The sequence below is a fragment of the Ascaphus truei genome, chromosome 2 (assembly GCF_040206685.1).
Source record: "Ascaphus truei isolate aAscTru1 chromosome 2, aAscTru1.hap1, whole genome shotgun sequence".
In the NCBI taxonomy this organism is placed as follows: domain Eukaryota; kingdom Metazoa; phylum Chordata; class Amphibia; order Anura; family Ascaphidae; genus Ascaphus; species Ascaphus truei.
The window spans coordinates 51,320,576-51,464,754 of record NC_134484.1 but is presented as its reverse complement, the minus strand read 5'-3'; positions in this window follow the sequence as shown (position 1 = coordinate 51,464,754).

Here is a 144,179-nt window from a genome sequence, read left to right as displayed (position 1 = left end):
TAGAGTATAAGTGTTGTATTATAGAGTATAAGTTTTTATTATAGAGTATGTGTTTATTATAGAGTATAAGTGTTGTATTATAGAGTATAAGTGTTGTATTATAGAGTATACGTGTTGTATTATAGAGTATAAGTATTGTATTGTATAGCACAAGTGTTAAGATTACAGTGATAAGTTTTTTCTCTTTTAGATCTTCTGTATAAGTTTCCTTTGTTTTGTAATCATTTCATTTTTATATAAACTAATTATGGGTACTAACACTAGTAAAAATCTGGGAGGTAAACCAGAGTTTATTAAGTATAAAACTAACAAAAAGACTAAGAAAAATAAAAATGTAGGACAGGTCACTGTTTGTAGACGGAAACCAGGTCAAAGCCCCAAATAATTTGTTGTACAGATTGTCGGAGATTATTATGTTGATCCGTTTGTGGACAATTTGTCTGGGTGGACGGAAGCAATGGGTTCCACTAGTCCGTTTCCAAGAGACGGTGCCTTTGATGATTTTCATATGTTGATGCTTAGAGGCACTTGTCTAGGGGATCCTGACTGGTTGTGGTTTGGTCCCAACCCAAAGTGGAATATGAAATATATGCGTGAATCTGCCAATGCATGGGTTAAAATTAAAATTGTGTCCTCCGCACCTCCACCTCCTTATATATCTTCCCTGTACACTAGTTTATCTCAGGAACCCTTTTCGGATGAGGATGTTTTATAAGCAATAACACCTCGTGTTGACCCCAGTCCGACTGTGAGTCGCAGTGAGACCCCTCCACCCCCTTCGGGTTCGGGTACGCAACAAATATACTCCACTTCTGTTAGTGAGGGTACCCGAGCTAAAATACAAGCTGCTCAGCAACTGGCTGCTTCTAAAACTGGTCTCACTGAGTTAGTCAGCCCTCAAAAGAGCAGTGATAAGTCGTGGACCATGAGTAATCCTAGAGGTCTCTTACAAACCATAGCCGATTATGTGGCACCTTCAGCCCAGGTTGACACTGTTGTTACAATGCCATTTATGACTGTGGGTGACCAGTTGATTACTAAACACCCTGATATTATGACTCTTAATGCATGGACAAAGTCTCATGGTGTACCAAAAACAAAGGGCGACCTGAATTATATAATACATGAATATGTAATACACCTTGTTGACAAGTTGAATGGCATCTATGGTGATGTATCTATGTTTCTTCCTTGTCCCACAGGTACGCCAACACACAATTTCAAACCAGGTGACACGGTCCTGGTCAAGCAACTGTTCAAAAACAAGACGCTGGATCCTCCCTTCGGCAAACTAACCACCATTATCGTCGTCACCCGTACTGCAATCTTGACAGAAGACAGCCCAACATGGATACATGCAAGCCGTGTGAAGACCGCACCAATCGCCTCCAGGTCCACCCATCCTGGACCCGTCGGCAAGCTCCTAATATTTACCATGTGGTTATCTATTATAATAGCTATAATCTGGGGACTAATTGCGGGGCTAACTGCCTGTTATATGCAACACACAGAGACATACACATATATAAATGTATATGTCCCCCACCATAGTAGGGAGAGATGCCAATCTTTGCGGTTCTCTCAGACCACCCATATATTCATCTCTAATCGTCACATGAGATACCTAGTAAGAGATAGGTTTCTGCAAGCCCATGGTCTTTTGGAGGTTCTTCCCCTGGGAGTTTTTCCTCTCCTGAGTGATGAGCAGAAGAATAAATGGGTTTGGTCAAATGGTTGTTCTTTTAGAACAAAAGGAGGAATTTGAAGGGGTTACAATTATATGTCAGCTCTAAAAGTCTCAGGGATTGAAAGGGTGAATATAATCTGCTAGCTTTATCTTTCTTATATGAGCTGTTCCAGTACTGAGAGAATTAACTCATTATGCTAGATGTAATCTTTATTTACTTCTGTTGTTTTCAGTTTGTCTTTTATACAATAGCACAAGAGCAGTAACATGTCCCAAACAATACAACTGCATGCTCTTAATAGACATTCCCTGTATTTCTCTTTGTAATGTAGAAGTAGACACTGCTGGCCAAACACAAGCAAGATGTAATGATTTACTAATGCTTTGTCCAAAGACACAGATACATAACCTCTACAGAAACTTGTTATTTCTCATTGTTAAACATGATATGTTATGTATTAACATGCCCTTGGTTTTCTGTATAAATGTCGGGGCACAACTGAATAAACTTTGAAGTGTGGAAGCAGACCTGTTGCCTGACTCCTCTCTTCCCGAGCTCGTATTTGTCTGTGTTTCAGAGGGTGCTAAACCAGTGCTGTCCAAATCACTAGGTTGAGTGAAGTGATTCCTACCAAAGTAAAAAAGTAACCCTTTCAGATAGTGGCAAGCGGTGGGATCTCCACTGGGTCGGTGAGTACTGCTGTGGCACATCTGAGTCTAACACATCGCCGGTTTTTCCCTGGCTTTTTCCTGGAATGCGACGCACTTCACCTGGAGCATGCCGCATTCATTTTGCGTTCCCAGCCGCGGGTCATGCGCGGGTCATGTGCGGTTGACGTGCGGCGATGCGTTTATTGAGAATGGTTCGGATTTAATAGGTTGCAATTCTTCGCGTGTCCACCAGATGGCAGATATTCATGAATTGTAATGCGCATGCGCTTCAGTAATGTATCGACTTGCAGGTGTTTCGTTTAAAAAAGATACCACAGTGTGCTATTGTAACTTGGCCTCGAGACTGAAGGAAGAGGTTGCAAAAATGTATCAATTTAGGCTTTTCATTTTAAAGAAAGACAAAGACCAGTTTCGGTTACAGTATTCTCCAGAGACCCGCCCGCCATGAGTGTTCAAGTGCAGCCCGTTTTCCAAAAACCCGACAGAAGTTACGCGTATTTGATATTGGCCGCGATTAATGCAACAGATGATAAGATGGCAACAGTTGTTCAAATTTATCAGTATTTTATCGAAAACTATGACTTTTACAAATTTTCGCCAGCTCCTCATACGTGGAAGCGTGCAATAAGGAAAAGGTTATGTAGCGATCCCTGTTTTTATCGTATTGAGTCACAATTTGTTGGAGGGTATTGTGTGTATCACTGGCTTTTTCCTGTGTCTATGATCAAGCAGACGGCAAAAGGCGAAAGGTCGTGTTAAAACCAACTAAGAAACGACAGTCGCTGCCAAGCTATGCACCAGCACCAGCACCGGCTTCCAATAACGGTCCCACCGTCAGTGACAACCCTTGCTGAATATCCAGCAAGCCTGAGCCGGATTTCGCGTGCAGTTTAGATCAAGCTTGCATGTACCTAAGCAATTTCCAGCCTCATCAGCTCACTACAGGTGTACTAGTCCCGCTGCAAACTATCGACGTAGATGATCAAGAACACTGGACTGACAGTGGCCCGGCGCCGGCGCCAGCTGAATGGGAAATTCTATGGTGAGTATTGTTGCCGTATTATTTTCTGTGTTTTTATTATTTTGATAATACAGTATCAATATCGGCGCGATTCAAAAGTCAAGCGATTCTCCTGTAAACAATATTATTGGCTGAGCGGCTTCTCCAGTACTGTGCTGCAGATACTGAACAATTGGTGGAACGCTAGGCGCATGCGCATTGGAACCTTCTTGAAACGCATATGCGTGTGATTACATCGACGGTAGGCGCATGCGCATGTGAACAGGAGACGCCCCCCCCCCCCGAGAAAATTATTGGTGGGACTGGCTGGGAACTTCTTTAGGGGGCTGACCATTACAGTAAAACTTTTCTTTTTGTTTTTTCTCAGATAAGAAAACGGCTAATGGAGGGATTTCGATGGATAATATCGCTTTGTGTAACAATGCCTGCACATTGCTGAATCGGATTTAAAAACCCCCGTACCGGAGTCTACAATTTGGTGGCCGTTGTTATTGATTAGGATAGAATACTGTACCTGAAACAGTATACTGATGTTTTCCAGCCGTACAGTACTGCACCGACACAATTTATTCGAGCAAATACCCAGTATGTACCTGGCAGATACCTGGAATGCGCCGCTCCTCACCTCTGACAAGCCCCGTTGCGTTTGCCTTCCCAGCCTGGGTTCATGCCTGGCTGACGGGCGGCTGATCTGTTAAATGATAATGATTAGGATTTAATAGGCTGCAATGCTTCGCGTGTCTACCAGATGGCATAAATTCATGAATTGTAATGCAGTATATATATATATATACTGTGCAGTATTGCAGCCAGCGGGAATAACATGCTTCAATCCCTGCCTGGAAAATAACTCAATGCACTCGGGCAGAAAACAGTCACAAACCTCAATACACCCGGGTATACCCGAATTCGTGGGACTAGCCGAGCTCGAATAAAGTGTGTCGCCAGTGTATACAATTCTTTTTTATATACAGTAAACTGTGTAATAAATCCGAAAAAATAAAAACTATGCATTTATTCTACATGTATTACAGTACTGTACATACAGTATGTGTCTTCTATATAGTGCCAGTACATTTAGTACAGATCAGTACAGTGGCGGCCGAGCTGAGTCTTCAGCGGCCGCCACCGCGATGTGGGGGCACACGCGGCTATTTATTTTTTTCGCAGCGTGCCGCGCGACAGCCGGGCGCCGATCACGTGCGCCAGGTATCCCTGAAGACACCAGGCATCCCGAAGACGCCAGGCATCCTAAAGACGCCAGGCATCCCCAAAGGAGGCTGAAGGTAAGGGGGTATGCGAGAAATCCAGCGCGTGGAGCGGAGCGGAACAGCAACGGGGTCGCGAGGGGAAGGGAAGAGGGAAGGGAAGATGCGGGGAAGATGGGCTGGTGCGCGGCCAAATTCGGCGCCAGCCCAAAAACAGCCGCGGGACAAGACGGGCAAACGCAGCAATGAAGTTGGCCGCAGCAGTATGTGTCTTCTATTTTTTTTAATACTCTTGTACTGAGCATGCCTACAGCATACAGTACAGTATGCCTGGACAGTAGTGTACATTCTAGAAACACTGTATTTTGTTACAGTAGCAAAGGAGCCAATGGAACAATGTAAAACAAATCAACATGTTCTTTTATTGGTATAGTAAATACAAAAACATTTATTTACAAATACTGTACAATGTAGAAACATTTTAAGTGCACAGCAATTCAAAACATCAACAGGTGTATGGTTTACTGCTAGTGGAAAATAACATACTGTACTGTAGAGTACAGTAATTTCAAAAGGCAGTTCATCATAATACTGTAATTTGATGTACAGAAAGTAAAAACATTATTATAACATCTCCTTTATTAAAGAACGTATGTATATTATACATTACAGTATATATTACTGTTTGTGAGTTTGTGTGTGCTTGGGGGAGGGATGAAGGATTAGTTGTGCAGCAGTTCAAAGAAATAACATACTGTACTGTAGAGTACAGTAATTTCAAAAGGCAGTTCATCATAATACTGTAACATTTATGTACAGAAAGTAAAAACATTTACAGTCAGTCAGTATGGTTTACAGTCACATGTTATAAAAACAAATTCTTTATTCATAAAATATACAAAACGCAACATCTCCTTTATTAAAGAACATATGTATATTATACATTACAGTATATATTAATAAATAATATTCTTATAAATGTGCATTATTCATGTTTCCCCAAGTTTTAGAAATGTTTTCTAAATGTTTATCCAATTTCAATCTGCCAAAAGAACTTAATAAAGACTGCATTATGTATTATTAATGATTATTTTTATATTTGTATTTTTTGGTTCCTGATAAAATAAAATAAATATTTATTCACATTCCTGCTAGTCATAATCATTTACAGCAACCACAAACCCCCCCCCCTCCACCCCTACAGTACACCAATGAATCAGTTAATGTTTTTTTTAACTCTCAATTCTCACAATGCTGTGCAAATCGGATTTACATTTCAAAATCGAGAAGGGATTTTCCAAAGCGTTACCGTAAACAAAGCCTCAAAGGGTTGGGGGGGGGGGTGATTGCACGCAGGCACACTGAGGCTTTGTAGGTCGGCTATGGATGGATTAAGAACACAATGGCAATATTCAGAAAATTTACGACTCTGTGGAGAGAGGGGTTGGGTGACTCATGCGCAGAAAGCAGCAAGCGCCCATCTCAAAAAGGATTAGAGTACACGCAGGCGCAGTGAGGCGATTGACACTCGGCTAGGGACAGATTAAAAACACAATGTCTAACTAACTTCAGAAAATGAATGACTCTGTGGAGGTGTCTGTCAATAAGAGTTTGTGTGTGCTTGGGGGAGGGATGAAGGATTAGTTGTGCAGCAGTTCAAAGAAATAACATACTGTACTGTAGAGTACAGTAATTTCAAAAGGCAGTTCATCATAATACTGTAATTTGATCCCTTCACCCCCCAAATACAGTACATAAAAGCACACAAATCAACCATGTGCAGGCAAACGCACAGATTTAATATTGTAATATAAAGATTGTTTTTGCAGGCTTGTGGATAAAATATCAGTTAAAAAATCATAATTACATTTTTTTGGGGGGGCACTCAAGCAAGCAGTGGTGGGTGAAGTTATAGGCGCATCTCAAAGAGAATTACACGCAGGCACAGTGAGGCTTTGTAGGTCGGCTATGGACGGATTCAGAACACAATGGCAAGATTCAGTAAATTAACGACTCTGTGGAGAGGGGGGAGTTGGGTGACTCATGCACAGTAAGAAGCTAGCTCCCATCTCTAAAAGGATTACACGCAGGTGCAGTGAGGCTTTGTAGGTCGGCTATGGACGGATTAAGAACACAATGGCAAGATTCAGAAAATTAACGACTCCGTGGAATTTCAAATCCTTGAGCTAGCATTCGTGGGGGAGGGTGCTGTAGGGTACAGCTGCATGAAGTTCAAAGCTAAAGACATACTTTGATTTCAAAAGGCAGTTCATCATAATAATACACTCCCAAATTCAGTACGTAAAAAGCACACAAATCAACCATGTGCAGGGTCGCAGTCAAAAGCTACAGCACAGATTGAATATCGTAATACAGTAAGATGGGTTTTGTAGTCTCTTGTGGAGAAAAAAAAAATATATAAAATAAAAATTTTTAATTTTTTTTTGGTCACTCACTCAGGCATGCAAGCAGTGGTGGGCGAAGTTAAAGGCGCATGCGCAGTAAATTCCTGCTGTCAAGCAGGAATGTGATTGAAACCAGACACACGTTCCAAGGAATGGTGTGGGAGAGATGTACTGAATTGCACAGAAGATAAGAAGATGAAATACCCTGCAGTGCAGTTAATTATCCTGAGCGAGGGGAGAGCGCTGTATATGCCGAAATGTGACACTGTTACAGTACTATACATGCCTATGCATTTCAACAATTTTCAAATGTGACATACCGTACAGCAGCACAGCACTGCAAATGCATGTATACTTTAAATATGCAAATTTAAAATTACTGCGCTCGCACACACAGACTGTGTACTGACGTAGGTTGAACCGCAAAGGTATTAGACTTCCAAGACAACAGCTCGCAAACGCCCCCTGAGTTTTTACATGGCATTGCAGTATTGCACTGTGTTATAGTGAATATAAAGCGCTAACTCTACTAGTGTTCACAAACAATGTGCAGTGAATAATTCTTTGTTCTATTGATACAAGAAATACATATAAGCAACATAAAAAATTGTGCACACGTGATAAATTCGTGAATAAATATATGAAGGTGTATAAAAAAACCCTGCTCGACCCAGCTGGTTAGGGACTGGTTCTAGTTGTCCCTCAGGTTGTGCAAATTCGTACGTGATCCAGGGGGAGCATGGGAGGAAAATGAAAATATAAAAGAAACACAATATAAGTGCAGACAGTTTGATACTGAGTGGGTTAGAGTTATCGTGTATCTTGGCTCATAAGTGTTGCCTACTCACAGGATTCAAATAGAAAACGGGCAGTTTGACACAATGGTCTCAGTGGACTGGATCTGTAGATTCTAGATAAGGTGCAGACTTCAATCTCAGCAGGACAGCATATGTGTGGAGGGAAAGAGAGTATACATAGTGCAGACCAGTAATGTAAAAGGGTTTTACTTTATGAAACGTAAAATGCACACTTACAATAAAAACAATATAATCAGGCATGTATCACATTGATTGTGATGGAAGAGGGTAGACTGTGGATCTTAGGGCTCACCCGCCACCTTCAGTGCGCATACGATGCGTGGGATACTGCTCCGCTGGATGATCCCTCTCAGCCCCCTCCCGGGTGCTCAGATGTTGGAGACTCCAATCTCTACGCTGCACGTTGGTTGCGGTGTAAACCCTTCTGAAGCGCGCCGTCTGATCGCGTCCTGTGGACTCCGGTATGTCACTTCCGGTGCAGTCCCGATACGTCACTTCCGGCGGTGGGCTCCCGATCTTCGCCCCTGCTCCTCTCTCCCAGTAGGCGGATACCACTCTACGCATTTCACCAAAGAGTGCGTGGCTTCGTCAGGAGTGTACCGCCCCCTACTAGTCTACATCCTTATATAGCGCATATAATAGAATCTAATTAAAAACATCTGTTACTACGCGGTCTGCACTTGTCACTAACGAGGAATCCATCAGTATACATAAGGGAGCATTCAGCCGGTTTTGAAGGGGGTGATTAGGAGATGATGAAGTGGATATTTGTTAATATTTAATTGTGTATGAGGAATACATTTATAAGGAAATGAGGATTATGTGAGGTCTTTAAGTTGGTGATGGGGGTTTTAATCACTTGATGAAAAAAACAAAAGGTATAAAGGACAATTATTATTAAATATAAAAATATATATGAAAAATTATATAAAAAATATATATATAAATATTTAATAAAAAATATATAAATATATATCCATATGTATATTCAAAAATGGGTGGTTTGCCTGCTCTCACGAGTGATGGGTGGTGATAGGTGTAATATCTGTGTATCTTTTTCAATTGTATATATTTTTAAAAAAATTTAATTGGTAGCCTGGAGCAGCTACCAAAATTGTAAACATGAATCGTATATCCCCCATAATGGGGTATGAGAGTTGAATGACAAATACTCCGTCATGTACAATGATCCAGGACTAAATCCATACAATGGTGATAAAAATTGAGTAAAAGATGGATGATTTGCATCCTATATAGAATGTGTGTTACATTCCAATGGGGCATATAATATCTATTCATAGATGGTAGTATGTCAACGTACAAATTATACAATTCAATCCGAAAAAACTAGACGCTAGGTGAACCTCAGGTGTTCTATACCTTAAGGAATGGGGGGAATGTCCGTTGGGATGACCTATATATTGGTCCTTTAAGGGACTCACAGTAATAAGGGCCACATACCTATATGATCAAGGGAGCATCTCTACAAATACATTAATGCATTATCTATTAGGTAAATGTCATCATGTTAACCACAGCACAAAAACGTTTATACAATGCAGTGTAAACATACATGTTGAACAATCTATTCACAAGGGGTCTTAAAGGTGCCCTGGGGGATGGGGAGACTACAACAGGTGGCACTTGTCTTAAACTCATGCATATGTTGAATAGCAATGGACAAAAAAACTCAACAATTGTAGGATGGAGAGGAATGGAAAAGGGATAAAGGGAGACAAGAGAGACATTCATAGTCTTGGTTGCAATTCTCCAACATCATAAAAAAGGTGTTAGCTCTATTTCCATGTTAAGGCCTCTGGGGGAGAGGGTCCGCAACCTGTGGATCCAAAAGGATTCTCTCCTCATGAGTTCCCGGTTCCGATCCCCCCCCCGCCAGTGGCCCGGGACATGTTCAATGGCCATGTACGTCAGGCCCGTGGGGTCCCCCTGGTGTTTCTCCGTGAAATGCTTAGGAAGACTGTGTGTGACAAGCGCTCTTTTTATGCTACTTAGATGTTCAATTATCCTGACCCTTATTGGTCTTTCAGTCTTCCCTACATATTGTAATTTACACGGGCATTCCAGGAGGTACACCACATGGTCAGACCTGCATGTCAAACAAGATGTTACATCAAACTTTTCCCCTGTGTTGTTCGAAATAAATTCAGTTTTATTGTTAGATTTAAACTGACATGCCCTACATGTTTTACATCCATGAATCCTTAATTTTGTTGTAACCAATGTTGGGATTTAGTTTCCCTCTTCAGGATTCTAGGAGCTAGTTTAGTCTTTAAATTACAGGCCTTTCTAAATATGATGTTCGGATGTTCAGGTACTTCATTTCCCAATATTGGGTCTTTTCTGAGGATGTCCCAGTGTTTAGCTTGATCTTTTTGATTTCCTTTGCTTCCCCATTATAATTAGTGAGGAATGCAAAGTCGAATTTTTTTTTATCAACGCTGTTTTTTGGTCTTGGTTTAAGTAAATCTTCCCTGTTCAAACTATCTATCTTTACCAATGCCTCGTCTAGCTTGTCATCCCTATACCTCTTTTCCAAGAACCTATCCTTATGTTTATTAGATTGCATTAAAAATGTGTCTCTCTCACTGCAATTCCGTTTAATCCTGGTGAATTGGCTAGATGGAACTCCATCCATCCACCTAGGTAGATGGCGGCTTGTCCGTAGGATGTAATTGTTTTTATCTGTCTCTTTGAAATAAGTTCTTGTATTTATTTCTTTATTTTCAACATATATTTCCAGTTCTAAATAATTGATTTTCTTGTCACTAAAATTATTTGTGAACTTTAGATTTAAGTCTTTACTGTCTAATCCTGTCCGAAAGTTGGTCAACTCTGTCTCCCCCCCTCCCCATATGAGGAACACATCGTCTATGAAACGACGCCATAGGACCAGGCCCTCCCCAAGCCTACCATTGGGCCAGATGTTGTCCTCTTCCCAAGATGCCATGAAGAGGTTGGCATAGCTTGGGGCGAACCTGGTCCCCATGGCCGTTCCACGCTTCTGGAGGTAATAATCCTCATTGTACCAAAAAAAGTTGTGCTGTAAGATAAACATGATGGCGTCAATGATGAAATTGGCCTGTGCTTCTACCATATCAGTGTCTTTTTCCAAAAATCTTTTTACTGCTCTGCACCCTTTCTCATGGTCTATTGAAGTGTACAGTGACACAACGTCACATGTTTCCATGATATAGTTATGCTCCCATCTCACCTTACTTAATGTGTTCAACAGATCTGTGGTGTCTCTGAGGTACGCTTTCTGTTGTGTGACATATTTTTGCAGGAAAACGTCTATGTACAGCGACAAATTGGCAGTGAGTGAGTCAATCCCCGAGACGATAGGTCTGCCCGGGGGATTGACCACACTCTTATGGATTTTCGGTAAATGATAGAATACCGGTACTTTCGATTTGTCGCTGTACAGAAATTGGTATTCTCCCTCATCCAATATTTCTAGATCTTTCCCTTTCTCCAGTAGAGAGTTTCTTAATTTTAAATAAGTTTCCTCGTCATCTAGTAATCTGTGAGATTCCTTGTTATAGTCTTCTCTATCCATCAGGACAGTCCCCCCACCCTTGTCTGCCTGCTTGATCACTAATATGTTATTATCCGTCAGTTCCTTTAATGCTAATTTTTCTTGTTTTGTAAGATTATCCTTCAATTTGTTTTTTTGTGTCAAAAGGTTTTCGAAGTCTGAATTGATCATTTGGAAGAACGTCTCTAGGTTAGTTACCCTTTGCAAAATGTGGGTAGAAAGAGGATTTGGGTTTCAATCCTGTGTGTATCATTTTTATTTCTTGTGCTACCACTGGTGCTACACTTCTTTCTAACCCAGATTGTTGATTCCTACCTATGAAGAATCTTTTTAAAGTTAATTTCCGAAGAAATCTATTCGCATCTACAAATAATTCAAAACTGCTATGATGTCTAGCTGGTGCGAATGTCAGCCCCTTTGAAATGACACTTTTTTGTGAGTAGGCAACACTTATGAGCCAAGATACACGATAACTCTAACCCACTCAGTATCAAACTGTCTGCACTTATATTGTGTTTCTTTTATATTTTCATTTTCCTCCCATGCTCCCCCTGGATCACGTACGAAATTGCAGTATTGCAGACAGCGGGAATAAAATGCTAATATCACGAGCACGAAAATAACGCATTTCACTCCGGGCGAAAACGACAAAAAAACCGCACCTAACCGGGATAATCTGAGAGCCGTGGATCTAGCCGTCTTAGACTCAGATCGTTCGCCACTGTATACTCTAATTTATTGTTTCTTTCCTTCCCTTTGGGGATCCCTATTGGTAGGATATCAGGGTATAAAGTCCCTGATAGGTTTTAAAGGGTATAAAATCCCTGGCATTAAAGGGTATAAAGTCCCTGGCATTAAAGGGTATAAAGTCCCTGGCATTAAAGGGTATAAAGTCCCTGATATTATTGGGGTATAAAGTCCCTGATACCAATTACGGGTATAAAGTCCCTAATTGTTGTTGTTCATCAGACTGGTTTACGCTCTCCCGGACACAGCAGACTTATTATAGAGTATAAGTGTAAAGTATTGTATTATAGAGTATAAGTGTTTGTTTATTATAGAGTATAAGTGTTGTATTATAGAGTATAAGTGTTGTATTATAGAGTATAAGTTTTTATTATAGAGTATGTGTTTATTATAGAGTATAAGTGTTGTATTATAGAGTATAAGTGTTGTATTATAGAGTATACGTGTTGTATTATAGAGTATAAGTATTGTATTGTATAGCACAAGTGTTAAGATTACAGTGATAAGTTTTTTCTCTTTTAGATCTTCTGTATAAGTTTCCTTTGTTTTGTAATCATTTCATTTTTATATAAACTAATTATGGGTACTAACACTAGTAAAAATCTGGGAGGTAAACCAGAGTTTATTAAGTATAAAACTAACAAAAAGACTAAGAAAAATAAAAATGTAGGACAGGTCACTGTTTGTAGACGGAAACCAGGTCAAAGCCCCAAATAATTTGTTGTACAGATTGTCGGAGATTATTATGTTGATCCGTTTGTGGACAATTTGTCTGGGTGGACGGAAGCAATGGGTTCCACTAGTCCGTTTCCAAGAGACGGTGCCTTTGATGATTTTCATATGTTGATGCTTAGAGGCACTTGTCTAGGGGATCCTGACTGGTTGTGGTTTGGTCCCAACCCAAAGTGGAATATGAAATATATGCGTGAATCTGCCAATGCATGGGTTAAAATTAAAATTGTGTCCTCCGCACCTCCACCTCCTTATATATCTTCCCTGTTCACTAGTTTATCTCAGGAACCCTTTTCGGATGAGGATGTTTTATAAGCAATAACACCTCGTGTTGACCCCAGTCCGACTGTGAGTCGCAGTGAGACCCCTCCACCCCCTTCGGGTTCGGGTACGCAACAAATATACTCCACTTCTGTTAGTGAGGGTACCCGAGCTAAAATACAAGCTGCTCAGCAACTGGCTGCTTCTAAAACTGGTCTCACTGAGTTAGTCAGCCCTCAAAAGAGCAGTGATAAGTCGTGGACCATGAGTAATCCTAGAGGTCTCTTACAAACCATAGCCGATTATGTGGCACCTTCAGCCCAGGTTGACACTGTTGTTACAATGCCATTTATGACTGTGGGTGACCAGTTGATTACTAAACACCCTGATATTATGACTCTTAATGCATGGACAAAGTCTCATGGTGTACCAAAAACAAAGGGCGACCTGAATTATATAATACATGAATATGTAATACACCTTGTTGACAAGTTGAATGGCATCTATGGTGATGTATCTATGTTTCTTCCTTGTCCCACAGGTACGCCAACACACAATTTCAAACCAGGTGACACGGTCCTGGTCAAGCAACTGTTCAAAAACAAGACGCTGGATCCTCCCTTCGGCAAACTAACCACCATTATCGTCATCACCCGTACTGCAATCTTGACAGAAGACAGCCCAACATGGATACATGCAAGCCGTGTGAAGACCGCACCAATCGCCTCCAGGTCCACCCATCCTGGACCCGTCGGCAAGCTCCTAATATTTACCATGTGGTTATCTATTATAATAGCTATAATCTGGGGACTAATTGCGGGGCTAACTGCCTGTTATATGCAACACACAGAGACATACACATATATAAATGTATATGTCCCCCACCATAGTAGGGAGAGATGCCAATCTTTGCGGTTCTCTCAGACCACCCATATATTCATCTCTAATCGTCACATGAGATACCTAGTAAGAGATAGGTTTCTGCAAGCCCATGGTCTTTTGGAGGTTCTTCCCCTGGGAGTTTTTCCTCTCCTGAGTGATGAGCAGAAGAATAAATGGGTTTGGTCAAATGGTTGTTCTTTTAGAACAAAAGGAGGAATTTGAAGGGGTTACAATTATATGTCAGCTCTAAAAGTCTCAGGGATTGAAAGGGTGAATATAATCTGCTAGCTTTATCTTTCTTATATGAGCTGTTCCAGTACTGAGAGAATTAACTCATTATGCTAGATGTAATCTTTATTTACTTCTGTTGTTTTCAGTTTGTCTTTTATACAATAGCACAAGAGCAGTAACATGTCCCAAACAATACAACTGCATGCTCTTAATAGACATTCCCTGTATTTCTCTTTGTAATGTAGAAGTAGACACTGCTGGCCAAACACAAGCAAGATGTAATGATTTACTAATGCTTTGTCCAAAGACACAGATACATAACCTCTACAGAAACTTGTTATTTCTCATTGTTAAACATGATATGTTATGTATTAACATGCCCTTGGTTTTCTGTATAAATGTCGGGGCACAACTGAATAAACTTTGAAGTGTGGAAGCAGACCTGTTGCCTGACTCCTCTCTTCCCGAGCTCGTATTTGTCTGTGTTTCAGAGGGTGCTAAACCAGTGCTGTCCAAATCACTAGGTTGAGTGAAGTGATTCCTACCAAAGTAAAAAAGTAACCCTTTCAGATAGTGGCAAGCGGTGGGATCTCCACTGGGTTGGTGAGTACTGCTGTGGCACATCTGAGTCTAACACATCGCCGGTTTTTCCCTGGCTTTTTCCTGGAATGCGACGCACTTCACCTGGAGCATGCCGCATTCATTTTGCGTTCCCAGCCGCGGGTCATGCGCGGGTCATGTGCGGTTGACGTGCGGCGATGCGTTTATTGAGAATGGTTCGGATTTAATAGGTTGCAATTCTTCGCGTGTCCACCAGATGGCAGATATTCATGAATTGTAATGCGCATGCGCTTCAGTAATGTGTCGACTTGCAGGTGTTTCGTTTAAAAAAGATACCACAGTGTGCTATTGTAACTTGGCCTCGAGACTGAAGGAAGAGGTTGCAAAAATGTATCAATTTAGGCTTTTCATTTTAAAGAAAGACAAAGACCAGTTTCGGTTACAGTATTCTCCAGAGACCCGCCCGCCATGAGTGTTCAAGTGCAGCCCGTTTTCCAAAAACCCGACAGAAGTTACGCGTATTTGATATTGGCCGCGATTAATGCAACAGATGATAAGATGGCAACAGTTGTTCAAATTTATCAGTATTTTATCGAAAACTATGACTTTTACAAATTTTCGCCAGCTCCTCATACGTGGAAGCGTGCAATAAGGAAAAGGTTATGTAGCGATCCCTGTTTTTATCGTATTGAGTCACAATTTGTTGGAGGGTATTGTGTGTATCACTGGCTTTTTCCTGTGTCTATGATCAAGCAGACGGCAAAAGGCGAAAGGTCGTGTTAAAACCAACTAAGAAACGACAGTCGCTGCCAAGCTATGCACCAGCACCAGCACCGGCTTCCAATAACGGTCCCACCGTCAGTGACAACCCTTGCTGAATATCCAGCAAGCCTGAGCCGGATTTCGCGTGCAGTTTAGATCAAGCTTGCATGTACCTAAGCAATTTCCAGCCTCATCAGCTCACTACAGGTGTACTAGTCCCGCTGCAAACTATCGACGTAGATGATCAAGAACACTGGACTGACAGTGGCCCGGCGCCGGCGCCAGCTGAATGGGAAATTCTATGGTGAGTATTGTTGCCGTATTATTTTCTGTGTTTTTATTATTTTGATAATACAGTATCAATATCGGCGCGATTCAAAAGTCAAGCGATTCTCCTGTAAACAATATTATTGGCTGAGCGGCTTCTCCAGTACTGTGCTGCAGATACTGAACAATTGGTGGAACGCTAGGCGCATGCGCATTGGAACCTTCTTGAAACGCATATGCGTGTGATTACATCGACGGTAGGCGCATGCGCATGTGAACAGGAGACGCCCCCCCCCCCCGAGAAAATTATTGGTGGGACTGGCTGGGATCTTCTTTAGGGGGCTGACCATTACAGTAAAACTTTTCTTTTTGTTTTTTCTCAGATAAGAAAACGGCTAATGGAGGGATTTCGATGGATAATATCGCTTTGTGTAACAATGCCTGCACATTGCTGAATCGGATTTAAAAACCCACGTACCGGAGTCTACAATTTGGTGGCCGTTGTTATTGATTAGGAAAGAATACTGTACCTGAAACAGTATACTGATGTTTTCCAGCCGTACAGTACTGCACCGACACAATTTATTCGAGCAAATACCCAGTACTGCACCGACACACTTTATTCGAGCAAATGCCCAGTATGTACCTGGCAGATACCTGGAATGCACCGCTCCTCACCTCTGACAAGCCCCGTTGCGTTTGCCTTCCCAGCCTGGGTTCATGCCTGGCTGACGGGCGGCTGATCTGTTAAATGATAAGGATTAGGATTTAATAGGCTGCAATGCTTCGCGTGTCTACCAGATGGCATAAATTCATGAATTGTAATGCAGTATATATATATATATACTGTGCAGTATTGCAGCCAGCGGGAATAAAATGCTTCAATCCCTGCCTGGAAAATAACTCAATGCACTCGGGCAGAAAACAGTCACAAACCTCAATACACCCGGGTATACCCGAATTCGTGGGACTAGCCGAGCTCGAATAAAGTGTGTCGCCAGTGTATACAATTCTTTTTTATATACAGTAAACTGTGTAATAAATCCGAAAAAATAAAAACTATGCATTTATTCTACATGTATTACAGTACTGTACATACAGTATGTGTCTTCTATACAGTGCCAGTACATTTAGTACAGTACAGTACAGTGGCGGCCGAGCTGAGTCTTCAGCGGCCGCCACCGCGATGTGGGGGCACACGCGGCTATTTATTTTTTTCGCAGCGTGCCGCGCGACAGCCGGGCGCCGATCACGTGCGCCAGGTATCCCTGAAGACACCAGGCATCCCGAAGACGCCAGGCATCCTAAAGACGCCAGGCATCCCCAAAGGAGGCTGAAGGTAAGGGGGTATGCGAGAAATCCAGCGCGTGGAGCGGAGCGGAACAGCAACGGGGTCGCGAGGGGAAGGGAAGAGGGAAGGGAAGATGCGGGGAAGATGGGCTGGTGCGCGGCCAAATTCGGCGCCAGCCCAAAAACAGCCGCGGGACAAGACGGGCAAACGCAGCAATGAAGTTGGCCGCAGCAGTATGTGTCTTCTATTTTTTTTAATACTCTTGTACTGAGCATGCCTACAGCATACAGTACAGTATGCCTGGACTGTAGTGTACATTCTAGAAACACTGTATTTTGTTACAGTAGCAAAGGAGCCAATGGAACAATGTAAAACAAATCAACATGTTCTTTTATTGGTATAGTAAATACAAAAACATTTATTTACAAATACTGTACAATGTAGAAACATTTTAAGTGCACAGCAATTCAAAACATCAACAGGTGTATGGTTTACTGCTAGTGGAAACATTTATGTACAGAAAGTAAAAACATTTACAGTCAGTCAGTATGGTTTACAGTCACATGTTATAAAAACAAATTCTTTATTCATAAAATATACAAAACGCAACATCTCCTTTATTAAAGAACGTATGTATATTATACATTACAGTATATATTATTAAATAATATTCTTATAAATGTGCATTATTCATGTTTCCCCAAGTTTTAGAAATGTTTTCTAAATGTTTATCCAATTTCAATCTGCCAAAAGAACTTAATAAAGACTGCATTATGTATTATTAATGATTATTTTTATATTTGTATTTTTTGGTTCCTGATAAAATAAAATAAATATTTATTCACATTCCTGCTAGTCATAATCATTTACAGCAACCACAAACCCCCCCCCCTCCACCCCTACAGTACACCAATGAATCAGTTAATGTTTTTTTTAACTCTCAATTCTCACAATGCTGTGCAAATCGGATTTACATTTCAAAATCGAGAAGGGATTTTCCAAAGCGTTACCGTAAACAAAGCCTCAAAGGGTTGGGGGGGGGGGGGGGTGATTGCACGCAGGCACACTGAGGCTTTGTAGGTCGGCTATGGATGGATTAAGAACACAATGGCAATATTCAGAAAATTTACGACTCTGTGGAGAGAGGGGTTGGGTGACTCATGCGCAGTAAGCAGCAAGCTCCCATCTCTAAAAGGATTAGAGTACACGCAGGCGCAGTGAGGCGATTGACACTCGGCTAGGGACAGATTAAAAACACAATGTCTAACTAACTTCAGAAAATGAATGACTCTGTGGAGGTGTCTGTCAATAAGAGTTTGTGTGTGCTTGGGGGAGGGATGAAGGATTAGTTGTGCAGCAGTTCAAAGAAATAACATACTGTACTGTAGAGTACAGTAATTTCAAAAGGCAGTTCATCATAATACTGTAATTTGATCCCTTCACCCCCCAAATACAGTACATAAAAGCACACAAATCAACCATGTGCAGGCAAACGCACAGATTTAATATTGTAATATAAAGATTGTTTTTGCAGGCTTGTGGATAAAATATCAGTTAAAAAATCATAATTACATTTTTTTGGGGGGGCACTCAAGCAAGCAGTGGTGGGTGAAGTTATAGGCGCATCTCAAAGAGAATTACACGCAGGCACAGTGAGGCTTTGTAGGTCGGCTATGGACGGATTCAGAACACAATGGCAAGATTCAGTAAATTAACGACTCTGTGGAGAGGGGGGAGTTGGGTGACTCATGCGCAGTAAGAAGCTAGCTCCCATCTCTAAAAGGATTACACGCAGGTGCAGTGAGGCTTTGTAGGTCGGCTATGGACGGATTAAGAACACAATGGCAAGATTCAGAAAATTAACGACTCCGTGGAATTTCAAATCCTTGAGCTAGCATTCGTGGGGGAGGGGGCTGTAGGGTACAGCTGCATGAAGTTCAAAGCTAAAGACATACTTTGATTTCAAAAGGCAGTTCATCATAATAATACACTCCCAAATTCAGTACGTAAAAAGCACACAAATCAACCATGTGCAGGGTCGCAGTCAAAAGCTACAGCACAGATTGAATATCGTAATACAGTAAGATGGGTTTTGTAGTCTCTTGTGGAGAAAAAAAAAATATATAAAATAAAAAATTTTAATTTTTTTTTGGTCACTCACTCAGGCATGCAAGCAGTGGTGGGCGAAGTTAAAGGCGCATGCGCAGTAAATTCCTGCTGTCAAGCAGGAATGTGATTGAAACCAGACACACGTTCCAAGGAATGGTGTGGGAGAGATGTACTGAATTGCACAGAAGATAAGAAGATGAAATACCCTGCAGTGCAGTTAATTATCCTGAGCGAGGGGAGAGCGCTGTATATGCCGAAATGTGACACTGTTACAGTACTATACATGCCTATGCATTTCAACAATTTTCAAATGTGACATACCGTACAGCAGCACAGCACTGCAAATGCATGTATACTTTAAATATGCAAATTTAAAATTACTGCGCTCGCACACACAGACTGTGTACTGACGTAGGTTGAACCGCAAAGGTATTAGACTTCCAAGACAACAGCTCGCAAACGCCCCCCTGAGTTTTTACATGGCATTGCAGTATTGCACTGTGTTATAGTGAATATAAAGCGCTAACTCTACTAGTGTTCACAAACGATGTGCAGTGAATAATTCTTTGTTCTATTGATACAAGAAATACATATAAGCAACATAAAAAATTGTGCACACGTGATAAATTCGTGAATAAATATATGAAGGTGTATAAAAAAACCCTGCTCGACCCAGCTGGTTAGGGACTGGTTCTAGTTGTCCCTCAGGTTGTGCAAATTCGTACGTGATCCAGGGGGAGCATGGGAGGAAAATGAAAATAAAAAAGAAACACAATATAAGTGCAGACAGTTTGATACTGAGTGGGTTAGAGTTATCGTGTATCTTGGCTCATAAGTGTTGCCTACTCACAGGATTCAAATAGAAAACGGGCAGTTTGACACAATGGTCTCAGTGGACTGGATCTGTAGATTCTAGATAAGGTGCAGACTTCAATCTCAGCAGGACAGCATATGTGTGGAGGGAAAGAGAGTATACATAGTGCAGACCAGTAATGTAAAAGGGTTTTACTTTATGAAACGTAAAATGCACACTTACAATAAAAACAATATAATCAGGCATGTATCACATTGATTGTGATGGAAGAGGGTAGACTGTGGATCTTAGGGCTCACCCGCCACCTTCAGTGCGCATACGATGCGTGGGATACTGCTCCGCTGGATGATCCCTCTCAGCCCCCTCCCGGGTGCTCAGATGTTGGAGACTCCAATCTCTACGCTGCACGTTGGTTGCGGTGTAAACCCTTCTGAAGCGCGCCGTCTGATCGCGTCCTGTGGACTCCGGTATGTCACTTCCGGTGCAGTCCCGATACGTCACTTCCGGCGGTGGGCTCCCGATCTTCGCCCCTGCTCCTCTCTCCCAGTAGGCGGATACCACTCTACGCATTTCACCAAAGAGTGCGTGGCTTCGTCAGGAGTGTACCGCCCCCTACTAGTCTACATCCTTATATAGCGCATATAATAGAATCTAATTAAAAACATCTGTTACTACGTGGTCTGCACTTGTCACTAACGAGGAATCCATCAGTATACATAAGGGAGCATTCAGCCGGTTTTGAAGGGGGTGATTAGGAGATGATGAAGTGGATATTTGTTAATATTTAATTGTGTATGAGGAATACATTTATAAGGAAATGAGGATTGTGAGGTCTTTAAGTTGGTGATGGGGGTTTTAATCACTTGATGAAAAAAACAAAAGGTATAAAGGACAATTATTATTAAATATAAAAATATATATGAAAAATTATATAAAAAATATATATATAAATATTTAATAAAAAATATATAAATATATATCCATATGTATATTCAAAAATGGGTGGTTTGCCTGCTCTCACGAGTGATGGGTGGTGATAGGTGTAATATCTGTGTATCTTTTTCAATTGTATATATTTTTTTAAAAATTTAATTGGTAGCCTGGAGCAGCTACCAAAATTGTAAACATGAATCGTATATCCCCCATAATGGGGTATGAGAGTTGAATGACAAATACTCCGTCATGTACAATGATCCAGGACTAAATCCATACAATGGTGATAAAAATTGAGTAAAAGATGGATGATTTGCATCCTATATAGAATGTGTGTTACATTCCAATGGGGCATATAATATCTATTCATAGATGGTAGTATGTCAACGTACAAATTATACAATTCAATCCGAAAAAACTAGACGCTAGGTGAACCTCAGGTGTTCTATACCTTAAGGAATGGGGGGAATGTCCGTTGGGATGACCTATATATTGGTCCTTTAAGGGACTCACAGTAATAAGGGCCACATACCTATATGATCAAGGGAGCATCTCTACAAATACATTAATGCATTATCTATTAGGTAAATGTCATCATGTTAACCACAGCACAAAAACGTTTATACAATGCAGTGTAAACATACATGTTGAACAATCTATTCACAAGGGGTCTTAAAGGTGCCCTGGGGGATGGGGAGACTACAACAGGTGGCACTTGTCTTAAACTCATGCATATGTTGAATAGCAATGGACAAAAAAACTCAACAATTGTAGGATGGAGAGGAATGGAAAAGGGATAAAGGGAGACAAGAGAGACATTCATAGTCTTGGTTGCAATTCTCCAACATCATAAAAAAGGTGTTAGCTCTATTTCCATGTTAAGGCCTCTGGGGGAGAGGGTCCGCAACCTGTGGATCCAAAAGGATTCTCTCCTCATGAGTTCCCGGTTCCGATCCCCCCCCCGCCAGTGGCCCGGGACATGTTCAATGGCCATGTACGTCAGGCCCGTGGGGTCCCCCTGGTGTTTCTCCGTGAAATGCTTAGGAAGACTGTGTGTGACAAGCGCTCTTTTTATGCTACTTAGATGTTCAATTATCCTGACCCTTATTGGTCTTTCAGTCTTCCCTACATATTGTAATTTACACGGGCATTCCAGGAGGTACACCACATGGTCAGACCTGCATGTCAAACAAGATGTTACATCAAACTTTTCCCCTGTGTTGTTCGAAATAAATTCAGTTTTATTGTTAGATTTAAACTGACATGCCCTACATGTTTTACATCCATGGAATCCTTAATTTTGTTGTAACCAATGTTGGGATTTAGTTTCCCTCTTCAGGATTCTAGGAGCTAGTTTAGTCTTTAAATTACAGGCCTTTCTAAATATGATGTTCGGATGTTCAGGTACTTCATTTCCCAATATTGGGTCTTTTCTGAGGATGTCCCAGTGTTTAGCTTGATCTTTTTGATTTCCTTTGCTTCCCCATTATAATTAGTGAGGAATGCAAAGTCGAATTTTTTTTTATCAACGCTGTTTTTTGGTCTTGGTTTAAGTAAATCTTCCCTGTTCAAACTATCTATCTTTACCAATGCCTCGTCTAGCTTGTCTTCCCTATACCTCTTTTCCAAGAATCTATCCTTATGTTTATTAGATTGCATTAAAAATGTGTCTCTCTCACTGCAATTCCGTTTAATCCTGGTGAATTGGCTAGATGGAACTCCATCCATCCACCTAGGTAGATGGCGGCTTGTCCGTAGGATGTAATTGTTTTTATCTGTCTCTTTGAAATAAGTTCTTGTATTTATTTCTTTATTTTCAACATATATTTCCAGTTCTAAATAATTGATTTTCTTGTCACTAAAATTATTTGTGAACTTTAGATTTAAGTCTTTACTGTCTAATCCTGTCCGAAAGTTGGTCAACTCTGTCTCCCCCCCTCCCCATATGAGGAACACATCGTCTATGAAACGACACCATAGGACCAGGCCCTCCCCAAGCCTACCATTGGGCCAGATGTTGTCCTCTTCCCAAGATGCCATGAAGAGGTTGGCATAGCTTGGGGCGAACCTGGTCCCCATGGCCGTTCCACGCTTCTGGAGGTAATAATCCTCATTGTACCAAAAAAAGTTGTGCTGTAAGATAAACATGATGGTGTCAAAGATGAAATTGGCCTGTGCTTCTACCATATCAGTGTCTTTTTCCAAAAATCTTTTTACTGCTCTGCACCCTTTCTCATGGTCTATTGAAGTGTACAGTGACACAACGTCACATGTTTCCATGATATAGTTATGCTCCCATCTCACCTTACTTAATGTGTTCAACAGATCTGTGGTGTCTCTGAGGTACGCTTTCTGTTGTGTGACATATTTTTGCAGGAAAACATCTATGTACAGCGACAAATTGGCAGTGAGTGAGTCAATCCCCGAGACGATAGGTCTGCCCGGGGGATTGACCACACTCTTATGGATTTTCGGTAAATGATAGAATACCGGTACTTTCGATTTGTCGCTCTACAGAAATTGGTATTCTCCCTCATCCAATATTTCTAGATCTTTCCCTTTCTCCAGTAGAGAGTTTCTTAATTTTAAATAAGTTTCCTCGTCATCTAGTAATCTGTGAGATTCCTTGTTATAGTCTTCTCTATCCATCAGGACAGTCCCCCCACCCTTGTCTGCCTGCTTGATCACTAATATGTTATTATCCGTCAGTTCCTTTAATGCTAATTTTTCTTGTTTTGTAAGATTATCCTTCAATTTGTTTTTTTGTGTCAAAAGGTTTTCGAAGTCTGAATTGATTATTTGGAAGAACGTCTCTAGGTTAGTTACCCTTTGCAAAATGTGGGTAGAAAGAGGATTTGGGTTTCAATCCTGTGTGTATCATTTTTATTTCTTGTGCTACCACTGGTGCTACACTTCTTTCTAACCCAGATTGTTGATTCCTACCTATGAAGAATCTTTTTAAAGTTAATTTCCGAAGAAATCTATTCGCATCTACAAATAATTCAAAACTGCTATGATGTCTAGCTGGTGCGAATGTCAGCCCCTTTGAAATGACACTTTTTTGTGAGTAGGCAACACTTATGAGCCAAGATACACGATAACTCTAACCCACTCAGTATCAAACTGTCTGCACTTATATTGTGTTTCTTTTATATTTTCATTTTCCTCCCATGCTCCCCCTGGATCACGTACGAAATTGCAGTATTGCAGACAGCGGGAATAAAATGCTAATATCACGAGCACGAAAATAACGCATTTCACTCCGGGCGAAAACGACAAAAAAACCGCACCTAACCGGGATAATCTGAGAGCCGTGGATCTAGCCGTCTTAGACTCAGATCGTTCGCCACTGTATACTCTAATTTATTGTTTCTTTCCTTCCCTTTGGGGATCCCTATTGGTAGGATATCAGGGTATAAAGTCCCTGATAGGTTTTAAAGGGTATAAAATCCCTGGCATTAAAGGGTATAAAGTCCCTGGCATTAAAGGGTATAAAGTCCCTGGCATTAAAGGGTATAAAGTCCCTGATATTATTGGGGTATAAAGTCCCTGATACCAATTACGGGTATAAAGTCCCTAATTGTTGTTGTTCATCAGACTGGTTTACGCTCTCCCGGACACAGCAGACTTATTATAGAGTATAAGTGTAAAGTATTGTATTATAGAGTATAAGTGTTTGTTTATTATAGAGTATACGTGTTGTATTATAGAGTATAAGTGTTGTATTATAGAGTATAAGTGTTGTATTATAGAGTATAAGTTTTTATTATAGAGTATGTGTTTATTATAGAGTATAAGTGTTGTATTATAGAGTATAAGTGTTGTATTATAGAGTATACGTGTTGTATTATAGAGTATAAGTATTGTATTGTATAGCACAAGTGTTAAGATTACAGTGATAAGTTTTTTCTCTTTTAGATCTTCTGTATAAGTTTCCTTTGTTTTGTAATCATTTCATTTTTATATAAACTAATTATGGGTACTAACACTAGTAAAAATCTGGGAGGTAAACCAGAGTTTATTAAGTATAAAACTAACAAAAAGACTAAGAAAAATAAAAATGTAGGACAGGTCACTGTTTGTAGACGGAAACCAGGTCAAAGCCCCAAATAATTTGTTGTACAGATTGTCGGAGATTATTATGTTGATCCGTTTGTGGACAATTTGTCTGGGTGGACGGAAGCAATGGGTTCCACTAGTCCGTTTCCAAGAGACGGTGCCTTTGATGATTTTCATATGTTGATGCTTAGAGGCACTTGTCTAGGGGATCCTGACTGGTTGTGGTTTGGTCCCAACCCAAAGTGGAATATGAAATATATGCGTGAATCTGCCAATGCATGGGTTAAAATTAAAATTGTGTCCTCCGCACCTCCACCTCCTTATATATCTTCCCTGTTCACTAGTTTATCTCAGGAACCCTTTTCGGATGAGGATGTTTTATAAGCAATAACACCTCGTGTTGACCCCAGTCCGACTGTGAGTCGCAGTGAGACCCCTCCACCCCCTTCGGGTTCGGGTACGCAACAAATATACTCCACTTCTGTTAGTGAGGGTACCCGAGCTAAAATACAAGCTGCTCAGCAACTGGCTGCTTCTAAAACTGGTCTCACTGAGTTAGTCAGCCCTCAAAAGAGCAGTGATAAGTCGTGGACCATGAGTAATCCTAGAGGTCTCTTACAAACCATAGCCGATTATGTGGCACCTTCAGCCCAGGTTGACACTGTTGTTACAATGCCATTTATGACTGTGGGTGACCAGTTGATTACTAAACACCCTGATATTATGACTCTTAATGCATGGACAAAGTCTCATGGTGTACCAAAAACAAAGGGCGACCTGAATTATATAATACATGAATATGTAATACACCTTGTTGACAAGTTGAATGGCATCTATGGTGATGTATCTATGTTTCTTCCTTGTCCCACAGGTACGCCAACACACAATTTCAAACCAGGTGACACGGTCCTGGTCAAGCAACTGTTCAAAAACAAGACGCTGGATCCTCCCTTCGGCAAACTAACCACCATTATCGTCGTCACCCGTACTGCAATCTTGACAGAAGACAGCCCAACATGGATACATGCAAGCCGTGTGAAGACCGCACCAATCGCCTCCAGGTCCACCCATCCTGGACCCGTCGGCAAGCTCCTAATATTTACCATGTGGTTATCTATTATAATAGCTATAATCTGGGGACTAATTGCGGGGCTAACTGCCTGTTATATGCAACACACAGAGACATACACATATATAAATGTATATGTCCCCCACCATAGTAGGGAGAGATGCCAATCTTTGCGGTTCTCTCAGACCACCCATATATTCATCTCTAATCGTCACATGAGATACCTAGTAAGAGATAGGTTTCTGCAAGCCCATGGTCTTTTGGAGGTTCTTCCCCTGGGAGTTTTTCCTCTCCTGAGTGATGAGCAGAAGAATAAATGGGTTTGGTCAAATGGTTGTTCTTTTAGAACAAAAGGAGGAATTTGAAGGGGTTACAATTATATGTCAGCTCTAAAAGTCTCAGGGATTGAAAGGGTGAATATAATCTGCTAGCTTTATCTTTCTTATATGAGCTGTTCCAGTACTGAGAGAATTAACTCATTATGCTAGATGTAATCTTTATTTACTTCTGTTGTTTTCAGTTTGTCTTTTATACAATAGCACAAGAGCAGTAACATGTCCCAAACAATACAACTGCATGCTCTTAATAGACATTCCCTGTATTTCTCTTTGTAATGTAGAAGTAGCACTGCTGGCCAAACACAAGCAAGATGTAATGATTTACTAATGCTTTGTCCAAAGACACAGATACATAACCTCTACAGAAACTTGTTATTTCTCATTGTTAAACATGATATGTTATGTATTAACATGCCCTTGGTTTTCTGTATAAATGTCGGGGCACAACTGAATAAACTTTGAAGTGTGGAAGCAGACCTGTTGTCTTACTCCTCTCTTCCCGAGCTCGTATTTGTCTGTGTATCGGAGAGTGCTAAACCAGTGCTGTCCAAATCACTAGGTTAAGTGAAGTGATTCCTACCAAAGTAAAAAAGTAACGCTTTCAGTGTACTTTACAGGAACAAATCCTCCCTAAGCCTGCTGGCCAGAAAGTGTATCGCACAGCAGATGTTAATACCAATTATAGACTATAGAGATATACTGTAGTATATGGCTCGGCACCCCAAACCCACCTAAGCAAACTTGAAACCCTCTACAATTCAATTTGTCGTTTTGTTCTCCAATGCAACTACAACACACATCTCTGCGAAATGCTCAAAGAACTAATTAGGTCATCACTCGAGTCAAGGTGCAAAGTTCACCTTTCCTGCCTTGCCTTCAAATACTTTCTGGGCAAGCTACCCATCTATCTGAACAAACTCCTCACCCCTACTACATGCAAAGTTCACCTTTCCTGCCTTGCCTTCAAATACTTTCTGGGCAAGCTACCCATCTATCTGAACAAACTCCTCACCCCTACTACATGCAGCACTTATCATCTGAGATCAGACTCCAAAAGACTGTTCATGGTCTCAAGGCTCAACAAAGTATCCGGCCGCTCCTCCTTCTCTTACCGTGCACCCCAAAACTGGAACAACCTACCAGAGACTCTCACATCCACCACCAGTTTAAGTTCTTTCAAAACTAAGGCTGTCTCACATTTTTAATCTGGTCTGTAACTGTTACATAAGCCTATAATATACATATTCTCTAACTGTGCATGCAATGTATTGTATATAACGTATATCCTGTTCATTTATGTAACTGTATTTTTAACCATTTACAGTATTATTTGTCATATTTACTATGTCCAGGAGATACTTGAAAACGAGAGGTAACTCTCAATATATTACTTCCTGGTAAAACATTTTAAAATAAAAAAATCCCATTCTGACTGCTTCAGCCATCGGGATCCATTTCTGCTGCTGAACCCACTTTCATCTGTGCCTTACAGAGGCCAGTCATATACTGGCATGGTATGCCCAACTGCATGAGAAAGGATCCCTGTTTATTCATTAAACTAAGATTGCTTATGTTTCCAGAGGTCACTACCAACACCATTGTCCACTGTCCATTCACAAAAACTTCCACCACTTGAGACCTGCTGGTAATGACATAGACAACATATGCACACAGAGAATGGTGATGTCAGAGAACTGATACTGGAAAACTATATATAAGGACCTACGAGCAAGAGTGCATTCCACTTTCATTGTGGTATTCACTGCTTCAGTCTCAGACTCATTCCTTTACTCTGCCAACTTCTTCCAGAATAAAGAATCTCAACTATGAATCATGGTGAATCCTTTCGTATTTTATGATGTCTCTTTTGTGCTCTGGAGTTGTTTGACTCATCCAGAAATGTTGCCCACATATAATTGTTCCCATGGGCATGTTAAAGCATAGACCACAAATGGTGTGTCAAAAGTTAAAAAAAAACCCTTAGTTTAATTAATTTACTTGACATAAGGGGATGAAAACTGTCTCAGACATTGAAATGTGCCATCATTTGGGGTGTATAAAAAGCTCTGTGGTTTTTGAGTGTCAATTTCACCTTTTATTAGTTTATCCCCAATACTTTTAGTTAGTGAAAAAAAACTTGTTCTCTGTACCATAACAACACGCAAGACACCACCAGCGGGAACACTTTGTGTACTACGGTTCGGCAGCAGGCGGTTAGGTGCTGTTTGTTCTTTGAATGTAAATTTCTGTATGTGACCGCCAGATGGCGCTGCACTGCTAATTTCTTTAGTGGCTGCGTGTTCCAGGAAATGTGTAACATTTTTACTTACTACACAAACTATATTGGCAGTGTTGTGGATGGCTTCAAGTTTTGTGAGCATGCGTCAGCATACAATTAAACATTTTACTTTATACCTTTTTGATTTTTTGTTATCATTATACACCAGCACACCCTCGATCAAAGTGAGAATCTTAGAAACGTCTCAGTGAATCCCTATGACTCTGCCTGTACTCTGATTGTGAGAGGGCAGACTGCTCCAGGATGTGTAATCAATTAATCAGCATTGATTAGGGAACACATTGCTTTATTAACAAAGCAGCAGGCATTGCCTAATAATCTTGACACACACTTTTTTTTTTTTTTTACCTAAGGAAATCAGTATACCTGCACCAGCTTTATTTCATGTGTTCATACGCATTTTTTAAACTTTATGTGCTAATTACAAATAGGTTATAGCAGGCCCCCCCTGGATCCCCTTACCTCCTCAGATGCCGGCGGGATGTGCGCGGGTGCATCAGACTAATACTGGTGCATGTGGGAGCTGAGGCAGGCTGTCGGGGTGCTGCCAAAGGCTGCGGTTAGACTGCCATAGGCATGGTGGTGCAGGGAAGTTGAGGTAGGGGCGACCGGGTCGCCGGCGATCCAACATGGCTCCGTTGTTCAGGGCGCTGCCATGTTCAGTATGCGTGCACATGCGCAGATGGTTTGCACATGCGCAGATAGGTTCTCCACTGCGGTGGCCATTAGGGAAGATTGTGCATGCGCAGTGTATATGCGGGAATAGCAGCCAATCGGAGAAGGCTCCCAGCAGGGACTACATGTCCCATGAGCCTCTGTATAGGTCAGGTGGTCCAGTACAGTCAATAGGGCTGCAGCTTTCCCTCTGGAGGGAGGAGTTGATACGTTTCGCGGGCAGAGGAGCATGTCAGTTAGAGCTGTGACAAGGAAGGGGTAGGTTGGGTGTTCAGGTGTCTGTGGCACCTGCACTAGCCAGATACACCCTGTTAGGCTCCAGCTAGGCCCCGACTCCCCTGTGTACAAGCTAAAGCTTGCGGTTGCTGCAGGGACAGGCCCATAGATAGGGAGACAGCCCCTGTAGAACCAGAACATAGGGACAAAGCAAGGACATGGTTCCATCCTGGACCAGGGTGATCTGGGACTAGATCACCCCTCTGATACAAGAGACATTGCATATGGTGGTACACTCAACGAGGGACTCACCCAACATATAGGCGGAGGCTTCGCAGTTACCTACTCCGGGTTCCGTGGATCCCATCTGACAACATCAGCGCGCCTGGTGCGGGACCACCCGGCAGGTACCTCACCTCTGCATGTGCACCAACCTTACACTTTAGTGGGCATCACTGTACCACATTTTGTGGTGGGACTGTATACTCTTGGACATCAGGGTGGTTGGGTGCCAGAGTGCCCCTCAGTATTTTGGGGACTGTGTTTTCAGGTGGGGGACAGAGTACAGGTGGGCCCGGCCATGCATGGCCTGGTTGGTGGGACTGTATATCTATATCTATGTGTTATATTTTGGTTGATTGCAGTAAAACAGTTATCTTATACCACATTTGTATTTCTTATGTGTCCTGTAACGGAGTTATTCTACATATAGAATCCCAGGCAGGTGGAGGCACTATCGAGCACCGATCCAGGAACACCCCAGGCTCCGAGCAACGGAGACTCGGGCCTCCTGTGAGCCACAGGTATTGCACCACACACATCTAAGCCACACATCTTCCAGGGTGTGGGGGTATGTGCGCTACACATCAAACAAATTTACTGAAAATTAAAAAGGTGTCATTTATTTTTCTAAAATGTAAAAGTGCACCCTTCATGCTCCCTCCATGCTTAACCACCATAATTACCCCCTTCCCCTCTATAACCCTCAACCTACTTAAGAATCCCTTCTCTATTATCCCATAATCCCCATAGCTACAGCCTCATTAATTTTCCCTCATCGCCCCTTCATCTACCTTATTCCCACTATCCCCCACCACATGCAAATAACCCTGCACCCTCCTGTTAGAAAATCAACAACAGAGAAATGTCTTTCAGCCACCTGAAGCCAGATTTTTGGTTGCTTACTGTTTTCAATGAAAACATAATTTTCAAGACTTACTGTATCACCTGTGGGGCAAAAAGAGTAAAGCACTGTTACTTACTTTACAATAAGTAAGGTAAATACTGTAAAGATGTGCGGAATGTTTTGTTACACTGCAAACTGTGTGGGAGTATAGTGCTTGTGAGTATAGTATTGTATTACACTACCTGACTAGTTACACATTAACTTTATTACAGATGCATGATCCAATGCAGAAAAATCTCATGCTGTGTCACTTTGTATACATTATAATAGAGAGAAACCTGTCAACTGCACCATTAAAGAAAATGTTATTTATTTATTTATTTTTTTATAAACAAAATACTCAACACACCTCTACTGACCACAGGATGTGAATGGAGCAATACCAGACGTCACCCTTTTTCTTAAATTGTCCAGTCCGACGCCATTCAGAGTGGGTGGAGGGATGAAGTATTTGCTGTCGATGGTGTGTATGCCAGTCATATGGAACCAGCGTAAAAGTGAAGTACACAACTCTTGTCGCATCCTACACAATAAATAACCATTTTAATAATGTATCATCTCTATTACAGGTGCACATACCAGCGTTATCGCTATACTTTTCTGTATGCGTCATGTCATTAAAAAAATTGCAAAGGATATTCACCAGCCATAGGTGAGCTATGTGCAAACCTCAACCATGATTTAAACACCCTCCAAAACTGGTGACAGTAGTGGGGACAGAGGTCGTGCATGACCAGCATGTGTGGCATTAATACTGCTGCTTCTTCCATCCCTTCCTGTTTGCAAACTGAAGTGGGTGCTTCTCTCATCCCCTCCTGTTTGCCGACTAAAGTTGCTGCCTGATGCAGATGACACTGTGTCTTTTCTCATCTAAGTATGTTGTTAGTGCTACAATGTTTATATATTTTGAATTATCCCCTGGGCTGCATCGAACTGATGTATGCATGTCAGGCTGGTTCAATAAGAGTGTGCATGCTTGATAGTACTATTTTGGGGGCATTTTTTTTTCTTCCAATTAATGTTTTATCAGTGTGCACCAAAGCACCTTTTTTATCTAAAAATTCCCAACCTCCCCTGACAGCCTCACACCTTATAATTAAACACCTCTCATGTTTTCACTACCTCTTTTTCTGTCCCACTACCCCCACAAATACACAAAATGTGGCACTGTAATTTCAAAAGGCAGTTCATCATAATAATTTGATGAATAAACCCCCAAAGACAACCCCCAAATACAGTACATAAAAAGCAAGTCACTTTAACTCCCTTTGCCCCATGCACCAAAAATGTTTTGTGGCAGAAGAATTTAATAAAGACTGCAGAATGTATTATTGTGTGTTGATGGTTAGAATTGCTGTGCACTTTAAATGTTTCAACATTGTACAGTATTTGTAAATAAATGTTTTTGTACTGACTCCACCAATAAAAGAACATGTTGAATTGCCTCACATTGTTTCCATTTGCTCCTTTGACAGTGTAACAAATGTCGAGGCTTGCTGCACTGTTTTTTTACTGCCTGGTCGCGCAATTGGCGTGGGAACTAGGGCAATTGGTGTGGGAACTAGGTCAATTGGCGTGGAAACTTCTGTTCCAGGGCACCTAGAAATAAAATTATTTTTAATTTTGCCCCTAGATGTTAGGAACCCCCTCACTTGACCCCAACAGGGTCCGAGCAGTAATGGTGGTGAGAAAGGGTCACGCCGGCGAGGAGGGTCCTACCATTGATAGTAATGGCGGAGAAAGCTTTGAAACGGCTAAGTCAGAATCAGCAGAAACCTGGAACCCACAACTCCGTTTCTGTTCGACATAGAGGGCTCAGATTCGGTCACCATGTAGTCCTAGTTGCGGCAGGATTGCATGGCAAATTGCGACCCTCTCGTGGCAACAGAACGGAGTCAGGGTGATGTTAAAGTTCAGGTTTCTGCCATTGACTGGCATGGCAGAAAAAAAGCCACTTTGGTAATGTGCTTTTAAACTGTCTTTTGGTATCTCCGGTTCCGGGGGTCATGCAAGGCTGATATCTTGCCACTATGGCAAGGGTCCTCCCGCATGAGGACCAGGCAAATTTCAACCCGCTCAGACCCACAGAACGGATTATTTTACATTATATTCACGCAATTGGCGTGGGAACTACTTAGGGCCTCGGTCAAGTTCACGGGCAATTGGCGTGGGAACTTCTGTTCTAGGGCACCTAGAAATAAAATTCTTTTTGCCCATAGATGTTAGGCACTGTATACCACTGTACAGTATACTGTAGAAGACACATACTGCTGCGGCCAAGTTTATTCGAGCATTTGCCCGTTCTTGGCCGCAGCAGTAGCCTGGCGCGCGCCCGAGAGTGACGGGCACGCGCCGAAGCAGCGGAAGAGCGCCCTCCGATCGGGGCGCTCTCCCTACCGCTGCCGGGTCCGCCGGGTCCCCCGGAACCCCCTGCCGCTGTCCCGCGATCGCGGGACACCAGGGCTCCCTCGGGGAGCCCCTGGACGCGCGTGCAGGGGGCGCACGCTCCCGAAGACGCGTGACCGCGCGTCTATGACGCGCGGCACGCCGAGGGGCGGCCACTAGCAAGCCGGGAAATCTCCCGGCTTGCGGATCTGGCCGCAGTGTGATAAAGTGTGTCGGTAGTGTAATGAAACGAAACTGAACATGTAGAATAAATGCATAGTTTTATTTATTCGGGTTTATTACACAGTATACTGTACGGCCGGAAACCATCAGCATACAGTACAATATTATTCATCGAAATCCCCCCATTAGCCGTTTTCTTTTATGAGGAAAAACAAAAAGAAAAGTTTTAATGTACGGTAATGGTCAGCTCCCTAAAGAAGTACCCAGCCAGCCCCACCAAAATAATACGGCAACAAGACAGTACTCACCATAGAACTTCCCATTCAGCTGGCGCCGGCGCCGGTCCACTGCCAGTCCAGCTTTCTTCATCATCCACGTCGATAGTTTGCAGCGGGACTAATCCACCTGTAGTCAGCAGGTGAGGCTGGAAATCGCTTAGGTACATGCAAGCTTCATCAAAACTGCACGCGAAATCCGACTCAGGCTCAGGGTTGTCACTGACAGTGGGACCGTCATTGGAAGCCGGTGCTGGTACTGGTGCTGGTGCATTGCTTGGCAGCGACTGTCGCTTCTTAGTTGGTTTTAACATGACCCTTCGACTTTTGCCGCCTCCCTGATCATAGATACGGGAAAAATCCGGTGACACACACCAATACCCTCCAACAAATTGGGTCTCAATACGGTGAAAACAGAGGTCGCTACATAACCTTTTCCTTACTGCACGCTTCCACGTATGAGGAGTTGGCGAAAATTTGTAAAAGTCATAGTTTTCGATAAAATACTAATAAATTTGAGCAACTGTTGCCATCTTATCATATGTTGCATTAATCGCGGCCCATATCAAATACGCATAACTTCTGTCGGGTTTTTGGAAAGCGGGCTGCACTTGAACACTCATGGTGGGTCTCTGGAGAATAGTGTAACAGAAACTGAAACTGGTCTTTGTCTTTCTTTAATATGAAAAGCCTAAATTGATACATTTTTGCAACTCTTCCTTCAGTCTCAAGGCCAAGGCCAAGTTACAATAGCACACTGTGGTACAGTATCTTTTTTAAATGAAACACCTGCAAGCTGACACATTACTGATTCGGCGCATTACAATTCATGAATTTCTGCCATCTGGCGGACACGCGAAGCATTGCAGCCTATTAAAATCCAAACCATTATCAATAAACGCATCAGCCGGGCATGACCCGTGGCTGGGAATGCAAGGTGAACGCGGCATGCGCCAGGTGAACAGCGTCGCATTCCAGGAACCAGCCAGGGACAAACAGGTGATATGTTAGAATAAAAGCTGCCGCAACAGTATATGCAAAACAAATATTTAGTCATAGAGAATGTTGGATATAGTGTTTTGCATTAGCAAGTTATATATGAATTAAAAGTACAGTGTCAGGACATATACATGTATACACTATAGGGTTAAACATTACAGGGTTAATACTAATTATCACATGTAATGTATCACCCCACATCCTCAGATATGGCCCCATACACACATGCAATAATCTTATTCAAATCATGTTGTATGACCTACAGTAATGTTTTACTCTGGAACCTTCCAAATCAGGGTATATAATTTGGGAGATAGCGAAAAAAATGTTTCCAGGGAACAATGTGTGTAAAGAAAATGGATGAAGCTAATAATTTGACTCCCCACTGCAATACACAGAATGTATATAATGATGCTGAAGGAAGGGTTAAGCAAGGTGGGCAGAAGAAGACAAGCCCGAACTAAAGTGGGGTGACATCCCACTAAACACTTTGTTGATGCATCAACCCGACCCTTCTTTTTCTGGGCATGTAATCTTCAAAGATGAGACTGAGAGTATGTGGAATGCAGAACTCATGATGGTAGTTTTACTGTGTTTGTGTATGATTTTAATTTCAAATAAGTCAGCATTGGTTTTAATATCTGTTAAAGGTTATCACCTGCTCCTTGCTTATTCAGTTTGGTCATATTGGATCTTTTTAGGGTTTATTGTATGTTTCCCTTTGCCCTGTTTTTCAATACAGGGTAATGGTAAAATCAGAACCGTGGTTCATAGAGTATGATGTAGAAAACAATTGCAAGAGAACTTTGGGTGACATTCCTCAACTTGGGTGGATGGACGTTACACTGGAACAAGTATATCAGGGCCTTATAGATCAAAATGTTGGAATTCATGGAATGAATCCCAACATCATGGAGTGAATATGGAGCTTTTTAGTGAGGATTGTTTCTGTCCATGTGTGGTGCTGTCCTCTATCTCCACTGTGTTGAATGTATTTATGTTTAAGCAACACTATAAAGTCTCTAAAACAAACTAATCTGTTTTTAATTTTTAGGAATGACGGCTACAGATTCGTCTGAAAAGCCACCCCTTCATTTAAATGTTTAGTGAATTATTGCATTTTATGGAATAAGGTGAGGCACATTTGTGCATAATGTGTACTACTCATACAATTCTGCATTACTGTATATACAGTACGTGCTGTACACATATTGCATGTGACTAGCAATATGACTAGATTCAAAAGATATTGAATATTTATAAAAAGGTTTATTTTTAACTGTTTGTAAAATGTATAGCACACTGTAGATGTAGATGCAGGTTGTATGGATATCCATACTGTACTTCAGCACCGGTGGTTCAATCAATGGATGAATCATTTTAATTGAGCCACCTGTGCTTAATCAGGGATAAGTTTAAAACCTGGCCTATTGGATGTTCTTTAGGACTGTAGTTGGGAACCAGTGCTCAGGCCATACACTTGTACACTTTGCTGTGCTTATTAAGTAATCCGTATTAACCTCTCCTTTCTTTTACTCCAGCCCTTTGACTACAGTTGTGTCTACATGAAGAATCAATAATTGTACTGTACTGTACATTGCATTTTCTAGGAAACGATTATTGATTAACAAAATAAAAAATAGATACATTTTATTGTTTAACACTACGCACATGTATGTATTTAAAAAACGACACCTTTGTATGTGAAGTAACATATTAAAAATGGCAAAGATCTTAAACAAACTCTAACTGAATAATTAAAAAAATAGAAACAATGTACATTATGATGTACTCAAATCTTACATGTCCTATAGGAAAGTTAGCCTTCCACAACATTTCAGGGATTATACGTACATGTCAGGGCAGGGGTGAATTAACACTTCATTATTTTTCATTCAGTACTGGAGGTACAATACCTTCATGGCTAGTTTGCGGCACTCCCCGGTTACATGTAGCACCAAACACACAGAAGTCCACTGTGTCAAGCATTCACAATATTAAACATCTCATAAGCATCTGAGGACAGAGCTGAAAAGGATGCCTGAGCGCCAAGGGAGGAGTGGGGAGGGAATGAGTTTCACCTGTAGTTTCAGCTCCACATACAATTTTATTTGGATATTTCATTATTATTTTTTTGCTAAAAGGTGTGAAGCAGGGTGTCTCTGGAGCTTAATCTTATGCAGTTCTGTTACAGGGACCACCTGCTTCCCATTTACAGTATTTAAAACGGTGGGACACTTATCTGAAAGCTGTCCTTGATGATAATCAATCCGGCGTGCAGGGCATTCAATCCCTCGGGAGGTTCTCACAGCGCTGCCAGCTTCTTTTTCCAGAGCGTAGACCCAATGGGAAGTGGCGACGCTATGATGTCATCTGTCTGCGACCCGCCAACGTTGGTTTCTGACAGCTTGTGTCTCTCTACCGGGACCGCCACAAACACGCCTTGTTTCTGCAACTAACACCGTCAGCCGACCACCAACACGGAAACCACGGGAATTGAAGACATGCCGTCCCTGGGCGTGCTCCGAATAAGGCAGCAAATAGAGTAGTAGGAGGAATTCGGGCACTGCATACACTGGAAAGTGAGGCTGGAGTAATCTTGTATAAAATCCTTTATTGTGGCATGTAAGCCAAAATTAAAAGCACAGTCTCCCCTGACGCGTTTCTCGCCTCCCAGGGCGCTTTCTCAAAGGGTTTTTTATCTGCATAGTTTCAGCTCTGACAACAAATATAAAAACATTGAAGTGAAGGAAGAGAAGCCTATAAAGTGTTAATCTGTGTGTTATAGCAAAGTGTGGGGAATTGAAGGTGACATCCCCCTCGGATGGGTCTGATGGTACTTACTCTGACTTCCACGTGGATTCTGGTTTGAGAAATAAATTATGTTAGTAAAATTATTGATGGAGCTCAATAAGTTAATTACATAGGAAATCATTTCTTCACATTTCAGAACTGGGATATGGTAACAAAGAAGTACAATAAGGCTCTAAGATATGTAGAAAGCTGAAAAGTTTTCACTGGAGTTGACCACTGTAAGAGACGTGTGCAGAGGTACGCAATAGAGACTGGTTTTAAGGTGAAATTAAATAAGGCTTTTATTGCGCCTGCTTCATTAACACAAGAAAATCAACAACGTATGCAAAAATCGTATACAAGCAAAGCTTCTGTTCCACTTGGGTGTATTTCTAGTTAAACATATGCAGTCTACAACTCCCTTTAGATTAGCATGTTTCCCAACCACAACCATATATTTTGATATGTGCAGATATACAACAGTCTTAGAAAGTAAAGTCTTATCTGTCTCTCTTGTAGCTGTAGGGGGGAATCCTTCTCTGCTCTCCTAGTGTAGCCTTTTTGTCCTAAGGCACATTCAGCTCTCAGGTTTTAGAAGTGTTCTCCCCCTTGTTGTCTTGTTGTCTGGCTGTCAGTATACAGCTGCTCAAGACCTCTCCGTCTCTTCCTGTTTCAGCCCACGTGTGAGTTCAGGAGTCTCCCCTTCCTGTCTCAGGAGGAGCCATTTCTCTAACAAACCTCCAATCAGCCAGGTGATAGTCAATTAACCAGCACACTGCTGGATTAGAGGCAAGTTTTCTGAACAAGGATAAATCCCCTGATACAACCACATATCAAAGTTAAATCCTAAACTGTGAACTGTAACTTGAACAATGCTACCTGTAAGCTGAAGCTATCTGACTGGAGAGCAGTGATTGAAAGCTTTCATGAGACTCTTGAAATCGATCCATCAAGCACCAAAGGACTTTACATATAGGCTAAAGGCTGGCGAGGATTGAAAGATTATGAATAGGCACTGGAGTATTTTAAGAAAGCTTTGTCATCAGGGGCTAGTTGATGAGCTATCAGTAGTTAAATACTTTGGGTTAAGCTGTTAACTACCCAAAGCCTGATGTGGTAGACTTTAGTCTGGAGTTTAATGTGGAGAATTAATTTTGTTTTGGTGATTGATTTAATTCCCTCCCGCAAACTCCTTGTAGACCTGTTTGAGTGCAAATAGGAGTAAGTCCAGGCCTAGAACTGTTAATAATTAGAGCAGTCCATGAGGCCAGCTTCCATCTTAGTTTGGATATGAAACCCCATCCAGTCAATGAGTCCTTTGATTGTCAACGTTCTGTTTACAGGCCAGGAGTCAGGTTTTCCTTTTCCCTAGAGCTGCGACATTCCCTGTTACTTTTTATCAGGCACCCAGTTCTACTGATCTTCAGATACCCTCCTTATTTACCACGCTTTGTTGAAATGTCCCGGTCACGTGGGCTGTGACGCGGGACAATTTAAAAATGGCAGGTATACTGGCACCCCCTACCGGGGCCTGTAACTCGGGAAACAGGGGGTCCCTGAATCTAAAATTAATGTGGTTCAGCTCTAGAGACCCCCTTCTTCAATAATGTGTTATTTAAATAAAATAAAAGCCATGAAATCGCCTACTAGTGTGGAGCAGGTAGAGTGACTGATTGAGTCTCACTCTTAGTGCACATCTCTTACAGACAGGTGCAGCCTGGTAGCATTCACACAGCACAAGTCCCATTTGGACGCAGGGACCCCGCTGTGTTACTCCCAATGGGCCATTATCGGCTGCTAGGTGTTGTGCCCTAGACTGTCAAGGCATTGCACATGGTTGAATAGCACATGCAGTATATAGGATTGTGTCATCTGCATACATGTCCTCTGAAGCTGCCTTACAAGCTGTAGGTAGATCATTTATGAAGACAAAAGTGTAGGGGCGCCAGAAAAGAGCTTTGCGGGTCCCCACAGATGACATCCAAGGGGCTGGCATTAGAGCTCAAGATAGACACATATTGTGACCTACCCAATAGGTAGGAGTGAACCAGTTTAAAGAATTTTCCCCAATTCAGAGCACTGAATCTTGTTTAACAAGATGACAGTAGTATCATAATCCTTTTTAAAATCTAAGAATAGTGAAACTGAAGTTGTGACAGTTCCATACGACACTAGATCTCATTGCAAACTTTTAAGAGGGTAGTTACCCTGAAGTGGTTTGGTCGAAAGCCATATTGGCTACCAAAATTTGTCTTGTTATAGTAATTGCTTAATTGGGAGTGGCCTCATTTTCCCATGATTTTCAATTGTATTGGAAAAAGAGAGATTGGTCTGTTGTTGGATACAATGTTTTTGTCCCCACTTTTGAACACTAGGACAACTGTAGCAGTTTTTCAGGTCTGTGGGATATAACCTGCAGACAGAAAAAAGTTGATTAGAGAGGTAATCGGTATCGCAATGACAGGGCACTCAGTCATAAGAACTTTATTGCACTAGGTTAGGTGCACATTGTCTGTTTAGTTTTAATGTTAGGAACATCTGTGTAATTTCCTCTTCAGATACTGGGACAAATTGTAAGCACTGTCAGGGAGTGTGGAGCTATAGCGGTGCCCACAGATTGAGTTTCTGGTTTGTAGGTAGGGTTGTGCCTTTAATCTAGGGAAGTAGCACACCCCACACAGTATTAATTGAATGAATTTGCAATGTCAGTGTGGTTTGTAATTGACAATGAAGAAAAAATTATTAGGGTAACTTCAAAAAACAAGAGAGAGATGTTCAATGGGCTGAAAAATAACTCATACGTGAACATTTGTAGATCACACTGTATATATGGAATTCCTATAACATATAAATCAAATTGGTATCACATTTATTGTATTGTATGTATTGTATGTCTTTATTTATATAGCGCCATAAATGTACATAGCACTTCACAGTAGTAATACATATCATATAAATAACAAATAATATAAATAACAGATCATGGGAATAAGTGCTTCAGACATACTGTAAAAGTAACATTAAGGAAGGAGTCCCTGCTTTGAGGAGCTTACAATCTAATTGGTAGGTAGGGAGAACGTACAGAGACAGTAGGAGGGAATTCTAGTAAGTGCGTCTGCAGGGGACCAAGCTTTATGTATCATGTGTCCATGATTATCCAGTGCTATTCATATGCTTCTTTAAGCAGATGTGTCTTAAGGTGAGTCTTAAAGGTGGATAGCGAGGGGGCTAGTCGGGTATTGAGGGGAAGGGCATTCCAGAGGTGTGGGGCAGAAAGTGAGAAAGGTTTAAGGCGGGAGAGAGCTTTAGATACAAAGGGGGTAGAAAGAAGACATCCTTGAGAAGAACGCAAGAGTCGGGATGGTGCATAGTGAGAAATTAGGGCTGAGATGTAAGGAGGGGCAGAAGAATGTAAAGCTTTAAAAGTGAGCAGGAGAATTGAGTGTGAGATACGGGATTTAATCGGAAGCCAGGAGAGGGATTTCAGGAGGGGAGATGCGGAGACAGATTTAGGAAAGAGTAGAGTGATTCTGGCAGCAGCGTTTAGGATAGATTGTAGGGGAGACAGGTGAGAGGCAGGAAGGCCGGACAGCAGGAGGTTGCAGTAATCGAGATGTGAGAGAATGAGGGCCTGAGTCAGAGTTTTAGCAGTTGAGTAACAGAGGAAAGGGCGTATCTTTGTGATATTGCGGAGGAAAAAGCGACAAGTTTTAGAAACGTTTTGAATATGAGAGGAAAATGAGAGAGAGGAATCAAGTGTAACCCCTAGGCAGCGTGCTTGGGCTACTCGGTGAATGATCGTATTTCCAATAGCAATGTGGAAGGAGGTAGTAGGGCCAGGTTTGGGAGGAAGTATAAGGAGCTCTGTTTTTGCCATGTTAAGTTTCAGTCGGCGAATGGCCATCCAGGATGATATTCCAGAGAGGCATTCAGAAACTTTGGTCTGTATAGCAGGTGTAAGGTCAGGGGTTGAAAGGTAAATTTGTGTGTCGTCAGCATAGAGGTGATATTTAAACCCAAAAGATGTGATTAGGTCACCTAGAGAGAGTGTGTACAGAGAAAAAAGAAGAGGTCCCAGGACAGAGCCCTGGGGTACCCCCACAGAGAGATCAATAGAGGATTAAGAGGTGTTGGCAAAAGAGACACTGAAAGTACGATGGGAGAGGTAAGAGGAGATCCAGGATAAAGCTTTATTCCGAATACCAAGAGTATGGAGAATGTGAAGGAGAAGAGGGTGGTCCACGGTGTCGAATGCTGCAGAGAGGTCGTTTAATATGAGCAGAGTGTAATGACCTCTGTCTTTGGCAGCATGGAGGTCGTCAGTTATTTTAGTGAGGGCTGTTTCAGTAGAGTGAGCAGTGCGGAAGCCAGATTGTAGAGGGTCTAGGAGAGAATAGGTGTTGAGAAAGTGTACCAATCGAGAGAATACAAGACGTTCAAGGAGTTTGGAGGCAAAAGGCAGGAGGGAGACAGGTCGATAGTTAGAAGAACAGGTAGGGTCAAGCTTGCTGTTTTTGAGTAATGGTATAATGGTTGCATGCTTGAAGGAGGATGGAAAGTTACCAGAGTCGAGGGAAGAGTTAAAGATTTGTGTGAGCATAAGGATTATAGAAGGAGCAAGAGGTTTTAGGAGATGGGAGGGAATGGGATCAAGAGGGCAAGTGGTAGAGGGAGAAGAGGAGATCAGCAGTGACACATCCTCCTCCGCGATAGCGGAAAAAGAGTCAAGAAAGGCAGGAGGAGAGTTGGAAAGCATTGTGGGATGGGAGGAGGCAACAGATGGGATGTTCTGCCGTATGGATTCCACCTTTTCCTTAAAAAAGTCAGCAAAGTCCTGAGGTGAGATGGAGGAAGAAGAGGAGGCAGCTGAGGGTGGTCTGAGTAGAGAGTCAAAGACAGAAAAGAGACGGCGTGGGTTAGACTTGTGTGTGTTGATTAGTGATGAAAAGTAGGTTTGTTTAGCCTGAGAGAGGGCAGAGTTGAAACTGGATAGCATAAATTTGTAGTGAATGAAGTCTGCGAGCGTATGAGATTTCCTCCAGAGGCGTTCAGAGGAACGAGTGGAGGAACGCAGCATGCGTGTGTGGGAGTTTAGCAAGGGTCTGTGGTTAGAAGGGCGAGGATGGCAGAGAGAAAGCGGGGAATGAAGGTTAAGAGAGGAAGATAAGGCAGAGTTGTCGTTCCTGACCAGGTTGTCAGGGTCTGAAGCAGAACTGAGGGAGGAGAGGGAGGAGCGTAAAGTGGAATCAAGAGCTGGTAGGTTAACAGAACGCAGGTTTCTGCAAAAACGAAGGTGAGGTGGAGATGGAGGTGGAGAGAAGCGAGAGAGTGAAAATGAGATGAGGTGATGGTCAGAGAGAGGAAAAGGGGAAATGGAGAAATCGGAGAGATAGAAGTTTTTAGTGAAAACCAAGTCTAGGTAGTGTCCATCCTTGTGGGTGCTGGCTTCAGTCCACTGTTGAAGGCCAAAAGAAGAGGTTAGAGAAAGAAAGCGGGAAGCCCAAGGGAGAGAGGGGTCATCAATGTGGCAATTGAAGTCCCCAAGGAGAAGAACAGGGGAGTCTGAGGAGAGGAAGAAAGAGAGCACAGGAGAAAGGGAGAGAGGAGGGAGGGTGGAAGGGGATGGGTATGAGGTTGGAGGGGTTTACACCAGAAGGAGTAAAAGTTGCATGTGGAAGGCGAGGACGAGAGCAAGTAGAAATAAGGCAGGGACCAGGATTGGGAGAGATATCCCCAGAAGCGAGGAGGAGAAGCATGGACAGAAAGAGAATGTGTGAGGATGATTTGTAGGGGTGTGTTTTAGTGCAGGAGGTATACCTGTGTGGTGACAGAGGGCGCAGGTAAGAGAGGAGTTCATGTGAACTGAGAAGTGGTGAAGTAAGGAGAGATGGCGAAATATGAATAGAGTTAGAGTTAGAGACATATTTATAGGATAATATGGGTAATCCATTTATTTAAGATACAGCCACTCAAATTTACATATCATAATATTTTTTTGTTTTAATCTCAGAAAATATAACCTGTGGTTTAAATTCATATTGTTTATTCGCTGTACTTATATTAAATAAAACTGTGGTGCATAAGGATCTGTCTCATGACTGTCTAAAATTAGTAGCTAAAACAAGTACAGATCTAGCAGATACTGTATCAACAGTCTATCTGCATTGATGTATCTACAGTATGAGTATAAGAGTGACATTCATATCAAGAAAGAAGAGTCACAAGTGGCTCAGAATTTTAATGAATTCATTCCCAATTAAGATGTTTTATTGTGGAAAATTTTCAAAAAGCACCAAGGGTTGGGGATACATAAAAGCCTTATTGCAAATCCTCTTGATTTTACTTGACACTACATTCTAAAGGTTTAAATGAGGAATCTAGCTAAAACTGCTTTTTAATAAATAAAGCTTATTTTGGATAGGACAGGATAACTACATTAGTTGATATGTTCCTAAGACAATTTCATGCAGGTTGAGTGTAGTGTTTGATTTCACTCTTAGCCAATGTGGGATTGAACCATTATACCTGAACTACTAACTGGAAGTTAACAGTCCCTTCAATTAGCGAAACCTGTAGAAACTGATAATACGTTCCAGAAGCCATAAAATTCTTCAACAATTGCAGGCAAAACATTCTGTAAATTAAATATACTGATGTAGCAGGTGTTATTGCACCCACGGCACATTAACCCGGCCCCGTTTTCCTATTTGCCTCACCCCTTTTCCACATGCATGTAGAATGGAAGGTACTCCTACTGGTGCATTCTGTGTGATCCGCAGCAATGCGCCAGTGGGAGCAATAACGGCTGCAATACCTGTATAGTAGAGCTAATTCAGGCAGTTAACTGTGTGAATTTGCATGCTTATTTTAGATGAATAAGAAGAAGAATTAACATTACATGCCACGCCATCTCTATAGTGCTTAAATCTGGGGTTGTAATGGGAATAGAAAAGAGCATCATTAAATTCTTAACATTCTTGCATTTAATGGACTGTTGTAAATTACTATGATCCATGTACTGAGCAGTTTGTGATACAAACGGAAAGGATTGATCACGCATTGATACTAATACAGTGTGTTCTGTTATAGGAGTGGAATGTTATAACTTCTATGTTATAGTGGTCACATAATATTATGTTCTCTTTTTTTCTGCTATAAAAACAACTGATGTTGAATGCTTGGGGTAGTTATCTAAAAAGAATCATTCATCCCTGGGGAAATGTGTGATATACAGTATTGAACTGCTGTTTGATCAAAATGGACATTTTAGAATAACTTATGGGACTCCAAATTAAAAGCATGTGGAAACATAAGTACAATAAAACCAAAAGAAGATATTAAATGCAAAACAAAAGTACTATGGCACCGATAACCCACTTATCGAGGCCTTTTCAGCCAAAATGCCTACTGCTATTCAGAAAACAAGAAACAAAGAAGTCCAGAGCAACATCCAATGTTTTGGGGGGTTTCTGAGTGCTTGCTGGGTATCTGGGTGTTTGCTATTCAGAAAGCTTCGATAAGTGAGTGATAAAGGCATGAATCGCCATTTTTTGCTGCCGTCCAAAACACATCGCCGGTTGAGCGGAAATAAGCCACATATCGGCAGGTTTTGAAACTCGTCCAATTCTAGTTGCCTCGATTAGCTTATCGAGGCTAATTGCAGCTCTGGAATGGCTAGTTTCTCCCAAAATCTTCACACCAGAGGGAGGCGCATGCGCGAAGGACACGGGAATGGTAGCTTAAGTGTCTAGCTCCATGCCGCGCTTACTGCAAATTACATTAAAAACACCCGAAAAGTGAAAGATCCACTTCACAAAATTAAGGCATCCTACATAAACATCTCAGGATGGGTCCGAAAAAAACAGGCACACAAAAGAAGCCAAAATCAGCCGATGTCAGGGCTTATTTCGGAGGAGCTGGCGCGAGTGGGGGCACAGAGGAAATGGCGCCGTCTTCAAACCCAGATACAGATACTGAGCTGGAGGGAGAGGAGGAAGGCCTCAGCAGTCAGGCACTATTGCCCATTAGGTGATGTGACTTTGAAAGACTGTATAATGATTTAAAGACACTTCTGCAAGCCGAAATAAAAGAGGTGAAAAGGGACGTCATGAAGCTAGGTTCAAGAACAGATGACTTGGAGAAGAAAGTTGACCAAACTATTAAAGTCGTCAAGAAAACGGATAGAAAAACAGGGACCTACAGCGACAAATTGACGAGCTGCGGGAGAGGCAGGAGGACGCGGAGAACCTCGATAGACGGAACAATATCCGAATCCGGGGGGTCTCTGAAGAGGTTGGGGACTGTGCAGAGTTTATCACAAAGTGGCTGGAATCCCTGCTCCCCGACTACAGCAAGGAAGCTCTGGCCATGGATCGGTGTCACACAGCCCTCCGATCACGCCCGGTACAGAATGAGCAGCCACGCAATATTATAATAAGGCTGCACTTCTTCACCACCAAGGAAACTATACTGCGGCAAACGCGGCCTCTACCTGCGGTGGAATTTGAGGGCAGTAGAATGCTCATCTTCCAAGACCTTTCCCCTGCCACGTTGCTCAGACCCGCAACTTGTTCCCCATAACGAAGGCCCTACGCGACCAAAATGTGCGATACAGATGGACCTTCCCGTTCGGGTTGTTGGTAGCGAGGAACGGGAGGGCCATCACAATGAGGGATCCCACAGAGGGGCCTGATTTCCTGGCTAAGCTGGGCCTGAGGGAAGCTCCCACACAGGTGGTGGAGGAGGCTGAAGCTCTGGAGCCGGAATGGAGCGGAGGGAATGGCTCGCCCAAAGCCAAAGGAAAAAGGCGCTGACAAGTTACATTTTAGTGTCTACAGAGGCACACTGTTGTGCTCAGAAGAAGTTACACTGGTTTATATGCGGTTCTAAAATGTCTGCCCGTTGTGCTGAGGAGCCCCCCAGGAAAAAGTACTGGGCCGTTTACACCATTTCCGCCTGCAGAACTGTCCATTAAAAAGCCCCCAAGCAAGCTGCGGTGGACCCCCGTACAGCCATTGGATCGCCAAGAGCGCCTGCAGAAAGATAAGAGCGGGACTTACCTTCACCTCCAGGACAGGACACCCGAAGAAGATGGCGGCGGTGAGGGAGAGCGGTGGGAGCCAGCTTGGAGCGCAGAACCCGGAAGGGTCACGAAGGTGGGAAGAGAGCGCGCGCTCCATCCTCCTCGTGGCAGGGTGGAATCCAAAATGGCGGCCGCCGGAAACCGGAAACCGGATATCGTCATCATGCTGAGCCGCAGATAGAGACGCCATCTTGGAGGGGGCAGCCGGGACAACTGAGGCGGGAGATGATCTCATCAGGTGGCGCCACAAAGAGCCGGAAGGCACCAGAGGGACAGCGCCGATCCCACGAGGCAGATACACAGCGGACGGTAGCGGAGGGGGGCGGCAATTAAAGGGGGGCAGCCAAAAGGGGGAGGGAGAAGGAGACGAGAAGGGTCTTTGCAGGGCTAGGGAAGTGAGGGGAGAGATTAAAGAAGAGGAGTCGTACAGGAGGGGGAAGGAGAGCAGGAGTGTGAAGCAGCTGGAAAGAGGTGGAGGAGGTTGAAAGCGAGGAGAAAGGCGCGAGGATATGAAAGGGCGAACGCAGACGAGGGTGAACGAAAGTAGCCGAGGGAGAGGGGAGGTAGCTGAGGGAAAGAGCGGAGGACGAAGAGATGGAGATGCAAGTTGAGATGGGAAACAGAGGAGGAAGGGAAAGTTAGGTAGACGGGAGCGGTAAGTTAGAGGAAGGCAGAGGACGTTAAGGGAGGGGGAAAAGGGTGAGGGTGGAAGGGGGAAGGGAGTGGAGGAGATGTGAGATAAGAAGACAAGGGAGGACGGATGTGGCTGAGGGTGAGCGGACGTAGCTGAAGGAGGGGGGAAGTAGTTGAGGGTAGCGGAGGTGGATGATGAGAAGGGGATGCAGATCGAGAGGAGAAGTTGAGGTGGTTGAGAAGGAGAGACAGGAAGGGGTGGTGAATGTGCGGTAGCCTGACAGGACTAGTAAGAGGTTGAGACAAGAGACAGAACAAGGGAGGTGGACGACGAGAGGGGGAAGATGAGAGAAGGAGAGGAAGCAGCCGCCACGGTGTTATCACAGTGGATTAGACTGAAGAGCACAGGGGGCACTGTATTTTTTATACGGGCAAGCAGGCAGCAAAAATTTAACGACAAGCTAGATAGCAGACGGGATCACAGACGGTTCTAAATTCAAGTTGTGGGTCTGAAATAGTTAATAAAGAGGGGTGTTTTATAGAGCGCGGACACGGGGTAGGAGCCGAGTGGATTACCCCGGGATCGGCATGAGTCTCAACTGGGCCGGGGAGGGGGGGGGGGCCCAGAACCGGATGAAGTCCTTTGGGAGATGGGTAGGGGGTGCGGAAGGGGATCCACAAGAACCTCCATCCCAAAGGCACTGGACTTGGCTATGGGACAGGGAGGTCCTGGAGCCGACGACATAGTGTTTTCTGTTTATATGTATCCATGCTGTTTTTTCTTTGTTGTCTTCCCCTGTGTACATCCCTTATGTGTCACTCCCCCCCACCCCACGCCCACCCCCCCCGGCGGTGCAGGAGCAGAAGATAATAACAATGCGGGAGTGGCTTGGGGCGGGACCGACACGCTGGCCGGTGGAGATAGAATGGCCCAGGAGGACACCGACGGAATCAGGTCACGATTAAAGCAAAATGAGTAACGAGGTCTGGTGTATTTCTCATAATGTCAAGGGCTTCAACAGTCCTGCGAAGCTTAATCTGGCCCTCAGGGACTACAAAAGACATAAAGCTGACTTTCTCTTTCTCCAGGGGACCCACTTCTCCAGAGATAGCAACTCAAAATTTATTGATAAAGAATTTCAAACAGTACATCTAGCGTCCGCCCAGGTGAAAAAGAGGGGAGTGGCCATAGCAATCCACAACAGGATATCTTTCACTGTATAGAAAAAAGTAGCAGACAGAGAGGGTAGATTTCTTATCTTAGTGGGATCTATTCAGGGTAACCCTCTCACACTGGCATCAATATACGCACCTTGCGAACCAGCAGCAGATTTCTTTTCCCTTTTCTTCCGGAAATTGCACAAGGAAGCCAAGGGAAATATGATTGTAGCGGGGGACCTTAATAGGACATTAAATCCCAAGATGGATAGGTGCACTGCATCTAGTCTCCCCCCTAAGCCAGACGTTCAACAAATCACTCATGGTTTACGAGATTGCCAGTTGGTAGATATCTGGAGGGAGCAGCACCCTTAGAGTAGAGATTACACTTTTTTCTCCCACCCGCACAACCGCTATAGTCGGTTGGGCTACTTCCTGGTATACAATAGACTGGTCCCAGTGGTCTCCCACACAGGGATACACAACATTTCGTGGTCAGACCACGCACCCATTGAGCTGCGGTGCAAACTAAATTTAGAGGCCCACAAAAAAATCCAAAAACGACGACACCCTGAGAGAACTCTTAGATACTAAACAGCAGTTAAACATTCGATTGGCCTCCCAGGCAGAAAAGGAGATGAGATGGTCTAAGCGCAGGTACTTTGAGAAGGCGAACAAGCCAGACACCCTTTTAGCTAATCGACTCCGCAACAAAATTCCAAACTATCACATACAAGCCATCCGCACACAGGGGGGAGATCTTACTTCAAATCCTAAGCGGATCGTAGCAGAATTCAAAAGCTACTACGAGACGCTCTACGACGGAGGTAAGGTCATACACAATCAAAACACGAGGGACAATCTCAGGGAATTTTTAAAGGAAGCAAAACTGCCGACATTGAGCCAGACAGAGGGGGAAACGTTACAGACGGACTTCTCTTTAGAAGAGTTAATGGAAGTTGTAAAGTCGCTTAAGCCTGCCAAGGTGCCTGGCCCAGATGGCTTCTCAAACCTATACTATAAAAAATATTTGAAAATTCTAGCCCCACATCTATTGAAACTATTTAATTCGGTAATGCAAGGGGCCTCGTTTCCAGCCCAGATGCTCCAGGCGTCCATCTCCCTGATCCATAAATCGGGTAAGGACCTGGCAGACTGTAAGAGCTACCGGCCAATCTCGTTGATAAACACGGATATTAAAATCTTCTCCAAACTCTTAGCTAATTGAGTGGGTGCCGTTCTCCCCAGATTGGTTCATCCAGATCAGGTAGGGTTCATTGGGGGAAGGCAAGCGGCAGACAATACCAGACGAATAGTCGATTTGATTGATTTGGCACAACAGCAGAATATCCCGTCTATGGTATTGAGTCTGGACGCCGAAAAAGCCTTTGATAGGAACGATTGGCCCTATTTAAGAGGGACACTGGAAGCATTTGGTTTCAAGGGACGTCTCTTGGGGGCCATTATGGCTTTGTACGAGGGGCCAACGGCAAGGGTACGGCATCAAGGGTTCCCATCAGATCAATTTCAAATTCGGAGTGGCACACGACAAGGCTGCCCGCTGTCTCCCTTGCTGTTCGCCCTGTGCGTAGAACCCTTGGCGGCGCATTTGAGAAACAACCCGGATATTACGGGAATATCTGTAAAAGAGCAGTCAACAAAGTGGCGCTATACGCGGATGATGTGATCCTGACATTATCAAATCCCCTTACCTCCCTGCCCAATGTCTTTTCAATTCTGGGGACCTTTAAACAAATCTCAGGGTTCAAAATTAATCAGGCCAAATCAGAAGCCCTCAATATAAATTTACCTAAGCCGGTGGAAAAATTAATTGGACTAAATTTCAACTTCAAGTGGCAACCCTCTATGATCAAATACCTAGGGGTATATATCACTAAGGAGTACAAAGCTTTGTATAAAGCAAATTATCCCAGGTTGTTTCGGACTCTGCGAGAGGATCTCAGGAGATGGGCGGAGTGTAGCATCTCGTGGATAGGTTGCATTCATAGTGTGAAAATGAATCTCCTCCCATAGGTGCTGTACTTTTTCCAGGCCCTCCCGATCCCCCTAGTAAAAGACGATATCCTCGCGCTACAGTCCTTAATAACAAAGTTTATCTGGAATAAAAAGGGCCAGAGAATTAAAAAATAAATTTTGAGGAGGCCGACCTTGAGAGGAGGGTTGGGGGTGCCATGCTTGTTCGCCTACTACGAAGCAGCCCAGCTGAGCCAAATTATACAATGGCACGCAGATCCGAGCCTTCGGAGGTGGGTAGCATTAGAAAAGGAATGCTGCGCACCGATAGAAATACAGAATCTAATTTGGTTGCCAAAAAGGAGTCGTCCGCTATGCGGACACCGCTGCAGGCCATGGTCAGTTCCCTGAAAACTTGGGAGGCGGTCAAATTCAAATGTTTTCTCACATCCCCGAACTCTCTGATGACCCCCATTTGGGGGAACCCAGACTTTGCTCCCGGCATGGATAGCTCTAATTTTTCAAATTGGATTTGAGCAGGGTATCTCCGTCTAAACGATCTGGAGGGTAGACAATATATCAAAACCTTTGATCATATCAAAGAGGAGCAGGATATTCCTAACGCAGAATTCTTTAGATACCTCCAGATCAGAGATTTTTATAATGAAGCTCCTATTCGGCCCCGGAGAACAAATTTCGTGCAGCTCTGTTCAAGAGACAGGGACTCAAGGGGACTAACCTCTAGGATGTACAGGGAAGTGGTCTGCCCAGAGACAGATGACAAACCCAGACTTAGTTACATGAGACAGTGGGAAGTTGACCTAGGGGAGATGTTAGAAGACGACGACTGGGACAGGATCCTACAGGCTGCAGCCAAAAGCTCTATCTGTACCACCTTAAAGGAGAACGCATATAAAGTCCTGATGCGATGGTACTATACCCCCATTAAACTATCCAAATTTGTCAAAGGCTACTCTCCTCTCTGCCCCAAGCAGTGCGGAGACAGAGCGGACTTATGCCACATGCTGTGGTCTTGCGCGAGGGTGGCTCCGATTTGGGTGGAAATTAGGGAGTGGCTCCAACGATTGCTTGAGGTGGAGATCCCCCTGGACCCGTGGCTGTTCCTACTGGGCAGATGGGTCGAGGGGATCCCGAACGCTTCACACAAGATGATCACACATTTGGCAACTGCCACCAGGTGCGAGATCGCAGCAGTATGGAATCAACCAGATATCCCAATTATTCCCAAGATCAGGAACAGAATCTGGTTTGTCTGCCGGATGGAACAGTTAACAAGTATGGTTAACGACACCGGTTCAAATTTTCTAAAAATCTGGGCGCCTTGGCTGGCACAGACGGACATCCCGGGAATAGACAGTACCACAATATTACAATGATAGTCAAAAATGCGTTCTCCGGTGACAAAACGGATCCTTGACCATATAGTGACAGAGGGACTGGGGGGTGGGCGGGAATCCTGAAGACGTACACTGGCGACACGTTTTAATCTTAGTTGGCTAGTTCCGCAAGCCGGGAGATTTCCCGGCTTGCTAGCCAAATCCCCTCGGCGTGCCGCGCGTCACCGATTCGTGGTCACGCTTCATCGGGTGCCTGCGCCCCATGCACGCGTGCCCAGGGCTCCCCGAAGGAGCCCTGGTGTCCCGCGATGTGGGGGACGGCGGTGGGGGGTCCCGGGGGACCCGGCGGACCCGGAGAGGGGAGGGGGAAGCCCCGATCGGAGGACCGCTCCTCCAAGGCTTCGGCACGCGCACGGGACACCCCGGCGCGCGCCCGGTTACTGTCGCGGCCGAGACCGGGTAAAGGTAAGAATAAACTCGGCCGTGACAGTAGGACGTCCCAAGAGGGAGAGTTAAAGGAGTAAGGATGTTCACAGACCCTGGGAGAAAGGTACACACACATATATTCACCCTGAGACTTCGAAGAGGAGACCAGTCGGCTGGACGGCAGGGAGCCGGAGTGTCGGCCCCCCGCCCTACCAAGGATACGGATCCCTCCACGCACCCCCCTGTCCTCCCTCTCCTTCCCTTTCTTACCCTTTGGTCATGTCTCCCTGTCTGTCCTGTGAGTCCGGTGTGTCAATTTTATGGATTAGCGTTGAAAAAGGTGATGATACTAAAGCCGTTGGGTTGTTTTACCATGTCTGTAATATTTCACCTAATAAAATCAAAGTTATAAAAAAAAAAAAATCTTCACACCAGAAAAAGTGAGGCTGAAGCGTGAAGCTGGGGAGAAGCTTCAGAGGCGGCGGCAAGAGAGGGACTTAGAATAAAAATGCTTTTTTCCTGCCTCGGATTAATGCTGGGAGCCTCTGGAGCTAATGCCCATTAATATCAGCACCGGAGACCCCGGAATCAATCACGTACAATAAAAATGCATTTACAGGCAACTTCATAACCACTAAGGTAATGAAGGGGTTAACTACCAGTGCCATGTTTATTGCAGGTGGAGTTAACCCTTCATTACCTTTACGGTTAATACCGCTAAGGTAATGAATAGGTTAACCGCTTCCGCTACCCACTCAGTAGGTATAAACGTCCGCTAAGGGCCATATACCAACTTCTCCAATCCTCGCTACCCACAATAAACATTCAAAAACACAACAACACTAATACCCACCTCCTCTACCCCCAATAACCCCCTCTCCCCCAACACATACAGTACAGTAATGGGCAAAATTACTATTATCCACATATGGATAATAGTGCATTATAAAATCAAACATTAGCCAGCATAAATAAAGTAAATAAAACCTTCTGCTTACCCCTGCCATGATGAAGGGCATACTCTTCACCATAATTCTGGTCCATGTCCTCTGTTGGCAGCGAACAAGGCAGTTGGTGCAAGAAAAAATACAATCTAATGGCCCCTAACCCCTTTATCACCTTAGCGGTTAATAACCGCTGTAGTAATCAAGGGGTTTATGTACCATCCCCCGCTACCAACCCGGGAGGTCTAGCCACCCACCCCGAGACCACTATACCCACCCTCTATCCCTTGATTGGCACAGTGGTACATCATACCAATATAATATGGGCATGATAAGCCACTATACACAATAATAAAAGAAATACACAAGCACCTAAACATCTCATCCCAACAATAAAAGAACTAAAAAGCCTAATAGTACACATGAATAACATTTATCTATCACCAAAACAGCAAAAGCATTAAAATGCTGTTATTTCAAAATATAAAAATACAATTAAATAAGCACCTACCCAACCAATTAAATAAATAAAAGCACAAGCCAACAAATCAATTAAATAAATAAAAGCACTAGCCAACAAATTAATTCAAGAATTAAAAGCACTAGCCAACAAATCAATTAATTAATTTAAGCTGCTAACCAACCCTAAAATCCACTAAAAACAAGCCATCCAAATTTCAAACAATTTCATCAAAACAATAAACAGAAATAGAAAAAATACTATCAATTGTCACTATATTTATCTATTATAGGGCACAGATAAATACATTAGCAGTCAATAGGCAAGCAAAAACATAAAAATAAATAAATACAATCAAAGAACCTGAAAAAAAACAATTATTGTACATACTGTAGTGCCGACGGTTATTCTAACACAAACCAGTGGCAATCGCCAAAAAGACCCAGGTACATGATGGGTACATGCTGGGTCGTGTTTAAGGCAAGTTTAAGGCATTCCTTTTTTTAAGGATGTGACGTCATCTCCAAGAGAGGTACATCACATCCATAAAACCACATGGCTATATCATATGATATTACAGCCAATGGGATTGAGGACAATCCCATTGGTTCCTGTACCATGTGATATGTTCCATGAGTAAAAATGATGTGACATCATCCCTTAGAGTAGGGTAGAGGGAGGTATAATGGTCCCGGGGTGGGTGGTTAGGCCTCCAGGGTGGGTAGCGGGGAGGGTGGGTTAACTCCTTAATTACAACAGCTGTTATTAACAGCTAAGGTGATTAATGGTTTAGGGGCCATTAAAATGTATTTTTTCTTGTACTCTTGCTGCCAACGTAGGACATGGACCTGGAGTATGTTGACAAAGACGTCCTTAATGATGGCAGGGGTAAATAGAAAGGTTTATTTACGCTGGCTGTCTGCTTTATTTAATAATGGCGGGACAATGTGCCTACATGTATCCGAGAATCAGGCATGCTTCCTGGGTACATTTATGGGGGAACCGACAACTCCAGACCCCAACCTATTAGGCACATTCTGACAACAATTCCTCTGCAATTCCCCACTTGAAACTCATACTCTAGCAATCCCTGATCGCTGGTGTGCCCAGAAAGGGAAAAACACATAAAATACTTTTATTAAATTTCCTACATTGGAAAGTTACAATGCTACGGGCCCCAAGAGCTAACTCTCCGACCCTTATACACGGATTAGGGGTAACCAAAATGGGCATAACATTTATTTGACAGCCTGGTTACTCCTTACTGTCACACACCGCCAATGCATTTTTTGGCAAATGCTTGTTTTGAATTGATTGGCATTTTCTATTTGTTTTTATTGTTTGGATTCAAATGTTTGGAATTTGTATCGCTCATTTTTAAGACATTTTAGGATTGCTTAGTGTTTGAAATGAATTATTTGTTTTGTTGGCTACTGGTTTAAATTCATTAATTGTTTTGTTGGCTACTGTTTTGTAGGTTAGTGCTTTTATTTCTTGAATTGGGGTTGTTAGATGCTTGTGTATATATTTTATTATTGTGTATTTTTGGCCTTCATGCTTTTTATTTTATTTTATTGTTTATGTCTGATTATGGTATATTGGTCAAATTAGTGTCATTATCTTATTATGCCATTCCCTTTTATATATGAGTTCCAGCTTTTTATATATGAGTTCCAACTTGTTATATGTTTATTTGATTTGATTTATTTATATACTATGTATTGTTTTTATGGCTTGTTTCCCTGTAGTGCAACTTTTTCTTCATTTTCTTTATTTTCTTCCTTCTTTTTTCTACTTACCTTTCTGTGCTCTGCTTCTGTTCTTTCTGCAAGACAAAATCAATTAATTAATTATTTTAAACAGCTGTCTTGCATGACGGGGGCAAGACCTCCCCTATCTCACTACTCCTTGAGAAAGCGCCACAGTGGGCGTGAAACACATGGGAGAGTACTATGTACTGTTTGTTTATTTTGTTTTTTTATGTAGTTTAATAAATTAGGTTTTAATGTTCTTGCTGGTGAGTTCTACTTTTTTGTTGGAGCGGATGGATATGGATCTTTGCCTGTGCACTTCACACCTTCATTGCCTTAGCGTTTACTCGCTAAGGTAATGAAGTTGACTGTACATGTATTTTTATTGCATGTGATTCATGACGGGGCCTCCAGCGCTGATATTAATGGTTATCAGCTATGGAGACTCCGGGCATCAATCTGATGCAGAAAAAAGCAATGTTTTTCTAAGTCCTCTATCTCCACCTTTCAGCAGCTTCTCACCAGCCTCACTTTTCCTGACGTGAGGATTTTGGGAGAAACTCGCCATTCTGAAGCCGTGATTAGCCTTGATAGGCTTTGATAACCTAATTGCGACTACTAGAATTGCACGAGTTTGAGAACCTGCGATAAGTGGCTAATCGCCGCTCACCCAGGGATTTTTTTTATGACGGCTGACATTTTTGGCAATTCATGCTTTAATCGCCCACTTATCGAGGCATACTGAATAGCAGTAGGCATTTTGGCCGATAAGTGCTCGATAAGTGGCTTATCGACACTTATAGCATAGGCTCCAATATGTAAAATTAAGTAGAATGGGGTGCCTGTAAGAGCCATGCTTGATACTGGCAGTACGATCACTTTGGTAACTGCACACCACATTAAATCTAAATTACTGCCAGAAGTTACTTTACACGTAACTTGTATTCATAGAGACATCCGCTGTTACCACGCTGCACAGGTTTATATAGAAAACCCTCTTGGCCCAGTACATCACCAAGTAGGTGTAATAGCTAATCTATTTCAAGGTGTTTCATGAGGGACAGGATTTTCCCTGGTTTGGGGAATTATGTGAAAGAGAGTCTAAATCTTTGCAGAATGTACCCTTATCAAACCCCAAGCTCCCTTATGTTCAGTTGTACCTTTAGAGGATATGGTGGGGGAAGAGAACCCTACTATTGAGAACAATGCAGATACAGATTTTGGTTTTCAGGATTTGGGGATTTTACCTGTTAAGTTTGCTTATGCCCAGCTAAGCGATTTGACCTTTGTAAATGCAAATGCTAGCGCAGTGCATATAAATGGGAAACCTGTTGGCCCCCGAGTCTACACCATCTCACCCTATTTTACAACTAACAATGATGTGCTGTATAGAGTAGGGAAATTTACTCTGATTTGCTGGACCAACATCTTCTGAATAAAATTTTTAGGTGGCAGATTTTAGACCTGGCACAAAGTAATATATTGGTGGGACATTTACAAGTGGAAAAGACAACTGTGTCAGGATTGGACTTAGGCCCCGCCTCCTTGATGCATCATGCAGCGTCATAGCGGACATGCACAAGGCACCACAAGCACACATGCGCCGCTCAATGCAGAACCCAGGAGGGATGGACTCCAAGCTCCGCCCTTCTGATGGGCCCGCTGTTGAAACAGGGGGAGCGCGCTGCACACGCGCATGCCGCTCTGTTGATAATAGAATCAACATCAGCTGTTCCTCGCCTGCTGCATATTCCCTGCCCTCCTATCAGCACTCAACTTACGTTTGATGACCTCACTCTTTGCAGCCTTCCTATTGCTCAGTGGTTCCTGAAATGCTCAGTCAGCCCCTATGCAATTGGCTGAGCATAAACTCCTGTTAATGTATCTGTGCTTGCTACTAGCTGTGCCTTGCTGTTGCTGTTCCTTGTTCTGTATATTCGTTGTGACCTCAGCTCGTACATGGACATCTGCCTTCTCGAACCCCTAGACCTCGGCTCGCTTCTGGATTCCCACTCTCTCCTCTCCTCGATCTCTGTTTACAGATTACAACTACTCTCCACTATCCAACCTTCTGACTACGGCAAGTACCCTGACCTACCTGAACTCTCCTACCGTGTCCCGGCTACACAACCCTGACTATGCATTCCGGTCTCGGTCCCGTGGTGGTAGGTCGGTGGTTATCTACTTCCCCACCTCAGGCCCGCGGTCTTGTCCTTTTTGTGAGCACACGTGAAAAACAGAAAGGATAAAGGCAAGATTTTACTGGCCGGATAAAAAAAAGATTTAAAACAATATTGTGAGACTGATTATTGACTACACCCCTTTGAGCTATTGAATAGAAGAAATCCCCAAGGTATATTAGATATGCTTGAGGAAACATGGGAAACTAAGTCAATCCCACACTGCAACATAGTGGAGCATATTACACAAATGCAAGATCACATTTCAGCGGTGTAACTGATTGTACGGCAACAAGCCCAGAGTTCGCAGCAGAATTCCTCTAACCTGAATACCAGACTTATGGTGTTCCATCCATGAGATAGAATCTTAGTGCTGGTGCCAACAGTAGAATGTAAATTTTGAGTCACTTGGCGGGGCCAATACACAGTCATAGAGTGAACAGTGGAGGATAATTACAAAGTTAGAAAGCCAGGGAAGAGAAACCAAGAGCAGTTTTATCAGATGAACCTGTAAAAACCCTGGAACGTGATGGAAAAAAAACTGTTGTTCCCTCTGGGCCAACTTCAATATCTGATGCAAAAATTGCAGACACATTGTCTTCTCCCCAGAGACAAGTGGTGAATGAGTTCATTATGTGCAATGTCTGAGTTTGTTCTTCCATACCAGAAAGAACCTGGGTCATTGAGCATAATATAACTACTGAGACTGGAAAGGTTGATAATGTTAAGCCCAATCATTTAACAGAGGCTAGACAACAGGCAGTTAAAGAGGAGGTAAAGAAAATGCTTGATCTTAGCGTGATAGAGGAGTCTTACAGTAATTGGTCTAATCTCATTATGTTGGTTCCTAAACCAGATGGCTCAATTAGGTCCTATAAATAATTCACGAAAAAAATAGGGGAAATCCTTAATTGGTGCTTCCAAAAACTTCACAGTTGTATGTTGTTTTGAGTATAAATAAAGACTATTTTTCTTGGAATTGCAATGGAACACTCAGCAAATTGTACATGGAGATATAATTGGCATGTAAGCAAAGCCCAGGTGTATGTGGAATGAATGCAGTCTCTGACTCAACCTATAACCCCACGAGGGGGAGGTATAAGGAGAAACTACACCAGTAAGAGACCCTGCATAATGGAGTGCCCCTGGTGAGTCTCCAAATCAACCTCATGACCCCCCAGAACTAGGTGAGTAGTGCAACATGACCACACTGGCTGACATAAATGGTGGAAAAATGTAAACATGTCAACAGTCCCGCTCCATGTATAGGCACTCCAGTACTCATGGTGCCACTCCTGAATAAGTCTTCGTTCCTGCAGGTGCGCTACAGTCTTGGATTCTCATGAAGTAAGTAAAACAAGTGAAAATTAAGCCCAGCAAAAGTAGAAGGGCTGGAGGAAATTGATCAAATTTAATTATTTAATAGGCATAATATCAAGCAGCAAAAGAAAAGATCCTCTGACATGTTTCACGCCGAGTGGCACATTATCAAAGAGAGAGCAGTGTGCAGTGTACTGGAGGGGGCTTTTGCTTAGCCTGTGGTATCTTTCCTGCTTCAGATATCTGCAGCGTGACGAAAGTGGTTTCCCGCCAAAAATGGGAGAACTGCGTGGGGAAGTTGCAAAAGTTGCAATCTTTTTCTTGCTTAATTGTGCAGGGATTGGCACGAAGCTAAGCCACGCACTGTGAAGTGAGTGGCTCGGCGTGAAAGCCGAGGCCACGCCTTATTACATTGTGCCCCGTACTCCTAAATCCACAAGAGGGTGGGGGAAACACCACTACAAGACCATAGTTCATATACTATAGGGTACATTTACTAAAGTCCCATGACTGCAAAACTGGAGAAAACCAGTGAAAAAACAGCATTATATTTATCAAACACTAGGTATGCCCTAGTTTTGAATCTTGAAAACTATAGAAATGACATACTATATTTATAAAGCTTCAATTAAAGCCTATTAACTCTGACAATGATTACGGTCATGGGAGTATTGAAAGTGTAACTCTTAGTGAAAAACTCCACGGTTCAGTTTAGCAGCAATATGTAAGTGTTGTGTCTTGATGCCCAACAAATGTAAGCAGCTCTTACTACAAATAAGAATTATTCAATTTAAGATGTCTTCTCAGATTTTCAGAAGTGTCTGTTCTGGGAAGGAGTAAACAAAAGCATTGTACATAATTTCATCTTTCATATTTAATTTCACTTTTGAAATTGACAGAGGATTTGCAGAAGCTGTGTAGTAAAATCAAATTGCTATCACTCTAGCATCAATGTATGAATAAATGCTACATTAAGCCATAATTGAAATACTGCTATAGGTTAGGCACTTTCAAGGTAATAACTCTGTACTACATCAACCTAATCATAAATGTGTTCTGCATTTTGACTGGGAAATAGAGTGAATAATTTACAGTATTTATATTTACAAACAACTTGCATATATTTTAATAAAAAATAAAACATTTCCATTTTCTGTCACTGCAAAGCACGGTAATATATTTACATTTATTTGTCATTTTTGTAGCGCTTATGGCCAGTAATTGAATATCTACATACATTTTTTTTCAATACTGGACACTTTTTAATTGTTTCAATAATTTTGACCCCAAAAGATAACTTGCTGAGACTATGGCTAATGCAAGGAATAATTATTATCATTTAAAAATTAAGCAAGCAATTTGGATAAACATACTGTAATTCTAATACTACAGTATTTACAACATACCCCGTCTTTGATTCAGATTTTTACATTTATGTCCTATTTGGTGTGAACAAAACAATATGTTTAAAATCATTGACCTCTAAAATATTGCTGAATCCATCAATTCAGTGAATGTTTTTCTCATTTAACCTGTCAAACAGAAATGCAGAATATATAGATGTACCAGGCGTTATCACACTTATTGGTGTGTACCAGTGAGTGCAACTCCCTTTATCATGCACTGCAAATGCATTGCAATGACATTTACTCCAGCTGGCTTGCCCCGCTTTAATGCGCCTGCACGAGCATTAACAGCTGCTACATTTGTACAGTAAGCCATCCAGAGTTTCTTATTAATGTACACAGAAATTGGTTGATTGAACAAGAATGATGTATCTGTGACTATCTTCTGTATTGTACTTACTGTAAATGACTTGAGGAAATGAGATGTAATGAGTCAATGCTGGCCATCTATAAAGTACATCTCAGACCTTAACTACAAATACCCACTCGCTGTCTCTGTTCTACCCATGGTTTCTTCTTCTTCTTTTTCTCCTTCTTCTTCCCTGAGCCACTTTAAAACATCTCTCTATTAATCATCATTCCCCACCCACCACCCTTCAGACATTTAAAAGTTCCATTAACATTTAAATCTTTAAGAAAACCCATCATCCTGACATCCTCACACTTCTTCCTTTGGCCTCTACCATAACACTGATCATTCAGTATCAAAATAAAGAGACTGGGACTGTTGCAAAAATAAGCAACATAACATTTTAAGGTTAGGATTAATTCCATAGGGAGGGTCCAACATAGTAATTCTTCTGAGATTACATTTTTAAGTTATTGTGAGCAGAGCAGAACTGTTTTAGGCACCTGAAATATTAATATTTGTCACCACAGAATTTGACTATGTGTGACAAAATGTTAGTCCTATGAAGTCCTGGACGATGCATATTTTTCAGATCATAAGTAGATATAGCTGCAGCAGCCATTATTCAAACAAATCACGCGTTGTGTTCATCGGAATACCGATGTCATGACGCGGGATGTCTTCAAACCTTACCGCCTCAATACATGAGTTCGGCGAGTGCAGAAAATTACATTTTAGAGTTCTGGTTTTTAAACACCTTAAATGTACACAGTAGTACAGTGCACAGTACTATACACATTACAATTCATTCATTTTATTGCACCCAAAGAAACAGAATCCATGATATTCCACAAAGCGATAAGCGCGGGTGCCTGGGGGTGATTGGCCGCGTTCATGCTGCGTATTGTGATGGGGAAATACTGTATAATGAGTAGGGTGCATAGAGAAGTAGCTGGGTAAAGCAAAAACACAAAGCGAAAAGACCTTTATGTTATCGATACTCAGACCCCAAATAATAATATTAACATAGAGCTAATGTGAGTAACACAAGCAACCAACTGTCTACCTGAACAAGCTCTTCACCCCTACCACATGCAGCACTTATCACTGATATCTGACTCCAAAAGACTGTTCATGGTCCCAAGGTTAAGCAAAGAATCCGGCCGCCCCTCCTTCACTTACCATGCACCCAAAAACTGGAACAATTTACCGGAGACTCTCAAAACCACCACCAGTCTAAATTCTTTCAAAACTAAAACTGTCTCACATTTGAATCTGGTCTGCAACTGTAAAATACACCTATACCATATATTATCTCTAACTGTGCATGCAATGTCTTGTATATAATGTATACCATGTTCACTTATGTAACTATGTATTATTTGTCATTATAACTCTATGCCCAGGACATACTTGAAAATTAAAGGTAATGCTCAATGTATTACTTCCTGGTAAAACATTTTATAATAAATAAATAACAGTCTTGACTTAGAACAGAGAACATACTATATAAAGTCGGAGGGATCTGATGTGCTGTATTGTGGTTTGAGATATACAGCCATAGAGGATAATCACAGCGCATCAGTGTATCCAGATGAGTGATTAAATACATAACTTTATTAGTTACTTTAAGCAAAAAATAAATAAAATAAGTAATATTGGTGTGACACGGTTAGCACCCCCCACCTATGTGATGCAAACAAACAACATGTTAAACCGGATCTAAAACCTATTATAAGGGATGATGTCTATGAAGGGAATGGTGAAAATGTAGAGATTGTGTGGATACAAATTAGCAGTGGAGGTAAAAGTATAAAGACAATGTTTGTGGGAATATGCTATAAACCACCAAATATCTGTGAGATTGAGGAAGCTAAAATACTTTTTCAAATGGAGAAGGCATCAAAACTGGGTCATGTTTGCATAATGGGGAATTTTAATTATCCAGACATAGACTGGGGCAATGAGATTAACATTACAACAAAAGGAAACAGGTTCTTGGGGTGCTTAAAGACAATTATATGACCCAAATTATTGAGGAACCAACCAGGAGAGGGGCCGTTCTAGATTTGGTCATATCAAACAATGTAGAAGTAATAACAAATATTCAAGTACTGGAACATTTGGGTAACAGTGATCATAACATGGTCTCATTTGAAATAAATTATCAAAAAACAGATTACTTGGGTTCAACAAAGTCCTTAAACTTTAGAAAGGCAGATTTTAATAAACGGAGGTCTAATCTACAAGTAATACACTGGGATTAAGTTTTTGCAAGGAAAAATGTAGAAGATAAATGGGCAGTCTTTAAAACATTGTTAGAAAAGCACGCTTATCGGTGTATACACTTGGATAATAAGTATAAAATAAATAAGTTAAAACCAATGTGGCTAAATAAACTGGTAGGGGAGGAAATGGACAAGAAGAGGAAGGTGTTTAGATTCTTTTAGTCAGAAGGGACGGAGACATCGTATCTGATTTATAAGGAATGTAACAAAAATTGCAAAAGGGCAATCAAATTAGCAAAAATGTATAATGAAAAAAAGGTTTGCAATAGAAAGTAAGGTCAAACCTACTGCACCGACACACTTTATTCGAGCAAATACCCAGTATGTACCTGGCAGATACCTGGAATGCGCCGCTCCTCACCTCTGACAAGCCCCGTTGCGTTTGCCTTCCCAGCCTGGGTTCATGCCTGGCTGACGGGCGGCTGATCTGTTAAATGATAATGATTAGGATTTAATAGGCTGCAATGCTTCGCGTGTCTACCAGATGGCATAAATTCATGAATTGTAATGCAGTATATATATATATACTGTGCAGTATTGCAGCCAGCGGGAATAAAATGCTTCAATCCCTGCCTGGAAAATACCTCAATGCACTCGGGCAGAAAACAGTCACAAACCTCAATACACCCGGGTATACCCGAATTCGTGGGACTAGCCGAGCTCGAATAAAGTGTGTCGCCAGTGTAAAAAGTTATTTATGTACCTTAATAACAAAAAAATGAGTAAAGAAAATATAGGACCCTTTCAGTGTGAGATGGGTAGGCAGATTATTGGAGATAAGGAAAAAGCTGAGGTATTAAACAGATTCTTTGTCTCTGTGTTTACCAGGGAAGAATCAAGTTAAATACTAGTGCCGCAAGAGGAAGCCACAACCTCCATATTAATGAACAATTGTTAACTGACGAAGGATTTCATAAGCGACTTGAAAAAATTAAAGTAAATAAGGCACCTGGCCCCAATGGCATACATCCAAGAGTTCTCAAGGAGTTAAGCTCAGTAATAGCCAAACCATTATATTTAATATTCAAGGAATCAATTTCCACCTGCTCAGTACCACAAGATTGGCGAAAAGCAGATGTGGTGCCTATATTTAAAAAGGGAGCTAGATCACAACCGAGAAATTACAGACCTGTAAGCCTGATTTCAATAGTGGGGAAACTACTTGAAGGCTTAATACGGGATAATATTCAGAAATACTGTACCTCATGTAAAACAAAATTATTAGTAATAGTCAGCATGGATTTATGAAGGATAGATCTTGCCAAACTAACCTTATTTGTTTCTTTGAGGAGGTAAGTAGGAATTTAGACCAGGGTAATGCAGTTGATGTGGTCTACTTAGATTTTGCAAAGGCTTTTGATACGGTTTCACACAAGAGGTTGGTGTACAAAATAAAGAAAATTGGACTCAGTAATAATATATGCACCTGGATTTAAAACTGGTTAAAGGACAGACAACAGAGGGTTGTCATAAATGGAACTTTTTCAGATTGGGCGAAAGTTGTGAGTGGAGTACCTCAGGGATCAGTACTGGGACCCCTGCTTTTTAACTTGTTTATTAATGACTTGGAGGTTGGGATCGAGAGCAAAGTCTCCATCTTTGCTGATGATATTAAATTGTGTTAGGTAATAGAATCAGAGCAGGATGTAATTTCTCTTCAGAAGGACTTGGAGAGACTGGAAACGTGGGCAGGTAAATGGCAGATGAGGCTTAATACAGATAAATGTAAGGTTATGCATTTGGGATGCAAGAATAAAAAGGTGACTTACAAATTAAATGGGGACAAATTGGGGGAATCCTTGATGGAGAGGATTTAGGAGTGCTTGTAGACAGCAGGCTTAGCAATAGTGCCCAAAGTCATGCAGTAGCTGCAAAGGCAAACAAGATCTTATCTTGCATCAAATGGGCAATGGATGGAAGGGAAGTGAACATAATTATGCCCCTTTACAAAGCATTAGTAAGACCACACCTTGAATATGGAGTACAATTTTGGGCACCAATCCTAAGAAAAAACATTATGGAACTAGAGAGAGTGCAGAGAAGAGCCACAAAATTAATAAAGGGGATGGACAACCTAACTTATGAGGAGAGACTAACTAAATTAGATTTATTTACATTAGAAAAGAGGCGTCTAAGAGGGGATATGATAACTATATACTGTACAAATATATTTGGGGACAATACAAGGAGCTTTCAAAAGAACTATTCATCCCACGGGCAGTACAAAGGACTCGGGCCATCACTTAAGTTTGGAGGAAAGGAGATTTTACCAGAAACAAAGGATAGTGTTCTTTACAGTAAGGGCAGTTAAAATGTGGAATTCATTACCCATGGAGACTGTGATGGCGGATACAATTGATTTGTTCAAAAAAAGGTTGGACATCTTTTTAGATGGGAAAGGTAAACAGGGATATACCAAATAAGCATAATGGGAAGGATGATGATCCAGGGATTTATTCGATTGCCAATTCTTGGAGTCAGGAAGGAATTTAATTTTCCCCGTATGAGATATCATTGGATGATATGACTTTGGGGTTTTTGTTTGCCTTCCTCTGGATCAATAAGTAAGTATAGATATAAGTAAAAAGTATCTGGTGTCTAAATGTAGCATAGGTTGAACTTGATGGACATACGTCTTTTTTCAACCTCATCTACTATGTAACTATGTAAAAGTCAATAACATTAAGAATAAAAAGTATAAATAGAAACAGAATCCATTTAGAGAGGTTTGGGGTTATTCTATCCAGGTAAGTGATAATACAACCACTCTAGGCTCAGAGTGATAGTGTCTAACCTTCCTGAATATAGATGAAATGTTAGGGTTGGTTAGTACAGATCCCAATATAGGTGATTAGATCAGACAACTAGTCATTATATGCACTATTACATGCTGTAATGAGGCTATATCAGCATCAGATGGTCAGATACACAACTAATCTAACTTCCTGCATATTGTATATACTCTCCTGTTGAGAGGAGGTGGAAATAGGCTGGGGAGGGAGGGATTAACAAGTAAACTCATCTAATGATGGTAAACTCAAAGCAATAGAAAAAATGACTGCTATAGCTAGATTGTGTATATCTCTAACCTGTGATATACAGGCTGGTCAGTACTGCACTAACTGTAGTAGAGGCATGCCACAGTGATAGAGAGATCTTAACTATAACAATATTGATCAGAACTGCTCTAAAGACCCATATCTATCTGTTTAAGACCCCAAGAGAAGCAAGCTGGAAGGCCGCAGATTGATCCAAGGCTGCAGTAGTATGTCCCCACCGGATCAGGAACTGAGGGATGACATCAGTGCTGGCGCTCAAAACCGACGGCCGTTTCGCATGCAAGTGTTTTGTTAAGGTAATGCCTTGTACAATATACCAAGTCTGCCTTATTGCTCTTCATAGGCCTTCATTGCTCTTTATCAGGCTCTATTCTACACAATTAATTGATTAACTGTCATCGCAGCAAGTTTTTTTATCTACCATTAGCAATACTGTAGAATGTTAAATTAGAGTAAGGCTTTTGTGTATGTTTTATTGTCACATTCGTGTAGTAACACCACCATATCATTCCAAATGTTTGTTACTAATTTTAAGAGAGCTTAACTGAGATCTAAACACCTCTAATACTTCAGGTGCAGCTAGTTAGCCACAACATGTGTGGCACAGCTGGGCTCTCTTTCACTAATTTTCAGAAGAAGGAGTGGCTTAGTGAGTAAAGACACTGACTGGCACTGAGCAGCAGGGGAGGCTGGTTCAATTCCCGGTGTCAGCTCCTTGTGACCTTGGGCAAGTCACTTTATCTCCCTGTGCCTCAGGCACCAAAAACATAGATTTCTCTGTAAAGCGCTACATAAAACTAGCAGCGCTATACAAGAACATGCTGTTATTATTATTATTATTATTATTATTATTATTATTATATCAATGATAATTAATTCATTCACAAGATATTTAGATTATTGTATTATGTCCCAATTAAGAGGAATTGCTTTTCTTTCAGCTACTTTTTTTTGTTCATCAACTATTAATCCTCTAGAAGCACCCTTTCCCAATAGGATTACACATAGATTTTCCCTTCTCCCTATACTGTAAGTTGCCTCATCAGAATTATTAAAGGTTTCAATCAGTCCAATGAGTCAACAAATATCCCACTGAGATACAGGAAAAGCTGACCAGTGCTACCGTGCCATCTGTTCTTGTTGCCACGCACCAACACTAGTTTATACACCATGGGCCCTAAATACCTCTAACACTGTAACACACTACTTATTGGTAATGTTACTGGGTTAAAATATCACTCAAGGGAAGCAAAATGACTATCAAATCTCAAGCGAATAAAAAGCTGCAACATTCTTGGTCGTGGCTTCCTACTGGATGGCTATTTAAATCCTCCCCCAAAAAAGAAGGTAATAATACAGTACTTCACCTGTACATTTCTCAGGAACCAGGGGTCTCTGTAGATGAAAATAGTGAGAATCAGCCCTGGAGTAGAGATGGGTGAATTATTTGCCAACATTTGAAGCCACGCTAATATGATGTTTACTTGCAAGTGCAAAAATGATCAGATTACTTTAAAAACATGTGAGTAACCTATTTTAAAAAAGTCTTTGAATATTTGTCAAAATGTATGCAATTCTGCTGGTAGTCACTATTTGCACATTTGATTTGACCTAAACACTTGATTCACCCAGACCTGTAAATATGGTTTTACTGGAGAAGAAATCAGGGGGACAGAGAGAGTGAAATGCACCAATGATAATGGGCTCAAAAGAAGGGAGTGGTTCCCGATGGCAGGTGCATAAAAATTGAGACACAGCATGGTTGTGGAAACGTGTCACAGAGTTGGTGCAGCTCAGGAGCAACATACAAACAAAGTATTGTACAATGGACTACTCAGAATTGAAGGTCTGAAAAGCTGAGGTGAGGGTTGGTGGAAAGCAACAATGTAATCAGGCAGGCTAGGGTCGGAAGAAGTCACAAGTATAGTAAGGAAGTCAGAAGATCAGGCAGCAAGCAAGTCAGACAAATAGATGCTCTGATAACAAGGCTGAATTAAATGCTAGGGTAAAAGGCTAGGGTAAAAGCCATTCATCTTGCAACCAGGAATTGTAAGTGATCAGTTTATAAAGGAAGCCAAAGAGAGTGTCCACGGGAATGATTGACAATAGATGTGAACAGTGTGTAGAGTGTAACAGGGACGTATCACTGTTTGAGAGAAACTGCCTCTAAATCCAACAGTGTGCTGTTTAATTGCACACAGACAATCAAGCAGATTCCACCTGGCTGATTAGGAGGGCCATCTGCTTGAGGTACTTCCTGAGACTTTGGGTGATAGGCTGGTAATGGGAATATACCTCCAGTCCTGCAGAGAGCATCTGGGGAAATAAGTTAGCCCTTACAATTGGGGGGTTTGTTATTTTGTTGTTTTTGTATGTATTGCCTGGTTAAAGGAACAGGCTCAATAAAGCCAAGATATAATTTCACCCTAAAACAGTCTCTGATATAGCTGGGTCCTAATCTGTTAGACCTTAGAGAGAGAGAGCAAAACCAATATTTCAGGGTCTGGACTAATCGAATGTGAAGGTCAAATAGAATGTATGAAAAGTTGCCAGTAGATCCAATCCTGTAAAAAATGGAGGGTGATCATAGTGGATTCATTGTTTAATCGCTGGAATACATTCACACATCCATGACCTACTAGGAAATATAAATAAAAACAGAGAATTACATGAATCTCCACAGCAGTATACATAATTAAATTCCCATGTGGCCTATGCATATGCATTTGAATAGGCAAAATAGGCAGTGTCCCATTCAAACAAAGGGACCCCCGCTGTGTTAATCTGATGGTCCATTACAGGGGATTTTCTGCAAGATGCCCGTCAATTTTCCTGAGATACTGGGACAGAACCGACAGTTTCCTCTGTAAGAGCAAAGTACAGTGCCGGCCGCCTTTAGCCTTCTGCGGCTGCCACCGCGGGGTTTTTAAAAACGCGGCGGCGCAATGTCTCTAGCCAATTTGGCAATAATACATAAGGAAGGCAGAGACCCGATGCAATGTGGAAGCTACCGTCCAATCTCCCTCCTCAACAGTGATCTCAAGCTATATAGCAAAATTTTAGCAAACAGATTAAACCCAATATTACCGAGGTTAATCAACATTGATCAGGTAGGATTTGTTGCGGGGAGACAAGCCTCTGACAACACCCAAAAAATAATCGATATTATCGATCATGTCCACCTCACAGGCACCAAAGCACTACTGTTAAGCTTAGACGCAGAGAAGGCGTTCGATAGAATATACTGGCAATTTCTGGACCAGACTATATGTAAATTTGGCTTTAAAGACACATACCTAGAGGGGGTCCGTAGACTATACCAAAATCCATCAGCAACGGTAAAACTACCAGGGGGGACTAACCAAAGATTCGAGATAACTAATGGGACTCGACAGGGGTGCCCCCTATCTCCTCTCCTCTTTGCGCTAACGATAGAACCACTGGCTTCAGCAATACGACTCAATAAAGACATCCAGGGAATAGATATTGGAAATAGGCAGCATAAAATTTCTCTATTCGCAGATGATGTCATCTTAACCCTCTCCAAACCCCAAACCTCATTACCCAACCTTCAAAAAGAACTCCGAGACTTTGGAAAAATCTCAGGATATAAGATAAATAATGACAAATCAGAAGCCCTGAACTTAAGTCTGCCAGAGCCAGAGGTGAAACTCCTCAAACTAAACTTTAATTACCGTTGGAGTTCCTCTTGTATCAAATACTTGGGAGTTAAGATATCGAGGACCTACCAATCACTATATAAACATAACTATCCGACCTTGTTCCATAAAATGAAACAAGATTTGGAAAAATGGGGAGGATATCAAATATCATGGATCGGGAGAATGATCTCGGTCAAAATGAATATACTCCCTAGATTATTATATTACTTCCAGACTCTCCCGGTCCACATCCCTGGCTCAGAATTGAAAAATATTCAAAAATCAATCTTCCATTTTATTTGGCAAGGTAAAAAACCTAGAGTCCCCAGGTCAGTTCTCTTGGCTTCAAGGGGGAGAGGAGGACTGGGAGTTCCAGACATTTCAAAATACTATCTGGCCGCACAATTGAGACAGGTGGTAGTCTGGAACGCAAGCCCAAATCAATATTGCTGGCTGGATATAGAAACGCAATATGCCGGAACGCCTTCACTGCCGGCTTGCCTTTGGTCCCTGAGCAGGGAGGACATGCAAAATAACAAATTCAAATTAGGCCCAATGAGACACACCTGGGAGACCTGGACGAAAAGCAAACTCAAGTACAAGCTCACATCGCCACAATCCCAACTCATACCAATCCACAGAAATCCGAAATTTCCACCTGGCTGTGAGCCCAGACAATTTGACCAATTTCAAACCAAAAACATTAAAACGATTGCCGACCTCCTGAGCCTCGGGAAGTTCCTGAGCTACCAAAATCTACAAACCAAGTATGACATACTAGGACTGAACGTGTTCAAGTACCTACAAATTCGGCACTTTCTCCAAACATTATCCCCAACATTGGAATTTCCCCCTCTCACAGGTTTCGAGCGACTTTGCAGCGAAACAGATCACCAGAAAGGTCTAATAACACAAATTTGCACAGACCTAGGAGGGACTACAGAAGTCCCCACGCATGACTACATGCTGCATTGGGCAGCAGAATTGGATATAGTTATAGACCGAGAGGACTTGGAAAGTATTTGGGAAAATGCCTCAGGAACTTCCATATGTACCACAATCAAAGAAAACATTTACAAAATACTGTTCCGCTGGTATCTCACTCCAGTCAGAATAAATCAAATCTACCCACTGGCATCCGATCTATGTTGGAGAGGCTGCGGTCAAAAGGGGGACATGGCCCACATTTGGTGGACATGTCCGGAAATTCAGAAATACTGGGAAACAACACAAAAATTAATAGAGGAGGTCACAGACCTCAAAATACCTGTTGAACCGCTGACCTACCTGTTGGCCAGGCCCCTAGACTATCTGGACCGACCAACAGGAAAATTAGTCTCCTTCATCCTCGCGGCGGCGAGGTGTGCGGTGGCAGCCGCCTGGAAGAAAGTGTCTCCCCCCTCGAAACAAACAATAATAAGAAGGGTGCAAGAAGTAATGGACATGGAGAGATTGTCTGCTTTCCTTAAGAGGTCTTCTACCTCATTTACAGCAATTTGGGACCCATGGTACACCTATTTGGCGCATATAAGACGAAACGCCCCCTAACAAACTAGAAGCCCAACTCACATTAAAGCCCAAACCAGAATCACCAAGGTTCTGGGGATCATGACCACCCCCCGCTATACCCTTTGTACCCTCTCCACCCTCCCCCCCCCACACCCTGCCCCCCCTTCTCTACTCCCTCTCTGTTTCCATACTCGCGCCTCCCTGATGGACTTCGTGAGATCAGGGAGGCGTTGAGCCTTTTCTTTTCTCTTTTCTCTCAAGAAAAAGAAAAAAATGTACATTAGGCTTACATATTGTTTATACCGTACATACCATGTAATTGTTTAACTGCCTAATAAAAAAAAATTTGAAAAAAAAAAAAAAAACGCGGCGGCGCGCGGCTTTTTTTTTTTAGTTTTCCCGCGCTGCGGGCGCTTTCAATGATAACTGCCATTAGCGCTTATCTGATGAATGCGGCCGCCACGCTGGAAACTCCGCTAGAAACGGAGATATCGCCCGGATAAATACGGGCAAGTAGGAGGTTAAAGGCGGGCGCAGCAGTATCTTGATGTCAGGATGGCAACTGTGGCAGATTTCTCAATTATAGTAATAAAATGAAATATATATGTATAAAGAAGCATAGGGGCCTATTCAGGTATCTTCGATAACTGACTTGTCGACAGTTTTAAGCATTTTTCGAGTTCGCTCGAAAACTGCTTCTTCCTGATCGGTAGCACTCTCACAATGACAAACCAAGCGGTTGCTCTAAAAATGTTTAAAATCGCTTTTTTTGAGAAATCAAGCTATACAGTTAGCTTTGAGATGCACCTCGTGGCTGCAACTTGCAGATTCAGATATCACCACCTAAAAGGAGGCGAGATGGATCCACTGTCACGCTGTGCCGCCCGCAGACCAGGCCAGTCCCCTGTACTGAGGTGGGATGTTGAATATACATACCGACAGCAGAGGGAGCGGGTCCGGGATGTGGTTGTAGCGTGGCCAGGCCTGGATTAAGATTTTGAATAGTCGTTGTACTTGCCGAGTTCAGGAGTATAGAGAGTTCTGTAGTCAAATCCGTTTCCGTGTCCAAGGGTCAAGAGGTAAGAATGGTGATGGGTAGCCGAAGTCGGGAGCCAGGGAGGTAAGTCAGAGAAGCCGGTTCAAATCTGTAGGAGTAAAGACAAACAGGAGCACGACACAGTTTCCAGGCTACACAGGAAGCAAGCAGCTATGCAGAGCAAGGAAATGAAGGCAAAGCAGGATATTTAAATCGACAGTGACCAATCCGGACGAGGGGCATGGCGGAGGCATGTCAAGGAGCTGCTCGTGAGTGGCTGAGAGACCAGGAAATAGCAGAGCACAGCTGAGAGTCTGTAACACCAGTGCCAGAATCCAAGATGGTGATGGCAGAGTTCAAGGTATGCACTGGGCGGCGGCATGGGTAGCGACGGGGGGCAGGGGCAGCAGCCGTTGCAGTACTGGTAGTGGGTAAGGAGGGGTCACGCCGCAAGGGACGTGGCCCCTGATTCCTTACATCTGCGATGTGCATGTGATGGATAAAAATTATTTTTCTTGTATAAGATTGAAGCCTGGGGTCTCCGGAGCTGACCCAAATTAATATCAGCTCCGGGGACCCCCTACTTCAATCCTATGTAACAAAAATACATTTATACCCAGCTTCATTAACTTAGTGGCTTAGGGTTAAATACCAGTGCCTAGTTTTTTGGGGGTTATAGAAGGTGGGTGAAGTTTGTATTTGCATGTGGGTGGGTGATTAGGCCTACCGGGAAGGTTGCGGGAAGAGTTAAACCCATCATTACCATAGTGGTTACAACCACTAAGGTAATAAAGGGGTTAACACATCCCGCATGGCCTAAACACGCTCCCCGGGACAACCACCCCCTTCACCCACTCCCTCTACCACCAACATCACACAGGACTGGGCAAAAATGCTATTAGCCGAAGATTGTTAAAAATGATTTGCCAATAATCACTACAGCAAAGATTATTATTGCAACAACACATCATCAGTAGAGTAAACCCAGTTCATGGTCCCTATTAGTGGGTGAACAATCCAATGCTTGGTGAATTTTGCTTCAATAAAATACATTACTATAAAAAAAAAAAACTCTAGCCATTTCATCTATTGAATGTTACTGTGGTCATCAATGCCCTCAATGGGTCAAAGATGGCTACATTGGCAAGCAATGGCCACCCAACAACCCCCCACTCCCCAGCCCCCTCTTCAACAGACACTGCAATGGGCAAAAGGCTTTTTATCATTATCTCGATAATAGCACATTTGCCCATTAAAAATAGAACATTAGCAAGCCAACAAATAGTAAATAAAAGTTGAACTTACCCCTGCTAGGATGACAGGGTAACCTACTCGCGGCTACTAGAATCACGCGTATTTATGAACATTCCGAAATGTTGGCGATTTTATTTTGTTCAAAAGTTTTTTTGGTGATTCAGGCATTTATCGCCCACTTATCAATGCTTACTGAATCGGAGTAGGCATTTTGGCCGATAAGGGGTCGATAAGTAGCTTATGAACGCTTACTGCATGAGGCCCAGAGTGTCTAACAGTATTCTTTATGTTTGTAGGAACAATGTCTACACATACTGTTTGATAGTGCATTTCTGATATAATTCTCTTTCTTTTTTGTCTTTATTATATATCCATGGGTACCCTTAAAGGTGGGGATATCATTATGCATTCATTAATGGAGAAATTTTCCTGTGGACAGCGCTGATCTGATTACTTTGTGGCATTGTATACCAAGCCCACTGATTGGTCCTCTCCGGCTTGTGACACTGATACATCAACCAATGGGTTGTCTGGCAGTCCTGACAAAACACTGTGTTTATGGAAGTGAAATACCTACAGGCACAGCATCCAATCCGGGAGGGTTTCTGTCTCTCACTGATGTTACACACCAGATTCTGATTATCTCTCTCATCGCAGCATACGAGCAGCACGGAGAGAGGGGGTGGAGTACCTGGAAGACAAATCAGGACTATATACGAGCTAAACTAGCCCCCTATGATGTCATGTGCAGCACGTTATTTAAATGATTTAACATGCTGTTTGCCTTAGGTGTCTGGCAGGCCGTGGCACCAGTTGCTTTGATCCTTTTTGTGTACCACAGTTATTTATATCCTTATTGCCTATGGGGTTCTGATATAGCATTGTGTATACCTAATTGTTAGGAGCAGACTGGTTCTCTGGTATATTATTTTCTAGAATAATTTTAGGACAAAGCTGCTTTAAATGTGACCGCCTATCTGTATGTCATTAGCACTTCAGTAATTTGAGCTATTTTGTGCTTTATCTCCCATTTTGGGATTTCTTTCAACATACTGTTCTATATTCTTAATTGCATTTCTCATGGGTTTTTGGTTTGTCTGGGAGCACTTGTTTTTCTACAGGGAAAAGGGAAGTACCTAGATTTAACTGACTCTGGGGAACGGGCCAGAAGAAGGGTCAAGGAGCCCCGAAATGTTGATTCCTTTATTCTCCTTTCTCTTTTTTCCCAACCTTCCCTCTTTTCCTAGTCTCCTTAATAGTGTCTCCTTTGTTGATTATATTGTTCACTCCTTGTTTGTATATGTTTTGATTGCTGTAAGCTACTTAGTGCTTTGAATTATATAACTGGGCTTTGCTATTATTTGCATCTCGTCGTGATAAATAGCTTATGATATTATTTATATATACAGTATATATACATGTGTATGTTTGTTTGCACAATTTCAACTATAAAAATTCAACTTTTTTTGACAAACATCGTTGCCATTGTATCGTTATTAGAGTGCTGGGAACTCCTCCCATGTTATGTATTGTAAATTTGGAGGAAATTAGGGTTCCTCTCTGTTCCCATGCACCATTTCCATTTTCATCTTTCAGTATGTTTAATTTTTAGGTGCTGTTAAAAACTATATACATTTTGAATTTTCCTGGTTGTTTTCTGTGCAGCATCACCTATTTTATTTTATTGTAAACTTTAACTGGTTGGGCTGTTTGTTTTTTGGAATTTCTCCTTTTGGGAGATCCTTTCACAGTGCTATACTGTAGTTCTATCTAATATTGGGAGGATTAGTTATGTGGATAGTTCAAGGGAAGTACTACTGACACTGTCTGTGGAAATGGGTAAGAAGAAGGGTCTAATCCTTCAAAATGCTGTCCTTTATTGCTTTTTGTTTTCATTTCAAATAGTTTTATTGATTTTCTCAGAATTGCAGTACAATAACAAAAATAAATCAGGCAAATGTTAACAATAATAATCATCACAATAATATATACACTACTACTAATAAGAGCAGTGGCAATCGTATCGTTAATAGAACCTGTAGTAGTAGTGATAATGCTAGTAATAGTAAACAGCAGACAGATGATCAGAGTATAGACAAATAATATTATATAGTAGTTTTGTTCAGAGCAACCCCTTAGCACATTTTACTGTGTAGTGTCCAGCACTACACAAGAAAAGTATACATACCTATACGAAAAAAGACATAGAAGAAAATTAAGATAGGGAAGAAAGAGGGAGGGGGGAAGGGGAAGGCACCGTTCCATCGCAGAAGCATATATTTATCCTTTAGTTGATACGCACTTCTCACCGGTCTTTAAACTCCTTGTAACAGGGGAGTTATCCCTGTTCAGGTAATGTGCCTCTAATCCAGCAGTGTGGTGGTTAACTGCTGGTAGTCAATTAAGAAACACCACCTGCCTGAATAGATGGCTTAGTAAAGCTTGTCTTTTGAGACAGGAAGAGAGACTCCTTAGCTCACACCTGAGCTGAACCTGGAGACACTTGTCTTGAGTCCTGCCAGAAGAAACAGCAGAGCTGCTTTCAAGACACAGGGAAAACTTCTAAACCTGAATGCTTACACACCCTGAGGAAAAGGGAGCTGAACCAGGGACAGAGAAGATTTTCCCTCCAAACCACAAGGAACAGATAAGACTTTCATTTATGAGACTTCTTATATCTGCTTAATTCATGCTATATGTTTGGGGCTGGGAGACATGCTTATCTAAGGGAGTTGTGAACTGCATAGTATTTCACTAGAAATACTCCCAAGTGAATAGAAGCTTTGTTTACCCCTTGTTTGGATGGTTTCCTGATGTTAAGGAAATAGGCGCAATAAAAGGCTTATTTAATTTCACTATAATCAGTCTCCCTTGCATACCTCTGTGAGCGTCTGCCTACATATGGTGTCAGAAGTGGGATGAGAGGTGGTCTTTGAAGTTAGAAAGGACCGGAGATTTGTTCTGTGAAATTTTTTTTATGCTTTTTGCCTACAAACAGTCTGAGCAACTTTAAAAAAAAATCTCATGCAGCAGAGATCAGAGTTAAAGTGAAACACACCACTGCACTGAAACTTACAAAACCACAGATGACTCTTTTCCCCAATCCCAAGAGGAGAGAGAGAGATATTGCTGAAGCAGGTAAAACCTTATTTGCCTATCACAATAAAGTGTAATATGGTCATTGAAATAGGGGGTTTGCCTTCCAGCCATAGTCAGAGTTCAAGAAGTGAGTTAGCCCTTGAAAGGTATAGTCGTTTGTTATTTTCAAATGTTTAGCTGAAGCAGTGAATACAGATGGTGACCCATGAGCGGTACTGATTCTGCAAGTAAAGGCTGCCACACCGCATAGGACTACCAGTTGTGAATGGAGTATATGCATAAAAATGTGAAAATTGATGCAAGACTGTGCTGAAGCAGGGGAATTTTCAGTAAACAAGTGCTGAGGGTAAAATTGCCTACTAGAAAAAAAGGAATTGCTGAGCTGTGTAAAAGGTATCCCAAAGTGTGAAGAGTGAATGTCATAATACCCAAAGTTGAGACTGAACTCAAACAGAAAATCACATTATTTGGCTGAAGCAGAGAGATTGGACCTAGCAAGTAAATGGTGTAAAACAAACAGAAGTTTTTACCTAGCAACTACACATTCAGCATACCTAATGAGAGATTATACCTAGCAAGTAAATGGTGCAAAGCAAATAGACGTTTTTACCTAGCAACTGCACATCTTGTATACCTGATAAGAGAAAATGCATGCACAGTAATGCTGATATTGTAAAACTTACTCAAGAAAGAAAAAGTCTACAGAGATGCCTGTGAGAGCTACGACCTCTACAAGCAAAATATGCCCACCTGTAGGACTACCACAATTGGGGGTTCTAGCAAATACAGTGGCAACAGCTGCAATAGCGCCTCCTGAGGTCAGGAAGAAAATTACACCTGATAGCCTAAAAATGGAGGACAAGATGCAGCGTTCATGTAATGAACCCTACCCCACGGAAGAGTGGCCCTTCCAGTCCAATAAAGAGGAAGACATCTCTTACGGGGAACCCAAACCGAGTCACATCCACAAAACACCCCAAGAATGGTGGGGGTGCCTGAACTCGACACGAACCGAAAAGACCGCTCCCTTTGATGACGAATATGATTAGCAGGAGAACGAGCGGGGGCAGTGGATCACCAAATATTTCCGTCAGCTATTACAGTTGCAAGAAAAGCCGGGTAGATCCAGTGACGCTGCTAAAATTTCAAATGAAGATGGAGACCCCAGTATCCATGAAGGGACCGTGTCATCCAAATCAAAAAGGCGGAAAAAGAAAAGCGGTTCTTCACTTACCGTGGAAGGAACAGACACGTCCGCAGATCCTGTGGAGGAAAAGGGGGGCCGAGTTGCCCTGCAGTCTATAGAAAATGGAGAATTCGTCCCGTGGTTAACCGAATATCCAGAAGGCCCAAGGCAGAAGTCGTGTACCCCAAAGAAGTGTCTGTCCGGTGCCAACAGTGAGGAACCCTCAACCAACCATCCCAAGGAAGCGGAGCCGGAACCAGTGAGTGTCGATCCCTTGACCAGCCCTGAGGATGCCCTAAAAAATGCCAGGCGTGACTGTGATATACTCCGTGAACAATTGAAACAAAAGAAAGATGGTTACGCAGAGCTACTGAAAAATAACGTGAAGCTACAGGAACATGTGCTCGCAATGTACTCTGCAGCCAGGACAAAATTGGACGATCTCAAGACTGAGCTAGATACTGCAAATGCTACTATTTCCGCCATGGATGAAAAGCAGAGCCAATCTGATAAAATGATGACTAAGCTGAAGAGGAAGTATGAGGAGGCACTAAAGCAGATGACAGTCTTTCAGCAAGAGATTCACACTCTTCGCGTAGAGCTGAATGCCTCACAACAGGAGGTCAACAATGTCCAGACAGAGGTGGACGTATCTCAGAAAGAGTTTCAGACACTCCGCAGAGCACTGGATGCCTCAAATCATGAGACCAACAGCTGCCGCACAGATCTGGAAGTTTCCAGAAAGGAACTACACAGTCTCACTGAGGAGCTGGACATATATAAAGAAACTATTGTCAATCTTGATATAGATCTCAAAGTCTCTCAGAAGGAGCTTCAGACCCTCAACCTAGAGAAGAAAGTCTCACGCCAGGAGACTGTCATTCTCAAAGCCGATGTGTGTAAATGGAAGGAGGACTGCAAAGAGGCCCTGAACAGTACAGAGACTGAAAAAGGAGAAAATTCAAGATTAAAAAGAGAAAACTTAAAACTGAAAGAAGAAAATTTTCAGTTGACAGACGAAGTCAAGGAAAAGAATGAAAAGCTACACGAGCTTAAGGAAATATATAGACTTTTGGAAGGTGAGAAGTTTGAAGCAGAGCACCGACTGCAGAACCAACTGCAAGGTCTGCGTACGCACCTCGAGAAGGCTGAGGAGAAGCAGCGAACTCTGCAGGAAGACAATATGCAGGCTGTTAAAGAAATTCAAGTGCTGCAGGAACGTCTGATGACCCAGTATGTTCCCGCAAAGCAGCATGAGAAACTGAAGGCTACCCTGAGCGTCACCAAAGCATCGCTAGAAGCCAAGCTTAGAACCCAGGTGACCAGGCACAAAAGGGAGCACAAGAAGGTCCAGAAACTAAAACCAGTAACTGCGGCCCGAGCAAAGAAATTCATAGTGCTTCACAATGCAATAAAAATGTGGAAGCAAGCTCAGAGAAAGCAAAGCGTGCAGATAAATTCCCTGAGAAAGACGCACTCAAAAAACAGGGATATCTCGCGGATGAGATTACAGTCCTACAAGGACAAGTATTGACCCTGACTAAGCGTCAGTATCCCACAGCCTCAAAAACCCATGAAGACAAGGGTACATTGAGAGCTGGGAATACCGCTCATTTGAAAGACAAGGTTGCAAAATTTGAACCACCTTAACAAGCACTAGCAAAACCTTCAGCCACCCAACAGGCAACAAAAGAAGGTACACGTGCTGAATCAAAACCAGAAGAATCCTGGGACATTCTCTGGAAGTGGGTGTGGAATTGCAACTTAACCCCAAAGAGGCTGAACTAGCAACCCCATTGAGTGGGAAAAGGTCAGAGAGAAAGCTTCAAGAGCGGAAAACTCAAAGGGCTGTTTTGAAACGCTCTGCAACTGCTGCCATACAGTATGCCTACAATAAGATGAGCACCCAATGCGAGGGAAATCTCATGACCGCGCACGTAGCAAAAAGACTATACTTAGAAAAAGTCCTCCTCGAGCGACTGAGGAGTGCTGATCTCAAGCACCTTCGGGAGGAGACACGAATAAACTGGAGAAAGGGCTCCAATCCCAGCAGGACTGAGGGTTCTCTTCCTCCATCCACTCTCATTCAAGTCACAGAGATATCTAGAATGAGAGTGGAAGGATGGGCTTTGGCCGTGACAAGCCCGAGCTTCCCACAAACAGGGGAGGTATGTAACAGGGGAGTTATCCCTGTTCAGGTAATGTGCCTCTAATCCAGCAGTGTGGTGGTTAACTGCTGGTAGTCAATTAACAAACACCACCTGCCTGATTAGATGGCTTAGAAAAGCCTGTCTTTTGAGACAGGAAGAGAGACTCCTTAGCTCACACCTGAGCTGAACTTGGAGACACTTGTCTTGAGCCCTGCCAGAAGAAACAGCAGAGCTGCTTTCAAGACACAGGGGAAACTTCTAAACCTGAATGCTGACACACCCTGATTAAAAGGGAGCTGAACCAGGGACAGAGAAGATTTCCCATCCAAACCACAAGGAACAGATAAGACTTTCATTTATGAGACTTCTTATATCTGCTTAATTCATGCTATATGTTTGGGGCTGGGAGACATGCTTATCTAAGGGAGTTGTGAACTGCATAGTATTTCACTAGAAATACTCCCAAGTGAATAGAAGCTTTGTTTACCCCTTGTTTGGATGGTTTCCTGATGTTAAGGGAACAGGCGCAATAAAAGGCTTATTTAATTTCACTATAATCAATTTCCCTTGCATACCTCTCTGAGCGTCCGCCTACACTCCTATTATTGTTTAATCATTAATTCAGGGTTCCCAAATTTTAGAGAATCTCTCAGTGGAATGTTTGAGAAAAGCTGTCAGCCTTTCCATCAACATTATCTCATTGATCCTCCTTTCCACTGTTAGCCTGGAAGGGGGAAGAGGGCTCTTCCAGGCAGCAGTCACCGAACACCTGGCAGCAGTCATAATATGGGAGATTAGCCATCTAGTTGGGTGGGCCAGGTCTTCTATTGGTTTTGCCAATAGTTATATTAGGGGTTTAAAGGGATTTCGACTCCGGTTATAGTATTGATAATTTATTGGATATTTAGACAGAATTTTTGTATAATTGGGCAATTCCACCAAATGTGGACCATGTCCCCGACTGAACCACATCCTCTCCAGCACTGATCAGAGGATTTGGGTTATATCTGTTTGAGCCTTTTTGGTGTAAGGTACCACTGATATATAATTTTATAAATGTTCTCTTTGGTTATAGTACATATAGATGTTTTGGACGCATTCTCCCAGATATCGCTTCAATCCTCCTTATCAATGTCAACTCCTAGGTCGCTGTTCCATCTAAACATATATTTATGGTCTGGGGTGTTTCCGGCTGCTTCGATCCCTGCATATATTTTTGTCATTAGGCCTTTTTGGTAGATACCGTTATTGCACAGATGCCCGAAATCAGACATCTCCAGGAAGTCAAGTTTGCTTGATAGTTTATATAAAAAATGTCTGATTTGGAGGTACTTGAATGGGGAAATAGCCAGGGTGGTAATTTTAGCAGAGAGTTCCTGATAAGTCAGCAATTTACATTTGTGGAGAAAGTCTCCTATCTTTGTTAGGTTGTTATTTTTAAATATGTTAAAGTATTATTGCACCCTGGAGGTAAATCTGGGTTGTGAAATATCTGGGTGAGTTGAGATATACCCGTTGTAAATTTAAATTTTCTTTTGGTTTTGCTCCACAGATATAGAGTTAGTTTCATTGGTCCTAGTATTAGCTGTGTCTTGGTAGTTCTCCTCGGACCAAAGTGAGAGTGGGAGGAGGAAGTCCCTTGAGTTTTGGGCCTCACTATCTGCCCAGCAGACTTGATTCGGGCTAGCATTCCATACTACTATCTGTCTAAGCTGGGTGGCCTGGGAATAGCGTGTTACACTGGCGACACACTTTATTCGAGTATACCCGGGTGTATTGAGGTTTGTGACTGTTTTCTGCCCGAGTGCATTGAGGTATTTTCCAGGCAGGGATTGAAGCATTTTATTCCTTCTGGCTGCAATACTGCACAGTTTATATATATATACTGCATTACAATTCATGAATTTATGCCATCTGGTAGACACGCGAAGCATTGCAGCCTATTAAATCCTAATCATTATCATTTAACAGATCAGCCGCCCGTCAGCCAGGCATGAACCCAGGCTGGGAAGGCAAACGCAACGGGGCTTGTCAAAGGTGAGGAGCGGCGCATTCCAGGTATCTGCCAGGTACATACTGGGTATTTGCTCGAATAAAGTGTGTCGGTGCAGTAGTCTATGTGTACCAACCCAGGTAGAATAGGATTTAGTCTATCAGCTAGAATTTTGCTGTAGATTTTTATGTCTGAATTTAAGATTGCAATATGTCTGTAACAGCCGCATCGGGTTGGATCACATCCCGGTTTATGAATAATAGCTAGGTTAGCAGTGGTCATTGTTGTTGGGATTAGCTCCCCTTCTAATAATGAGTTAAACGTCTCTAGTAGAAACAGGGAGACGGTTGGCAGAATTTTTTGGTAATATATATTCGATAGCTCATCTGGGCCTGGTGATTTGGTATTTTTAAGATTTTTGACTAACTTCGCCAATTCTATCTGCGTGATTTTCCCGTTTAGACTCACTTTTTCAGCTGCCGTTAGTTTTGGGAGATCCCTGATGGTCTTGCTTTGTGTTCTCTCTAAACCGTGGATATTTTATGTCAGTTCTTTGTAAAAATGTTGTCTGATTTTTTTCTTATGGGTGGCTATAGGTATTATAACTCCCCATAGAGTACACAACATTACGGGGGAGTCTACTGTGGCTATATTCAGATTAAAATATTCTCTTAGGGAGAGTTTTATTTTTTTTAGCAACATCTGGGTAATTTAGGAGGGATTCATTTAACCTCCAGTGGAATAGATTGTTTCTAGTGAAGGGAGCTGTTAGGGTTAGTTCAACCGCCGCATGGTCTGACCAAGTAATTAGTCCGATGCTCGATTGTAATGTGGAACAAACAAATATTGCGCTCATTAATGGTATATAAGGATTAAGTGATATTGTGATCAAGATAAACACAACCTTGGTATAGGGAGGTTTTGTGCTGCTGCTCTTAGGGGATGGCTCAGCTATCCAGCTAATACAGAATAAAGAAAAAGAAAACAGCGCAAAAAACCTCATGGTGTAGTATTAAAAATAAATTTTATAGGGTAAATTGGTGATTATTGCACGTACATCAATAAAAGCATAATTCAGCATGACATGTTAGGGACATGTTACCACTCGCAGGAAACAGCTATGTGCAGGCTGATGTGTATCTGGATCGTCCTCTGGTCCTCTGTATACAGCTCAGCAACGGGTTGCACGTCTCTTAGGAAATTCTCCTCGTATGGTATTCACCAGTCTCCGGCAAGCCGCTTGGTGGGAAGTTTAAACCTCCTTCAGGGATCTCCCTGCAGCAGCCGTCAGCTCCGACACGGTATTCTCAAAGGCAGTTCCGGATTGACCGCAGTAGCGTCTGACGTCATCAGACGGCGCCCGTCTATGCTCGCGTCTCTCTGCTCACAATGTTCGATAGAGTGGAAGTCCCACAGGTCATACGCACAAGTTATGCAGTAAAATAAAGCCGCAATGGGGTTCAGATAAGGAAGGTATTGGAACGCGCCCTCTCCTACGCGTTTCGTAATGAATACTTCTTCAGGGAAAACGGAGGAAGTTTCGGGGGTGGTTCTTATACTTAATGAAACTGATTCGATTGGCCATACCTAGTTGGCAAACAATCCCCACCTGGGGAGACTAGGCTATAGTCTCAATCAACATCTAAGTTAATACAAAAACATTTAGCACATAATAAATACATTCAATTTTTAATAACCAATTGCGGTTCTTGAAATTTAAAAATAGAACTTCTAGAAATAAAGAAAACAAATGTTAGTAATATTTAAAAACAGAACAAGTGCATAACAAATCACTATCTGGATATAAATGTTTAAGAGTGAATAAAATGATATAGAAAATGGTAAGGACTGGTTTTTAAGTATGCAGACATTTCTAATAAAGAGAATGGATATACTCATTAAAATATATTATGTGTAAAAAATACATTCTTTATAAAAAATCACTGGTTATAATTAGCACTAAAAAAGTTAAAAAAGTAACATGTTAAAAAAGAGACCAGACATCAATCTCTTCTTTAAGACTCAGTGTAGATAGAGTTTGGAGTTTGTAAATCCACAAACTCTCTTGTTTGGATAGTTTCTTCTCTCTATCTCCACCACGTCTCCCTGCTTGCACAATTTGGATACCTATGTAGGACATAAGTAAAGGGTCAGAATTGTGTTTGAGTTTAAAATGCCTGGACACGCTATGTTGCTCAAAACCTATTCTAATATTTCTCGCGTGTTCTAAAATCCTGACCCTTAAAAATCTTTTTGTCCGTCCTACATATTGGTATCCGCAGGGACATTGTATCAGATATATCACGTATACTGACTTGCAAGATATGCAGTCTTTGACAGTGAAATTTTCTTTGGTTGTGTTAGATTGAAAAGTTTTACGATCTTTACTTAACATTTTACAGGCTTTGCATTTTCCACAGCAATAGTTACCGTTGGGTTTATCAGGCATCCATGGAATCTCCAATTGTGTTTGAATCTGAGATCCAATATCACTTGGTGCCAGATAATGTTTAAGGGTCTTCGCCCGGCGGTAAATAAAGCTGGGTTTTTGATTAAGAGAAGGACCCAAGATCGGATCATTGCATAAAATGTTCCAGTTTTTATTGATAATTTTCTGAATACTAGTGCTGACAGAACTAAATTCTGTAATAAATGGTACTATTAATTTTTCTTCTTTATCTTCTGTCTTTATTTGTTTTTTCTGCACTAGTAAAGAATCCCTCTCCATTTTCTCAACCTTCTCTAAAGAGCTGAGTAGTTGGGTCTTGTCGTACCCACGCTCAACAAACCTCTCAAAAAGAGAGACCGATTGGGCTTCGAAGTCAGTTCGAAGACTGCAGTTGCGTTTAATGCGCATGAACTGGCTTAGGGGTATATTGTCAATCCATGACCTTTTATGATTACTGGATGACAATAAAAAGCTGTTGGTGTCCACCTTTTTAAAAAATGTTTTAGTATTGATATTTTCACCAATTTTGGATACCAAACTGAGGTCTAAAAAGTCTATCTGACTCACACTTGTCTCAGATGTAAATTTCAAGTTAAACTCATTGTTGTTCAGATAGGCCTTAAAGAGCTCCAGCGTATCGTCATCACCCTCCCAGACACACAGGACATCATCGATGTATCTCTGCCATATAATAACCCTATCCCTAAAAGGGTTATTACGCCATATAAAGTTATCTTCCCATACCCCCATGTATATGTTAGCATAACTGGGGGCAAAACGCGTCCCCATGGCTGTGCCGCACACTTGTAGATAATACTGATTCATAAATAGAAAATAGTTGTGCGACAAAATAAAGTTGATGGCTTCGATAATAAATTCGCAATTTAGTGGGTGGAGCTCTATATCTTTTGATAATGTCTCCTTAATTGCCCCAATCCCTTTATCATGGGGAATGCATGTATAAAGGGATTGAACATCGAATGTTGCCCATCTATACCCATCCTGCCATTTTATTGTTTTGACCAAATTCAAAACAGCAGTGGTATCTTTAATATAAGATGTTAGTACCTTCACATATTTTTGAAGAAAAAAATCAACGTACTGTGACAAATTCGATGTTAAAGATCCAATTCCGGAGATTATAGGTCTACCCGGTGGATCGATTGATGTCTTGTGTATCTTAGGAAGATGATAATATACCGGTATAGTCGGAAATAAAACATTTAAAAATTGATGTTCTGACTTAGTCAATACTGTGGACGCAACAGCCTCATCGAGAAGGCCCTGCAATTCTAACACAAATTGTTTTGTAGGATCTTGGCTGAGTTTGGCGTAATACACTTGGTCATTCAATATGCGCATCGCCTCAGTTTCATAACTGTCACGGTCTTGGATAACTACTCCGCCACCTTTATCGGCCTGTCTTATTATCAGATCCTTTCTGTCCTGTAGTTCTTTTAGAGCTAGATGTTCCTCATAGCTAAGATTATGTGATATATCAGAAGTTTTAAAAAAAATTACCAGTGATGTAAATTCATTATTAACTATGTTAAAAAACGAATCGATAAAACTGCCTTTACTATGGGCTGGATAAAATTTAGATGGTGGTCTAAAATTACTATGTTGGCATAAATTTGAAACTTCTTCATTCGGGTCTGTATTTTCAGTAGAGTTACTTGGATCAATTCCTACTTCTTTTTTGAGGAAATGCCTTTTTAGTGTCAGGTTCCTAGTGAACCTGTGTAGATCTGAAAATAACTGAAACCCATTGGGGCCACTTGATTGGGAAAATTTAAGACCCTTACTTAATACCAACTTTTTGCATAGTGTTAGATCTACCTTAGATAAATTAAAAATGCCTTTAAAAGATTCGTTTAATTCGATTCCCTTCTTTGTTTTGGTCTTACACCCTCCTCTCGTTCCTCTTCTGGTGAGTGGTGTCTTTTCTGTGACCTGGGAGTCTCTATATTCATTTTCTCTTTCTCTTTTGCTATATTCCCCTTTTCTTTTGGGCCCAAATATCTTAGTTTGAGTTCCTCCAGAAAAAGGGATTTTTTAGGAGATTGTTGTTCAGAGTCTTTTCTCGGGGGTGTATTGGCCCTCCAATTTTGTTTTTCTTTTTGATGTATATCTCTACTATATGTTTCTTTATTTGTGTGCTCTGATCTAGTGTTTGAACAATCTCTCCTTTTATTATAGCTTTTGTACTGTCTGTCATTTGTCTTTTTAGGGTAACTTTTATATGATTTGTGATTTTCTCTAGGTTGTTCTTTATGGACTCTTTCTCCCTCAAAATGAAGGCTATTATCCCTTTTTTTCTTTTGGTGTGGTGCACCCTGTTTTTTATGGGGATTTTGGCCAATAGAAACAAAACCTTTTTCAGATTTATTCCAGTCCTTTTGTCTACCATTATCATAATCATGTTTATCACAATAAAATTTCTTTTGTTTATTCAACATAATTTCCCCCGTTGTAGACTCTAGTGTCATTTTTAGTACGCATTCCAATTTGGAACAATCAGTGTGTAACACTAAAGGTTCCAAAGTTAAGATCATTTTGCCTATTTCCTTTTCTAGGGCAGCTATTGATCTACTGCGTTCAAAGATAATAAGCTTCATCAATTCTCTTGAACATTCCTCCTGAATCCTATCCCATTCCTTCATGAATTGATTGTTGTCTCTTCCAAAAGTGGGGTTCTTTTGGAAGCGCAACGCCCGTGGTACTCTACCACAGTCTAAATATCTTTGTATGGTGTTGCGTTCTAACCATTGTTTAGTTTCGGTTAGTAACAAATTCTCTAATTTTTTTAAATGGGTTTCAGCAGGAATGTCAATTGCAGATTCATCCTCAAATACATTAGATTCATCTCTAAACATAGATTCGAAAAGTGCTGCCCTTTTCTCCCTACAGCTTGATAGTGACCAAGCCATGGTGATAGGGTGCAATAAATAACCACAAGTGATATAATAAGTGAAAACAAAATTATAACAGTGATGTTGGTTAAACACAATATAGTGAAATAAACACAAATAAACCAATTAAGTGCAGCAAAAGTGAGCAAACAAGGGCAAAGTGGAACAAACAAATATTGCGCTCATTAATGGTATATAAGGATTAAGTGATATTGTGATCAAGATAAACACAACCTTGGTATAGGGAGGTTTTGTGCTGCTGCTCTTAGGGGATGGCTCAGCTATCCAGCTAATACAGAATAAAGAAAAAGAAAACAGCGCAAAAAACCTCATGGTGTAGTATTAAAAATAAATTTTATAGGGTAAATTGGTGATTATTGCACGTACATCAATAAAAGCATAATTCAGCATGACATGTTAGGGACATGTTACCACTCGCAGGAAACAGCTATGTGCAGGCTGATGTGTATCTGGATCGTCCTCTGGTCCTCTGTATACAGCTCAGCAACGGGTTGCACGTCTCTTAGGAAATTCTCCTCGTATGGTATTCACCAGTCTCCGGCAAGCCGCTTGGTGGGAAGTTTAAACCTCCTTCAGGGATCTCCCTGCAGCAGCCGTCAGCTCCGACACGGTATTCTCAAAGGCAGTTCCGGATTGACCGCAGTAGCGTCTGACGTCATCAGACGGCGCCCGTCTATGCTCGCGTCTCTCTGCTCACAATGTTCGATAGAGTGGAAGTCCCACAGGTCATACGCACAAGTTATGCAGTAAAATAAAGCCGCAATGGGGTTCAGATAAGGAAGGTATTGGAACGCGCCCTCTCCTACGCGTTTCGTAATGAATACTTCTTCAGGGAAAACGGAGGAAGTTTCGGGGGCGGTTCTTATACTTAATGAAACTGATTCGATTGGCCATACCTAGTTGGCAAACAATCCCCACCTGGGGAGACTAGGCTATAGTCTCAATCAACATCTAAGTTAATACAAAAACATTTAGCACATAATAAATACATTCAATTTTTAATAACCAATTGCGGTTCTTGAAATTTAAAAATAGAACTTCTAGAAATAAAGAAAACAAATGTTAGTAATATTTAAAAACAGAACAAGTGCATAACAAATCACTATCTGGATATAAATGTTTAAGAGTGAATAAAATGATATAGAAAATGGTAAGGACTGGTTTTTAAGTATGCAGACATTTCTAATAAAGAGAATGGATATACTCATTAAAATATATTATGTGTAAAAAATACATTCTTTATAAAAAATCACTGGTTATAATTAGCACTAAAAAAGTTAAAAAAGTAACATGTTAAAAAAGAGACCAGACATCAATCTCTTCTTTAAGACTCAGTGTAGATAGAGTTTGGAGTTTGTAAATCCACAAACTCTCTTGTTTGGATAGTTTCTTCTCTCTATCTCCACCACGTCTCCCTGCTTGCACAATTTGGATACCTATGTAGGACATAAGTAAAGGGTCAGAATTGTGTTTGAGTTTAAAATGCCTGGACACGCTATGTTGCTCAAAACCTATTCTAATATTTCTCGCGTGTTCTAAAATCCTGACCCTTAAAAATCTTTTTGTCCGTCCTACATATTGGTATCCGCAGGGACATTGTATCAGATATATCACGTATACTGACTTGCAAGATATGCAGTCTTTGACAGTGAAATTTTCTTTGGTTGTGTTAGATTGAAAAGTTTTACGATCTTTACTTAACATTTTACAGGCTTTGCATTTTCCACAGCAATAGTTACCGTTGGGTTTATCAGGCATCCATGGAATCTCCAATTGTGTTTGAATCTGAGATCCAATATCACTTGGTGCCAGATAATGTTTAAGGGTCTTCGCCCGGCGGTAAATAAAGCTGGGTTTTTGATTAAGAGAAGGACCCAAGATCGGATCATTGCATAAAATGTTCCAGTTTTTATTGATAATTTTCTGAATACTAGTGCTGACAGAACTAAATTCTGTAATAAATGGTACTATTAATTTTTCTTCTTTATCTTCTGTCTTTATTTGTTTTTTCTGCACTAGTAAAGAATCCCTCTCCATTTTCTCAACCTTCTCTAAAGAGCTGAGTAGTTGGGTCTTGTCGTACCCACGCTCAACAAACCTCTCAAAAAGAGAGACCGATTGGGCTTCGAAGTCAGTTCGAAGACTGCAGTTGCGTTTAATGCGCATGAACTGGCTTAGGGGTATATTGTCAATCCATGACCTTTTATGATTACTGGATGACAATAAAAAGCTGTTGGTGTCCACCTTTTTAAAAAATGTTTTAGTATTGATATTTTCACCAATTTTGGATACCAAACTGAGGTCTAAAAAGTCTATCTGACTCACACTTGTCTCAGATGTAAATTTCAAGTTAAACTCATTGTTGTTCAGATAGGCCTTAAAGAGCTCCAGCGTATCGTCATCACCCTCCCAGACACACAGGACATCATCGATGTATCTCTGCCATATAATAACCCTATCCCTAAAAGGGTTATTACGCCATATAAAGTTATCTTCCCATACCCCCATGTATATGTTAGCATAACTGGGGGCAAAACGCGTCCCCATGGCTGTGCCGCACACTTGTAGATAATACTGATTCATAAATAGAAAATAGTTGTGCGACAAAATAAAGTTGATGGCTTCGATAATAAATTCGCAATTTAGTGGGTGGAGCTCTATATCTTTTGATAATGTCTCCTTAATTGCCCCAATCCCTTTATCATGGGGAATGCATGTATAAAGGGATTGAACATCGAATGTTGCCCATCTATACCCATCCTGCCATTTTATTGTTTTGACCAAATTCAAAACAGCAGTGGTATCTTTAATATAAGATGTTAGTACCTTCACATATTTTTGAAGAAAAAAATCAACGTACTGTGACAAATTCGATGTTAAAGATCCAATTCCGGAGATTATAGGTCTACCCGGTGGATCGATTGATGTCTTGTGTATCTTAGGAAGATGATAATATACCGGTATAGTCGGAAATAAAACATTTAAAAATTGATGTTCTGACTTAGTCAATACTGTGGACGCAACAGCCTCATCGAGAAGGCCCTGCAATTCTAACACAAATTGTTTTGTAGGATCTTGGCTGAGTTTGGCGTAATACACTTGGTCATTCAATATGCGCATCGCCTCAGTTTCATAACTGTCACGGTCTTGGATAACTACTCCGCCACCTTTATCGGCCTGTCTTATTATCAGATCCTTTCTGTCCTGTAGTTCTTTTAGAGCTAGATGTTCCTCATAGCTAAGATTATGTGATATATCAGAAGTTTTAAAAAAAATTACCAGTGATGTAAATTCATTATTAACTATGTTAAAAAACGAATCGATAAAACTCCCTTTACTATGGGCTGGATAAAATTTAGATGGTGGTCTAAAATTACTATGTTGGCATAAATTTGAAACTTCTTCATTCGGGTCTGTATTTTCAGTAGAGTTACTTGGATCAATTCCTACTTCTTTTTTGAGGAAATGCCTTTTTAGTGTCAGGTTCCTAGTGAACCTGTGTAGATCTGAAAATAACTGAAACCCATTGGGGCCACTTGATTGGGAAAATTTAAGACCCTTACTTAATACCAACTTTTTGCATAGTGTTAGATCTACCTTAGATAAATTAAAAATGCCTTTAAAAGATTCGTTTAATTCGATTCCCTTCTTTGTTTTGGTCTTACACCCTCCTCTCGTTCCTCTTCTGGTGAGTGGTGTCTTTTCTGTGACCTGGGAGTCTCTATATTCATTTTCTCTTTCTCTTTTGCTATATTCCCCTTTTCTTTTGGGCCCAAATATCTTAGTTTGAGTTCCTCCAGAAAAAGGGATTTTTTAGGAGATTGTTGTTCAGAGTCTTTTCTCGGGGGTGTATTGGCCCTCCAATTTTGTTTTTCTTTTTGATGTATATCTCTACTATATGTTTCTTTATTTGTGTGCTCTGATCTAGTGTTTGAACAATCTCTCCTTTTATTATAGCTTTTGTACTGTCTGTCATTTGTCTTTTTAGGGTAACTTTTATATGATTTGTGATTTTCTCTAGGTTGTTCTTTATGGACTCTTTCTCCCTCAAAATGAAGGCTATTATCCCTTTTTTTCTTTTGGTGTGGTGCACCCTGTTTTTTATGGGGATTTTGGCCAATAGAAACAAAACCTTTTTCAGATTTATTCCAGTCCTTTTGTCTACCATTATCATAATCATGTTTATCACAATAAAATTTCTTTTGTTTATTCAACATAATTTCCCCCGTTGTAGACTCTAGTGTCATTTTTAGTACGCATTCCAATTTGGAACAATCAGTGTGTAACACTAAAGGTTCCAAAGTTAAGATCATTTTGCCTATTTCCTTTTCTAGGGCAGCTATTGATCTACTGCGTTCAAAGATAATAAGCTTCATCAATTCTCTTGAACATTCCTCCTGAATCCTATCCCATTCCTTCATGAATTGATTGTTGTCTCTTCCAAAAGTGGGGTTCTTTTGGAAGCGCAATGCCCGTGGTACTCTACCACAGTCTAAATATCTTTGTATGGTGTTGCGTTCTAACCATTGTTTAGTTTCGGTTAGTAACAAATTCTCTAATTTTTTTAAATGGGTTTCAGCAGGAATGTCAATTGCAGATTCATCCTCAAATACATTAGATTCATCTCTAAACATAGATTCGAAAAGTGCTGCCCTTATCTCCCTACAGCTTGATAGTGACCAAGCCATGGTGATAGGGTGCAATAAATAACCACAAGTGATATAATAAGTGAAAACAAAATTATAACAGTGATGTTGGTTAAACACAATATAGTGAAATAAACACAAATAAACCAATTAAGTGCAGCAAAAGTGAGCAAACAAGGGCAAAGTGGAACAAACAAATATTGCGCTCATTAATGGTATATAAGGATTAAGTGATATTGTGATCAAGATAAACACAACCTTGGTATAGGGAGGTTTTGTGCTGCTGCTCTTAGGGGATGGCTCAGCTATCCAGCTAATACAGAAAAAAGAAAAAGAAAACAGCGCAAAAAAACCTCATGGTGTAGTATTAAAAATAAATTTTATAGGGTAAATTGGTGATTATTGCACGTACATCAATAAAAGCATAATTCAGCATGACATGTTAGGGACATGTTAGCACTCGCAGGAAACAGCTATGTGCAGGCTGATCCTCCTGATCCTGATTTGATCCTGATCTGGATCGTCCTCTGGTCCTCTGTATACAGCTCAGCAACGGGTTGCACGTCTCTTAGGAAATTCTCCTCGTATGGTATTCACCAGTCTCCGGCAAGCCGCTTGGTGGGAAGTTTAAACCTCCTTCAGGGATCTCCCTGCAGCAGCCGTCAGCTCCGACACGGTATTCTCACAGGCAGTTCCGGATTGACCGCAGTAGCGTCTGACGTCATCAGATGGCGCCCGTCTATGCTCGCGTCTCTCTGCTCACAATGTTCTATAGAGTGGAAGTCCCACAGATCATACGCACAAGTTATGCAGTAAAATAAAGCCGCAATGGGGTTCAGATAAGGAAGGTATTGGAACGCGCCCTCTCCTACGCGTTTCGTAATGAATACTTCTTCAGGGAAAACGGAGGAAGTTTCGGGGGCGGTTCTTATACTTAATGAAACTGATTCGATTGGCCATACTTAGTTGGCAAACAATCTCCACCTGGGGAGACTAGGCTATAGTCTCAATCAACATCTAAGTTAATACAAAAACATTTAGCACATAATAAATACATTCAATTTTTAATAACCAATTGCGGTTCTTGAAATTTAAAAATAGAACTTCTAGAAATAAAGAAAACAAATGTTAGTAATATTTAAAAACAGAACAAGTGCATAACAAATCACTATCTGGATATAAATGTTTAAGAGTGAATAAAATGATATAGAAAATGGTATGGACTGGTTTTTAAGTATGCAGACATTTCTAATAAAGAGAATGGATATACTCATTGAAATATATTATGTGTAAAAAATACATTCTTTATAAAAAATCACTGGTTATAATTAGCACTAAAAAAGTTAAAAAAGTAACATGTTAAAAAAGAGACCAGACATCAATCTCTTCATTAAGACCCAGTGGAGATAGAGTTTGGAGTTTGTAAATCCACAAACTCTCTTGTTTGGATAGTTTTTTCTCTCTATCTCCACCACGTCTCCCTGCTTGCACAATTTGGATACCTATGTAGGACATAAGTAAAGGGTCAGAATTGTGTTTGAGTTTAAAATGCCTGGACACGCTATGTTGCTCAAAACCTATTCTAATATTTCTCGCGTGTTCTAAAATCCTGACCCTTAAAAATCTTTTTGTCCGCCCTACATATTGGTATCCGCAGGGACATTGTATCAGATATATCACGTATACTGACTTGCAAGATATGCAGTCTTTGACAGTGAAATTTTCTTTGGTTGTGTTAGATTGAAAAGTTTTACGATCTTTACTTAACATTTTACAGGCTTTGCATTTTCCACAGCAATAGTTACCGTTGGGTTTATCAGGCATCCATGGAATCTCCAATTGTGTTTGAATCTGAGATCCAATATCACTTGGTGCCAGATAATGTTTAAGGGTCTTCGCCCGGCGGTAAATAAAGCTGGGTTTTTGATTAAGAGAAGGACCCAAGATCGGATCATTGCATAAAATGTTCCAGTTTTTATTGATAATTTTCTGAATACTAGTGCTGACAGAACTAAATTCTGTAATAAATGGTACTATTAATTTTTTTTCTTTATCTTCTGTCTTTATTTGTTTTTTCTGCACTAGTAAAGAATCCCTCTCCATTTTCTCAACCTTCTCTAAAGAGCTGAGTAGCAGGGTCTTGTCGTACCCACGCTCAACAAACCTCTCAAAAAGAGAGACCGATTGGGCTTCAAAGTCAGTTCGAAGACTGCAGTTGCGTTTAATGCGCATGAACTGGCTTAGGGGTATATTGTCAATCCATGACCATGACCATGACCATGACCTTTTATGATTACTGGATGACAATAAAAAGCTGTTGGTGTCCACCTTTTTAAAAAATGTTTTAGTATTGATATTTTCACCAATTTTGGATACCAAACTGAGGTCTAAAAAGTCTATCTGACTCACACTTGTCTCAGATGTAAATTTCAAGTTAAACTCATTGTTGTTCAGATAGGCCTTAAAGAGCTCCAGCGTATCGTCATCACCCTCCCAGACACACAGGACATCATCGATGTATCTCTGCCATACAATAACCCATAATATTAAATTGAGAACCTCATGGTGTAGTATTAAAAATAAATTTTATAGGGTAAATTGGTGATTATTGCACGTACATCAATAAAAGCATAATTCAGCATGACATGTTAGGGACATGTTACCACTCGCAGGAAACAGCTATGTGCAGGCTGATGTGTATCTGGATCGTCCTCTGGTCCCCTGTATACAGCTCAGCGACGGGTTGCACGTCTCTTAGGAAATCCTCCTCGCACTGAGCCCTTTTTGTGTGCTCTGCTGTATTCCACGCGGCATTCACGCAGCCAATCACAACAGGCACACCTGTGTTTTCCGCGGTTGATTTGTTTTCATTTCATGGATTCTGATTTCTTTGGGTGCAATTCTTCGCGTATCCGTGGCAGAAATGAATGAATTGTAATGTGCACAGTACTGTGCTACTGTGTCAATTTGCAGGTGTTTAAAAACCAGAACACTAAAATACCATTTTCTGCACTCGATAAAAACATTAGTCAACACGCGCCTTAAGGCGGTTAGGTTGGAAGAAATCACGCACCATGACATGGGTATTCCGAGGTATACAACGCGTGAAATGTTCGAATAATTCAGAATTATACAGGTGTATCCACCAACCCTATTGGTGGATGTACCATGTGATCAGCCATCAATTTGATTAAGAATGACCTCTTGACTCACATTGATAACATTACATGGTACATAAACCAATCAGATTTACTAAACTTTTTAGGGTGCTGTGACGTCACCTTAAAGGAAAAGAATGTGATTCCAAAAAATGAATGTGATTCGTTACCGTTAAGATGATATCATAGTTTCCTGGAATGGCACCAGTGAGGATAGAAACAGATTGCTGAGCTCCAGTGAGTCTCGATCTGCAAATGAAAATCGTGCTAGAAAAAATCAATAAAAAAGAAAACAAAAAAACACAGTGATCCACAGAGCACCGTGACCACCTATCTGGGAAGCAAATGGCTGGAACAGCTAAGCAGAAGAGAGCTGAGAAAAGTGAGAAGAAACAGAATTTCTTAAGTCGCCCCCTGTCACTATTGTATTGTATGTCTTCATTTCATGTCATGAATGTACATAGCGCTTCACAGTAGTAATACACGTGGTAATCATATAAATAACAAATAATATAATATAAATAACAGGTCATGGGAATAAGTGCTTCAGACAAACGTAACATTTAGGAAGAGGAGTCTCTGCTCCGAGGAGCTTACAATCTAATTGGTATGTAGGAGGAACGTACAGTAGGAGGGCATTTTGGTAAGTGCTACTGCAGGGGGCCAAGCTTTTTGTATCATGTGTCTAGTAATATCTACGGTGCTACTCATATGCTTCTTTAAGCAAGTGTGTCTTAAGGTGGGTCTTGAAGGTGGATAGAGAGGATGCTAGTCGGGTATTGAGGGGAAGGGCATTCCAGAGGTGCGGGGCAGTGAGTGAGAAAGGTTTAAGGCGGGAGAGGGCTTTAGATACAAAGGGGGTAGAGAGAAGGCATCCTTGAGCAGAACGCAAGAGTCGGGATGGTGCATAGCGAGAAATTAGGGATGAGATGTAAGGAGGGGCAGAAGAGTGTAAAGCTTTAAAAGTGAGGAGAATTGCATGTGTGATACGGGATTTGATAAGAAGCCAGGAGAGCGATTTCAGCAGGGGAGACGCTGAGATAGATTTAGGAAATAGAGTGATTCTGGCAGCAGCGTTTCGGATAGATTGTAGGGGAGACAGGTAAGAGACAAGAAGGCCGGACAGCAGGAGATTACAGTAGTCGAGATGGGAGAGAATGAGGGCCTGAGTCAGAGTTTTAGCAGTCGAGCAACAGAAGAATGGGCAAATCTTTGCAATATTGCGCAGGAAAAAGCGACAGGTTTTAGAGACGTTTTGAATGTGAGAAAGGAGTCAAGTGTGACCCCTAGGCAGTGTGCTTGGGCTACTGGGTGAATGATGGCACTTCCAACAGTAATGTGGAAGGAGGTAGTAAGGCCAGGTTTGGGAGGAAGTATGAGGAGCTCTGTCTTTGTCATGTTAAGTTTAAGTCGGCGGAGGGCCATCCAGGATGATATCGCAGAGAGACATTCAGAAGCTTTGGTCTGTACAGCAGGTGTAAGGTCAGGGGTTGAAAAGTAAATTTGTGTGTCGTCAGCATAAAGGTGATATTTAAACCCAAGGGATGTGATTAGGTCACCTAGGGAAAGTGTGTACAGAGAAAAGAGAAGAGGTCCCAGGACAGAACCCTGCGGCACCGCCACAGAGAGATCTATGGAGGAGGAGAAGGTGTTAGCAGAAGAGACACTGAAAGTACGATGGGAGAGTTAAGAGGAGATCCAAGATAGAGCTTTGTTCCGAATGCCAAGAGTATGGAGAATGTGGAGGAGAAGAGGGTAGTCCACATTGTCAAATGCTGCAGAGAGGTAGAGTAATATGAGCAGAGTGTAATGACCTCTGTCTTTGGCAGCATGGAGGTCATTAGTTATTTTAGTAAGGGCTGTTTCAGTCGAATGAGCAGTATGGAAGCAAAATTGTAGAGGGTCTAGGAGAGAATGGGTGTTGAGAAAGTGGAGCAAGCAAGAGAATACACGACGTTAAAGGAGTTTGGAGGAAAAAGGCAGGAGGGAGACAGTTCAATAGTTAGAAAGACAGGTAGGGTCAAGCTTGCTGTTTTTGAGTAATGGTATAATGATTGCATATTTGAAGGAGGAGGGAAAGGTACCAGAATAGAGGGAATTGTTAAATATATGTGTGAGCATAGGGGTTATAGTAGGAACAAGATGTTTTAGGAGATGGGAAGAAATGGGGTCAAAGGGCAAGTGGTAGAGGGAGAAGAGGAGATCAGTAGTGATACATCCTCCTCTGTGACAGCGGAAAAAGTGTCAAGGAAGTTAGGAGGCGAGTTAGGAAGCAGTATAGGATGTGAGGAGGAAACAGAGGGGATGTTCTGATGAATGGATTCCAACTTTTCCTTGAAATAGTCAGCAAAGTCCTGAGGTGAAATGGAGGAAGAAGAGGCAGCTGGGGGTGGTTTGAGTAGAGAGTCAAAGACAGAGAAGAATCGACGTGGGTTCGATTTGTCTGTGTAGATTAGTGAAGTAAAGTAGGTTTATTTAGCCTGAGAGAGGGCAGAGTTACAGGATAGCATAAATTTGTAGTGAAGGAAGTCTGCGAGAGTGGGAGATTTCCTCCAGAGGCATTCAGAGGAACGAGTGGAGGAGCACAGCATGCGCGTGTGGGAATTTAGCCAGGGTCTGGGGTTAGAAAGGCGAGGGCAGCAGAGAGAAAGCGGTGCATGTATATCAAGAGAGGAGGATAAGGCAGAGTTGTAGTTCTTGACCATGTTATCATTATCTGTAGCAGAACTGAGTGAGGAGAAGGAGGAGCATAAAGCAGAATCAAAAATGGGTAGATTAATAGAGCGCAGGTTTCTGCAGAAACGAGGGGTAGATGGAGATGGAGAAGGGGAGAAACGAGAAAGAGAGAAAATGAGATGAGGTGATGTCAGAGAGAGGAAAGGGGGAAATGGAGAAATCTGGGAGAGAAAAGTTTTTTGTGAAAACTAGATCTAGGTAGTGACCATTCTTGTGGGTGCTAGCTGCAGTCCACTGTTGAAGGCAAAAGGAAGAGGTTAGAGAGAGAAAGCAAGAAGCCCAAGGGAGAGAGGGGTCATCAATGTGGCAGTTGAAGTCCCCAAGGAGAAGAACATGGTAATTTCAACAGAGATTTCGACAATAATCAACATCTCTTCAAACACCCTCATGGATATTGAGTGCAAAGTCCTCCAAAAGGGGTTGTCATTCGCGCCAACCAATAGTGTTGATTTTTAAAAAAAATAGATCTGGATATTAATAGGTTTTTCAGGAACCTGAGGTGGAAATCTTTTTTTGCACATGGGAAGCAGAGCACCTTGCAAGAACAGGCTGTTCAGACCATACCCACTCAGGAACTTACAGGGGACCAGCCCACTATGAAGGTCTAGGGACCTTAAGAAGAAAAGTCTACATAATCCGCCATCCATAAGACATGCTGTGGAAACATATATACAGCTAACGTTGGCTGAATTATATAAGCTGAAATAGAAAAAAAAAGGGCTTTACAGTCAGGCATGGCCTAACATTTCCAATCTTGAAAGGCAGGCACTTAAGAATCTTGGGCTCAATCAGTCCATTGTTATTAAACCAGCGGACAAGGGGGAGCAATGATTGTAAGGGACAGAGCAAAATATCCTTCTGAAATTCAGAGACAACTTTCTAACCATGACAACTATCTCCCTCTTTCTCAAGATGTGACTCCGAGGATAAGACGGGTGATACCGGCTCTTTTGTTAGGGCTGAGTTTATGGGACTGATCAACAAACAACTGAAGCTATATCTGACTGCGGATGATCCCATCATTCCAGTACTGTATACGCTACCAAAGGTACATAAAAGGCTGCATGATCCCATGGGGCATCCTATAGTGGGGGCAGTAATTCAATATTTGAATCAATTGCAACATTTTTGGATAAGATAATAAGACTGCTCATCACCATGGGCCCTTCCTATACACAGGATACCACCAAGTTTGTGTTACATCTCAGGACCTTTAATATCAACACGCCAGGTATTCTTCTGGTGACTTTGCATGTGGACAGCCTCTACACCTCCATCACACATCGTGAGGGTGTGGAAGCTGTCCATTTCTATCTTACACAGACACAATCCTTTTCTGATCAGGAACAGGGATTTTTGCTAACACTATTGAAGTTGGTATTGGTTGAAAATGATCTTTTGTTGAAAGACCAGTTCTTCAATCAGGCACGAGGGCCCGTGGTGGGCCCAAACGTGGTTCCTTCATATGCAAATGTCTTTATGAATAATTTTGAAGACCGTTATGTGTATACAAATCCTCTTTATTTACAATCTGCCACCACATGGTTACGTTATATAGATGATATATTCATATTATTGTCTGGCAGCGTGGATTCTCTTCTCACATTTCATCAAGAACTGAACTCTGCTCTGGACACTATCAGTTTCATTATAAATTATGATTTGAAGGAGGTCAGTTTTTTGGACACTAGAAAATACCTAGTAGATAACATGATCCAGACTGATCTTTATTCCAAAAGTATGGACAGCAATACGCATCTCCCCCGCTACCCCCTCCTTCCCCCGCTGCCGGAACATCTCCCCAGGCCCACCTCTCCCCCCCTGCTGCTGGATGTAGTGCGGGTGAGATTTGTCTCTGTCTGTGTCTGTCTGTCTGTGTGAGTGTATATGTGTGTGTGTCTGTGTGTGTGTCACCCCTTGCTGCCGGAACATGTTCCCTCCCCCCTCCCCCCGCTGGCAGCACATCTCCCCGCGTTGCTGTGGCATGTCCCCTCACTGCTGGTACATCTCTATGTCGTCGTCCCCCTTTGGTACATCTCCCCTCGGTGGCGGCACATTTTCCTGCCCCCCCCATTGGCACATCTCCCCCCGCTAGCTGACACATATCCCCCCTGCTGGTACATCTCCCCCTGCTAGCTGGCACATCTCCTCCCACTAGCTGGCACATCTCCCCCTGCTAGCTGGCACATCTTCTCCCGATAGCTGGCACATCTTTACCCCCCCGCCCCCCGCTGGCACATCTCCCCCGCACATCTCATATCACAAACGCACACAGAGACACAGACAGACACAGACACACACAGACCCAATCTAGGCAAGGTCACGCCCCCTCCCTTAGTTGCCACACCCCCCACCCTCCGCTCCTGCTCTAACAGATTTTCTAGACAGCTGAGGGAAATTTAGAATGTCCATAATTGGGGAGGTGAGTCACATTGGAAGCTCAAAATAGTTGTGTTGACCTACAAATCCGCAGCACAATGTCCAGTGAAAGTTTCTGAGATTTCGATGCTTTGGACATACAAACAAACAGACGGAATCCAACTTATAATTATGGTATAGATATGTATATGATGTGGTGGGTTCTGGGATTAGAGATTGCTGGAATTGTGTGATTATTAATTTTCAACCGGTATCAGTTGTTTCGAGGTTAGTGGCCCCTCCTCCCAGGGTTTAAGCTCACACCCACCCCACTTTTAAAGTAGCAGGTTTTTTCAAGTTCCTATGCAGGACAGTCCCACTGAGGTCATTCTCCCTCTAGCAGAGGTAACTGAGAATTTTCACAGGTAGTGTTAGGACCTGCTTACTGGTTATTCCGTGATGTGGCAGCAGGATTATAAAGCTTTGGCCAAAGGGTTTAACTAAATGACCCTTTCTCTTGAGAATACTAATATTGAAATATTTAACTATGTATATTGTCACATTGGATGTAGCATTGGGTATTTTTGTCTTTTTCTATATATAAAGTCCCACTGAAATTGGATTGATATACAGATAGAAAAGACTGATCAGATCTATTTTGCTGCATCGCTCATCTCCTTCTTTTGCTTCAACTATGGATCAATCCAGCTTTGAAGGAGTTAAGAGCCTGCCAGTACCGTATCAGTTACAGAACTATGGCCCCTAAGAAGGTGAAGGATACTTGTTTATAATACCAATTGACCCATGACTCCTAAAAGCATTTGTAAAAAGAATAAAGGGGGGAAATAAAACCTTTATAGAAGCATCGAAAACTACAAAGGAAAAGACTCTAGGACCAATCTGGGAGGAGAAGAAGAAGAGAACAAAAGCAATTTAGCAACCTCACAGAGCTGATTCTGCACCAAGTAGCTCAAGAATCATCACACCCAGCTTACCCCACCTCGGACCCATTGCGCCCCACCTTGAACCGAGCTCTAGTTTAAGTTTTATTGGTACCTTGTTCCGAAATGGTATTGCATTGTTAAGTTTTTTATTGGGGGGACGAGACCAATTTGATGATGGTACTCCTGGCTCAATTGTTTCCTGACCTTCCATTGAGCATGGACCTTCCATTGAGCACTTGAGCAGAGGCAGAAACTAGACTTAATGGACAAAAATATTTCCTTGTGTTACAAAGGATCATTGAGACACATGGATGGTCTCTATTTTCTTGTGGATAGACAAGCATATACAGCAAGAACATACTGTACCATCCTGCTCATTCAGCAACAAATATATTGTGCCTACGTCCCCCCATAATACTTAGACTTACCTGCAAGAAAGTGGCATCCCAGAGCACTTGTCTCTTTTGCGGTCAGAAATGTGAACTTTCATGGCTCCCATGGTAAGAAGGCTTGACCTAACGGTATGAGGAGAGCCACTTTTTATGCACTTGTGGACAATGAATGGACTATTACAGCAATTGAGGAATGTAGGCTGAAATAATCAGTGACTGAAACAGATGAAAATATAATATTTTGTAATACATACAGTTTATTGTTTAATTATGATTGGGGGTGCAACTCCATAATCAAGTAGAGTAGTTTGAGTGTGCTCATTTTTAATGGAGCCATTGTTTTCATATTTGTTTTGCCAATTTTGACAACCAGCAGGACAGAAAATCACCATTGGCTTATTAATGTGCTGTAACTGCCTTTTTGGCATCTCTTTGCATTGTAGCTCCACAGTATGCATTCCATCCTGTCGGTATAGATGTGCATGTGCAGTAATTGAAAGCAAACCATGTCATTCAATTGACATATACCTGTACCCAGCATGCACACTAAATTAAAGGAACGCATATGTGTTCCATACATTATACAAGAGCATATGGAGTGGTTTTCTAACAAAGCATCACAGTGTTTAATTAATGCATCTACACTATCTCTCAATAATCTTACAGGTGAAACTGTACAATAGACAGTCAGGGTATGTTAGTGGAAGAAGATTGTACTATTTTTCCCAAGTCTTTCTTATTTCTGTTACTGTATAAAACAGTAAATATGTTCATAAATCCTACACCTATGTACAGTACAATACATGTTTCTCTAATTTACTTTAATAAATATGTAATATTTTTTATAGACTAACTGTGTCTGTTACGTGAAGTTTCCTAGAATTGAAAGAATGTATGTGAATAACGGGTGTGTTACGTTACACAGAACAGTACAAAACGTGCATTACTGTAGCAATACCCTAGGAATACTGTGCATTGATTTTAGGTTAAAGATACACCTGCACTGCCTATCATTACTGCAAAGTACTACAGAAGCCACAAAACATGATTTGACAACTGTATTTTAGTTGCTGTCACGAAGCCACACGATGCAAAGAAGTGCCGGGGAATTGCACTTGGTCTTGTGTGGTCATGGGAAGAGTACGAAAATGACCAGGAAAATCATTCAAAAACTTTGATTTTTTTATACCACATATATTCTGTTTGTCATAAATGATTTTATAGTTTGAAAAGGTGCCCACATCTTCAATTTTTTTTAGCAATTTAAGAACTTACACACCCCGATTATTAACAAATAATATATCATCTGCAAACAGTGCTGCATTCAAAACACTCTTATATAAGGCACTTACAACTACAATGACTTATTATATACAGTAGTGATATACTGTAACTTAGGGCCTCATGCAGAGAGCAGCGCTATTTAAAATTGGAGAGGGGAATAAAATGTAGCTTTAATGGAGAGTTTTTTTCTCCATATGCAGAAAGGGCATAAAACTGCATTTAGAATCCTGTCTGCATATGGAGAGTTTCAACCAGCGATATGAGCGCTGTAGAAACTAGTGGGAAAAAAATCGCGTTTTTTTTTTGTATTTTCCCTCTCGCTCCAGCTTCCTGCCAACTTTTTTTGGCGGAGGTAATTGTAGAATTTCTCTCTATGTTATTGGCGCGAACAGCCACTAGATGGCGATCGCACCTTTCTGAATAGGGACATTTTTACAACTGGAGAGAATTAGGTTCTCTCCAGTAGTGCAGCGAGTTTAAAAAAAAAAAAAAAAATGGCGCTTTTTTTCAAACTCGCCAGTACCTGCCTTTCTACAGGCATTTTTCTCCAAAAAAATGCCGCTATTCACCTTACCGCTGCTCTCTGCATAGGCCCCTTAGCTCCTTTATAATAGATTCTCAATATCTGATAGGTGTTTATGTATCTCATTCCCTCTTTTTATATACAGTATATAACATTCCAGTTATGAAATAGTTGCTTGAACATATTCTAAGGTTCTCTGTACTGCTCATACGTGTAGTTTAATATTTGTGTCATTTCCTCGGCTCATCATGACATACTGTTGTTATAAACCCATTCAAAGATATATGTTTGTTGTATTAGGGGCATTAAGTGGTGGTTTATAGATTTGACTTTCACCTAGAGTAATTTAGTAATATACTGTAATAACCTTCTCTTTGTGTCAAGTACATGTATATTTAACATTACAGTACATGTAGTTCATTTAAGTTGGTCATCATGGGGATGATGCTGTGACATTAGCATACAGGCCTACTGATGACACCGCGGATCACTCAGGTATACAGGAATGCCTTAGGAATTGGGAGTGCTCCAGTGGTTGGAGAATGGCGTTTGTGCATATTTTAACCTCCTTTTTACTGTAATGTTTTAGCCATTCTTGATAAAGGTTCTATTACACAGCCGGAACTGTGGGCTGTCACATTTTGTTGTGCTCAACTCTTACTTTCCAGTGCATAACTTAAGTTGAAAATAAGCTTTACAAATATGTTCCCTGATGTTCTGAGAAAGTACAAAAGATCTGTGAACCTTAATACATTACAAGTTTGGAAATGCTCAATTCTCTTTATTCTGTATTATTAAATCAGATTCATTATCACAAATAAAAAGATTTTATACATTACTTTTGAGTACAGATTACTTATTTTAGGTATGATTTAGATTATGAATGTGTGAAATATGAATATGAGGTCCATGATCTGTATATTTTAAATGTCTTTATTTCTAAACTTATCAGAAGCTCACCCATAATGTTCTCTAAATTTCAATTTATATATAAATATATTTATTTATTTATATATATATATATATATATATATATATATATATATATATATATATATATATATATATATATATATATATATATATTATATATATATAATATATATATATATATATAAATAAATATATATATATATATAAATTGAAATTTAGAGAACATTATGGGTGAGCTTCTGATAAGTTTAGAAATAAAGACATTTAAAATATACAGATCATGGACCTCATATTCATATTTCACACATTCATAATCTAAATCATATATATATATAATCAAAGGCTCCTTACCAGGCAGACCAAAGAGTCCAGAGAATCCAAAGTACACACAGCAAGGAAGAGACAGCACACTTGGTAACAAAAAAGAATTGTATTGAATAGCAGGCACATACACCAACGTTTCGGTCCTAGGAACAGGACCTTTATCAAGGGAGTGATGACTCTTCCTTGCTGTGTGTACTTTGGATTCTCTGGACTCTTTGGTCTGCCTGGTAAGGAGCCTTTGATTATTTTAATTCATACGGACTAGCACCTGTTTTCATCTGTATTTGTGTGCCATCTGCTCTGTTACACTATATATATATAGTGGTTGAGTCATATAGCCTCCCAAATATCCGACTAGTATTGCTTTTAATTATCCTTGTGTGTCATTTCACTATGTGTTCCCTCACTTGTCTTTACTTATGCTTTTATTTCCACAGGGAGTCACGCAATGATGTCAGACTTATTACTCTGCACTGGCAAGCTAATCCCATCTATGGAGAAACGGAAGCCCACGCATGCGCAGTCAGACTAAAACAACGTTGCCTAGCTACACAGTTGTTGCTAGACGCATTGCTAGGCTACGTGAGGACTCTGATGCATTACAGACTTACACGGAGGGCTGTCCTTGCTGACGCATGCACAGTAGCTGTATCTTCACTTGCCCCGAAAATCCAAGATGGCCGCTGCCTGTCAACGCTGGACTCCTCTGGTTGGTTAATTATTGGTTCCCCAATTAGTGACATAGGGTGTTTATGGATATATAGGTCTTCTGGGCACCAGTACCCCTCTGCACCACCCTGAGGAAGGTCCATAGAGGACCGAAAAATTGGTTGTCTGTGTGCTGATGTGTTTTGTCCAATACACTGTTTGCTTTGGTGAACTTTGAGTGCTGTTTCTTTGCTGTCGCTTTAGTGATAGCAGCGGTTACACACACACACACACACACACACACACACACACACACACACACACACACACACACACACACACACACACACACACACACACACACACACACACACACACACACACACACACACACACACACACACACACACACACACACACACACACACACACACACACACACACACACGTATATATATATATATATATATATATATATATATATATATATATATATATAAACCATAATACTGAGTTAAGTTATGGTGAATAAAAAAAGTGACAAAAACCCTCCACAGGAAAGCAAATATGCAAATACAACTGTATGCTCATCTGCATGTCTTAGGCAGGTCTGCAACCCCGCCTTTCCCCATTATCACCCAGCATACAGCACTTCCACTGCAGCAAGGGATTCTGGGAAATGACATGCAAATGAGCACACAGTGTCACTTTTTGCCTCAAAAACCATTTTTAACATGGTTCCCTATAGGCTTAAGCTTGCTGCATGGTCACAGCTTTGAGCACAGCCAGGGTAAAGGTGCATACCCAGAAAACCACCCACAGACAGCTGTTTCGACCTTGATGGGTCTCATCAGTGTGGGGTTGATTTTAACTGGGTATGCAAAGAGGTTATGGGATAGGCTATACCATAATACTGAGTTAAGTTATGGTGAGTAAAAAAAGTGACAAAAACCCTCCACAGGAAAGCAAATATGCAAATACAACTGTATGCTCATCTGCATGTCTTAGGCAGGTCTGCAACCCCGCCTTTCCCCATTATCACCCAGCATACAGCACTTCCACTGCAGCAAGGGATTCTGGGAAATGACATGCAAATGAGCACACAGTGTCACTTTTTGCCTCAAAAACCATTTTTAACATGGTTCCCTATAGGCTTAAGCTTGCTGCATGGTCATAGCTTTGAGCACAGCCAGCATATTATATATATAAATAATATATATATATATATATATATATATAGAATACATATGGATGAAGCAGCTGGATGGAATCTAGGTCAGTCAGTAAATTGCTGAAGCACTCAGCCATTGGGCATGCAGTGTTAGGCAGTGTGTGTAACAGGTTGCAATATATCAGTCAGAAAACCACACTAAAATAATAAACTAGTAACCATAATGCAAACAATGTCACAAAAAATATAGATTTCAAGACCAATCCATTTATGTAGGTCCATCAAGTTCAACCTATGCTAAATTTAGACAACCGATACATTATCCAATATCTATACTTATTTATTGATCCAGAGGAAGGCAAATAAAAAACCCCATTAAGGGGAAAAATGAATTCCTTCCGGACTCCAAGAATTGGCAATCGGATTAATCCCTGGATCAACATCCTTACCATGTATACTTATTTGGTATATCCCTGTATACCTTTCCCATCGAAAAAGATAGTGAAGAAAAAAATCAAGCGCAAATAACATCACTCAAAACATATAACATTAAATAATAAACTGTCCTTAATGAGTGCAGCTCCCGACACAGGATTCAGACCAAATCCAATCAGCAAGCGAAGAAGAAACAGGTGCGCAAATCACATCAGGACATGGAAGAGAAGTAAAATACCAAATAGTGAAATATTGTCAACCCCAACAGTGAATTCAATGCTGATAGTTCTACAAAGTTTAACCTCATGTGTGCCACGTGATATTAAGGCGCTGTGGTTATTATGTTACCAACTTTAGTTTCCAGATAGGGACTCCAGATCCATAGAGAAGAGAAGGATATCCGTATAAAAAAAAGGAAAAAGCAAAATAGTATAATACTGCTTTTAATATTAAAAAACACAAAGTATTCCACTTACATAAGTGCCTTTGTGGTGAGCATTCAGACCACCCTGGGTCATATGGACAGACAATTGTTTCTCACAGCAACAGCTTCTGCTCCGCGGCCATCACAGCATACACTGGGCTGATGTAGTAGTCCTCCACTCTTGATGTCACCAACAAAGTGCCACTCTGTAGTCAATGCTTCACCCAACGCGCGTTTCCACATTAATGTCTTCCCCTGAGGCAGTTATGCACGTATACAGTATGACGATTGCAGTACAGTACATGCATCAATAAGTGGGAAAAAGCTAGTGCTTCACTTTAAGTACATTTTCACTTTACATACATGCTCCGGTCCCATTGCGTACGTTAATGCGGGATATGCCTGTAGTTAGTGCAAAAAGACAAGAAATATCTGCATTGTATATTAGTACATATTGGCTGTATAGACCCCCATGCTATCGCTGTTCCCCCTACCGTAACAGTAGCCTTAGAACTATATGGAAAATACAGAGAGCGTATAAACACACTTATTTGTACAGAAAATGTGGCAACCAGGAACAATGTTAGTGCGTCAGACGTCAAACTTTATGATCCCAGTACAAATGAAGGCCAGTACCGCTCATTATCTATTGTAAGTCATTGTCAATATTGTGATGTATCTGGCTTGCTGATGTCCAAGACAGGCGTGTATTAGCTCTGCTGTGGAAAATAATTCCTAGTTACAGCAGGCAATGTGGTGGGGCTATGTTCCTCATCCTCCTAGCAAATTAATTTAACCATTGGAATACGGCTAGCTTGCTGACATCCAGAAGAGATGTGTGCTTGCTCTGCAGTGGAAAACAAATTCTACTATCAGTAGGCGGCGTGATAGGGCTGATAGAGTTATTACAGGAAGCAGATCAGTTTGAAGTCCTCATTTAGACCTCGTGGTCTGAAAGTGCCCAAACTGTGGATTAGTGTTGCTTCAAGCTGTAGTAATGCTCTGTTGCAATTGCCTCCTCTCCCAGAAGTCCGTACCTGGGCGATTGGCATGCAACGCAAGATAGAGAGCCCATGCCTCTTCTCTTTGAAATGTCGTGCTACTGGTTGATGTGACAAATCCTCCTTGTTTTCTGTGTCAGCCAGTGCCTTCCGTATAGCAGATTGATGAAGGGCCAATCGCTCTTTGAGCATCCTCATTGTCTTGCCCACGTAATATAGGCCACACGGGCATTGTATGAAATATACTACGTATTTCGATTCACAATTCATTACTGTATGTCCCTGATCTTCAGGCGGTTGCCATTGTGAGGGTGTGGATATGAATTGCCCAGTATCAAGTACTGGCAGTTTATACAACCACGACATTTGTACACGCCTGTTGGTCTAGACAGCCACGTTGGTTTTGCAGCATACTTGGCGGTGGGGTCTGCCTTCGTGAGGTAGTCACACAGGTTCCGGCCCCTATATATACATATATGATAAAAAATGACATTTAGACAATATATATATATATAGATATATATATATATATATATATATATATATATCTATATATATATATGTGTGTGTGATAATGGTTGAAAGTCAGGGTTGCAGACCTGTCTAAGACATGTGAATGTGCTCACAAGTGATATTCTTTATTGGCTATATGCTAACGGTGGAGGTTTTCTGTCGCCTTTTTCACCCACCATAACTTAAAATGTATATGGTAAACCTACCCAGCCTAGCATTAGTTCAAAGAAGGTATAGACCAACCTCACACTGATGATACCCATCAAGGTTGAAACATGTCTGTGAGTGGCTTGTAAGTATGCAGATAGGAAAAAGCAGGCACCAGCAGCCACACAGGATCAGCAAATAAGGATTAATAAAGAGAGCTGGTTCCCATACAAAAAGATTTAATGAATTCTACAAAAAGAGTACAACAACATTGTGGGGTACTAGACCCCCCACCAACGCGTATCAAGTAAATTTACAGTTGCTTTATGCTTTACTGTGGAGGGTTTTAGTCACTTTTTTTTACCGACCATAACCTTAATAGTCGTGGTGATTACCTACTCTTATCTCATTTGAGCAAATGTCAGCAAGCCAACCTCACACTGATGATACCCATCAAGGTTGAAACATGTCTGTGAGTGGGTTAACTGACTTTGCATCTCCCAAGTCCTTGCTTAAAAGCTGTGTTTAAAGCAGCATGCATTGACTAAGGGTTGCTCATGTAATGTGAGCATGAGATAAAAAGTGGCACTGTGTGCTCATTTGCATGTCATTTCCCAGAATCCCTTGCTGCAGTGGAAGTGCTGTTTGCTGGGTGATAATGGTAAAAGACAGGGTTGCAGACCTGTCTAAGACATGCAAATGAATATACAGGAATATTTACAGTTGCTATATATATATATATATATATATATATATATATACTGATGGGACGGCCGTTATTCAAATGGATCTCAAATCAGTTTTCATGTTGACCGCTGTATTCCGTTTGGTATTTCCGCGTTTTGACCACTATTCATGCCGCGTTCGCGCAATCCGGCTTTGGGCAGCCACACGCGGTTGATCTGTTTAATTTAATGGTTTATTGTTTTTTTGGAGGCAATTCTTTGCATATCTGCCATGTGGCAGAAGTTAATGAATTATAATTTGGTTGCTATTCTTTGCGTATCCGTCAGGTGGCAGAAATGAATGCATTTTGGGGCACTCAGTATACACGTGCACGCGCAGATCAGGACTGCCTCCTCATGATTCTCAGAGACCGCGAGTCAATGCGGTAGTCTGCGAGTGCGTTTTTATACAGGACAAAAGTGCCCCGACGGTCACTCTTAGCCTCCTGAAGGTGATTATAGGGATAGTGTTCCGGCATCACAGTACTGAGGGAACGTACCTTCAGCATACTGCAGCTGCCCTGCAGTGTTGGGGTGCTGCATACCATCCGTGAGGTTCCTTCAGCTTCATTTAAATCACTCTGTTTAGTGTGAGTCAACAGCTTGCCCCCCACCATCAGCGTCTCCCAGATTGGGATACTGACCCTTAGGACCTTAGTCAGGATACTTACCTCTGACTCCTACCATGCTGGTATATATAGGTCCACACACCCCTTCATTATAGCACGCAGAGGGTTAACCTTAGGTCATTCTGACACTGATAGGGGCACACACACTTCTCCATTGAGGAGCTTAGCTGATTGCACTATACTACCACTGATATACATAGTGTATTTGGTTTTTATGTCTATCAGTTAGGTCACGCTTACCATTAAGTACCTTATACATTATATCTCTGTGACCTGCAATCTCAGTACTTACCCGGACACACCTGGAATAATCACCTACCACACAGGTCCGCATCAGGAATACTGTGCGAACTCAGTACCAGTGATTTATTAAATTCATCTGGCACACACTAATTATTTTTGATCCAGACCCAAATGGTGTTCTTTATTTAGGATCAACCCACCCTTAGTACGTCGCTCGACCAATATTTTATAATTGATTGTTTAATAAAGATTATGTTTTTAAATCATTCACTCACCACCAGAGTGTGAACCTGAGTGCTATATTGGGTTCCTTCTCTCCTTCATATTCTACAGTTTACACCCAAGCACCGTTCATATCATTTTTTCACCGCAAGAGGCTGCAGCAAGGGTTCCCCTACTATACAAATGAATATACAGGAATATTTACAGTTGCTATATATATATATATATATATATATATATATATATATATATATATATATATATATATACTGATGGGACGGCCGTTATTCAAATGGATCTCAAATCAGTTTTCATGTTGACCGCTGTATTCCGTTTGGTATTTCCGCGTTTTGACCACTATTCATGCCGCGTTCGCGCAATCCGGCTTTGGGCAGCCACACGCGGTTGATCTGTTTAATTTAATGGTTTATTGTTTTTTTGGAGGCAATTCTTTGCATATCTGCCATGTGGCAGAAGTTAATGAATTATAATTTGGTTGCTATTCTTTGCGTATCCGCCAGGTGGCAGAAATGAATGCATTTAATGAATTGTATTGAATTGTAATGTGCATGGTACAGTGCTACAGTATACTTTGCTACAATGTAAGGGTGCAGGTGTTTAAAACAGATTGCACCTACGTTAATACTGGTACATACTTACAGTGGCCCATTGTGAATTGACCTTGATTTTTCAAAGACGTTATCAAATTAGGCGTTCTTAATAAAAAGCTTTAAATACTCAATGTGTGCCTTTTTCTTTCCCCGCACAATACTAGCTGAGCTGAGTGTACATTATGGCTACACCACAGGGGTATAAAAAACCTGACTGTAGTTAGGCATTTTTAATATATTCGGCAATAAATGATACAGAAGATAAAATGGCGACTGTATCTGAAATATATGAATATTTAATTTCGAACTACAATTTTTACAAGTTTTCACCAGACGTTCATGGGTGGAAGCGTGCGATAAGAAAACCCTTAAGTAACAATCGGTGTTTTTTTCGCATTGCCCCTCCTGCCGGAGAGATTTGCGGGTATTGGGATGTCATGCCAGAATTTCACAATATTTTTGATCATGGCAATTTCAAAAGAAGAAAGGTCGGTTTTAACCCATATATGAATCGTCAATCCCGATACAGCAATGTGCCGCAACAGCACCAGCACCGGCCGGTCCGACCGTCAGTGATAACCTGTGAACGGCAATCCTTTGTACCTGTCCCCGCCTGAATACCTGGAAAATTTCCAGCCTGAGCATGATTTTGCGTACAGGTACCAGCAAGCTTGCATTTACCAGTAACTAAATGATTTCCCGCTTCATCAGCTGTCAACTACAAGTGTACCAGGTCAGCTGTCACCTGTCAACTATAATGCAGACTTGAGGAATCACAGTGAGTCATCACCTCCCGTTTGGCAAAGTTTATAATGAAGGTATATACTGTATACAGTACAGTAATGTACTACACTGTATTACACTATACTGTACTGTACAGTACATGACAGTATTGCTGTAAGTTTAGAGCTGCAGTTCAACCTTGCATGTCAAAACAAAATTATTTTTTAAACAATACTGTACGTAACAGTACTTTATAGTGCAATACAATACTGTATGCGAGTTGAGGGGACAATACTGTACAATACTGTACAATACTGTACAATACTGTATGCGAGTTGAGGGGATGTTTCTCTGTTGAGTGCACTTTGAAGAGTGATTTTATTGGCTGTCGAAGTACGTGATGCTGCAGCTTAAAAACGTAGGGAGAGGGTGGGGTTGAAGAGTCAGAGCCAATCAGAAGTTTGTTCTCATCCTACAGACACAGATGTACTGTAGGATATTGCTTGAAAGGCTGCTTTAATTCCCAATGACACGACTTGACTCATGCGCAATACCGGTAATAATAGCATTTTTGTTTCTTTTTCCCCAGAAAAGAAACTTTGACATCAAGCGGAAAAAGACAAAAGAAGGGATTTGGATGGACCTCCAATATTTTTTAAATGTTGCTAGCGCATTGTTTGCCATGTAGGCAAACATTTAGTGACAGTGCCATTATTATTGATATAACAATTGTGAGCTTTATAGAAAACCTTATACTATCCAATACTGGTATGCTGCTTTTTTAATCTTCAAATCATTTTTTTATATTGTACAGTACTGTCATCTTCACAATTTTTCTTATAAACACCAAAAATAAAAATGTATATCTTTTATTCTATACAGTATGTATTATTTATTATTCAATGCTTTCAACTTTTGCAAAAGTACTACTGTTTTTCTTTACTGGTATGCGCATGCGTGTACTGTATTGTGTTGTATGTCTCATTTTGCCATTTTTTTTAATAACAGGTAAGAGAAATGCCCTTGCATTACATAACAGTTTGTGAAGTGCAATGCTTTGTTCAACTGTTAATAAGAATTTCAGGTCTGCAATAGGGGGTCGGTCAAAAAATACATTTTAATTTTTAATTCAAGTTTTACAAATATATATTTTTGGGGGTTACAGTATAAGATTCAAACAATACTGTTGCTTTTCAATTCCACACTAGTCATGTACGTTCTTCCTGAGGTTGGTGGCATACTGTAGTACTGTGATTTTTATTTGGGGGTGTGGGGATCAAAACATTATGATGACCTGTTGAGAATATGTCTTTGAACTACAGTACAATCCTTCATACAGCTCGTACCCCCCCCCCCGCACACGCACACAAGACACACACAAGGCTCAAGGATTTCAACTTCTTATCAACACCTCTGACAAACCATTCATTTTCAAATGGTTGGGTTTGTGTCTTTCTTTAAGCTTCCCGAGCCTGCTCTCACAGTTCTGCGCCTGCGTGTAATTCTCTTTGGAACCTGGGACCTTGTTGATTATTAATGCGCATGCGTGTATAACTTCCCATTCATTTGGAAGTTAGTTCAAGTTTTAAAAATATATACTGTACTGTATAACGTGTTTTTTTTTTGGTTATCACCATGGCTTGCATAGCAAGTATGGATATTATGAGATTCAAGTTTTACAAATGCAGTATATATTTTTGGGGGTTATCACCATGAGCTTGCATAGCAATTATGGATATTATGAGAATCAAACAGTACTGTTGCTTTTTAATTCCACACTAGTCATGTACGTTCTTTCTGAGGTGGGTGGTATACTGTAGTACTGTGATTTTTATTTGGGGGTGTGGAGATCAAAACATTATGATGACCTGTTGAGAATATGTCTTTGAACTACAGTACAATCCTTCATAAAGCTCGCACCCCCTCCCCCCGCACACCCACACAAGACACACACAAGGCTCAAGGATTTCAACTTCTTATCAACACCTCTGACAAACCATTCATTTTCAAATGATGGGTTTGTGTCTTTCTTTAATCTTCCCGGGCCTGCTCTCACAGTTCTGCGCCTGCGTGTAATTCTCTTTGGGACCTGGGACCTTGTTGATTATTAATGCGCATGCGTATATAACTTCCCATTCATTTGGAAGTTAGTTCAAGTTTTAAAAATATATACTGTACTGTATAACGTGTTTTTTTTTTTTTTGGTTATCGCCATGGCTTACATAGCAAGTATAGATATTATGAGATTCAAGTTTTACAAATGCAGTATATATTTTTGGGGATTGTCACCATGGGCTTGCATAGCAATTATGGATATTATGAGAATCAAACAGTACTGTTGCTTTTTAATTCCACACTAGTCATGTACGTTCTTTCTGAGGTGGGTGGCATACTGTAGTACTGTGATTTTTATTTGGGGTGTGGGGATCAAAACATTATGATGACCTGTTGTGAATATGGATTTGAACTACAGTACAATCCTTCATACAGCTCGCACCCACTCCCCCCCCCCCGCACACACACACAAGACACACACAAGGCTCAAGGATTTCAATTTCTTATCAACACCTCTGACAAACCATTCATTTTCAAATGGTTGGCTTTGTGGTTTCATTAATCTTCCCGAGCCTGCTCTCACAGTTCTGCGCCTGCGTGTAATTCTCTTTGGTTGGGACCTGGGATCTTGTTAATTATTAATTGTTGATTATCAACACCTCTGACAAACCATGCGATAAGCTAAGCCCTTCTAACTTGCCTTTTCTTCAACACAGCACTCCCCCCCCACTAGTAATAAGATTAACATGTTGTGTGAGATACAGGCCTAGCTAAGCAAGCCCTTCTAAAACTGCTATGGTACTGTAACAAAACAAGTCAACTTGAAGTTCAAAGCTTATCAAGAACACAACAACAGAGAGACTTCCAACAGAGCCATTCACGTAAATGTACTGTTGCGTGATTATCAAGAGCTGGGCAGAAGACATGTTGGATAATCCTTAATGCAGGAAAATAGTATTTTTCTATAGAATTTTATTGCATTATTAACAGAAATGATTGATTAAACAATAAAAATATAATAATTTTTATAAAGCATTTTTTGTTTTTACATATATTTTTTCCAAAACTAATGTGAATTGCAATGCTTTGTTTGTTGAACTGTTCATAAGAATTTCAGGACTGCAAGAGGGGGTCAGTTTAAAAAATAGATTATATTTTTTAATGCATAATAGAGTACAAAAATACAATACAGTAGCTCTTGTCTAGAGGGGGCTGCAGCTCTGAAAATACAGTATTTCAAAAGATTTTTTTTAAAACAAGGGCTCGTGCTTGGAGTGGCAACCCTCTTGCGAACGACTATTTCCAAACTCTACCGTAGTGCAAAAGTTTACCAAAAATAACATGGATTAATGGTTTAATGCGTTTAATCATTTTTATTTTTATTGTTTTGAAATATTGATATTGTTTTAAACATTTATTTCTGTTAATCAGGCACAGGTAAGTATAATTCAGGCACTTTACTGCACTGTAAGTACTGTATGCACTCAAACTAACCATGTCTGCATTTATTGTTTCTTTTCAATTTCAGAACTGCCGCAAGCAATGAAAAAAGGAAGGGGGGATGTGTAAGATAATAGTACGGTGTTCATGTACAAACCAGCCTGTATCTTACACAAACCCCCCTCTCCCACCCTCTCTCAGTAGTTACTGTATAGAAAGTCGTGTTTGCCCAAAAAAAAAATTGTTTTAAAAAAAATCTTTTGAAATACAGTATTTTCAGAGCTGCAGCCCCCTCTCTCCCCGATCTCCCCCCATCTTGCAATGCCATAACGAAGAGAAAGACAAGAGCTGTATTGTATTTTTGTACTGTATTATGCATTAAAATTTTAAATCTATTTTTTAAACCGACCCCCTCTTGCAGACCTGAAATTCTTATGAACAGCTCAACAAACAAAGCATTGCACTTCACATTAGTTTGGGAAAAAATATATATAAAAACAAAAATGCTTTATAAAAATTATTATATTTTTATTGTTTAATCAATCATTTCTGTTAATAATGCAATCAAATTCTATAGAAAAATACTATTTTCCTGCATTAAGGATTATCCAACATGTCTTCTGCCCAGCTCATGATAATCACGCTACAGTACATTTACGTGAATGGCTCTGTTTGAGGGCTCTGTTGATGTGTTATTGATAAGCTTTGAACTTCAAGATGACTTGTTTTGTTATAGTACAATAGCAGTTTTAGAAGGGCTTAGCTCAGTCTGTATCTCACACAACATGTTAATCTTATTACTAGTGGGGGGGTGTTGTGTTGAAGAAAAGGCAAGTTAGAAGGGCTTAACTTATCGCACTTGCGCATTCATGGCATGGTTTGTCAGAGGTGTTGATAATCAACTATTAATAATCTGAAAAAACAAAAGATATTCTGGCGCACAGCCAAGAGTGTGTCCCAAACAGGTTGAATTAAAAATATTGCTTTATTGATCCATCTAAAAAAAGTGGAGGCACACACCCTCCTACGTGTTTCGTGTTAAAAACACAAAAAAGGAAGTTCATCATGCCGCCGCAGTCACCAGAGTAGTGGTTCCATAGCGGTAAGTGCGGGGTTTTGTGGCTTGCCCCCATGGCGCTTTCGTGCCTATATGGCCATTTTGGTGGGATACAGTGCTCCTAGTCCACTCGGGAGCATCTGGGGCGTGTCCACGGGAGCATGACGTCATCACGCATTGTGGGCGTGACCACGTCATCATCTGGGTGCGAGCTGAATGAAGGATTGTACTGTAGTTCAAAGACATATTCACAACAGTTCATCATAATGTTTTGATCCCCACACCACCAAATAAAAATCACAGTACTACAGTATGCCACCCACCTCAGAAAGAACGAACATGACTAGTGTGATTTAAAAAGCAACAGTACTGTTTTATTCTCATAATATCCTTAATTGCTATGCAAGCCCATGGTGATAACCCCCAAAAATATATACTGCATTTGTAAAACTTGAATCTCATAATATCTATACTTGCTATGCAAGCCATGGCAATAACCAAAAAAAAAAAAACAACACGTTATACAGTACAGTATATATTTTTAAAAATTGAACTAACTTCCAAATGAATGGGAAGTTATACACGCATGCGCATTAATAATCAACAAGGTTCCAGGTCCCAACCAAAGAGAATTACACGCAGGCGCAGAACTGTGAGAGCAGGCTCGGGAAGATTAATGAAACTGCAAAGCCAACCATTTGAAAATGAATGGTTTGTCAGAGGTGTTGATAAGAAGTTGAAATCCTTGAGCCTTGTGTATGTCTTGTGTGGGTGTGCGGGGGGAGGGGGTGCGAGCTGTATGAAGGATTGTACTGTAGTTCAAAGACATATTCTCAACAGGTCATCATAATGTTTTGATCCCCACACCCCAAATAAAAATCACAGTACTACAGTATACCACCCACCTCAGAAAGAACGTACATGACTAGTGTGGAATTAAAAAGCAACAGTACTGTTTGATTCTCATAATATCCATAATTGCTATGCAAGCTCATGGTGATAACCCCAAAAAATATATACTGCATTTGTAAAACTTGAATCTCATATTATCCATACTTGCTATGCAAGCCATGGCGATAACCAAAAAAAAAAACACGTTATACAGTACAGTATATATTTTAAAACTTGAACTAACTTCCAAATGAATGGGAAGTTATACACGCATGCGCATTAATAATCAACAATGTCCCAGGTCCCAACCAAAGAGAATTACACGCAGGCGAAGAACTGTGAGAGCAGGCTCGGGAAGATTAATGAAACCATAAAGCCAACCATTTGAAAAGGAATGGTTTGTCAGAGGTGTTGATAAGAAGTTGAAATCCTTTAGCCTTGTGCTGAGCCACGCTGCTCTGTGTACTGTATAATACAGACATTGAATTGCTATTGGATTTTTATGAGAAAAACTCGCGAACGCCCACTTGAGTTTCTCGACGGTATTGCAGACAACACTAAAATGCCCTTTTCTGACCCGTACAAAACGATAAACATGCCGCGTGTTTAAGTTGGCACGATTCAAATAAATTGCGCACCATCGAATGGGTATTCCGATCTACACACCGCGGTAAATGTTCAAATAACGGCCGTCCCATCACTATATGGGAAACAGATGCAAAGGCAGGGTTGCAGACCTACCTAAGACATGTAAATGTGCTCACAAGTGATCTTTTTATTTGCTATATGCAATATGGTAGAGGTTTCTTGTTGCCTTTTTCACCCACCATAACTTAAAATGTGATGGTAAACCCTACAGTCTTGAAAATGCAAAGACAGCATGTCTGTGAATGGTTTCTCTGGCTTTGCATCTGATTCCCATGCTGTGCTTTTAAAGCTGTGTTAACAGCGAGTATTAGCTTATATGGGCTCCATGTAACAATGTTTTTTCCGACAAAAGGTGACACGTTGTGTGCTCATTTGCATGTCATTTCCCAGAATTCCCTTGCTGCAGTGAAAGCACTGTATGCTGGGTATAATGGTGAAAGGCAGGGTTGCAGACCTGCCTAAGACACGTGAGTGTGCTCACAAGTAATCTTTTTATTTTATATATATATATATATATATATATATTATATCTACAGAAACACAGAAAAAACAGGCGCACTCATAGCGTAAAATTGTATAACAATAAATTTATGGAATAAGGGATTAAATATACACACTCACAAACAAAGCTGAATAAAAAGCATTTTTGAGTAAAACTCAGCCCGTTCAGATGCAGGAACCCAATGAGAAGGACTTCGGTGTGATGTCCGCGGTGTGTCCTGCTGCAATAGCCCCTCTGTGTCCTGGCAGGGACCGAAAACCACAAGGGACGCCGCCTTCCCCTTGCTCCGGCGTAGAGAGTGCTGTGGAGCCTACTGTCCAGTCTGTATATTTTATACCGACACTCATCTGCCACATCATATTTTTGCTGCGCTGCTAGCATTTTTACCAGCCATCCAGACTTTTAAGTCCCTGTTTACACTGTGAACTTTCTCCGGCTGAAACCTCACTGACGTCATCGAGCTCACGCGAGATTTGGTTCAGTGCATTCTCTGTGTAACGCCGGAGCAAGGGGAAGGCGGCGTCCCTCGTGGTTTTTGGTCCCTGCCAGGACACAGAGGGGCTATTGCAGCAGGACACACCGCGGACATCACACCGAAGTCCTTCTCATTGGGTTCCTGCATCTGAACGGGCTGAGTTTTACTAAAAAATGCTTTATATTCAGCTTTGTTTGTGAGTGTGTATTTTTAATCCCTTATTCCATAAATTTATTGTTATACAATTTTACGCTATGAGTGCGCCTGTTTTTTCTGTGTTTTTGTAGATATCTTCAAGGAAGTGGTGTTCCCTTCATTCGGGCTGCAGAGACTCTTTTGGATAGCAATTGGAAAATTTTGGGATTTGTATATATTTTTTATATATATATTTTTCTGGACATTTTCTTTTTTGGTGTATTTTATATGCATTTTATTGTTTTATTACATTAGTTTTTTATTTTTATTCATTCCACTGTGCATAGCATAGGTTTTTTTTTTATTTTATTTTTTATAGAGGTTATATATAGTGTTAGGTTGGCGCCGATTTTTTCTTTTGTTGTGTTATATATATATATATATATATATACACACATTGTATGTGCACTTTATAGGATCTCTGATACATTGATAGACACAGTCTCTGTTTATTATGCTTAAATTGTATAATATAAAAATTGATCTAGATTTACAGAAACAATAAGTGCATCAACAGATGAATGGCCACAAATACTTTAGACAAGGTCAAAAGAGAAAAGCTACTTTGATTGATAGTATATAATCGCATTTTTGCCTCCTCTTCTATATTGCAGCATACCAAGGGCTTCAATGTTATTACTTCATTAATCCTCGCTAGTTGGCAATGTCTGCCTTAAGGGATTTTTGTATGATTTTCTAAATTCAACCTTCACATCATTAAATTTAGGGTGAATGTCCTACAAATTACAATATTGTTTAAGAAGCAGCTTTTATATGGCAGTTAACACTGGATCAAGATCTGATACCTTGTACCCCCATGGCTTCTCGAAGATGAAATTGTTTTATTTTATTTTCATGAGTAGTTTTGTCATAGGCTGTATTACATTTAAACATGAAATAGTTCTTCATAGTTGAAACTATTGCTATATGTATAATGGAAAAAAGAAGAAAATTTATTTGTAGACAAATAATATTATACAGTATATCTAAAACAAAACCAGAACAATTATGCACAAAAACAACACCTAAAAAGAGAAGGAACACAGGGTGAACTAAACAATTAATTTTACTGATAATAAATATCAATAGGAACCGATAATATATGTTAGTGCAAAAAAATACACAGCATAAAAATCAGAACATTTTGAGGTTTTTTGCGCTGTTTTCTTTTTCTTTATTCTGTATTAGCTGGATAGCTCAGCCATCCCCTAAGAGCAGCAGCACAAAACCTCCCTATACCAAGGTTGTATTTATCTTGATCACAATATCACTTAATCCTTATATACCATTAATGAGCGCAATATTTGTTTGTTCCACTTTGCCCTTGTTTGCTCACTTTTGCTGCACTTAATTGGTTTATTTGTGTTTATTTCACTATATTGTGTTTAACCAACATCACTGTTATAATTTTGTATTCACTTATTATATCACTTGTGGTTATTTATTGCACCCTATCACCATGGCTTGGTCACTATCAAGCTGTAGGGAGAAAAGGGCAGCACTTTTCGAATCTATGTTTAGAGATGAATCTAATGTATTTGAGGATGAATCTGCAATTGACATTCCTGCTGAAACCCATTTAAAAAAATTAGAGAATTTGTTACTAACCGAAACTAAACAATGGTTAGAACGCAACACCATACAAAGATATTTAGACTGTGGTAGAGTACCACGGGCGTTGCGCTTCCAAAAGAACCCCACTTTTGGAAGAGACAACAATCAATTCATGAAGGAATGGGATAGGATTCAGGAGGAATGTTCAAGAGAATTGATGAAGCTTATTATCTTTGAACGCAGTAGATCAATAGCTGCCCTAGAAAAGGAAATAGGCAAAATGATCTTAACTTTGGAACCTTTAGTGTTACACACTGATTGTTCCAAATTGGAATGCGTACTAAAAATGACACTAGAGTCTACAACGGAGGAAATTATGTTGAATAAACAAAAGAAATTTTATTGTGATAAACATGATTATGATAATGGTAGACAAAAGGACTGGAATAAATCTGAAAAAGGTTTTGTTTCTATTGGCCAAAATCCCCATAAAAAACAGGGTGCACCACACCAAAAGAAAAAAAGGGATAATAGCCTTCATTTTGAGGGAGAAAGAGTCCATAAAGAACAACCTAGAGAAAATCACAAATCATATAAAAGTTACCCTAAAAAGACAAATGACAGACAGTACAAAAGCTATAATAAAAGGAGAGATTGTTCAAACACTAGATCAGAGCACACAAATAAAGAAACATATAGTAGAGATATACATCAAAAAGAAAAACAAAATTGGAGGGCCAATACACCCCCGAGAAAAGACTCTGAACAACAATCTCATAAAAAATCCCTTTTTCTGGAGGAACTCAAACTAAGATATTTGGGCCCAAAAGAAAAGGGGAATATAGCAAAAGAGAAAGAGAAAAGGAATATAGAGACTCCCAGGTCACAGAAAAGACACCACTCACCAGAAGAGGAACGAGAGGAGGGTGTAAGACCAAAACAAAGAAGGGAATCGAATTAAACGAATCTTTTAAAGGCATTTTTAATTTATCTAAGGTAGATCTAACACTATGCCAAAAGTTGGTATTAAGTAAGGGTCTTAAATTTTCCCAATCAAGTGGCCCCAATGGGTTTCAGTTATTTTCAGATCTACACAGGTTCACTAGGAACCTGACACTAAAAAGGCATTTCCTCAAAAAAGAAGTAGGAATTGATCCAAGTAACTCTACTGAAAATACAGACCCGAATGAAGAAGTTTCAAATTTATGCCAACATAGTAATTTTAGACCACCATCTAAATTTTATCCAGCCCATAGTAAAGGGAGTTTTATCGATTCGTTTTTTAACATAGTTAATAATGAATTTACATCACTGGTAAAAAAATTTAAAACTTCTGATATATCACATAATCTTAGCTATGAGGAACATCTAGCTCTAAAAGAACTACAGGACAGAAAGGATCTGATAATAAGACAGGCCGATAAAGGTGGCGGAGTAGTTATCCAAGACCGTGACAGTTATGAAACTGAGGCGATGCGCATATTGAATGACCAAGTGTATTACGCCAAACTCAGCCAAGATCCTACAAAACAATTTGTGTTAGAATTGCAGGGCCTTCTCGATGAGGCTGTTGCGTCCACAGTATTGACTAAGTCAGAACATCAATTTTTAAATGTTTTATTTCCGACTATACCGGTATATTATCATCTTCCTAAGATACACAAGACATCAATCGATCCACCGGGTAGACCTATAATCTCCGGAATTGGATCTTTAACATCGAATTTGTCACAGTACGTTGATTTTTTTCTTCAAAAATATGTGAAGGTACTACCATCTTATATTAAAGATACCACTGCTGTTTTGAATTTGGTCAAAACAATAAAATGGCAGGATGGGTATAGATGGGCAACATTCGATGTTCAATCCCTTTATACATGCATTCCCCATGATAAAGGGATTGGGGCAATTAAGGAGACATTATCAAAAGATATAGAGCTCCACCCACTAAATTGCGAATTTATTATCGAAGCCATCAACTTTATTTTGTCGCACAACTATTTTTTATTTATGAATCAGTATTATCTACAAGTGTGCGGCACAGCCATGGGGACGCGTTTTGCCCCCAGTTATGCTAACATATACATGGGGGTATGGGAAGATAACTTTATATGGCGTAATAACCCTTTCAGGGATAGGGTTATTATATGGCAGAGATACATCGATGATGTCCTGTGTGTCTGGGAGGGTGATGACGATACGCTGGAGCTCTTTAAGGCCTATCTGAACAACAATGAGTTTAACTTGAAATTTACATCTGAGACAAGTGTGAGTCAGATAGACTTTTTAGACCTCAGTTTGGTATCCAAAATTGGTGAAAATATCAATACTAAAACATTTTTTAAAAAGGTGGACACCAACAGCTTTTTATTGTCATCCAGTAATCATAAAAGGTCATGGATTGACAATATACCCCTAAGCCAGTTCATGCGCATTAAACGCAACTGCAGTCTTCGAACTGACTTCGAAGCCCAATCGGTCTCTCTTTTTGAGAGGTTTGTTGAGCGTGGGTACGACAAGACCCTACTACTCAGCTCTTTAGAGAAGGTTGAGAAAATGGAGAGGGATTCTTTACTAGTGCAGAAAAAACAAATAAAGACAGAAGATAAAGAAGAAAAATTAATAGTACCATTTATTACAGAATTTAGTTCTGTCAGCACTAGTATTCAGAAAATTATCAATAAAAACTGGAACATTTTATGCAATGATCCGATCTTGGGTCCTTCTCTTAATCAAAAACCCAGCTTTATTTACCGCCGGGCGAAGACCCTTAAACATTATCTGGCACCAAGTGATATTGGATCTCAGATTCAAACACAATTGGAGATTCCATGGATGCCTGATAAACCCAACGGTAACTATTGCTGTGGAAAATGCATATCTTGCAAGTCAGTATACGTGATATATCTGATACAATGTCCCTGCGGATACCAATATGTAGGACGGACAAAAAGATTTTTAAGGGTCAGGATTTTAGAACACGCGAGAAATATTAGAATAGGTTTTGAGCAACATAGCGTGTCCAGGCATTTTAAACTCAAACACAATTCTGACCCTTTACTTATGTCCTACATAGGTATCCAAATTGTGCAAGCAGGGAGACGTGGTGGAGATAGAGAGAAGAAACTATCCAAACAAGAGAGTTTGTGGATTTACAAACTCCAAACTCTATCTCCACTGGGTCTTAATGAAGAGATTGATGTCTGGTCTCTTTTTTAACATGTTACTTTTTTAACTTTTTTAGTGCTAATTATAACCAGTGATTTTTTATAAAGAATGTATTTTTTACACATAATATATTTTAATGAGTATATCCATTCTCTTTATTAGAAATGTCTGCATACTTAAAAACCAGTCCTTACCATTTTCTATATCATTTTATTCACTCTTAAACATTTAGACCAAGAAATTGATTTGTTATGCACTTGTTCTGTTTTTAAATATTACTAACATTTGTTTTCTTTATTTCAAGAAGTTCTATTTTTAAATTTCAAGAACCGCAATTGGTTATTAAAAATTGAATGTATTTATTATGTGCTAAATGTTTTTGTATTAACTTAGATGTTGATTGAGACTATAGCCTAGTCTCCCCAGGTGGGGATTGTTTGCCAACTAGGTATGGCCAATCGAATCAGTTTCATTAAGTATAAGAACCGCCCCCGAAACTTCCTCCGTTTTCCCTGAAGAAGTATTCATTACGAAACGCGTAGGAGAGGGCGCGTTCCAATACCTTCCTTATCTGAACCCCATTGCGGCTTTATTTTACTGCATAACTTGTGCGTATGACCTGTGGGACTTCCACTCTATCGAACATTGTGAGCAGAGAGACGCGAGCATAGACGGGCGCCGTCTGATGACGTCAGACGCTACTGCGGTCAATTACGGAACTGCCTGTGAGAATACCGTGTCGGAGCTGACGGCTGCTGCAGGGAGATCCCTGAAGGAGGTTTAAACTTCCCACCAAGCGGCTTGCCGGAGACTGGTGAATACCATACGAGGAGAATTTCCTAAGAGACGTGCAACCCGTTGCTGAGCTGTATACAGAGGACCAGAGGACGATCCAGATACACATCAGCCTGCACATAGCTGTTTCCTGCGAGTGGTAACATGTCCCTAACATGTCATGCTGAATTATGCTTTTATTGATGTACGTGCAATAATCACCAATTTACCCTATAAAATTTATTTTTAATACTACACCATGAGGTTTTTTGCGCTGTTTTCTTTTTCTTTATTCTGTATTAGCTGGATAGCTGAGCCATCCCCTAAGAGCAGCAGCACAAAACCTCCCTATACCAAGGTTGTATTTATCTTGATCACAATATCACTTAATCCTTATATACCATTAATGAGCGCAATATTTGTTTGTTCCACATTACAATCGAGCATCGGACTAATTACTTGGTCAGACCATGCGGCGGTTGAACTAACCCTAACAGCTCCCTTCACTAGAAACAATCTATTCCACTGGAGGTTAAATGAATCCCTCCTAAATTACCCAGATGTTGCTAAAAAAAATAAAACTCTCCCTAAGAGAATATTTTAATCTGAATATAGCCACAGTAGACTCCCCCGTAATGTTGTGTACTCTATGGGGAGTTATAATACCTATAGCCACCCATAAGAAAAAAATCAGACAACATTTTTACAAAGAACTGACATAAAATATCCACGTTTAGAGAGAACACAAAGCAAGACCATCAGGGACACTATACAGGGCGCTTACTAATTTAAGAACAGAACTAAAAAAAAGGAGGTGGAAAAGGCTCTCAGCTGGACAAGACAACTATATTACGATAAAGGAAAATAAACGGGCAGACTGTTGGCTAGAAAGTTGAGAGGCACGAAAACAAAAACACAAATACCCTCTATTAGACGAAGTGACGACACAATAACATTTGATGAACAGGAGATTGAGCGCCAAATCGCAAGCTTCTACAAGAACCTTTACAATCTAAACTGTCTGGAAGGCTGCCCGCCACATTCAAATTCAGAGGCCATAACAAAATATTTAGAAAGCTGCGATCTCCCAAAACTAACGGCAGCTGAAAAAGTGAGTCTAAACGGGAAAATCACGCAGATAGAATTGGCGAAGTTAGTCAAAAATCTTAAAAATACCAAATCACCAGGCCCAGATGAGCTATCGAATATATATTACCAAAAAATTCTGCCAACCGTCTCCCTGTTTCTACTAGAGACGTTTAACTCATTATTAGAAGGGGAGCTAATCCCAACAACAATGACCACTGCTAACCTAGCTATTATTCATAAACCGGGATGTGATCCAACCCGATGCGGCTGTTACAGACATATTGCAATCTTAAATTCAGACATAAAAATCTACAGCAAAATTCTAGCTGATAGACTAAATCCTATTCTACCTGGGTTGGTACACATAGACTACTGCACCGACACACTTTATTCGAGCAAATACCCAGTATGTACCTGGCAGATACCTGGAATGCGCCGCTCCTCACCTCTGACAAGCCCCGTTGCGTTTGCCTTCCCAGCCTGGGTTCATGCCTGGCTGACGGGCGGCTGATCTGTTAAACGATAATGATTAGGATTTAATAGGCTGCAATGCTTCGCGTGTCTACCAGATGGCAAAAATTCATGAATTGTAATGCAGTATATATATATATATACTGTGCAGTATTGCAGCCAGCGGGAATAAAATGCTTCAATCCCTGCCTGGAAAATACCTCAATGCACTCGGGCAGAAAACAGTCACAAACCTCAATACACCCGGGTATACCCGAATTCGTGGGACTAGCCGAGCTCGAATAAAGTGTGTCGCCAGTGTATCTCTGCATGTGCTTCGGCCACATGCTTTTTCCTTTTTAATACCTACCTTCCCCCAAGCACCCATGTCTCCGACTCTAGCTATCTGCAGGCAGAGTGTCATTCATAACTACAGATGGAGACAGGGCCACCTACCTATGTCCTTCCTTTTCTTCTTCCTTTTTTTCCCCCTTTGTCTCTCTTACCCCATACTCCAAATATATTACAGTGTGCTATAACTAGGGGACCTAGACCCTATACCACATGTTATTTGGGTATGTAGTGAGTATCTGTATTAATTGGGTACTGCCACTTTAAGAGGTCTGACAAAACAGCATGACACATTTAATTCAGGTCTCTGTTGTCTGCATCTGCATTTACGAGAAGCGCACACAACATAGCATGATCATGCTGTGTGCCTAGATACTGGCACTGCACGATGTTTATTCACATGGGGTAATAATCCCCACAATATGTGCAGGCCACGTCATGATCAATGATAATTAGCTTGCTGCGAAACTGACAATGCAGCAGTTCAGGCCGGCAGGCGACTTAGGGGAGACACGCCCCCAGTAGTCGCTATGGCAACCATTGACAGCGTGCATGTACCTTTGAGAAAGCGCGATCACGCGCGAAACGTGCGTCAGGTGACCAGAACGTGGTGACGTCACCGCATCCAAGATGGCGCCCCCGCGGCTGTAGCTGCTGCTTCGAGACCGGGACACCTCTCCCCTGGCATTCTACTTCCCTTCTCCTCTACAAATGACGGCGCTAAGAACGATAACAGCACCCAGGAGCTAAGTAGTACATTTCACTAGTGTGCCAGACATTTATGTCTAGGGAAATAGGAGTAGATTGCAGTATATGTTCTGCCTCCTTCCCCACATAGCTACTATTGTGACGTTTTTACTACTATGCAGGATACTTGCATCAATGCTGTATAATAGGGGGGTTGAGTCTGGGGTATTGTCCACTCATCGTGAACAGCACTAGCTGCTCATGTACTGTGCATACTTGCTTATATGGAGACACAATATGATTAATGAGTCAGTGTGCTTTATGCCCCATACACCTATCAGTTATCAATATTGATTAGGCCTGATTAGTGTTGTCCACCGGTCTCAAGCTAGGAGACTATGCACGCGACCTCTGCACCATACCAACAGTAGTATACAGAGGCTATAACTGGATACGGTCCTTGAACCGTGCCTCAGGGCGTCCACGAGAGCACACTTTGTGCTTGCCTTTTGCAGAGCTCTCATACCATTCAGCTACGCATCTCACCACTATATGTACATCCACACATTATTTTTTGTGTGGTTTAGTATTCATTTCACCACTATATATCTTTTTGCGTTGTTGTTGTTTTCACCCTGTTCTGGTATTTATTTTACACACCGTTTAAGTGGTCTAGGGACATCGCACAGATGCATACTATCTGACCATTCGGCTTTTAGTTAATCACCCCTCCAGATTTAGCTTCAATGACCTACATCATGTCAGGTTCATTGAATTATTGACATTAGGATTTCCATAGGTGATATGGGCCTCCCATTCTGGAGTTACATACAGGGGATTATCTGAGCGAAGTAGTCCACATTAAGGTGTGTAATATTATTATCTCCCTACTATTGAGGAAGATTCTGTTGGTTTGCCTACTAGGGGCTGGTCCTGGACTGTATATACCATGCCCCTCTATACAACATGTTTTAACCTTCTCTTGTGATTAAAAGGTTTTTAAATATACTCATTACTACAATTTACTGGCCTTTCTGAGTGCATTCAGGGAGGAATCTTTTTTCTGTCTGTTTACCTATACCCTATCCTCTTTTGCACCAGTATTTGGCATGATTTAATAGACACTACTATTTCCATTCTTGCTGATGCGGGAGCATCCCCCATCCCCTCCCTTCCCCTCCCTTCCCCTTCTCCCATTCCTGGATGTATTAGTTTATTTCAATTATAACTTGCTCTCCCAATCCTTGTTCGTGCTCTTGTAACTACAATGCGAGTAGATTATTATATCATCTGATGTATGACATTCATGTATGATATATGATCATCTATATGAATGACATCATATTATTCACAAAAGAGATCAGGTTCAACTTACAACAGTCGTCTGTACAGGGGGCTTTAATATTAATATTAATATTAATATCAGTGTTCTACAGATTACACCTATAGTAGTATACTATCATACAATAACTGTTCCCATTAAGTGTATTTATTGTACTGACTGACTGTTGATCATGTTCACCTCACGAATTATCAAGCATTACTTGCACAAGTATATCCCAGATACGCAATATAGATGGGGCTGTTCTTAGTATTCAACTATAAATCTACAACAGTTCAAATGTGCCCCTTAATGGTTTAAGCATTTAGTGGCTATGCTTGTGCTGATCTACTGCTAGTACATTATTCGTATGTGTTTTTAATCTGTTTTTCATTTTAGTGTCTTTTATGTCGTTGTTAATAAAGTTTGTTTTAGAAAAAATTGAAAAAAAGACAGTCAGAAAGTGTTAGCATACCACCTGACTGGCCGAGCCAATGGCTGTGCACGCCGCGTCACCGCGACCCGTTGCGACGCGGGACGATGACGTCACACCCGGTAGCGCGAGGCACAGTTCAGGTGAGTATAAATTATGCAGTAATGTATATGTTTGTCACCTTGATAAAGTGCCTAGTGCACGAAACGCGTAGGTGCGTTCGTGTTGTTCTGTTGTCCCTTTGCTGCACCACCCTGCAATAAAACCTGACCTGTTGCTCATTTGAGTGCTTACCTTATCATTTTTTCCGGTCTCACTGGGAGTTGGAAACTGCGGCTGTGCTACACATCTTCACCTCTCTTCTTGCTGGATACTCACCTGGATGAACTGCACGCCCTGGATATCGAGAAGTCCTGCAAGCACCAAGGTAAAGGGCCATAGTGCCCCCACATATATGTATATGGTTACCGGTGCCTCTGTTCATTTTATATTGGTTACTAGGGGTGGCTGTTGTGGGGTTTCAGTTTGTGGAGGTCAAGTGGACCCCACTAGACTCCTAGCCCTTACCTGACAAATTGCCATATCACTCATGGACTTTCTCATGTTATCCAGTATTATCTACACATGTTATGGAGGAATTCTGACCAATTCTGATGCATCACAATTATCCTGTTCTGTCTGTAAGTAGGGCTCCAATTTTTCCATCCCGGAGGACCTGCGGTTCTTTGTATTTGTCAATGCCATTCATGGCATAGTTACTTTTATTAAATAGTGTTTTTAATTGTCGCTAGGACTCTTATTGTTTTGTGTGATATATAGTGTTATTACTGCTTACCCTACACTGTTGCACTATGATCTGTGTTTGTTTGTGTTTTTTCCACTACATGGTCTGTCGAGCTAGTGTGCGGATCCCATGATGAGTACAGGACATTCCACTGACTGTTTGGCGCCAGGTTTTCTCTTGTTTTTGTGTTTTTCTGTTAGTACTGGCAGTATCACTAGGCAGCCTACCTTCACTAGAAGTTATTATTGTAATAATTCACACTGTGTTTTACACTTTAGCGCTAGTTCACAATTTTTCTTTCACATATATAGATACAGACAACAGATATATTCCTACAGCCTTACAGATCTGTTATTGTAACCAAAAATCATACATGATCACATGCCAACATTATGAACTATGAAAGAAGATTAAGGTAAGTAATGTCTTACAGAGTTAAGACACAAGAAAACAAAACATTCAAATGTATGCTGTTATATGGGTACTTACTTAAAGTTGTATGTCAATAATATTAGCATGAAATGACTATCTACTGTCGTGGCAGAGCTGAATCTAACACTCACCCGGTTTCGGCCGCGGAAGATATCGGGCACACGCCGAGTTGTCCCGCGCGCGCGCCGGAGCCTCGGAGGATCGATCCTCCGATCGAGGCATCCCCCTCCCCTCTCTGGGTACACCGGGTCCCCCGGAGCCCCCCACCGCCCCCACTGCCATCCCCCACAATAGAGCAACTGGCCATCCCCCACGGGGAGCCCTGGGCACGCGCGCCATGCGCACGCTCCCGATGAAGCGTGACCACGCATCGATGACGCGTAGCACGCCGAGGGAAAAAATGAAAAAATCGGCACTCCACGCGGCTCCAGCCGCTTTAGACTCAGCTGCGCCGCCACTGTACATTATAACCCAGATACATCTCATCTTGAACAAGAGGTAAGTGAATGTCATCTTCCATTAACATGCCAAGTGTGTAATAATATTATACACTAGCGACACACTTTATTCGAGCTCGGCTAGTCCCACGAATTCGGGTATACCCGGGTGTATTGAGGTTTGTGACTGTTTTCTGCCCGAGTGCATTGAGGTATTTTCCAGGCAGGGATTGAAGCATTTTATTCCCGCTGGCTGCAATACTGCACAGTATATATATATATACTGCATTACAATTCATGAATTTATGCCATCTGGTAGACACGCGAAGCATTGCAGCCTATTAAATCCTAATCATTATCATTTAACAGATCAGCCGCCCATCAGCCAGGCATGAACCCAGGCTGGGAAGGCAAATGCAACGGGGCTTGTCAGAGGTGAGGAGCGGCGCATTCCAGGTATCTGCCAGGTACATACTGGGTATTTGCTCGAATAAAGTGTGTCGCAGCAGTACCATGAATCAACTGATGATTAATAGATATTCATATGTTATAAAATATGCCTTCATTCAGTCAGTGAGCATTTATAAACATTCATATGTACAAGGACATACTTGAATGTTATCAAGCATCTGTACATGATCATACATACACTATGCATGAAATAGTCTGCAGTAAACAACACCAGTACACCAAAAAATGTAGTGAATGTGATTATTTATTTTTGTTTATCCTTTTGAGGGCGAGTCACAGGCCTGCTTGTTGGCTGTTGTGTTTGCCTTTTCCCTCTGCCAAGTACTCTGGCCTTAACTGTACCACTTGTACTGGCCTGTGGCAGTTCAGTGGCACTGGATGTGGGCTGTGGCACTTCAGTGGCACTAAGTGTGGGCTGTTGCACTTTAGGGGCACTAAGTGTGGGCTGTGGCAGTTCAGGGGCACTGGGTGTGGGCTGTGGCAGTTCTGGGGCACTTGGTGTGGGCTGTGGCAGTTGTGAAACAGTTGATAAACATTGCAAGAGTGATGGTGGACCACTTTCTTGTTTTGCTGTTTTAATTTTTTTCCAAAAGCTGGTTATTAGTAATTGTTGCCCTAAATTTCTTTTGCGTGTCTCATTTCTAGGAGTCGGTTCCATATTTTGAACAGATGTAAGCAGTTGGATGTTGACAGGGACCTGCACAGAACTTGCACCTACTGTACCGGTATCATCCAGAACTGGGGAATAAAGAATTGATGACTCTGGAGAAAAAGTAGCAGCATGTAAAGATCCATCCTCTGATGGGGTAAAGTGGAATTGTTGTTCTCTTGCTGTACTCCGAAACTGATTTGCTTGGCTTACATTCAGAACTAGTGCTTGTAATGTCCTGTTTACATTTTGGATTTCTTTAGGAACTTGGATGATGACTTTTTTAATTTGTGACATTTCTGATATTGACCTTTCATGCATCCTTTCATGCAGTGACATCATCCTTTCATGCATTGACATCATTTCTGAATGGTGACGATTTTCTTCACCCAAGATTCGTTCTTCAGATGCTGCAATAGCTGAGTATGTGTCACGAGCAGGAGGACTTGAATGCTGTGTTAATCCAGGAGTGTCAACATCTTCATGGTCACTTGAGTGAATTTGTCCTTGAGCGGCAACATCTGGTTCTACAAATAAAGAAATACATTATGAACTGCCATGGAACTTTAACTTTGTTTTCACTATAATGATAGTTGTTCTCATAGTGGAACACATAACATCTTTCCATAATTTTTTATTTGTGTCCAATTAAAAGATGATGCTTGAAGTAACAATGATGTTTCGACTCAGTGTGAAAGAAGAATGAATGAAAGGTTGTTGTAACATCACAACTCCTAGCTGATACTTTAAAACACACACAATACATGTTGTCAGGAAACACTACATCTTCTGTGACAATAACTGATGTGAAGTTCATTACATGTGAAAGGCATTTATTTTGCATGGCAAATGAAATTCTTCAAATGTACACATTATATGGGTTGCACCTCATACACTCACCTTCCATTCTTGATGATGACCTTGATAAGACAGGTGATTAGACATGTTCAGTGTCACGTGACACAGGAGCTGCAGGAGCAACTATATAGAAGAATAACATCAGAATTTAATTGTCATGTGTACATAATTAACATGAAGTATCTGTAGTGGGAGTAGTTATGGCTAAATATCAGCATCCCCTAACGAAATCACAATGATATGGTTCGGCCAATCTGTATATTATCCATCTTAACATAAATGTACACGTGAACCTAATCGGTACATTTATTTTAAACACCATACAACATACAATGTTCATGCAAGAATGCGTTGTAAAATTAAGTGTTCTGTTGTACATACACTGCATATGTTGAGTAGTAATCTAACTAGAATAATGTAAATCACTACCATGAAAGCAAAGTTGACTCTGCTTAGAATTCAGCACCTAATTGTGGAAAGGTGTATGAATGTGTTTAGAGATCTGTCCTAACATTTACGAGAAGCAGGTGTAGCGCTCAATGTGGCTGACACTCAGCAACACATGCAGTGTGTCGCTCACAGATGGTACTGGTGTGATAAGGTGGCGTATCTATAACGTTAAAAGAATATATGAGTGAACCAATGACTAAGTATGTTTTAATATATAGTGGACTGAGGGGTGAAAGTATTCAGATAATTACCATTTCAAATGAATGTGATGAACTTCTGTTCACCTTGTCAGCTTCTAACAACTGTAGTCCCTCCCCCAAGACGTGACACCACCCTGACCTTTTATTTGCTTCTACCACCTGTAAGCCGTCCCACAAGACTTGACCCTACCATGACCCTGTGATCTGGCTCTGTGCCCGACACCACCCCCTCTGTTCACCTCTATGCTGTGATTACATATTAATTGCAGCTGGTTTTACACACCGGTACATGAGCGAAATAAAAATATGAAGTGAGCTACATATGAACACAATTAAATATCATATGGTACATGTTCCTATTTATGCTCACATTATACTACATAAAGCGTAAAAAGAGCTTTAATAAAACATAATAAACTTTGTTTGTGCAAATTATTTATGATCGCCTTTGAATGCTCAATATTCCATGCAAGACTTGATTAGGCAGTAATGGCCTGTTTATAGGTGTAACATAGATTATCACTAATATATATATATATATATATATATATATATATATATATATATATATATATATATATGTATATATGTATCGGCACATACATGAAATAGTGAATTATGCATTTGTGTGCACAGACACAGTATAACGAAGTTATACATTACTGTGACAAAGAATGAGTGCGGGTGTGCTTTGTGGTTATGCATGTTAACCCATTGTTTGTAAAAAGATTCACACATAGATTCAGCTTTCAACTATAGGGCAAAGATGTTGAATGCTTTGTAAAGTAGAAGGTTGCAGTGTGTGTTATTTGGAAGATCATTACACATAATCCCTTCATGCAGGTCAAGTTGTGTATGTTTACTCATAATGATGTCATCCACGATAGCTGAGCCAATACATGTTTCCAAACACACATAGATATATATATATATATAATATTTTTTTGTTTTTTTAGGACAACTATATATAAATATATATATATATAGATAGATAGATAGATAGATAGATAGATAGATAGATAGACAGATAGGTAGATAGATAGATAGATAGATAGATAGAGAGAGAGAGAGAGAGAGAGAGAGAGATACATATATACAGATATATATGTATACTGGCGACACACTTTATTCGAGCTCGGCTAGTCCCACGAATTCGGGTATACTCGGGTGTATTGAGGTTTGTGACTGTTTTCTGCCCGAGTGCATTGCGTTATTTTCCAGGCAGGGATTGACGCATTTTATTCCCGCTGGCTGCAATACTGCACAGTATATATATATACTGCATTACAATTCATGAATTTATGCCATCTGGTAGACACGCGAAGCATTGCAGCCTATTAAATCCTAATCATTATCATTTAACAGATCAGCCGCCCGTCAGCCAGGCATGAACCATGGCTGGGAAGGCAAACGCAACGGGGCTTGTCAGAGGTGAGGAGCGGCGCATTCCAGGTATCTGCCAGGTACATACTGGGTATTTGCTCGAATAAAGTGTGTCGCAGCAGTAGGTATGCTTATATTTGGAAGAAACTATAAGTTTCAGCGGAAATATAGATAAGAACTGTAACATACGACACGCGTAGTACAGTAACATTTGTCACCTGGTGGAAATTGAGCCGAATATATTCCGATATCTCTGTCCCCTGGCAAACCCTCCACGGCGACTGGAACAAATTTTTCCCACATCTGCTCCTCTAATGGAGTTAACATTAGAGCTTGTGCTGGCAGCCCACCTCCAGTGGCAGAAGCATGCATCCGTTGTGCTTGGATTTTTTTCTTTAAGTTTGCCCTGATATCATCGAATCTCTTCCGACAATTCGTCCGGTCCCTGACATGATTCCCACACGCAGACACAGCCAATGTTATTTGATCCCACATTTCTTTTCTGAAGGCTGAACCTGTCCACCCTTGAAATACATACAAAATATATGACGGTAAATATTAATAGAAAAACGAGCAGTTTTCGAAAGTGCTACCTGTTGCAAGAGATACCAAACATGCTGGTTTAGGTTGAATATGTGTAGCACATGAGCATTTACGTGTAAACATACAAATCTAAGGAAGCTTGTATGAATATTGTATGACCTTTGGCAAACTTTTTAGACTGATTGTTATGGTCGTTATAAAGCATGAAGGATTATGTGTGTAACAATTAACTTTAATTGATAGATATTAGATAATAATAGTTTGATATTAAGACATCTCACATGAGATAGGATGTCTTTGAACAATCAATGCAAAGATAGACTTACCTACTGTAGTAAATGCCCATATAGAGAGTCATAGTGCTCCAAAATCCCTGTGACAAGAACTCTGTTTTCCTCTTCATTGAAACGAGGATTACGTGGCTGCTCCACACGTTTCCTCCGACCACGTGCAGCCACAGAGCTTGGCTGCTGCTGACTGAATTCTCCTTCTTCCAATTGAAGAGACTCCAACAGCGGCCCACCACCAACCACCCCACCACCACACACCCCAGCAGCACCACCACCACCAGACACCCCAGCAGCAGCAGCAACAGACACCCCACCAGCAACAGACACCCCAGCAGCACCATCAACAGAGCCACCAGCAGCACTCGCACTCACAGCAACACCACTCGCACTCCCAGCAACACCATTCGCACTCACAGCAACAGCACTCCCCTGAATCCTACATTCACTCAGACACGTATTCACACGACTACCAGTACCACTCACAGCAGCATCACTCCTCCCACGCCTTTTGGCCATACCTATAGCTCTCACAAAGAAGAGAATTTTTTTTAAAGACAATCGCACTGAACACTTACAAAGTGAAAACAAGACAAAGATGTTAACAAAACAACACAGGACAAACCTCTCACAATACACAACAACTCTCTCAGTCAATATGAAATATGTAAATCGCCCAGCTATGTGTGTCTCTCTCTATCTCTCTCTCTCTCCCATCAACACAGAGAATGAATAAAAATACACGCTGCTTTTAAATGGGCCGCTCAATCAAAAACATGCTTGCTTCGGCAGATTCAGCAAGAAGATTCATTGGCGAACCTAACACCACCTCGCCATGCACGCCGATACACCTGTGTGTGATCGGCAAATCATCGGCAGAGTGGGAACAAATGTTTTCGGCTTGATTCGGAAGGGATTCGGCACTTATTGCATATGGCGAGGGAAAATCGGCACAATCATGCCGATAAGGAACACTTGGCGAGAGGACTTTTTCGGAGCATACTGCATAGAGCACCTAGTCCCACCGTCTCCCCTGTCAATCAAGAAGCTACAGTGAGTGGGGAAAACCCATGATAACTCCAGGCAGCCTGTTCTTACCAAGGCTTGCTGCCAGGAGGGGGAAGACTGGTAGCCAGAAACCAGTCATGGCTACATATTATTTTAACTCTCGCTTTTCTTTTTGGACATGTAACAAAATACAGTAATTGTATTTCATTTGAGTTGTTCTCATACTGACTATGAAGTATTGCAGTGTTCCTTTAAGTGGGGTTGTGTTTTAACTTAAAAATAAATGATGATGATGATGATGATGATGATGATGATGATGATGATGATGATGATGATGATGATGATGATGATGATGATGATGATGATGATGATGATGATGATGATGATGATGATGATGATGTATGAAGCCAGCAGTCTCTATACAAACAAGGAACTGAAAGAGATAATCATGATTTATTTGTGAATGCTCCCTCTTAGTCAAGTATAAAAGATAAGTATATACATATTTAATTTAGTTCTTCTCATTTGTACTGTATGGATGTTAGAAGTCTGTCCATGTGCTTTTCAGCAAATATTGTGCAAACTTTGTATAGGATTTCTGCATCCTTAAATAAATCTATCCCAACATGTATTATTTTACTTTTATAACTTAATTGAAAGGATAACTTAGTCCCATTCTAATCACTTTTTTTCTAGGACATTAATATTTTGCATCGTTTTGCTTAGTTCACTCAAAACAAAACTGTGAAATTAATTAATTTTCTCCTTTTTTACAGATACTGTATGTTTTAATTGAGTGTTTTTTTTTTTTTTTTTCAACAGGATGTTCAGTAATCCTGTAATATTTGATTAAACAATAGTTTAGAGTCTGCCAAAAACCGACAGCCTCACAGCAGATGTTTATTTTTGCCATAGGATATTTTTTGTGTACTAACGTCTACAAAAGTTAATATTTACAATTCAATTGCATTGCTGCACGTCCAAACCCAATAAAAAACAATGATAATGAGAAGGGTTCCATGTCTTTTATTCTGTGATTTTCCGCCTTTCTCTTTTTTCTAATAATAAATCACTACAAGTGCTGTTTTGTTAGTTTTAAGCAAAGATTATTTCCATCCGTATATAATTTGGTTTTACATTTTGAAGTGGTAACAGTGTTATCATTACAAATATTTCTGAACTTCTCTTTATTTAGCTTGCAAGATCAACATCTAACAGGAGCTAAAAGGTAGCCAAGAAAACAGATACGTACCAGTTTATTGTGGATGCTCTCCAAAGGGAGTGTACCACAGTTTAACACCAGACATACCAAACCTTGGAAAGTACACAGAAAATATTATATTAAATATTTAACATTGAACAATACTTCATTGTGTTCTACTTAAAACGTGGTTGTGCTTTGTTTATACTTTATATAATGTATTATTTAAATGTCAGGTCCTTTCTTCTTGAATATAAGTGTCCGATGTACAGTATAGTGTACAGAAAAGTAAAGAAATAAGGTAAGGCACTGTAAAAAAAACAAGAAATAATAGTTTGCTTTAAATTAGGACACCAGGTTAATTCACAGAAACAAGAAGCCACTTTTCGACATATTGAAAATAATTGAAGAATCTCCAGGCACTCCAAATAGATATTCAAATGTTGTTATATTTACTGTATTTTGCATTAGCAAAAGACCAATGTGTTGGATCAAAGGGCCTTCATCAGCGTAAATTAAAAATGCCGGAGACCCCAGTGTCCAAGGTGAAGAAACAGTGACCACAGCATTCCAAGAGAGCAGCGATCATCGTCGCACTTCCAGTGTGCGTGGCCAAAATTGCATCACCACATCCAATGTGATTTCAAGATGTATTTGTGAAATGATATCAAGATGTCATGAATGAGACCACCCACTGTTTTAGATGGCAGAATTTGTTCCCATACACCCATCCTATTTGCATGTGTACAATAGTGCTGACAAATAAAGAAGAAATAAATAACAATACTAGTGCACAATATAAATAATTAATATGAAGTGAATGTGATACATCAAGCTGCGATACAGCCTGGATACATCAAGCTGCAATAACAAAGAATGTGGTATTATCGGCAAAAAAATGCATTATTTTTATAGTGTAATAGATCAATTTTCTATTGATAAAAAAAACACATGCTTAACAAATAGTCTTAATACAGTACCACATGTTTACGTTGTATCATGCCATACATCACTTTTTGATATTTAACGTGATTAGCTGCAAAGATTCTGCACTTTTTTATCCTTCGCTCCAAGCTGCTGATAGCCCTGTCTTGCCTATGTATATACTGATAAATAAATATTTTAAATAGCTGATAAATAGTTTATAATAGTATAATTGAAATTAATTTAATATTGATATTAGGTTCTCTTTAAAAATAGAAAACAATAGTCAGCTGGGGGCGCTCAATAACCTATGTGGTGAGTAAAGCCTTAATAAACATGTACAAACAAAATCAATTCCCCATTAAATACACATATACTGTAAATATGAATGAATAAAAACCATAGAGATGTAAAAGTCCAATCTTGATGGTGCTGCTTTCTTCAACTGGAAGCAACCCAGGTAAGTAAACTACTGTATATATAGAGAAAAAAAAGCAGAAAAGTGCACACCTCATAGTGCAGTATTAAAGGCTTTACTTGGCACAAGAGTTAAAAATTCACTTACAGGTGTGCCAGCGAGTATTTTAAAACTTGCCTTAAACTTGCCTTGGAAAATCTGGGGCAAATCTGGGGCTATCACTGAGGTATCAGCTGGGTACATGCTACAACATTTAAGTGACATTTCTGCAGAGACTAATGGCCCATCGGATTAATATAGCAGGGGTTCCTGGCAGTCCCATTCAGTTTGAATGGGACTGCCAGGGACCCAAGCGGTTAATCCGATGGGCCATTCGTCTGTCTGCAGAAATGTCACTTAAATGTTGTAGCATGTACCCAGCTGATACTTGAGTGATAGCCCCAGATTTGCCCCAGATTTTCCAAGGCAAGTTTAAGACAAGTTTTAGATGCAGCATGTACCCAGCATATACCCATCATGTACCCAGCATGTACCTGGGTCTTGTTGGTGATTGCCCCTGGTTTATTTTAGAATACTCGTCGGCACTATAGTACAAGATCGTTGTGCATAAAGAGCAGAATATATAGTGGTTGCTGCAGGCAAGGAGCAGTCTGTGTGTGGAGTCCCACGTTCCTGCTTGCGTGTCTGCCCGACTGACCCATACAGTGGCACCTGAGATCTTACGTGTCTCCGCATCAGATGGACGATACGCCACTGTGTCACCACATCATGACGTCATAATTTCCCTATCCAAGAGTAATGCTCCATAGCCTTTATCTATATTTATTTCTTGGTGTCCTTTTAGTAAAAATGTCTTCTTTAGATCCATTGATTGTGCTTTAAAATCTTAAATTCTTGAACAGTTTCGTGTCAATCTCTGAAACTGTCCGTATGGAATATTATTTATCCATCTCTGATGGTGATTGCTGCTTGTAAATACTTGTTGCAATCTACATCTTTATAAAAAGTCCTTGTTTGTATAACGGAGTCATTGGATATAAAAAGTACTATATTAAAAAAGCTATATTATGTGGATCGTGGTTAAAAATAAATAACAGATTAAAAGGGTTAGTATTCACATAATCTAAAAAGGACACCAGGAAATCAACATTTCCTTTCCAAACTATTAGACTACTGACTGATGTTACAAGTATGTTATTTATTAGACTAATTATTTTAATATGCTTCTCTCTTTTTATATGTCTTCTGTGATTTACCATAACTCATAAATATATAATATTACTTTCCAGATAAATACATCTAGTTGCTTAGATAAAATTACAGCTTATATGCATAATTAATGTTATAATTAAGACATTTAAAAGGGACAAGTTTACCAACAGAAACCAAACCCCTGATGAACAAGAACCACCTCAAAACTAGTAGGGTGGCTTCTGATTGGTATATTGCAATACTGTGGGCATAGCAGGAACTAGTGTGAAGGAAAAGGAGAACTGGTGGAGTGTGCAGAACTAACTAAAAAGGATAAGGCATTAGGATATTTAAGAGGGGAGGTTCTGCTTACCTACAGAAGACAGGAAAAAATATTGTTCCGTCAAGCCCTCCGAGATAAGGAGAAGTTGAACATTTGTCACAGCAATATGTGCAAGAGGTCTAGGAGTTAAAGAAATTTTCTCCATCAAGCAGGCTCAAAATTTAGAGGACCAATGGCTGGTCCCAAGTAAGGTCATGGGATGGCAGATGTGGCTTTTGTTACAAGTCATGATGGGAAGGGTCATGTGCTCAATGGAGAGTTGGATGGTGAGAAGATGGGGGATCTCCTGGGGTCAGGCAATGATGTGGATTCCTGACTGTCCTTCTGACCCCATGTGTTTGGACATGTACATGAGGTGCCAATGACAGGGGGTGGTTGTGTTGCTACAGTACTTGTACCACTTGCAGGTGCTGTTGCCTCTGTTGAAGCAGCTGCTTGCACAGATGGGCTGTGGTTGGGTTATCATTCACCAAATGGCCATGGTCTGGTCTATCAGGCCGCATACCAGTTCATTATTGGCATTTGTCTGCATGGTTTGGTTTTGAACATTTTGTGTTTAATTTTTGTGGACAAATGTTTTGAAGTAGAATATTGTTATTCTAATTTTGCTTATAGTGAATGTTTTTGGAGCATACTGTATTAGGTTCTTTGGATAAAAGTAAAAGCTGTTATGGTTTATTTCTATTTTTGTTTTGGTGTCACTTCACACACGGCTTTCTAGCAATGCCTGGTCCTGATGAAGGATCTTTAACTTTCCCATCAATTGATGACATTGCTTCCCTGTACACTATGCACCTGCATTGTTTCAGGGGAAAACAATCTCTGTGATCTGGGTGCTTGTTGCGATTGTTGGTGGGGCCTCTTTCTACACTTGGAATGACTTCAGTATCTTGTGACCATCTGGTGGTCAGTGACTATATGTGGGGATGGTGAGCGCTCTGGGGAAGATGGGGTCAGTGGCCCAGTTGGAAAATGTTCTGTATGCCAGGATGCATCTATAAGAATCTAACAGTGGAGATAGAAGTGAAACAGGCACACAGACTTGCTGTTTAAAGAAAATTTATTGTAAAAAAATGACCAATGTTTTGTCTGCTTTGAACAGCCTTTACCAACGTGAGGGCTACAGTGCATACACATATATCACATACATACATACATACATACATACATACATACATACATATATATATAGTTTTATAGTTTTTATAGTACTGTAAAATATAAAAAACGCACTCACAAACAGAGTAATATTTAAAGCATGTATGAGATATACTCAATCGCCTGAGAGCTGCCGGGGCCCATGCCAAAATGTGCCGTTGGTGCCATCTCTTGTGTGTCCGTTGATATAGCAGGATGTATTGGTGCTTCAGGAACCGGATGATGTCAGACTCAGTGTCTCGGACAGAGACTCCCTCCGGCTACACCTCCATCAGCTACCACTGCTCACCAGCAGACAACCGCAGTACCGGAATGACGGCAGTCCCATTCAAATTTGCAATAGCCTCAGAATGAGCTCTCCGTTCGTGTAGGATAAAATCAGCTACAACTCGCAGTTCACTCCGGGCGAAAACGACAAAAAAACGCACCTAACCGGGATAATCTGAAAGCCGCGGATCTAGCCGACTTTGGGCCTCATGCAGTAAGCCCCGATAAAATCTTTTCGGCAAGGGTTGCCGATAGGCCTTTTTTTTGGCGATTTGCCCTTGCAGTATTCAGTAAGGGCCGAATCCATGCTGATCCCTGCCGAATCACTGCGAAAGCAAAACTTCCGATGAGCCTGTGCCGATACAGCCTGGCTCCCGATAAGCCTTCCGATACGCCTTGTCTGCCAATAGGTGTTTGCAGCAGAGAGAGATAAGCCGCTCTCTCAGCGCAAACATCGGCAAAAAATAAAGTATTTATAAACAACTTTTACTGGGACCCCATGCTTCCCGAGATACAGGCCCCTTTATGACAGGCTTTCAATGACGTCATATCCGTTATTCCCTAAGCCTCTGTCACATGGTATACTAGACCAATCAGAGTAGGGATGGAGTTCCCACGCTCTGATTGGCCGTGGGAACCATGACGAAAATGTGACGTCATAGGCCTTTAAAAGCCTATGTCGTCTCATTTTGAAGCCAGCCGCCGAGGAGGAAGGACCTCCTACAGAAGAAAGAAGACCAGGGCGTGGCCGAAGACGGGAAGAAGACCCCGGAAGAAGATAGAAGAAAGAAGAATACAGATGAAGATGGATTACAATTAGAAGACCCGTGGATTGATTTGGATTTTTAGTTTAATGTTTATTTTTTTATGGTTTTTTATTTAATGGGCTCCTGTGCCTGGTGGATTGGTTCGTGAGTAACCAGTTCAACGGGAGTCGGTGGGGGCAAGTAATGGTAAGTGAACTAAAGAAATGTATTTTATTTAACTTGTTAATTTTTTTAAAAGCTTTTTTAACATGTGTATTTTTTTTTGTGGTATATCATTTCTTGCCACTGTATGTATGTATGTATGTCTAGAGAGATACATACATACAGGGTAAGAAATGATGTTGTTTTAAAAGCGTGATTTGATGTGTTTTAAATTAATTTGTCTATGCTGCTATGCATTAATGTGTGTATAATGTATTTTAAAATTAGATAGATGTAATTGTTGATATTGTATGGTGTACTTGAGGTCAGGGTTAGCCTTGGTTTTCAATTTTGTATTCTTGTTGGTACATATATATTGTTCTGTTCAAGGCTTGAATTTGTTAATTGTTTAATTGTTAGGGATGGAATGTAAATTGTTTAGGGATGTCATTAATGCATGGTAATTGATTTATGTTTACTGGATTGGTTAAAATAGTATACTTGTTGGGAGGTATTTGTATTTTGCTTGCAATGTTATTGTTAACATTCATTTGCAGAATGTATATGGTGCATAGATTGTATGCATCATATATACAATGTAAATGCAATGTGTTGATTGGCATTTGAGGTGTTAGTTTGGCACTAGATGATTGTGATTGTAAGTTTAGTTAGGATTATTAAAGGAAATTAATTTTATTGTAGTGTGTCTGTATGGAGAAGTATATATATACACATACACACATGATGAACCAATATACAAATAAATGTAGAAGGGTTATCAAAAACATGCTGTACTCCAAATAACACTTCTCCATACAGACACACTACAATAAAATTAATTTCCTTTAATAATCCTAACTGAACTTACAATTTACAACTTACAATTTATGAACTTACAACTTACAAAGGGGTTAAGCCACACTGGCCCGATACCCACCCTTCACCCATGAATTTGTACAGTGGCTTCATCATGCAAATATATATATATATAATATATATTTGCATGATGAAGCCACTGTACAAATTCATGGGTGAAGGGTGGGTATCAGGCCAGTGTGGTTTAACCCCTTAATTACCTTTGCGGTTATTATCCGATACGGTGTTTAAGGGGTTAATTGATATCTGAATGTAATTGCTATGTATTGGCTTTGTTTTGGCAATGTATTTTGTGGGCAAGACAATGATGTTGCTGGCGACGGAGACTTCTTATTGATGAGGTCAGTAGCACTTTATTATTTATTTGAATATGCTAGTAAATGTTTTTAATAATGGGCAAATAATCTATTATCCTTAT